At 38.3% G+C, this 138,291-nt stretch overlaps 2 protein-coding genes and 1 long non-coding RNA gene across 4 annotated transcripts; 1 reads left to right on the forward strand and 2 right to left on the reverse strand.

Moving 5' to 3' along the window:
- Nucleotides 1-23,067: 23,067 nt before the first annotated feature.
- LOC125249071 (NACHT, LRR and PYD domains-containing protein 3-like) lies at nt 23,068-81,799 on the reverse strand. 2 transcript variants are annotated; one of them, XM_048161260.1, is made up of 10 exons: nt 81,565-81,799; nt 65,734-65,907; nt 65,517-65,624; nt 65,299-65,406; nt 36,636-38,516; nt 36,201-36,374; nt 25,432-25,605; nt 25,182-25,355; nt 25,049-25,095; nt 23,068-24,903 (listed from the first exon to the last, which is right to left on the reverse strand). In XM_048161260.1, the coding sequence occupies exons 2-10, from the start codon at nt 65,886-65,888 to the stop codon at nt 24,371-24,373; spliced, it is 3,354 nt and encodes a 1,117-aa protein (XP_048017217.1). In that variant the 5' UTR covers nt 65,889-65,907; nt 81,565-81,799; the 3' UTR covers nt 23,068-24,370. The 2 variants fall into 2 exon arrangements, with proteins under 2 accessions (XP_048017217.1, XP_048017218.1); XM_048161261.1 differs by lacking the exon at nt 25,182-25,355.
- A 454-nt stretch (nt 81,800-82,253) lies between these two features.
- Nucleotides 82,254-103,948, reverse strand: LOC125249093. Its single transcript, XR_007180496.1, has 4 exons — nt 103,850-103,948; nt 102,867-102,981; nt 95,405-95,518; nt 82,254-82,837 (listed from the first exon to the last, which is right to left on the reverse strand). It is a non-coding gene; the product is annotated as an uncharacterized LOC125249093 (long non-coding RNA).
- Nucleotides 103,949-123,839: 19,891 nt separating this feature from the next.
- Nucleotides 123,840-127,606, forward strand: LOC125249091 (tripartite motif-containing protein 16-like). Its single transcript, XM_048161292.1, has 6 exons — nt 123,840-124,459; nt 125,136-125,231; nt 125,317-125,541; nt 125,923-126,082; nt 126,806-126,853; nt 127,083-127,606. Exons 1-6 carry the CDS (start codon nt 123,884-123,886, stop codon nt 127,604-127,606), a joined length of 1,629 nt encoding a protein of 542 aa, XP_048017249.1. The 5' UTR covers nt 123,840-123,883.
- Nucleotides 127,607-138,291: the final 10,685 nt, after the last annotated feature.

Consider the following 138,291-nt stretch of genomic DNA (forward strand, 5'->3'; position numbering starts at 1 on the left):
ACCTTTAGCCAAAAAAGCGTAACGGCTAAAGCTAACCCTCCGCCCCCCGCGGTACGCAGGGAATGAGACCGGAGGCTGTTTTTTGAATGGAAGTCAATGGATGAGAGGCTTCACTATGCTGATTAAACAGCTTTTGTGGAGAAATAGCTAATTATTTAATTAATGAACAGCCTGTTTGCTAATCTTCAGAATGTTTTACACTAAACCATACTTTCGTTGGGAACTATATTTTAGCTTGATAAAAATGTATTTTTTAAGAGCAGGCAGACTAGGGAACATTGCGACTGACGTCACTGCCATTACATGATAGGCTGAGAGGAGCCACACGTGATTAAGTTAGCCGTTACGCTTTCTCCAATGGTAAGAGATACAAAGCTAATTGAACAAAGCTAATTGTATAATAGAACAAAAGCTAGAAATGGCTAAAGGAACATAGCCAAAATTAGAGCCTGAAACTGCATGTCTAAATTCATAGATGGACCTAAAAATTGCTCTGTATTCCTCATCTCCAAAGCCGGATTCGTGCTCTGCGTAATCTCCCTTCGAAGTGGCCTCATAATCTATAATGTGTTAAGGTGTAAAAAGATTTCATTTGAAAGTTCTTGGAAGAAGCATTGATGATTAGTTTAGTTTTAGAAACACACCGATTACGCTGTAATCAACATATCTATGAGACATTCAATATCTAGTAAGAAATTATTCCTTATACAGACAATGTAGAGGTCAGGGCCATTAGCTTTTGTCCATGCTGGGAAGACTAGCAAGTCTTTCATATCTGCATCCTCCTAAAATTGATTCTAGAAATGATGAAATTTTTGAAATAAGAATTTATGCCTTTTTATAGTTTTTAGCTCCCACCCGGTCATGTTTTAACAATGTTTGGGGTTTCCTTCCAAGTAGGAACAACATCAAAGTTCTCTATGTATATATCTTTGCCCTATGGAAAAAGAAAGCAAGCAAAAATGTAGGTTGATTCAGACACATGTATACTCTTTGACAGTTTACATTGTAATATTTTATATACATACAATATTCCGAGCCATTTCAATAATAAGCTGAATGCTGTTGGGTCCATTAACCTCCCTTCAAATGGTGTGAAGGGGATTGTTTGTGTCGTAGATGACAATGTTCGGCGTACGCTTCCATGAAAGAAGCGTGTCCGCAAAATCACGCGGGCTCTCTGCTCGGATGTTGCATTTCAAACTGTAGACGATGCCACACGGACACATAATCACAGCCCGACCACCTAAAATGCAAATGCAGAAAAGAAAAGCAGATTTTTAGAAACGGTAATCCTTTGTATTCTCATGCAAGACCTAATCATGTTATCAATGTCACACTGTATATTTTAGAGCTACTGCTATTACTGTTCTCATTTCAATATTGAGGTTTACCTGAGGCAGCCCAAATTTTCTCAAAAACTTTGTCATATGCCTCTCGTGGCTTCATTTCTTGCGAAAGTCTTAAAAGGAGGTCCGTTCGAGATCCAAACCACACTCTCTGCATAAATTTCTAATCACCTGCACCTATGAAAGGAAATGTGTGTCAGTGAATCCCTTAACCCTTAATAGGACAACAACATGAAATAATGGCAACATTGAATAGAGATTTTACCTTCTGTTAGCAGAGCTCATCTCTCAGACGATCCTCTGAGACAGTTATCTCAGAGACCTCTGCTGCTTTTGCTGGACGGATCTTCTCAAATTCTGTGTTAAGAACACAGTCTGAGCGGCGTGTTTTTCTCCCTATCCAGGGTGCCCAAAAGTGAAAACTTGGAGGAACACTGAATGGATTGTTTTTTTGACCTTTGGGAAACAAAACATGTCAGTATATCGTAGAAATCAGCATTTTACCTTTTGTCTTATCTTATGAAATACAAATCTACATAGGTGTAACATTTAATAATTGCTTTCTTACTTGAAACAAATCCACGGGCAATTCTTTCCTCTGTCAGTGCCTTCCAAAACTGTTCTGAATCCACATCTCCATTAAAATCTTCTGGAGGTTGTGCAAGGTCACTCACTAAAGGAAATGAAGAAAAGTTTGAATAAACCATGGTCTACCTTTGTGCAATCCGTAAACTAAAAGGGTTTTTTACCTGACAGATGAAAAGATGCCTTCTTGTGAAGGTCCATTATGACCACAGGCGGATGGTCACCACAGGTCACACAAGAATACTGATGGTCTGTTAGAGCTTCAAAATGAAGATAACCACGAAAAACTGTATCGGCTGAGGGGAACTGGACACCTGTAGTTAACTCCAAATACTCAACTATTCTGCTGACTGCAGTGTGGACCTATGATATAGAAACTGCACAATTACTACTATTCATTGAAATAATAATAAAAACAGACAAATTAAAAAAATAAAGAAAAAATATAAGCATCACCTGCAACAGGTTTCTAATAGTGAGGCAGAGAGGTAGATCAAGAAGGACATGGTCATTGAAATTATGCAGACCTTCGCTCCACTCTTGGTACCGGTACAGTACTCCACACTGAGGACAGCATGTGTAGTATGTGGAAATATCTGCAGACACAAAAGGTGTAAAAACAAGAGTGGTTCAGTTCAAAACGCAACATTATCAGAAGTACAAAATCATAACCATAAAAATAAATAAATAATCCACCTTGGACAATTCCTGTGGGTGTAAGAATTTTAGCCTTTTGAGTAATGCAGATCGGGTCGCTCAGGACCATGCGGTTTGGGCAGTGGTAGCACAATGTCTCCTCAGGAATCAGGTGTCGTGGAAATTCCTTATCCACTGAAGAAAGTCTCAAATGGTTGGGAATAGTATCTTTTTGTTCATTAAGATGTATTGTACCATGCCTTGTATTGTTGGAGCATCCTTTGGTGGGTAAGTGTTTTCCATCACTTTCCTCCATTGCTGTCACCTGAAACTCCTCAGCGCTCCTTTCAGTGCTCCGGACCTTCCGAAAGAGTTCTGCATTGGTTTGGAATAAGTGCCATTTTGCGACGTATTTATGTGTGCATGATCTCTGTGTTTTTGCACAAGGACAGTGCCATGAATTTTTTTTGTATCATAAGACACCATGACTCTGCCTAGTCTGCTGTAATATGAAATAGTTGGCTCATGAACCGATATAATTTTTTTAGATGGAGGGGCTCCAATCTTTGACAGAACTGAAAGTGGTTCATTACTTTCTTTGGCTAGGGTTTGACGATCAACACACAGTTTAATTTTCTCCTTCCCAAACCACTTGCTTTTCACCATTTCTTTAAGACTATCTTCTCTGAGTGAGGGCGAGGCTAAAAAGGTTTTGCAGTATGAAACTGACCGGAGGTGTACACACTGGTGTGACTGTAGTCCACTTCTCCATGCCAACTCCATATTAGCTTGGCACTCACTTAATTCACAAGAAACATGATGTTGTTCCCCCCATATTTTAATTTGAACATGGAGTGGAGTAGAAGCCCCATGAATACTTTTGTGGACTACATACAGTCCATTCTGGGGATCTATGCATTCACTTTTGAGATGGGATGAGGATGAAATGTCCATCATTTTTGCTGTGTGTCTTTGTTCAATGTGCCTTTTTAAATTTTTTTGTAAAATGTCAAATGACATTTGGGGCATTTCTGCAATACTTTTGGACCCACACGGATGCCAGTTTTTGTGACTGGCTGTGGTAGATGGCGCAGCAGTGGGCGGCACAGAGATGGCAGCAAAGGGTGGCATAACAGTAGGTGGCACAATGATAGATGGCACAGAGGTGGCAGCGATGGCTGTGGTAGCTGGAACAGCAGTTGCCACAGCAGTGGGTGTGATGTTACAGGCATCAGTGGCACTTGCTCTCTTAACGCTCTTACATTTGCAGGATCCTAAATGTGTGATGAAATCTGGCTTTCTTAAAATTGTGGACTGACAGTACAAGCAATGATAATGTTGCTGGGTTCGGCAGGGGCGACCGCATCGATGTGTGGTGTACCCTGGAATACAACAGCATGCGATTGCACTGTCACACACAGTCTTATGATCTTTCTAAAAGCAAAAAAAAAAAGAAGATGTTTGCAAACGTTACCTTCATGTTGCACTGCTCTGTTGAAGTGTCCCTTAACATGTTTCTGAACTTTGGACAACTTTGTCGGTTTGAAATATATCGGGGCACAGAATGGGCAGTGAAAATTACTGCAGCATTTATTACATTTCTGTATTTCTGGAAGTGAATTCGCCCTTTGAATTGTTATATCTATCTTTAAAAAAAAGAGAGAGAGTCAAACTCAAATTAAAAATTTAAGACCACCCCACAGAGCCCATACAGTCAAATTTCAGTCAATACAAATTAAAACAAGGAACCCAAAAAAAAGACACATTCTAGCTCACATGTTAATACCATAGACTGGTTAATACATAGTGAAGGCATAGTAAATTTGATTATTAGGCAATTGTATGAGTTGTAAATGGCTGGCAACAACTTCATATCACAGTTAAATTAATAATAATCCATTTTAATACTTACGTTTTATAAGAACTAATTTAAGTAGTCTACATAAATTATATAAAGTAAAATAATTACTCCGGAATTAATTAATTCAATTTATAGTTTTAAGAGAAAAGGTCCGATAATTAAAAAAAAGGTAAAACGGTAAATCTGATTAAATAATTAATGATGGCATTCTTTGATATTAACACACTTAATGTATTTAATTGGTCTACCTTAATGTCAACTAATTTTAATCAAATTTTTACAATGGCTTGTCTACAAAAAGTCCAAGGTTAAAGGCTAACGTTAGCTATCAAAATATTTTCGGGGGGAAAAAGGCGAAAAAACATACATTAACGGCTCAAATTTTGTTAGAAACTATCTTTACAAATATTAAATAGACTATTCATATGTTGGTGTATCGATGAGCTATAAAGTAGTTTGATTAAAAAATTGAATAAAATTGAGGATACTCACGTTTCGGTTCTTCGTGTTTATCCGATCCAATTTGATAGGAGGCGCTGTCTCGAAAAACGAGGGGACTGAGAATGCGGGACTGTAGATGCAGCAGCTCCGAGTCTGCAGATTTGTAACGCCAGGCGACGTCTTTTTTCGACATCTTCCGCACGTCTAATGTTGACGTCCGTGAGACCTCCGTGTAAGGGCTATTTATAGTCCAAATGTGGTCGTTTGTGGACGTCTTTTCAACATCAAATTTAGACTTATTTTGGACGTCGTTTTTATAACTTCTGTAACTGCAGTCCCATGTTTCCAGAAGGTGGAGGACATGTTTTCTGTGCCAGTTAATTTTCCTGTAGCTTTGTTTGGCTCAACAGCTAGTTTCAACAGGAAATGCATTACCTTCATATGCATCTCCATTTATCAAAAGAATGATTCTTAGTTTTTTATTTTATAAAAAGCCAAAAACAGTTTTAAAACTAGTAATGGTTTCAATTACAGCAGTATACTTAATATGTACATACAACAATTTGTTACAAACGAAAAAAAAAAAGTTACAGGTCAAATAATAATTAAACAGTCTGCCTTCAAAACCTGACCACTGGTCGACAGATGAATTACAAAGAGTCATTAAAAAACAAAATTAAACAAAGCAAGAAAGAGTGAGTGTTCTTAAAGTGCGCATGACACTGATTAAAATGTCTGTGTAAGTGAATGGAGGGAGATTGGACTCCCTTCTGAAGAATGTTCTCCATGTTTGTCTTCTAGTCATAGTCTGCAGTTTCAGTTCAGAGTGTAAGAACCTTTTGAATAAGGGTGTCAAACTCAGGGATGGAGCTAAACTCTGCAGGACAGTGGCCCTACAGAAACTAATTAAACACACCTGAACCAGCTAATCAATGTCTTCAGGATTGCTAGAAACTTCCAAGGCCGGTGTTCTGGAGCGGGTTGGAGCACTTTGCAGGACAGTGTCCCTCCAGGAGCGGAGTTTGACACACATGCTGTGGACTGAACGTCATCTGCTTTCTTGAAGTTTCTTCTCAGCTTTTGATCCCTTGGGTTTATCTTGAAAAGGCATCTGTCAAACAAACAACATGAGTAATGAAACAGACTCTACTATAGAACTCTTTTAATAAATTAACAGTAAAAATATCAGAATAGTGGAAAAGGACACAAAGCGTGTTTGTGGAGGGAATGCCAGAGGGTCTACGTCTACATTAACCCAGATACTTCTCCATATTTTTCTTTATGTTTTGGCCTTCCTTTCACACTGAGTCCAGAGAAAACATGATCATTTCTTACGTTTAACAGCATGCGCAGGAGGATGATTTAAGAGTCTTCCGACATCTCTGTGTGAAAGAGAAACTTTTGGAAAATGCTGGAACGATAATGTGGTCTAAGAACATCTTAATATTAAAACAACATTTTCAAATGTGTCCAGATTAATGTAGACAGATAATGTAGAGAGAGAGTTTCACAAATGTTTTGATGTATGAACTTAACTGCTGGTTTCGTACCTCTGCAAGAGCTCCAGCGTTGCTCCTTGGCCTGCTGGGTACGAGATGTTCAGGTAGTTGTAGGACACAGACTCAACAGAATCACTGAAAGTGCTGTGGCTATTAACAATGATTTGGACCACAGGAATCAAAGTACTCTTCCTGTTATTCATACAGACAAGAGAAGAGATATGTAACTTTTTGTGAGAAACAAAACATAAACACATACATTTCAGCAATTATATTATCTTTAAATGGCAACTCTTACCTTTTCACCATGTCTTTAATATCAGAAACTCACAACTTATCTGCAGAGAGAGAGATGAGTGCATGGGACACATTAATTTACAAATCCATAATCTAAAGAAACGGCTGATGAAAAATTCATGTAGATGCAATCACGAGGCTGAATCCAGCTTCTTATTCGCAGCTTCTTATTGACGCTATCCGGTCCACCTTAAAAGACGCGACGCTTCCGCGTTTGTAGCTTCTTATTCACGCTCAATTTAGGGACAGTGCGGTTTTTCTCTTTTTCGCGGTTTTTTGAGGTATTGTGTTGCTTTTTGTGTCTATTTTCAGAAACTATTTTGAAATGCAAATAACACTGATATATCAGCGAAAATAGGTTGCAAAATAATTATAATTAATAATAATAATTATAAAGGCACATAAAATATAATTAGTATTCTTTGTTTATTGAACGTGTCATCAGCTCAACTTGAAGGACCGTGTAGTTTTTCTCTTATTCACGCATTTTATGCTATTATTGTCTATTTTCAGAAAAAAAATAATAAACTATTCTGAAATGTAAATAACACCGAGATATCTGCATGTGAAAAATACTGTATAATTACAAAGGTATATAAAAAACAATTACATCATTCTTTTTGCACGTCATCATTTAAAAGCATTAATGAATCAATTGAAAAAAAAATAATTCAAGCAAATATTACAGATTTCAATATCACAAGGTAGAGACTATACCAGCTCCAGCTCCTGCTTGGATCCAGCCTGTTATGAAGACTTCAGATGAAGGACTCCAGAACATCAAACATGGATGATTATACAAAATGATCATGTTATCATTGCTTTGCATGCACACTACTTTTGCTTAAAAGAAGTAAATACTAAAATTTGTATATCTTACAACTGTACGTTCTGATATCATCTCATAAAAGAAGACTGTTGTGTTTTTGTCACATAGAAACATGAATTTGCTGTAAAGCTTCTTTTGAAATATGTATAGTGAAAAGCGCTATACAAGTGAATGTGAATTAAATTACCTTTGAGGGTGCGTTAAAAGTTGCACTAGAGCCTTATTCCCAATGCACTTGTCTGTCACCATGCACATTTTCAGACATTTTTACTGTAGCATTCTAAAGTTATGGACCCATGAATTTCACAAATGTGACAATACAGTCACAGGAGAAATTGCATTATTGGCCCAATTGGAGGCACTATATCTCAGGTGCCTTTGAGGGTGCGTTAAAAGTTTTACTAGGGCCTTATTCCCAATGTACTCGGCTGTCACCATGCACATTTTCAGACATTTTTACTGTAGCATTTTAAAGTTATGGACCTATGAATTTGACAAATGTGACAATACAGTTACCAGAGAAATTGCACTATTGGCCCAATTGGAGGCGCTATATCTCAGCTGCCTTTGAGGGTGCGTTAAAAGTTGCACTNCTGGATCAAATTTATGTATTTGGAAATCCCATATTTTGCTATCCAGGATCACCTGATCCATATTACTTTTATCTAATAAGTGTAGCCTACTGGCTTAGAAAAGAACAACAGGTGTCATGCTTTATCTGTAGAGGAACAGTGCTTAAGCGCTCTGCGCTTTTACGCATGTGGGACTTTCTACCAAGTAATTGGTGACAATATGGGAGTGAGAAAAGCAACCGTGAGTAATGTGGTGAAGGCTATGTCAGTAGCACAGGGTAGTTCATCATTTGTTCTCCAAATCTACAACCACAAAAGGACAGTATCACTCTTCTACTCATCATTCATCATTACTGCTTTGTGTTCTACTGACCTGCACTACTGTTTTACTCTGCTGGTATCAATAAACATCCCTGTCTGTGAATTCCTGTCTCCGACCCTTCTGTGTTGTAGCATTCTTGTTGTTGTAACAACAGTTTGGGGATTATTTTATGGTGTCCAAATCCCTTTTCTACTTTACTGTAGCCTTCCGGAAGGCTTAATATGTAGCCTAATAATGTCTACTTCTAATTTATTACTTTAACAGTTAAACTAAACAAAAGCAAAATAATTTTAAAAAATGTATTTTTTAACCTGTTTTAAAGTTCTATTAAATTTTTGTCCCTGAAATCCACCCTTCTGTTGGGATCCATATTTTTTTGGATCAAAGGTTGTTATCCCAATCTTACTAAAATGTTTTGAACACACACAGTTTTTTTAACAACATTTGAACAACACAAACTGATGATTTGATCCAGATCAAAACCAAGGTTTGATTTTGTGATCTAATCTGATTTCAGAATCCTTTTTTATTTTTCTATTGAACATTTTATTTTCAAGATTTGATCCAATCTGTTCAGATTACTATTTAACAACTGGCCCCTGGAGATTCATCTGCTTGGAGAAATGATCCTCCATCATCTCATATAAGATCATATTAGAAATGTCTTAGGAACGGATGCAGGGATCATTTTCTCTTGACATGATAATCACACTCTTCATGTCTGTTGATTTCCACAGTCACTTTCACCAACATTGTTCCCAGAACCAGGAACGACTTCCTACAATGTAAGTCACTAAGAAAACAATCAGAGAAACTCACTGATTGTGTTCATGTTCTTCCTGATTTACAAGATTAATAATTGATCATGTAAATGATGATTTTCACAGGATATCTGATAAACTGTACTGAGACACTGATGATATATTGAACATGAAGAGTTCAGAAACATTAAAAGATCAGATTCATAATTCCTGATTCTGATGTGTTTTCTCTCCATCAGATTCCCATCAGCTCAATCTGGATCTGAACACAGTGAATGAATATCTCTGTCTGTCTGAGAGGAACAGAGTGATTACTTACACTAACACAGTCCAGCCGTATCCTGATCATCCAGACAGATTTGATGGATATAATCTTCAGGTGTTGTGTAGAGAGAGTGTGTGTGGACGCTGTTACTGGGAGATTGAGTGGAGTGATGAATGTGTGTTTATATCAGTGTCATATAAGAGCATCAGCAGGAAGGGATCGGGTAATGAGTGTGTGTTTGGACGTAATGATCAGTCCTGGAGTTTGATCTGCTCTTCCTCTAGTTACACATTCAGACACAGTAACATAAAGACTAAACTCCCAGTAAAGTCCATCAGCAGGAGAATAGGAGTGTATGTGGATCACAGTGCAGGAACTCTGTCCTTCTACAGCGTCTCTGGAGACACAATGAGCCTCATCCACACAGTCCAGACCACATTCACTCAACCGCTCTATCCTGGGTTTAATGTTTTTATTTTATCATCAGTGAAACTGTGTTGATGAATCAGAATAGACTGTAGAGAGATTCTACCCATAATGCTTTGAGCTCATGATGAATCAGTAACAGTGAGATGTTTTAGAGTCTCTTATTTTCTCTTCTTTACATTAATACTACAGCTGAACTTCTGTCAGTGAAATAACATGAAGAATAAATGTGTGTAATGAAATTCTCATATAGACAGTGAGATCAGTGAGAGTGTGTGTGTGTGTGAGAGAGAGAGAGTCATGATGAGTGGCGGTGTGTATCAGTGCTTTTCTCAAGCTATATTTGTGTTGATGGAAATCAGTTATTCAGTTGCTATTGATTTTTATTGATAAAATGATTTTAACATAATTACTGTTAAACTTACCTTTCAACTGAAATGATTCATTCAAATGTATCATTAAATAATTTTTTTGTAAAATTAATAAAATGTCAATTTATTAATAAATGTGAAATATATAAACCCAAATCATCTGATCATACTTTACCATACTACTGTAAACTCTTGATCTGTGAAAATATGAGCACAATAATTCTAATCTAATCCAGTTTACTTTAATTAATCTTACTTCTGAACAGGATTGAATTTACAGACCTGGGTCCAGATGTTCAAAATGTTTAATCTGTTTCCAATTGATCGAGATTTGGAAATCCCATGTTTTGTTATCCAGGATCAGGTAATCCATCTTACATTTGTGCTGGGTTTTTTTTTTTTAAAGCAAAATAAGATTGGATCACTGTGACCATTTTTTTCAGGGCCTAGTTGTTCAAAAGTAATCTGATCAGATTTGGGATTGGATCACATTTTTAAAAATTGTTAAAAAAAAAAAAAAAAAAAACTTGGATTAGATCATGAAATCAAATCTTGGTTTTGATCTGGATCAAACCTTCAGTTTGTGTTGTTCAAAACTTCTAAGATTGTGTGACGTCCCTCAGTCTACTGCTAATGCTATTGGTTCAGAATGTGGGGGTTCCTGATTGGTTCCACATTAATTGATAATTAGTTCAGAATATAAAAATAGCTTTAATTTCTTTGTTGTTATCTTTTTGTTTTTGCTATACCCCTAGATTTATGTTTATTAATATTTGTTGTATAATTTGTTGAATTTAATACATTTTTTCTTGAATTTAATTTCGTTGCCTAAACCCTCTTTTATGTTACGGCTTGTAATGGGTCGTAACAGATTGGGATACCTTTGATCCAGTGGCATGCAGTGGTGTTCTGAAGTGAGGAGGCACATTATTTATTTGATTGATTGATTTGATTTGATTTAAACTTTAATTTCCCTTTGGGGATTAATAAATTGCCATGGCAGCTTGATACAGTCATTAAGCACTTAGACTAAACTAACACAGTTCTGTCCTAGAGAGATGAGTTAAATATTTTAATAGCACTAGGCAGGAACAATTTTGTATATCGTACTTCAAGCAATGAGGCTGAATAAGCTTGTTGCTAAAACTACTCCTTAGTTTGTCCAGAGTTTCATGGAGGGGATGAACATCATTGTCCATAATCACCAGCAACTTTGCCAGCATTCTGTCCCTAATCCAAGCTCAGAGTTGACGACAGATTCTGTCTTTTTTGATGAGTTTGTGTAGTCTGTTGGCATCCTTTGCTTTGATTCCTGCACCCCAACACCACAGCAAAGAAGATAGTACTTGTAACAACAGTCTGATAAAACATCTTGAGTATCCTGTTACATGTTTATGAATCAATGTAAATTCATGTGCATTACATTTAACGTTGACACATCTTCCTTGTTAAATGAACATTACTTTACATTACATCAAAAAAGAAAAAAAGAAACCCAATACAATTCTATTTTGTAATTTTACAGTAACAATGTAATATTTATCAAAACCAATTCAATCTCATCAAGTTAGTGTTTTAAGCATTTCTTCATTCATTCCAAAATAATAACTAATAGCAATAATAATTTAAACAATATATTTTATTTGTGTATTGATGTTTTTCTTTTTAATAGTCAACTTAGGCTATTTTGGATCATCAGTCATGCTCCATAAACACCGTCAGATGTGAAGATGTATTTTTTAAAGGTGCCCTAGAATTGAAAATTGAATTTACCTTGGCATAGTTGAATAACAAGAGTTCAGTACATGGAAATGACATACAGTGAGTCTCAAACACCATCCTATCCTCCTTCTTATGTAAATCTTATTTGTTTAAAAGACCTCAGAAGAATCTCAGGCGAATCTCAACATAACACCGACTGTTACGTAACAGTCGGGATCATTAATATGTACGACCCCAATATTTGCATATGCCAGCCCATGTTCAAGGCATTAGACAAGGGCAGGACATCTGGATCTGTGCACAGCTGAATCATCAGACTAGGTAAGCAAGCAAGGACAATAGCAAAAAATGGCAGATGGAGCGATAATAACTGACATGATCCATGATAACATGATATTTTTAGTGATATTTGTAAACTGTCTTTCTAAGTGTTTCGTTACCATGTTGCTAATGTACTGTTAAATGTGGTTAAAGTTACCATCGTTTATTACTGTATTCACGGAGACGAGAGCCGTCGCTATTTTAATTTTTAAACACTTGCAGTCTGTATAATTCATAAACACAACTTCATTCTTTATAAATCTCTCCAACAGTGTAGCATTAGCCGTTAGCCACGGAGCACAGCCTCAAACTCATTCAGAATCAAATGTAAACATCCACACAATACTCACATGATCCGACGCATGCATGCAGAATGCATGACGAACATTTTGTAAAGATCCATTTGAGGGTTATATTAGCTGTGTGAACTTTGTTTATGCACTGTATTATAGTCGCAAGCTCGGGGGTGGGGAGCGTGAGGATTTAAAGGGGGCCGCAGCCTGAATCGGTGCATAGTTAATGATGCCCCAAAATAGGCAGTTAAAAAAATTAATAAAAAAAAAATCAATGGGGTATTTTGAGCTGAAACTTCACAGACACATTCAGGGGACACCTTAGACTTATATTACATCTTTAAAAAAAAAAAAGTTCTAGGGCACCTTTAATTTCAAACAAGCTTATTGCACTAAAAACCCCGCAGGCATCATGCTTTCAGTCCATTTCAATTTTGATTTTGATGTGACAAAGCGGTGATATCTAACTGGGTGATCTGTTTACTTACTTTTTAATTAATCTTCCCACTGACGCCATCACTTGTTCAGTCAAACTGACGCACGGAACGTGCACGTCAACAAGAGGCGGGATTTATTGCACAAACCAATCATCTTCTTCTTCGTTGGGTTTTTACGGGAGTTGGCATCCATAGTGTTGCATTACTGCCATCTGCTGTCTCACTTTAAATTACGATGTTAATTAAATTTGTCCTTCTAGTCCAGTCCTCCTTAGAAAATTAAATAAATATCTCTGTCCTTGGTCATTATTTCCATATGTTACTATAATTTTAACGTTATACCCATTTCCCATAGTTGACTCTTGAATTCTTGCCTTTCTTGCATATACTTCTTGCGTGATATAAGTATGTGCTCAATTGATTCCTCCTCCTGACATTCATCACATAGTCCTTTCGGGTGTTTCCTTATAACATGAAGAGTTTTATTTAGCTTGCAATGTCCGATCCTCAGCTTATTTATTATGACTTGTTCCTTCCTTTTATTTCCCTTCTTACTTTCCATACCTTATTTTGTATCATGTACAGATGTATCCCTTTAATTTCAAAGTCCCACTGCAGCTGCCATTTTTGCATAATCTTTTTCCATACTAAACTCTTCCCTTCTGATTTTGATAGTTTAATTTTGACATCAACATGCTCTTGTTTTGTTGCTTCTTTTGCTAGTCTGTCTACTTTCTCATTTCCCTGGATGCCCACATGTGCTGGCACCCACATGTATGTAATTTTTTTCCCCTGCCTGCTTATTATGAGATTTTATTTACAAACTCAAGAAAGTAATTCCTGATGATTTCTAGCTACACCAGACTTTATACTCATAAGGGCAGATACAGAATCACTACATATTACAATGCTGTCCCATCTAGTTTGTTTGATCCATTCTAATGCTATTAATATAGCATACAACTCAACTGTGTACACACTTTAAGAGGAGTAACTCTGATACACAAATATACAGTTATATACAGAGTGGTTAAATCATGTTCCTTATGTGGCAGTGTCACACACGTTGTAACATGAGTCTTCAGCTTTTAGACATGGGTGATGACAGCACTACAAATCAACAGACTGAATTATTGTTAGCTAATGTTTTTAGAAAAAGTGGTGACATTAGCCTACAGGACCCCCAGGGGTCAATAATGTGGACTAATCAATATGCATGGACTCCAAAACCGGATTTATTCCTAAATTGTGGGCAACAAGACAAGCTGTTTACTGGCTATAAATCGTCCCTGCAGAAAAGGCATGTTAAAGGGTCATGAAACCCCCTGTATCAGCAGCAGTCAGTTCTCACCAAAGTTTTGAAAAAATTCTAAAAAAATGCTTGAGATGGTTCTACACCTTCATTTGAGTCCAGCCAAACTGAGCTATTGGGGGAGAAGAGCCTTGGTGAGAGGTAAAGAAGAACCCAAAGATCACTGTGGCTGAGCTCCAGAGATGCAGTCGGGAGATGGGAGAAAGTTGTAGAAAGTCAACCATCACTGCAGCCCTCCACCAGTCGGGGCTTTATGGCAGAGTGGCCCGAAGGAAGCCTCTCCTCAGTGTAAGACACATGAAAGCCCGCATGGAGTTTGCTAAGATGGTGAGAAGTAAAATTCTCTGGTCTGATGAGACCAAGATAAAACTTTTTGGCCTTAATTCTAAGTGGTATGTGTGGAGAAAACCAGGCACTGCTCATCACCTGTCCAATACAGTCCCAACAGTGAAGCTGTGGGTTTTTTTTCAGCTGCAGGGACAGGACGACTGGTTGCAATCGAGGCAAAGATGAATGCGGCCAAGTACAGGGATATCCTGGACGAAAACCTTCTCCAGAGTGCTCAGGACCTCAGACTGGGCCGAAGGTTTACCTTCCAACAAGACAATGACCCTAAGCGCACAGCTAAAATAATGAAGGAGTGGCTTCACAACAACTCTGTGACTGTTCTTGAATGGCCCAGCCAGAGCCCTGACTTAAACCCAATTGAGCATCTCTGTAGAGACCTAAAAATGGCTGTCCACCAACGTTTATCATCCAACCTGACAGAACTGGAGAGGATCTGCAAGGAGAAATGGCAGAGGATCCCCAAATCCAGGTGTGAAAAACTTGTTGCATCTTTCCCAAAAAGACTCATGGCTGTATTAGATCAAAAGGGTGCTTCTACTAAATACTGAGCAAAGGGTCTGAATACTTAGGACCATGTGATATTTCAGTTTTTCTTTTTTAATAAATCTGCAAAAATGTCAACAATTCTGTGTTTTTCTGTCAATATGGAGTGCTGTGTGTACATTAATGAGGGAAAAAAATGAACTTTTTTAGCAAATGGCTGCAAAATAACAAAGAGTGAAAAATTTAAGGGGGTCTGAATACTTTCCGTACCCACTGTATATAAATGGCATTAAAAATTTAAAAATTGGCATTAAAAAGCATTAAATTAGATTTGATGAAACCTGTAGAAACCCTGATATCGACCATTTCAAAAAGCAGTGGGGACATGTCCCACCCGTCCCACCCGTAAATTACACCTATGAGTAGAGTGGAGCATTTTTCACTTTGTTAATAGTTATGACGAAAATGTCTGTACACATCTGGCCTAAATGTTTATCTTATGTTATAGGTTTTTGCTTGGCATTCTATTAGTTATCACAGGTGCACCTACATAAAGTATAACAGTGATGCTGCTTTCATATCTTATAAATAACACAAACTAAGGTGACACTTTCTATAGAGAAATATCCTACTCAAGTTGTGATTGTGAATCAGTTTCTGGTTGATCGATTACTTCAGACGTTTCATTGTCGGACTCAGCCTCAAACTGATACAGGAAAATCGATGGTATCTTTTATGTCCTGTTTAGTGATGCGTCTTTAAGCACCTTTACCTTATTTTTATTATTCTCAGGTTAGGTAAGTAAGTCAAATCTGACCTAAATTATACTTACAGTCAGACAGAAGACTTCTCTGTGGTCTGTTCAGGCTTAATGACTTAAATTAATGCCACATGAGGCCAAATTTAGTTATAAAGTTATAAGTTCATTTATTTATTACATGAATACTACTAGCATTACATATATTCTACCAACATTCTATACAAGTAATTAAATAAAGTATAAGTATTGAAAAGTACTTCAGTCAAGGCAATATCAGCGATGGAGGCATCATCAGCTGGTTCTGGTGTCGGAGGTACAGCCTCAGGTGTGAAGCAGCCCCTGCTGTTCTCTTCATGTTCCAGCCTTTTATAGACTATATGACCACTTGATGTCATCTTCTTGGCAATTCCCCTCATCTGTCTATATATAGAGGCCTTGTCTCTTTGTTCTGGACTCTTCTCCTCTGCTGTGCCTCGTCTGCAACACATCGCTTCAAGGTAATACCTGCTTTTCTATCCAATACATGTATATTCCTCTCTAATCTACTAACATGCTACTAACAAATGCATTATAATACCAGCTGTTTTTCAATCTTTGATAAGTGATTAATATATGCTTTAATAAAGGCGTTACAATACCAGTTGTCTTTCATTCTTTAAAAATCAATTAATATATGCTTTAAATAAAGGCTTTACAATACCAGTTGTCTTTCATTCTTTAATACAAACATTTGTTGTTGGGGTTTCTCTTTTTTTCTTACATTCTTTGATGTAAAAATTTCTTCTGTTATTCCATTTCTCACACATAATTTCCAACAAGCTATCTCTGTCATAATTTTTGTTTTTATGAATAGATATCACTCCCATTCTATTTCTTTATGACAGCTGTACTTCATAAACAGCTAACATCTGTTTCTTTATCTTCAAATCACAGTTGTGTTGTCATTATTATTACTTATAAATCACTTATTTCAATAAATGTTTTTTTCTTCTTAAATCTCAGTTGTTTTGTCATTATTATTCTTTATAAACCGAAAAGGTACAAGTAGCCTAGAAAAGTTGCATTTCCTAATGAAACAGGATGTGGTTGATATCAACAATCCATACATTGTACAATGACTTGCGAATTGATAGCTGTCATTCAGTTACAGTGATATGCTCAAGTTTGTGAACCCCTTGCAGAATCTGAAAATGTGAATCATTTTAACAAAATGAGAGAGATCATACAAAATGCATGTTATTTTTTATTTAGTACTGTCCTGAGTAAGATATTTTACATAAAAGATGTTTACATATAATCCACAAGACAAAAAAATAGCTGAATGTATTAAAATTATGCATTAAGAATAACTTTTTGAAAAAGTTAAACTTTTTGAATTTAAAGATCAAGGCAAGTTGTACTTAATTTGTCTTCCGGGAAACGTGCATATATCTTCTATTGCTTCCAAAGGGAAGTACTAAATGAAAAAAAAAAAAAAATTCAACAAAATTTGGACTTCTTCATCCTGTCTATTATCCAAGTTTTCACCCCCTGGCTCTTAATGCATCGTGTTTCCTTCTGGAGCATCAGTGAATATTTGAACCTTTTTTAATAGTTGAGTTTGAGTCCTGTGGACGGGAGGACTTAAGTCCGGTGATTCTGCAAAAGGAACAGCAGCGTACTTGATAATAATTATCTGCAATGTGCTTATATTTATAACAAAACGAAATATTAAACAACCCTGCCTCGTTTCGTTTACATTTCAAAAATATTAAATGTAATACTATTTGTGCATACTCTGATTATCTTCACTGTAATTAAATGAAATAGGCTATAACATTAAACACAACCCTGTCTCATTTTGTTAAATGTCAGTTTTAATGTTCAATAATAGCCATTATAAAATAAAAGGTATAAAAATATACAATAAGAAATAAAGCAAACAATTCAGTCAAGCATACAAAATTAGTGCTTTAGTAGGATACAAAAGTTAAATAGCAATATATAAAGTTATGAAACGTCACATTGCCCTCAGCCAAAACGGAGTCGGCGGCAAACGTCAGAAGGATTAGCCAAGGTAAAGCTGCTCTCAGCTGGGTACATGAGCGCTGAGCGTCCGGTGATCGCCTGGATCTCACAACTCCGACAACGTCAGATTAAATTTTCAGAAAGGCGCTATCTTTATCAATAAACCACAAATTTGAGCTTTAAACATGAGCGAGTGGGTTAAACATAAATCAAGAACACCTGTTTCTCATTCCAGTAATTGGCGCAGAGATGGGATAAAACACCAGGAGAAGCTCGAGTGTGAGAGAGAGAGGGACTGCTGACTGAGACCTGCTGGATCCTGGAGAGGATTTTATGCTGGAGTGGAGTCATTAATTTGAAGTTGTTTTCTATGTTGTGCTTATGCCGTGTTTATGATGAAGATTGAAAAAGTCAAATAAAATACTCAGTCGGCAGTCAAAAGCCGACCGTCTTCCTTCCCTACAAACTCTGTTCTTTACTACATATGTAAACATCTTTTATGTAAAATATCTTACTCAGGACAGTACTAAATAAAAAATAACATGCATTTTGTATGATCTCTCTCATTTTGTTAAAATGATTCACATTTTCACAGGTTCTGCAAGGGGTTCCCAAACTTTCGCATACCACTGTATGGCAATGGGTGCAAAGGATTGGGCCCTCTGACCAATCAGAGCAGTGTAGGCTCACGGAAAGGAAGGGTTTAGAGAGACTGATTTTTTTAACTGAAGTTCAAATTAAATGCGTTTTTTGACCTTGCATGCATTTAAACCTGTTGTAGGAGACTCCACCAACAATATTAGGAACTTTAAAAAAGGCATAATAGGGGCACTTTAAATAGGAACAATTCAACCACACAATTTGGTCTAAACCATTAGCAATAATATTATGGGGTGTACATATACATAATAGCTAAAGAAAAATACTAATAAAATAGCAAATTACAAAATCTTAAGTTTTAAACCACAAAGTGAGGCTTACAAATTTACCATCTTCAATAAGCACATAATTGCATAAACAGCATAAAAACAAAGATCATACTCAAAGCACAGTACCTCCTTACAGGTAGAATTTATATAAGGCAACTTATTTGGACAGATGTGAGTATATAGACTAGTATGCATAAAAGGCACATTAAATTCATAGATAGGTGTTTAACATTTGTTCTCTCTGCAGCGCTATATATTTAATTGGTGTACACAACCAAGTACATGCATACTTGCATTTATATTATTAAATACATTTGTGTATAATGGACCATTCTACAGAAGTTGGAAACATTTTGAAAAAAAAAAAGGTCTTTTTCCAAAAATGTTGTATGCATGCAAATATAATATCCAAGGTGCCCATTTCCAGTAATTGTGCAGTTAATTTTCATATTGTATTCTCAGAATGTTTTGGAATATTTTTCCTCTCCCCAAATTTGTCTCTTCCAAAACACTGATATATAATTTAATAAGAAGAGTTACATTGACCTATTACGATTTTGTTTACTACATTGTCAATATATTTTTTTCTATTTTTAAAAAAGTTCTCACAGGTAAATCAATTACAGTTACAATTTTAACAATATTTCAATAATAATTATGAGATTTCTTGATAATTCATTTTAGTTTTTTTGTGACTGCAGATTTTTGGTAATCACAGTAATGTGTTGGTAGCGAACACATCACATTACAGGATTTTAACTCGCATATTAAAGGGATAGTTCACCCAAAAATGAAAATTCTGTCATTTATTACATACCCTCATGCCGTTCCACACCTGTAAGACATTTGTTAATCTTCAGAACACAAATTAAGATATTTTAGTTGAAATCCAATGGCTCCGTAAGGCCTGCATAGGGAGCAATGACATTTCGGCCCTGTTTATACCTGGTCACTTAATGCATTTTCACTGATCGGCTAGCTATCTGATCGTGAAAAGACCAGGTCTAAATGCCCCCCGAAACATATTTGAGATGGATTTAAATCCGATCACTCAAACCGCTTCAGGAGGTAGTCTGGGACGCATTTCAGTCAAAACTGAACAGGTCTAAATGCATCTGGTTGTTGAAACCACATATGTAAATTTAACTCCTCCCAAAAATATAAAAAAAAATAAATGTGTGAGAGTGTGTTATGGGCTAAATAACATGTTATAGCCAGATATGACAGCGCTACTGCAGCACGCATCACCGCAGATGAGCAGCTGACATCTATTCAGTCAGACAACGCGCAAACTGCTGCAAATCAAACTGAAAGTAAGTCTCAGGCTCTCAAAACACAATCTTCATTAAAAGTAATGAGACTAAATGATCTTACCAGTGCTGTTGCCGTGCTATTGTGCCTTTGATTTTGAAAAAAGCTGATTATCAATAAAATACAGCTCATATTTGTTGCTTTCGGTGACGCAAACTCCATGAAATCTGCATATAGCGTGTGAATTTAAGATCGGATCTATATCTGTTTTGTGGAGACACATTTATGTGGCCTTGTGTAAATGCAGTCGTTTTTATAAATCAGATAGCTATCTGATCAGAGAAAACGCATGAAGTGACCAGGTGTTAACAGGCTCTTCGTCTCTCAAGATCCATAAAGATACTAAAAACATATTTAAATCAGTTCATGTGTGTACAGTGATTCAATATTAATATTATAAAGCGACAAGAATATTTTTGGTGCACCAAAAAAAAATAATGAAGCATAATGAATCAGCGTGTCAAATCAGCTATTCAGAGCGCCGAAGTCACGTGATTTCAGCAGTTTGACACGCAATCCAAATCAAGATTCAATACGCTGATTCATTATGCTCCGAAACTTCCTGAAGCAGTGTTTTGAAATCGGGCATCACTAAATAAGCCGTTATTTTGTTTTTTTGGCGCACCAAAAACATTCTCGTCGCTTTATAATATTAATATTGAACCACTGTACTCACATGAACTGATTTAAATATGTTTTTAGTACATTAATGGATCTTGAGAGAGGAAATGTCATTTCTGGCTATGGAGGCCTCACCGAGTCATCGGATTTCAACAAAAATATCTTAATTTGTGTTCCGAAGATTAACGAAGGTCTTACGGGTGTGGAACGGCATATGGGTGAGTAATGCATTTTTGGGTGAACTGACCCTTTAAAATACTAATTATTTGCATAATAACTAAAATTTACTCAAATTTAGTTCATTTTACTAAAATAAATGATTATGTGTTTCCTTTTGTCACTACCAAAACAATGATGTCACTACCGGAACTGTCAAGACCGATACTTGTGGTGAGGTTTCGGTTGTGACAATTTTAAAAACTTGAGCCTAGCCAAAAGATGATAATCAGCACGATTGGCTAGCACAGTTCTGAAGACAAAATTGCATTTTATCAAATAACCCACAAAATAGTTTCAGTAATGACAATTTCAGATACTTTTGAGCCTGCTCAAAGATTCTAATCAGTACATGGTTACCTAGCACAGTTGAAGAGTTGTGCATGCATAAAAATTTAATTTTATACAATAACACCTAAAAAAAGTTTGCTAATTGCAGAAAATGATGTTTGGTAGTGATGTTCCTTAACCCTCAGGGGTCTGAGGATTTTTGGGGCCCTGGAGAAGTTTTGACATGCCCTGACATTTGTGCTTTTTTCAGTTGTTTCATAAATATATTAATGGAAAAAGTGTCATTACACTGTATTCAGCACAAGCTAGGCTACAATAATATGTGAGGAACATGTATGTACATGTTTGTGTTTTTGAAGGAATAACGTTTATGCGTGGTTATTGAAAAAACAAAAAACTTAAGTCACTGAAATAAGGCCAAAAAAAAAATATATTAAATCTGTGTTCACAAGACTTCTGGGTATTGGAGGTTGGGTACAGTTTTTGCTTCAAAATGATGTAAGAATTATTATGCTGACTCGTTCATATGAAACAATAGAGAGATTTAAATTTTCGAAGACACTTTTTGTCAAGAAACACAGTATGTGTGGAGGCGTGAATCATCATGAATAATGGGTCATTTACACCTGAGAAGACAAAAGAATCGCATAAAGAGCTCTAATGACCTGCATAAATAATGAGCTCTTTCAGTCGGGTAGGCTGTGAAAAAACCCTCTGTGATCATGCTGTTAACAGGATTAATGTCCACTCTTGACAAAAAAAAACATGATTTTTGTGATCTCATGCATGCACGTATTATTGCACATGATGTCAAGAAAATTTTGTATAGCCCTATGTTAGATTACAATACCAGTCAAAAGATTGGACACATTTTTTTAAAAAAAAGTCTTAAGTCTCTAACCAAATAATGGTTTTCTATTTTAATATACTTTAAAATATTATGTATTTCTGTGATGCAAAGCATCTGAACATTCCTACCTCTATGGCATTTCATATAGGCTACTATATTTGTTATATATCCTAAATGTTAATGTGCAGTTGACAAACTATACATCATTAAAAAGATCTAAGACTCAAGCTTCACATTTTGACTCTTAAAATCTTATATTGACCATAATTTCTTAATATGCTTAAAAGCATGCACATTTGGAGAAATATTGATGGATTCTCATATGTTTATGTCAATTTTCTATACAGAGGAGTAATATTTATTCTATATTTATTGTCATCATTGTGAGCGCAGGATACCGTGTTTTCAATTCATACTTGCAGCCAGAGGGCGCTCTGCCCCTTTAGTCCACAAATGCCTCAGTAAAAGAAGAGGCATATCATGTGACATTTCAGGAACTCACAGAGGCCAGAGATCACTTTAACATCCAGATAAACACTTTTCAAGATAATAAATACACGATTGAGACGATGAATGCATGTATTGACTGAATTTGCGTCTGAATAGCGCTCACTCCGTGGGCGTGGCCGCATTAGCAGATAATGAGCTGAATCACGGACTTCTGACATGGGTCTCTTTTCATACAGATTACATAAACAGAGAATATTTGTTTTTGATTTGACTTACACGATTTAAAACCTGACATTTCAACGTTTCTTTAGACATAAGTGTAATTTTTTTGTCATTAGTATTCACTAAGTTACAGTTAATTTTCTGAGAACTGTAAGATTGGACTTTGTTCAGAGGGAGACAAGAGATCACGCATCTTGTTAGTTTTCTTTATTTTACAAAAAGCACAACATTTTGTTTTTACTCTGAATGTACACAAATAAAAGAAGATATTCCACAGATTAAAATGGTGTATAACTCTTAATTGTATGTGCAACATTGATGGAGTATTTTGTGTCTCTTTCACACTGGTAAGAAAAAAAAACGCGGTGGTCACGTCGGCGTGACCGCCGACCTCAGACTGTTAAAGTTACACACAGATTTTCTGACATTTAAACACATTACCTCGAAATGATGGTACCTGTCTATTATGAAAGAGGCTGTTAGAGGGAGGGACACAGAAATATTTCCGGTCAAAAATCTAGGGGCATAGTTAAAATCAGTCTCATTGTGGGATTCAGTAGATAATAGAAGGATCTTAATAAACATCTAAAATTTTAAATCCTTAAATGCTTTTTAAATGTGTTTTTTGCTTGTCGGACAGAAAAAATGGCAGAAATGGCTGCTATGACATAGTTTAGTCCGTCCCATCACAACATACTTTTTGGTTTTCAAATTTTTTTCAGTTTGGTAACTTGGTGCCTTATGGTGAGCTTCACTTTGAATTGTGCCTAACAACACCTTTAATCCTCGACTGTATATACAATACAGCACAGCCTTGTACCTCATTGCTTACATATAAAATGCATTAAGAGTGTGAACATGTCCTGAGTATTACAGTGATAAATACTTGGCCTCTTTTTCATAGTAAATAGGTACCATCATTTTAAGTTAAATGTGTTAAAAATCTGGAAATCTGTGATTAACTTTAAGGAACACCTTTTTTCTGCAATAAAGCAAACTTTTTTGGGTGTTATTCCATAAAATGTAGTTTTTATGCATATACAACTGTTCAGAACTGTGCTAGGTAACCATGTACAGATTAGCATCTTTAAGCTGGGCTCAAAAGTATCTAAAATTGTCTCTACCATAATGACAACATTGTTTTTTGTGGGTTATTCAATAATTTTTGTGTGTGTGTGTGTGTGTGTGTGTGTGTGTGTGTGTGTGTGTGTGTGTGTGTGTGGCAACTGTTCAGAATTGTGCTAGCTAATCATGTGATGATTATCATCTTTGAGCAAGGCTCAAAAGTTTCTAAAATTGTCAAAACCGAAACTTCACCATGTTTCAGTCTTGACGGTTGTGACATCATTGTTTTGGTATTGACAAAAGTAAACACAGTCGTTTATTTGGGGGAAATAAACTACATTTTAGTAGAGTTATGCAAATCATACAAATTTTAGTATGTTTTATTATGCAAATCATTAGTGTTTTAGTATGCGAGTTAAAATCCTGTAATGTGATGTGGTCACTAATTACTGTCAACACATTACTCTCACTACCGAAAATGTGCAGTCATGTCTTTCAGTCAGTTTCTGTTTTGCTGTTTAACAAAGAGACAGTGAGATATAAGAAAAATAAACCTTAAATCCAGCATAGAGGGGTTCAGTGAATGTGGTGTTGAATGTGTGTAAGTGTGAGAGTGTGTGTGTGTCTGTGACACTGTAGTAGGACAGAGTGCCAGCCGGCCAGTCAAGAAAGACACCTACTCTGTTAGGGGTGGGTGAGCCAGGTTTATGTATGAAAGTCGGCTTATTATTGTGACGGGGAATAAAGAAGTCATGAAAATTGCCCAAAGACCAAGATTTTTCATTAAAACCAAACCAACAGTTTTTGTCTTCACTTTTCCTTTTGATACCTTTATAGGACACCGCAATATCTGGCACTCCTTCCCATTCAACCTCCCAGTAATGACGTCCGGTCAGACTTTCTCTACATAGAACCTGACACCATGAATCAAATCTCTCTGGATGATCAGGATACGGTTGATGCTTCAACACACGTGCCATCTTCTTTTCACCCTCAGACAGGATGAGTTGAGTGTGTGCTGTGTTTGGATCCAGTGTGAGATCACAAGCATCTGAACACAAGAAGAGACAAACATTTGTATTTTATATTTATTTGATTCTTTTAAGCAATGTAGGATCTAACAAGTAGAAGGTAGAATTTTTTTTGTTAAATTAGGTGCAACATTTGACAATAAATGAGTCTGTGTATAGACGTACACTTTCGTAGTCCTGCTGTCAGCATGACTTCTCCTCCATGATCCACACTAAAAAAAAAAAAAAAACACCAAACACATAAATGTAGATATGCATCATGCACATACAGATCAATGTATCTTACTGCCAAACATACTTGAGTGTCTGCAGTGAGCACTCTGAATCATTCACTTTTTCAGTGAGCAGCTGGACTCCTGATTGTCCTAGATGATTGTAGCTTAGATCCAGCTCTCTCAAGTGTGAGGCATTTGACCTCAGAGCTAAATACACATAACTACAGCCTTCCTCTGACACCATACAGCCAGACAATCTACAGACACACAACCGTCAGATCATCTAGATACACATCAACATTATGACCAGCACTACATTATGTTCTTACATACCTCAGTATCTCAAGCTTACAGTTTAGACTTTTCAGTCCATTAGAGAGTAGCTTCACTCCTGAATCCCGTAAATCATTTTTACTCAGGTCCAGGTTTCTCAGGGCAGTTTCTGAGGACTGCAGAGCTGATGACAAACTCTCACAACACTTATCTGTGAGATTACAGGATGCCAATCTAAAGAGAAAAATAATGGGATAGGATTAACCCAAAGCTATTTTAATGAGTAGCATGGTATCATATTCATATTATTTCATCTAATCATTTTATTTCTTTAAATCTAATGGGTGCTGATGTTGGAGAGAAAGGGTAAAGTGGGTGGTGAGAGATGGTGTGGCTCTGGGATTCGTGGAAGTTAAAAATATGTTGTCTTGGCTTTCTTTGACTTTTCATAAACAGCATTTATGGTGCCCTAGAATTGAAAATTGAATTTACCATGGCATAGTTGACAAACAAGAGATCTGTATGTGGAAATGACATACAGTGTGTCTCACACACCATTGTTTCCTCCTTCATATGTAAATCTTGTGCGTGAAAAACGCCATGGAAAAACAGGCGAATCTCAGCATAACACCGACTGTGACGTAACAGTCGGGATCATTAATATGGACGCCCCCAACTTTTGCATATACCAGCCCATATTCAAGGCAATGCAGTATTAATGTCTGGAGCTGCACAGCCAAATCATCAGAAGTTATGCAGGTAGGCCTATTGTGAAGCATGCAAGCAGTGACAATAGCGAAAATGGCAGATGGATCGATAATAACTGCTCATGATACATGATATATTTAGTGATATTTGTAAATTGTCTTTCTAAATGTTTCATTAGCATGTTGTTAATGTACTGTTAAATGTGGTTAAAGTTAGGGATGTCCCGATCAGGTTTTTTTGCCCTCGAGTAATTTGATTTTGAGTATCTACCAATACCGAGTCCCGATACTTCTATAATACATAAAAAAAGAATAAAGAAGAGCGAAAAAAACAGATCCAGGATGTTCCTTATTTTTTTTTATTTAATTCACCTTATTTTAACATTCAATAACTCTGTTAACAAACAGAGCACTTCTGTGAGGTAGCTTGAACAATCAAGTAATAAATAACATACATTCTTCACTTCACTTTAGTGCAACAGTAAATATAAAAAAGGTCTAATATAAAAACAAATATATTTGGTTTGATTTGGGTATGCTGCAGTCTGTGTAATAACAAAAATAATGTTTACATATATCATATTTTCTGGCTAGTTTACTTTAGTTTTTTATAATGATTGATTATTTTTTATAATGATGTCATTATTGATGGCAAACCCAAGCTTTTTCGCACTCCCGGGGAAGCATATGAGTTTTTTCGGGATTTTGTCTCTTCTCCATGATGTAACTTATAACCCTGGTCATTGTGTTACGGTACACAGGAGGCAGACACAGATGTAACAGGTATTGGTAGTTTTATTGACCACAGTAGAGCAGGAGATAACAGACAGGTGAGTGAACTGGTTGTAGATGATATAGAACTGGTAGTATGAGGAATAGTTACTGTCCTTTCCGTTGCAGGTAGAGATACGTTGGAGCTTGGAGATTGCTGGAGTAACTTGGAGCTGGCTGGAACACACCCACACAGCAGACGAGGCACACAGAGGGAAGGAGACACGCTGGAGACAGGTGAGTATACGAAGAGGAGTCCTTGAGGTAAGCATTACAGGAAGTATATGCGAACGAGACCCCCCCCCCCCCACAGCCCGCTCCAGAGGGCCGAGGACCCCGACGCCGTGGTGGTCGTCCTCTTCCCCGCGGTGCCGGTTTCTCAGGGTGACTGTTGTGGAACGTCTGGAGTAAGCTGGGGTCCAGGATGTCGTTTCTTGGGACCCAGGAGCGTTCCTCGGGGCCGTATCCTTCCCAGTCCACTAAATATTCCAGCTGACCACCACGACGCCGGGAGTCCAAGATCTCATGAACCTCATACGCAGCTCCGTCCTCCAGGATGAGTGGAAGGGGGGGTTCGGCTTGGTGGCTGCCGGGTTCCAGGACAGAGACTTGGGCTTATCACGGAGCAGGCTAGTAAGTGGATGGGTGATGGAACTGTAACCTTTGATGAACCGTCTGTAGAAGTTGGAGAATCTGAGGAAGCGTTGTAACTCCTTGATGGTAATAATAATAATAATAATAATACATTTTATTTCGAAGCGCCTTTCTGAACACTCAAGGTCACTTTACATAACAAATAAACAACACACATAAACATTACATAAACATTAAACAGTTGGACGATGAGTGCAATCACTAAGAGTAAGCCAGTATGAACAGATGAGTCTGGATTGAAACAGAGGAAGAGAATCAGTATTACGAATGTCAGGTGGAAGTGCATTCCAGAGTAGGGGAGCAGAGCGACTGAAGGCTCTGTTCCCCATAGTGCTGAGACGAGCAGTGGGCACAGTGAGGTGAATGGAAGAAGAAGATTGAAGTGAGCGGGAAGGAGGGGCAATGTCAAGCAAACCAGATAAATACGGTGGGGCAAGGCGATGGATGGCCTTGAAGACATAAAGGAGAATTTTGAAATTAATTCGAAATTTGACCGGGAGCCAGTGAAGTTGTTGAAGAACAGGAGTAACGTGGTGAAAAGTGGGGATTTTACTGATAATGCGGGCAGCAGAGTTCTGGACCAGTTGGAGCTTATAGATAGATTTACGAGGAGACCAAAAAGAAGAGAATTACAGTAATCAATAGGGGAGGTGACGAGGCTGTGTACAAGAATCGAGGTGGATTGAACAGTGAGCGAAGGACGAAGACAGTTAATGTTGCGTAGATGAAAATATGCAGAGCGGGTTACATTATTAATGTGAGATTGGAAAGATAAGGAACCGTCCAGTATGACCCCTAAACTTCTGACATGAGGTGAGGGGTGAACTACAGACCTGCCAATTGATAAAGAAAAACTGTCAACTTTGGATAAAGTGTTTTTTGTGCCAATGAGAAGAACTTCAGTTTTGCCACTGTTTACTTGTAAGTAGTTAGATGTAAACCAAGATATTATTTCAGAAATACAGTTTGTAAGAGCGGTGGGTGGAAGTGTAGAATTAGGTTTACTAGATAGATACAACTGGGTGTCATCTGCAAAGCAATGAAAGTGAATATTAAATTTTCGAAAAATATTGCCAATGGGGAGAAGATAAATGATGAAAAGAAGAGGACCCAATACAGATCCCTGAGGAACACCAGTACAAACCAGGGAGGACTGTGATTGAAAGGATTTTAATTGAATAAACTGAGTGCGGCCTGAGAGATATGAACGGAACCAATGAATAGGGGTGTGAGTGATACCGATGGAAGAAAGTCTGTTGAGAAGAATGGAGTGAGAGATAGTGTCAAAGGCAGCACTAAGATCAAGGAGTATAAGAATAGAGAGTAAACCAGAGTCGGCTGCGATGAGAAGATCATTAGTTATTTTAATAAGAGCAGTTTCAGTGCTGTGGCAAGAGCGAAAGCCAGACTGGAATTGTTCATAAAGATAGTTCTGGGATAGATGGGCATGGAGTTGTTCTGCAACAGTTTTTTCAAGAATTTTTGAAATAAAGGGAAGATTGGAAATGGGGCGTAAGTTATTGTAATTGTTAGGGTCTAAGCCAGGTTTTTTAAGAATAGAAGTGATTACTGCAGTTTTGAACAAAGAAGGAACAATTCCAGTAGAAAGTGAGGAGTGAATGATAGCAGTTATAAGGGGGAGCAGAGAGGAAAGACAGGATTTAACCAACGATGTAGGGAAAGGGTCGAGTTGACATGTAGAAGACTTAGATCTGCAAATGATATCAGAAACTGAAGAAGCATCAGGAATTTTAAAGCTAGAAAAGGGCTGACAGGGTGGAAAGTATTCAGAAGAAGAAGATGAAGAACGTATATTTAAGCACTGGTGAATATTGTGAATTTTCTCTTCAAAAAAGAGCAGCAGAGAATTACATGTGTCAGTGGAATACATATGAGAAGGTAGAGAGTCAGTTGGTTGGAGAATTTTGTTAAATAGTGAAAACAAAGTCTTTGAGTTACCATAATTTGAACATATTAGACAGGAGTAGTAATTAGATTTAGCTAGAGTAATAGAGTCCTTATAATGCAGTAAATGATTTTTGTATAATTCTTTATGTATAGTGATTTTGTATTTATGTATAGGTAGTGGGTACTGGCCAGTTGGTGATGGACTCCACCTTCCTCTCGTCCATCCGGATGCCACTGTGGTCTATGTTGTAACCAAGGAATGAGACGGAGGGTTGATGGAAGAAGCACTTCTCTGCCTTGAGGAACAGGTTGTATTGCCGAAGACGGGTGAGGACCTCCGCAACGTGTTGGCGATGTTCGGCCTGGCTCCGGGAGTATATGAGTATGTCGTTGATGTACACTAGGACGAAGCGATGGAGAAACTCCCGGAGCACCTCATGTATGAAATCCTGGAATACGGAGGGGGCGTTGACCAGACCATACGGCATTACCAGGTATTCGTAGTGGCCAGTAGGGGTGATGAAGGCGGTCTTCCATTCGTCCCCCTCACGTATCCGGATGAGGTTGTACGCGCTGCGGAGGTCCAGCTTCGTAAAAACAGTGGCACCACGGAGATGTTCCAGGGCCGCTGGGACGTGAGGAAGGGGATATTTAAACTTGACGGTTATCTTGTTGAGTGAGCGATAGTCGATGCATGGCCGCAAGCCTCCGTCCTTTTTAGCCACGAAGAAGAAGCTGGAAGCAGCAGGGGAAGTAGATGGCCTGATGTAACCTTGGGCGAGGGCTTCCTTGATGTAATCCTCCATGGCCTTCTCCTCCGGGATGGAAAGTGGGTATATCTTACCCTTTGGCACTGGTTCACCCGGAAGCAGGTCGATGGCACAGTCCCATGGCCGGTGTGGAGGCAGCTTGGAAGCCCGTTGCGGGCAGAAGACATCGCTGAAGGGGGCGTAACACTTGGGGATGTCGATGGAGCGTTGTTCGACAGGACTTTCGATGGACCTGGCACAGAGAGAGAGAGATCAGGCGAAGGAGATAATGGAACAGGAAGTTCAGCCATACAGCGAGAGAAGCATGTGTCGCCCCACTTCAGGATTTCACCCGTTTTCCAGGAGATGGTTGGGTTATGCTGCTCCAACCAGGGGTGCCCTAGAACCACGTCAGCGGTGGAATCCTCCAGAACCAACAGATGTATCTCCTCTTGATGCAGTAAACCATGGTTTCATTTTATGTGAAGCAGGAATAATGGCACTCACCATGGGTTGAGGTGGTCGTGTGGGGCATGCTGCAATCACATGCCCAGGACCTCCACAGTACAGACAGAGATGCAGGGTCAGCCGACGGCGGTGCTCTTCTGAAGATAGACGAGAGTTTTCAATATCCATGGGCTCTTGGGCTGGTTCTGGAGTGCTGACGGGTTCGGATCGGCAGAGGAGCATGTTGGGAAGTAACTGGTCCTGGTGCTCTTGGATGCACGCTTGCATGCGAGTGGCGCAGCGAATGGAGAGCTGGATGAATTTTTCGAGGCCGATGGAATCCTCGCATGCAGCGAGATGCAGCCGTACCCGAGGCTCTAATCCTTGACGATATGTTGTTATCAGGGCTTGTTCATTCCATCCGCTGAGTGCTGCAAGCGTTCTGAAGTGCAAAGCATAATCGTAAATAGACAAATAGATCCTTGTTTCAAATTATAGAGTTTCTCACCAGCTGATGAATCTGTGATTGGTTTCCCGAACACCTCCCGGAAGTGGGAAATAAACGCAGAGTAGGATTGGGTTACAGCGCCCCGCTGGGACCAGATGGAATCGCCCCATTTCAATGCTTTGCCGCTGAGCTGAGAAATGATGAATGCAATCTTGGATGTGTCACTCGGGTACAGGTGCGGCTGCATCTCCAGGACCAGTGTGCATTGCAGCAGGAATCCGCTGCAATCCTCCGCCGATCCTGAGTAGGGCGCCGGTTTGGCTATGGGACTGCCGTACGGCGGTAGTGAAGGAGAACTACTGGCATTGGTGGTGGTGTTCGCTGGTGCAGGTGAAGGGACAGTGACTGGAGATGGTGGTGGTGGATTGATGGTTAGAGTTCGCCAAAGCGCATCCACCAGGTCTTGAAAGGGATCCGGCTGGCTCATACTGGGTCTGCGGTGTTGGTCCGGTCTTCTGTTACGGTACACAGGAGGCAGACACAGATGTAACAGGTATTGGTAGTTTTATTGACCACAGTAGAGCAGGAGATAACAGACAGGTGAGTGAACTGGTTGTAGATGATATAGAACTGGTAGTATGAGGAATAGTTACTGTCCTTTCCATTGCAGGTAGAGATACGTTGGAGCTTGGAGATTGCTGGAGTAACTTGGAGCTGGCTGGAACACACCCACACAGCAGACGAGGCACACAGAGGGAAGGAGACATGCTGGAGACAGGTGAGTATACGAAGAGGAGTCCTTGAGGTAAGCATTACAGGAAGTATATGCGAACGAGACCGGACATGGAGTGCTGTGTGCGTGTGTACTTTATAGTGCTGTTGATGAGTGGGGTGATGAGGTACAGGTGGCGGTGATCAGTACTCTGGAGATAGCGTGCGTTGTGATTGGGTGATGTTGGAACCTGACGTGTCTGTGACACATTCTTCTAACTGCTGAATAATGTTTGATATTACGAAATATACACCATATGCGGTAAATACTTTAAACTTCTCATTTAAGTACTGTACAAGCCTGGTCATGTCACTGTAAGCACTTCTTTAAGTTTTTTTTTTTTTTTTTGTATTCTAATGACTCTACAAGCATGTTTTATGTTTGCCGTATTCTGTGGTGTTCTGTCGCACATTACTATGCTAATGTCTTTAGACTTCAGTGAGTGTAATTCACTGAAATACCTAGTGGGCAAATTGTGATTTTTTTATGTGCTTGCTATTTTGAGTTTATCTTTTTTGGTGATTTAATACATATTTCTATGTGTTTATCTGAGTTTCCATATTATATTACTACTCCTACATTTAATTAAAGTAGTAGAGACGCAGCAGGCTGTACCTGTTATCTGTAATTGCAGTGAGCCTCCTATTTTTCACTTTTATGTATGTCATGTCCTGTTTGTCTGTGTGTTTGTCTGTTGTGTGTTTGTCAATGTATTTTTTCTGCTTTATGTCCTCTTTCTCTCCTATGCCTCATCTCATACTTATTAAATTTGAGGAATAGAATCGTTTAAGGGTCTTAAAATAATCTACCTTAACATAAGAAGTCTAGTACCAAAAATTGATCTTCTGAGAGTTTGGGTTTCCTATCATAAGCCTCATATTATAACCCTTTCTGAAACATGGTTACACAATAAAATATCAGATGTTGAAATAAAGATGGATGGTTATGCTCTTTTTAGAGCTGACAGAGGCTCCAGGGGAGGTGGGTTAGTAACATATGTCTCTACAAATTTAACAGGTGAACTTATCATTCCAACTGTTGAGCCGGTTAATTTTGAATCACTTATTGTAAAAATAATTTTCCATGACAATAAACATAATTATAACTAATATCTATAAACCACCATCTGCTTCATATGATTCAATTAAGTCAATTATTAATACCATTAATTCTCTCAGAAAAAACAGTGAAATGGTGGTTCTTGGTGATTTTAACTGCAATTGGCTTCACCGTTCCTCCTTGAGTGACAGAAATATGATTGCAGGTGCCAATTTCACTCAGTTAATAAAAGAACCAACCAGAATTGGTCGCTGTTCGTCATCTTTGCTTGACTGGATACTAGTTACAAATCCAGATAGAATAAGTACATCGGGCATATTGTCTGACAGCTTTAGTGACCACTCAATTGTTTTCTGTGTGTGGAAAATTAAAATACCCAAACTACCACCCAAATATATTAAAGTCAGACAATGCAAAAACATAAATACTGAACAATTTATAAATGACCTGGCTAATATTAATTGGACTAGATTTTATTGAATTCCTTCTGTTGAGAATGCATGGGATTTATTCTATTCTGAAGTTAACAATGTAATTAATCAACATGCTCCATTTAAAACGATTCGTGTGAAAGGTCGACATCTCCCATGGATTAGTCCTGATTTAATATGCCTTTTTAAAAAACGTGATCGAGCGTGGGAAAAATGTAAACAATCCAGAGACCCTATTGATCGGGAAGTATATTGACAACTTAGGAACCACTGCAAAACACAAACTCGGAATGCAAGATCTAACTATTATAAGGATGCCTTTAGTCAAAATTGGAATAATCCTAAACAGTTCTGGAAACATCTAGATCACCTCCTTAATAAATCAAATAATGACTCTATTAATAGCGTTATTGTAAATGATAATGTTATTTCTGATCCTCTTATGATCGCTCAGGCATTTAATGTACATTTTTCTCAAATTAGTAGTTCACTATATTCTGATTATTTAGTTTCGTCTAGCTTATCAAATCAAACTGATGGATCCTTTTCATTTTCTAGAATTCAGCCATCTGAAGTATTTCAAGCCATCTCTGAATTAAAAAATGGTAGTGTTGGACCTGATGGGTTGGAAGCCAAATTTCTTAAACTTGGATACAGTATATTAACACATCCACTTTCTGATTTGTACAATATGTCTTTAGATATGAGTTCCATTCCAATTGTTTGGAAAACAGCAAGAGTAACTCCAATCTCTTATCTCCTTATCAATCAGGTTTTCGTTCTGGGTACTCTACTACAACTGCTTTACTTAAATTCACTAACGATGTATTCTCCTCCTGTGACAAGAACCAATGTACAGGTGCTATATTTCTTGACCTCTCCAAGGCTTTTGACTTGGTAGATCACTACTTGCTCCTGGACAAGCTTAAATCCATAGGTTTTAATAGAAATGCTCTCTTATGATTTAATGCTTATCTCCATAACAGACGTCAGTTTGTTCAATTCAAAGATGCACAGTCTGATGAATGTATTATGGAAAAAGGTGTGCCACAGGGTTCTATCCTTGGCCCCCTTCTTTTTTCTATTTTTGTTAATGATCTCCCGCAAGTATGTAATAATTGTCAAGTACATTTATATGCAGATGATACTGTTGTCTATTTTTCAAGTTCCAACTCATTTCTTCTTCAGAACAAATTACAGACAGATCTTAAATCAGTTCAAAATTGGCTTAAAAGTAACTTCTTAAAACTCAATATGAAAAAATCATTATGTATGCTCTTTGGTACTCATCATTCTCTTAAATTTGCTGAACTTAACTTGTATTTTTGATAATGGTATTCCAGTGACAAAAGAGACTTCTGTTAAATATCTGGGAATTTGGCTTGATCCAGAATAAAATTTTAAACCACATATTGATTACATAATAAAACGAACATACTCCTGTTTAATGCCTCTATACAGGTCATCAAATTGTTTTACATTTAGAGTACGAAAAAAGATAATTACCCAATTAATTTTACCAATTATTGATTATGTAGATATAGTTTATCAAAACACGTATAACGTATATCTTAAACCATTATATGTTCTATTTAATAATCTGTGTAGGTTCATTTTAAAGTGTCCATATAGAACTCATCATTGCCAATTATATAATCAGCTTAACTGGTTGCTGCCTGATAAAAGACGACAGTCTCATTGGTTTTAATTTATTTTTAGATGCATCTATTTGAATTTACCACCATATCTGAAAAGTTTTTTTGTACAATATACTCCAACTTATTTTCTCCTTTAGAACTTCTTTTGTTAAACTATTTGAAAACTGATTGTAAATGCTTTTAATTGTAATGGTTCCTTGAAATATCTTGTTTTTGAAAACTGATTGTCAGTTTTTGTAATTGTTATGGTTTCTGAAACAACTGTTTTTGTAAACATTTGTATACCCTGCAGATTCTGAAATGGTCCTGGGAGGGTAGGAGGGATCTTTGAGCAGATTTGTCTTGTAATGTTCTGTTTGTTTTGTATTGTATTGAGTGCACTGTATCTGATGTATGTTCTTGGTCCCCCTTGAAAACGAGATGTTGCATCTCAAGGGGCTTTCCTTGAATAAAAATTTCAAAATAATACACCATACTTTAACCCAAACTGAATAAAAAAAACAAGTTTAAATGGGCAAATCTCTTATACACATTTTTGATTCTTAATTTTCTTTTGTGTCATACTCAAATTCTTGTTAAAACACATTAGACATGCTTATTCTGTGCATTTTGAACACTTTTTTGTGTGAAATTATATTTATTTTGTCCATCAAAAGTGTGCTTTCTTTTTAATTGAGTGTCAGCAGCGCAGCGTGTGTCTCAATCAGCTCCCTAGTTCAGTAGTCAGGGCACTGATCAGGGTATCAGCCACATTCACTTTCATTATATACTGACTCACGACCTAGGGAGCTAGGGAGCTGATTGAGACACAGGGATAGACTCGGTGCCGAGACGCGGCACTGCTGCTTACGCGACGCTCCTGCCTGACGCTCGAGCTGCTCCTGCTGCCTGTGTGAATGCATCCGTCGGTTAACATGCAGGCTTAAAAAATATGCGCTGCTCACGCGCCGCTTATGCTTGCAGTGTGAAACAGGCCTAACTCTGTGCCACCGCATAACTATAGATGTGTTAAAAATAATGAGAATATATATACATATATATCCGAGTCCTGATCGGGAGGTGACGTCTGATTCCGATCGAGTCTGAAACCACATGATCGGGCCCGATTTCCGATCAGGTGATCGGATCTGGACATCCCTAGTTAAAGTTATCATATCTCAAAGCCCTACACCAAAGTTACAAAACGTACTGTAAATTCATAACTAAATAATGAATCAACTCAAACCTCAGTATCTTCAGCCGACAATGTGGACTCTTCAGTCCATCACAGAGCAGCTTAACTCCTGAATCCTGCATGTAATTGTTACTCAGGTCTAGCTCCCTCAGGAAAGAGTTTGAGGATTGTAAAGCTGATGACACAATTTCACAGGACTGATCAGTGAGATTACAGCCAGCAAAACTGCAAGAGAGAGAATAATAAAAAGAACTAATTTAACTAATTGACTACATTTTTGAAAAAGTAATTGATTAAACATATTTCAAAACATCCACATTTGTGTTCCACAACAGAAAGCTTGAAAACTACATGAGGGTAAGTAAATAATGACAATTCACAATTCTTTTAAACAGCACAATATTGCAGAATTCTGGGGGGAAGTCTTGGGGAAACATTAACAATCTTAAACAGAGTTTTATATCAAAGTTTTATTGGAATACTCACAGAGCTTTTCTGCAGTTGGTCACTGCTGGCATCAGTCTTTTCCTGCCCTCATCAGATGTGTTGTATTTCTTGAGGTCCATCTCATCCATCACCTCCTTTGACATCTGAATTTTACTGGCAAGTTTTGAGCAATCATCAGGAGAGTATTCGTCTCTGAACAATGTCTCATTTACATCTCTTAGCATATTGTGGTATTTCACTTCCAGCAGACAGAGGAAAAGATTGATGGATCTGTAAGCTAAAAGATGGCTATTACTACCTTTTTCGCTGTTTGTAGAATTAAGATTAAATAAAATATCAAATATAAGTTTTTGTTTAATGTGCTCTGTGATTTTCTTGATGCTTTCTGATTTGTTCTCTGTGTATGTCAGTACATTCTGTAAGAGTCTCTGATTGGAATCCAGTGAGATGCCCAGCAGGAACCGCAGGAACAGATCCAGTTGTCCATTTTCATACGTCAAAGTCTTTGCAACTGCTGCTTTTAGTACCACAAACAGAAAATCTTCATTGGAGTTGTCCTGTTCAATTTTTTCATTCAGAACTTGCAGTGATTCCATGTTCTTCATTAAATAGCAGTAAAACACATAGAAAGCAGCAAGAAATTCCTGAAAGCTCAGATGGATGAAGCTGTAGACTTTCCTCTGTTGAATCACAGACTCCTCCTTAAAAATCTCAGTGCAAATCCCAGAAAACACAGAGGCATAAGTGACATCTATGCCACTCTCTTTCAGGTCCTCCTCATAGAACATCACATTGCCCTTCATCAGCTGTTTGAAAGCCAGTTCAGCAAGTTTTACAATCACTTCTCTGTTGGACAGCTGGATTTTCTCTGAATGTTTCTCTTCATACTTCTGATTCCACCTGTTGATCTGAATTAGCAGGAAGTGGATGTGCATTTCAGTCAGCGTTTGTGGGATTTCTGTATTCTGATCTTCATTCAGAAGCTTTTGAAGCACAGTGGCTGAGATCCAGCAGAAGATGGGTATGCGGCACATGATGTGGAGGCTTTTTGCTCTTCTAATGTGTGAGATGATTCTACTGGCTTGATGTTCATCACTGATTCTCTTCCTGAAATATTCCTCTTTCTGAGTCTCTTTGAATCCTTGAATTTCTGTAAGACGGTTGATGTATCTGGAGGGGATCTGATGGGCTGCTGCTGGTCTCGTGGTGATCCAGATGAGAGCAGAGGGAAACAGCTCTCCTTTTATGATGTTTGACATCAACACACTCACTGATGAAATCTTATTCACATTACAAACTTTCTCACTGTCTGAAAAAATCTGTGTCATTCTGCTTTCATCAAGACCATCAAAGATGAACACAACTTTAGACTCCTCATAAGTCTTAGAGTCCAGATCTTTAAGTTCTGGATGAAAGTTTAGCAGAAGACTGCGAAGACTGTACTGATGATGTTGAATCAAGTTCAGCTCTCGAAATGGAAGCACAAACAAGAAATCAATATCCTGATTGGCTTTCCCGTCTGCCCAGTCCACAATGAACTTCTGCACAGACACAGTTTTTCCAATTCCAGCAATGCCTTTAGTAAGAACAGTCTTGATTTTGTCTTCCTCCTCACATCCTGGTTGATGTAAGACTTTAAAGATGTCTTCGCAGTTGATTTGACTGTGTTCTGAATATGTTCTGGGTGTTTTTCCCATCTGCAAAACCTCATGTTCTTCATTTACCCCTTTAATCTCTCCCTCTATGATGTAGAGCTGTGTGTAGTCCCTTTTCAGGGGGGTTTCACACTCTTGTGGTTTGATTCCATCAAATAATTTGTCATACTTTTCCTTCAAGCTGATTTTGTGTTTCTCTTTGACTCTTTGCAGGACATCATCCAGTCGGGGAGAATCAAGCTCCAGAATTCCAGTCTGATCATTTCTATATATTAATCAAATATAGAATAAATTATCATAAGAGAAACAAGAGCAGACAGAAAAAAATATGAATAAATGTGTATACATAAAATATAATATTATTTGTTAATTAATGTAAATATTATGTCAATCAGTCTTCTGTTTCCTTGAGGACTTTTTCCCCCAAATTTCGAGGGGAACTAAAATTTAAACAGTATTATGTGTTGCATTAAATGTCACCTCATCTCAGTGTTTCCCACAGACTGTGATAGGGGATCTCCTCTAAGAAAATTTTGTACACTAATCTGATGTGATGGTTAACATTTTCAGTCAGGTTTCAGGACACAAATGGCCTGCTTCTACAGGGTTTCCATTCTTTTTCAGAGATAATTTCCCAGGACATTTCAAATTTCATTATGACAGGAATAAAAGACGGCCTAAAGTAATATTCCTCTATCCAGAATTTTGTTTTTATTTACTTTTTTGTCAGTATTCAATTGTTGTGGCTTTTAATTGGGCTTTTAAATCGCTAATTCAAAAGTAAAACTAAAATACTCATGACCACATGGGCATTCTGTGACTCGCTCAGCCCACGCTAAATTTAGCAGACACGATCAGTTCTGTAACTGAATGGTCACATGTTATGCCGATTAAAATAAAAGAAGTAAAATATTATTTAACTATGTTAGGAAATTTTATTTAGATTTATTTAGATTTTTTTTATTTGAATACTATTTATCATATTTATCTTATGATTTAATTATAATTTAATTCATTACTTGTTATCAACTTATGAACCCCCTGCAATTCCTTTGCGAACCCCAGTTTGGTAAACCCTGATCTAATGTATCAATATATCATCAACAAACAAGATATCATAATTTAAATAATGCTGCAAGTTCAATGTTTTAAAATAAATACAATTTTGAATGGTAAAAAAATAAAATTAAACTAACACCACCAGAAGGTGGCAGCAAATAACAGACTTAAGTGAGTCATTGGAGTCAATCTTTCAATTCGATTCATTCAAATAGCTCATTCATTTACAAACTAAGCAAGAAACCACCTACTTCTCTACTTTTTAGTAGGGGAAAAGCAGTAGGCTAGCGAATAAGTATGTCCAAATCCTTAGTATTCAAAAAAAAAAAGAGTAGGCGAAAATTACCTGGGCGACGTATTAATTCTCGCAAGATTCGGACATACGTCTACTTAAAGTGTGTCCCAAGACTACTTCTCTACTATATAGTAGGAGAAAAGCAGTAGGCGAGCAAATAAGTATGTCCAAAACCTCAGTATTCATAAATGAGTAGTCGAGAAGTTCCTGGATGGCCTACTGCTTCCGCTTAGATTTTTGAGTGCTCATCATCCAATGGATACTTTTCTATCCCAAGAGGCCACGGGAGAGGATACAACATGAAGAAGAAGAAGAAGAGGATACGTCATAATCGAACATGGCTGAAAAGTTGGACACGGGTGTTTTCAAATGTGAGTATAACAAACCAAAAACATGGTTCCTTGTTTTAAATTAGCATTTGTTGAACTACTGTAGAGCAAACTGTTGAAAGTGTGAAGACGCTAAATGTTACAGTATAGTTGTGATTTTGCTGTTAAAGCAGGTTTTATTATGTATGGCTAACAGGAGAGCACCAGGAAGCATACATACATCTCCAAAGTGGATTTTCATCCATTTTAACCATATGTGACCCGCTCTGGCGAAATGACGCAAAAAGTCGCAACGTTCAATTTTAAGATATGGGCCGATAATGTGGAAAAACAATGAATTTTTTTTATTTTTTTTAAGCTAAGTTCAAGGAACAGACTTTCAAAAATAATCTCCCAAAGTTTTGTAGTCCAGATAATTGAGTAAAGGTATTTAAATGGCTATTAAATTTGACATGGAACTCCTCTCGTCACTTATGAGCATTTCCCGGTATCCCCTGAAACATCTCTGCTCTCCAAATATGGTGTTACACGTTGTATAGAACCAATCAAAAAGCTTAGAAATGTAAACACACTGACATGAACGCTGATTTTTATCAATGGGAAGCCCCGTTTCGACTGACAGGCACGTGATCGGTCCAGCCATCCTCCTGTCAGACTAGCGCGCGCTCTGTGTAAACAAGCTAGCAGATCTCCTCAATGTCTAGTTGTGAAGCAGTTAGCGGTGATCGAGATGTCAAGTTAGCCAAAATACGTGCCTTTTGCTGTAAAGGGAGTAAACTCAACAATGGAGAGCCATGTTTTCTGTCATTTGATGAAGATTTCATTTACGAGATATGTCTGTCTATGGCCTCTCTCACTTTCTCTCTCTCTCACACACACGCACGCATGCACACACACCCAATGTAGCACCTCTGTTCAATCTTTCTGATTTTAGTAAATCTTTGTAAAGTGCCTTATAAAATATTAATTCAAATAAATACTGTAAAATAATTTGAGCTTCAGCCTGGTTTAATAGCATTTATATATATAAAAATGTCTTAATAATAGTTATCATAAATATAGCTGCAAGCAGCAATTACGGGGCCAAGCACAAAAACAGCACAAGAAGCCAGCCAACATGGCTGGGAGCATCAGACCAACTGCAACAGGGAGCAATTAAAGACCCCTTAAGATCATTTTAGGCAAAAGAGCTGAAAAATGATCAAAAATTAGGACTGGTTCATCACTTTCAACCAATAGGTGGCGCTGTGACCAAATTAATGTGGTATGGTCAGAGTGAGTTGACAATGACACTTGCAAAGTTTGGTGTCAATATGTCAAAGCATTGCAGAGATACAGCTTCAAGAGTGGGTTTTGCATTATGCCTCAAATTCGTTGCTCTGGTATACAAAAAAGATTTGACGTATCAACTTGAAATCCATAACTTTTTGTCGGCATGGTCTGAAGATGATACGGTTCAATTTTGGTGAAAATCGGAGCAACGGTCTAGGAGGAGTTCGAAAAAGTAGGTTTTTAAAGAAAAACAATACAGCGGACAGGAAGTTCAGCTAACTATGGCAAATTTGATATCTATGTTCTCAGCATGACCCACGGAATCTACTGAGATCAGTTTCATTACAATCGGTTAATATAGACAAAAGTTATTAGCATTTTTGTAAATTTTGTTATAACTTTTGACCACAAGGTGGCGCTGGTCCGCAACTGCTTAGGCTCATTCAGGGCATTGTGCTGATGACCCATACCAAGTTTCATAACGATACGCTAATGCGTTCGGAAAATACAGTATTTTAGCACAAAATTCAAAATGGCCGACGGCCAAAATGGCCGATATGGGAAAATTGGATATCATTCGACTCGGCATGATGCCCCAAATCCAACGAGACCAAATTCATGATTTTTGGACAAACCCATCAGAAGTTATAAGCAAAAATAGCTATTTTTCATATCTCCGCACCACTAGGTGGCGCTGCGCCGAAACGCTGCATGTTGCCTCAAGTCATGCTTGTGATGACAGGTACCAAGTTTGGTCTGAATATGATTAAGCGTTGCGGAGATACAGCCTTATGTCTATTTTCGCAAGCACTACGTACAATTTGTTCGCGTGTTTTTAAAAAACAGTTTGAGGAATCAACTTGAATTCCATAACTTTTTGTCGGCATGGTCTGAAGATGATCTCATTCAATTTTCGTGAAAATCGGAGTAATGGCCTAGGAGGAGTTCGAAAAAGAAGGTTTTTCAGAAAATTCAAAATGGCGGAAAAATTTTCATGACGGAAAATGACGTCATAGGGTGCATTCGATTCGTCTTGACCTAAGGAATCAGCCCTTGTTTCTAGCCCTTACGGTTCAAAAGTTATTAACATAAATATAAGTGCAACTTTGGACAGCTGGTGGCGCTAGAGGGATTGAGTTAGAGACTCCAAATTTGCTATGGACATAGCTCAGACTGTCCTCTAACTGTGTGCCAAATTTCACAACTTTCCCGCAAGTGGTTCTATGGGCTGTCATAGACTTTCAGAGTGGAAGAAGAAGAAGAAGAAGAAGAAAAAAAAAAAAAGAACGCCAACAGATACAATAGGTGCCTCCGCACCTTCGGTGCTTGGCCCCTAATAAAAAAAAAGAAAAAAAAGAATGCCAACAGATACAATAGGTGCCTCCGCACCTTCGGTGCTTGGCCCCTAATAATAAAAAAAAAGAACGCCAACAGATACAATAGGTGCTTGGCCCCTAATAATAGTTATAAACTAAAAATAGTTTATCCCTTTAAATGCAATGGATTTTGAAAGATATAAACAAAAAAACAGGCAAAAAAACTTTAAAAGCGATTTTCTCAGGTTTTCAATTGGAAAAAGAGGGCAGACGACCATAATTCAAATGGGTATATCTTCAAGGTATGACTTTGACTAGGATATCATTTTAAAGCTTGATACCAAAATCTCAATTTTGAAAATTGGGTCACTGTTGTAACAGTTATAAACCTGTTAACGTTTTTTTGTGTGTGTAATTGTACTACTCTCCATGAGGGGGCAACAGTGAGCTATACTCTCAGGTATAAAATGAGTGTAAAGAGTAGAAGAAGTCAGATTCGTAATGGAGGGACTAAGCATGGCTTATGGCTCCAAACAATCACTGGTCCTGATTGAGAAAAAGTTTTATGCTCAATCGGAAGTAAGCATTGTTTCTTTCCTTGTATTTATTGAATGTTTACTGGTTCATTTATGTGTAGTTATTTTCCTAATGTGATTTATTTCATCTAATTTATAGAAGGACTCCACATTCTGTGGGATTTATCTCTTTATTCGTATGCCTGTTGTTTTTAACCCATGTCGGAAAGATGACACTAAAATGGGATTAGAGGCAAGGAGTTGATTCAACTACAGTGGATCCTTAAACCGGATTCTGCCACTTGGGAATTGAGAGACTTTTTATTCGGTGTGGACTGATATTGACACTAAGGAGTACAGGTTGCACTTTTGGATGGCGTTCTTGGACATTGTTTTTCATGGACATTGATTCATATGCTGTGGTGAAGGAACATTCATTAAGATTTTCATCTCTATGCTGCTGGTTATTGATTGGTGAAAAATGTATGTTTTGTGTATTGGGTATAAACGTGTTTGAAAGATAAAAGGATGTAAATGAATGAGAAACATTTATTTATTGTTTGGGTTTAACAACATGTTAACAACATAAGTTATTGATGTTCTGTTGTGCATTACACAAAGTCTAGTTGGTAGTTCCCTCCCTTTACAACAGATATATAATTAATACTTTTGTGGGATCAAAGTAACGGTTATACTGTGACTCATTTTGCTGGATCAGGTCACCTATACATCTTAAATACAATCACTAAATGTCTATTTAGTATCTGGTAGGAAAATCATCTATATGATTTTATGTCCATAAAGTAACCAATGTAGCATCTGAATAGATCAAACACACAATTGCTCAACATCTTCCAACCCATCACCCATGCCAGGCCCCATAACATCTGGCTTCCCCACTGAGCGCTATCACCATTTGCTCTTCACAGCCACTTCAAAGACAGTGTTTATCATGAAAACACAGCTCACCATTTGGTGTATAAAAATGGAATCTTTGACACTTATTCATTGACATCTTCGTCTAAATGAATGAACATGAACGAAACTTTCATCCAGCATAAAAATATTCGGATCAGGTTCGATTTTCTGCGTTTTTCGCATCCGTGGCACGCATTTTGAGAGGCGACAATTCAGAGCCACTTTACACAAACACCAAAATCCAGAATGCCATCTGACAAGTTGATCCACGTCGTCTACAGCACAAAACAGTAGCACTGAATGACAAACAATGTGCGGAATACAAAGAGACATAATATAGAGTAAGACTGTGCCAGTAGCAAAACATCAAACTGAGCCACTGACATCCTGAAGTAAACTTTGAAACGCTTGGGATAATCACGCAGCTCCTTGATGAGGTGAACTCTCCTTCCTCTATATGTAATCTCGGGATTGGATGTACCCAATATTTCCTCTTTCTTTTTCTCTTTTTAAGAAGAGAGAGAACAACTAAATCATGCTCATTGCTTGAAGACTTGATTTTGTATTGTTTTGCGTTTTTTTTTTTTTTTTTTTTCCCCCGCAACAGATTCATTAATGCACATTGGATTCAGTGTGCAAGGTCTCTGTGCATGACGAATTTTTAGGATCACAAATATGAAAAAACGCATGCGAAAATTTCGGACTCAGTGTGTAAAGGCCTTTATGCATGCCTGAAAGTTGGAACTACTAGATAATGTATTTCATCTAGGTGATGCTTAATATCAAATTACTCCTTGTTTAATGAATCACATTTTGGTGGACATTACAATACCATAGAATGCATTGCATGTTTCTTATATTTATCAGAGTATAAATGGACACAAACTTTCTAGTAAACTCCCCCATGCAAGTTAATTCACTTTCAAATAAAGGAAATCCTGCCAGAGAATTGCACCTTTCTCATTGGTCAAGCCAAGAGTTGAAGGTGTCGACTGTCTGGAGAAGTTATATAGTTCTGAGCAGATCGGAGTTTAGTTCTTCTTGGTTTTTCTCTTTGTTCCAGTTGATATCACGGATTGCATCATGTGAGACCCCACCCGGCCCCTGAGCTGGGCTGTTAGGCCTCACTCACTTCGAGCCATGCAGATAACACTGCCATGTGCAACTTCCTCGACCACAAAATTAACAGTGCAAAGTTTGTGGTCATTTCTTCATTCAACGCAGCAGATATTGATTACAACTTCCACACCATCGGACCAAAGGATTTCTCCTGAACCTGCAGATCTGGATGCTCAACAGCAAAAGCATTTATCGTTTAACCATTAAACAGTGATTTAGTATTAAGATTTTGAACCCCTTATTAACAAAGGTGCTTTATAGGTTTGAAAGTTCAATAGTTTTTGGTTCATCCAGCGATGGTTAATTTACTCTTTCCATTGCTTCATTCTCCATGCTATGATACTGTTCAAATTCATTTTTCACTCTCTCATTGTGTGAATGGTATGTTTGTGTTTGTGATTTAGTTAAATAAAACTTGTGTGTACACTCTTGTGAGTTGATTCTGGTCTGCTTATAAAACCAATGTCCCTGATAACGATTCGATCACAGCTACATACTAAGAAAGTATGTTTGTACCTCCCACAAACATTGGCAAGACAGGTCAAATTCACAAATTTCGTACCAGCTGGCCAACATCGAGAGCATCGTACAACATCTAAGGATGCAAGCATCCTGCAGTCAGCACGGGATTGGAAATTGGAAGTGGACTTTGATAAGAAGCTTGTGTTTCCTCCAGAGATAGTGACTACAACACTCTGGCCAGACATGGTCCAGTGGTCTCAAACGACAAAGCTGGTATATGTTGTGGAATTAACAGTATTATGGGAAGATGGGGTTGAAGAGAGGAAAAAGAACAAATATTCTGACCTGAAAACTAAAGCATCCCAGAATGGCTGGAAGACCAGCATCTTCCCAGTAGAGGTGGGATGCAGGGGATTTGTTGCAACATCTACCACCAGTTTGATGAGAAAAATATGGGTGAAAGGTCGTTCGTTTCAACAAGCCATCAAGTTCATGTGAAGTGCTGCCGAAAAAAGCAGTAACTGGCTCTGGATCAAGCGTAAGGACCCTATCTCGGCAGCAAGGTAGAGACAGATGGTGTGTGGTCAGGCTTAGGCCCGACTCAGGGAGAAGGACACCCTTGCCATGCAGAGCACATCAGGGATATAGAGGGTATGGCATGGAGGGTGGTGTTCCTGGGACGCTGGGTACATCATTGAGCCAATCAACGAAACGTTGATGAAGCAGGGTGCCCACCTGATGACCCCAATGACATACCTTACCCCTCTTTTTTTTTTCTCTCTCTCACTCCATACTGACTGCTACTATCAAGAGTATCCTACTAAAGGGATTGAAACATCTAGTTCTATTAGCTTTACACAAAATTATTGACATATGCAGGGATCTACGGTAACATTTTTCTTTATCACAGGCAAAAATTTAGGAGCACTTTCTGATCAATAACAGATACTAACTTTCCTATTACCTTTTCCCATTTCCTTTAAATTAATTTCCACAGACATTTTTACCATTATAAGAGCAATTTTTTCCCCTAATCTTATTAAATGTATGCATCATATTTTATCAATTTCTTAACCTGTTAACTGTCACTGGCCCACCGGTGGGCCCATTTGCCACTGCATTTTTAAACAATTATATTATATACTTAACTTGATCTAATGTTGACAATCTATATATCATTTGAAAGCTTACAAACTCAAGATTCGTGCTGTGAAACCCATTTTGAAATCGGACCTTGCATTACCATAAAAATGGTACTTTAAACCTTAACTGTCACCCCCCTTTTTTGAAAATATTCACTATCCAATATACTATTGCACTATCCAAACTTATATGGTTGTAATTCAAGAATGCTTTGGAGTATAGACATAAGTTTGGTCTCGTTTTTAAGAAAACTATCAGCTGATTACAACTCAAGTGAAAGCACTTCAAAAAATTAAAGTATGAAAAAGTTATGGAAGTTTAAATATAATGTAAATCAAATGTACTGTACTAAATATTTTATATAAAATATACATTTTACAAAATAATGTTTACTCTAAAATTAATATCAAATTAAAGCCATATATCTAGCCAATTTGTGTTCCAAATTTTAAGTTGATATCACAAAAATTGAAGTTCCCATGAGATTTTGTTTAGGCGATGTACCAAAAATAGCCTCCGAGTGTCACTGACATTCTGTTGATTTTTTTAATGCATACTTCTGTAACAAATGTATACATTTCAGTCCAAATATCACCAAACAGTTGGCAGATATGTAACTGTGAGACTCAGACCTTTCCGACGATATGCGTTTTGTAAAAGATTAGAAAAGGTTTTTATTATAAAATAGTTGAAATAAATGTTGTAATACGAAACCTGACACCACACACAAGGGGAGGAGCTCGCTAAGAGAATTGAATAAGTCAAACTAAATATTTTCTAGTATTTGTCTAAAATATTTAGAATATTACTGAAAAAATATATATGTATTTAAAGTTTATATTGAATTTATATTGAAAGTATATATTTTTCATGGTTGTCATTCAAGTAAGTCTCAACCAAAGAACAGCGAGAGCTGTATCTAACCCTCATGAGTTCAAAGCAATTCAGCAGCCAATGAAACCTGACTTTGAAAAACAATTATCCAATCAAAAGCAAATTGGCTCTTGTTGCTAATCACATGTCCACCTGCGGTTTGAAAACTGCTGCTGAACGTTTATCAACAATCATAAAAGTAAACCTGCAAGGGCTAGGAGCAACCATTTTATTTGCACTTCGACACTCCACACTTTATGGTCATGACATGGATCCGAAGAGGCAAAAAAGGACATTTTATACACTTTCAGAAGTTGTAAATGAGCTTTGCAAGTCTAGCGATGAAGAGCGGGATGATTCCAGCGATGACGAGCCAGACATGCTTTTTCCAGAAGCAGATTTTTCAGACACCTCTCTAGATCGGTAAGGTCATACATTTATATACAGTCTTTCTTTACTAATATGCAGTATGTTAGGGAACAGTGTGTAAATGTGACAAAATGTGTCAAAATCATGTATTTTTTGGTGAGTTTGATACATTTTATTTAGAGTCATTACTAATGTATGTTATGGAAAAGCATATATATGTGGCATGATGTATTATACTTAGTCTCTTGAAATACACTGCTGTAGTTTTTGCTTTTTATATGCCTATAAATATATATATATATATATATATATATATATATATATATATATATATATATATATATATATATACATTTATATATGCATATTATTGCAATAGGTGTGAAGACAATGCTTCTGATGAGGACTGGACTGCTGGACAAACCTGCCAACCAGCTAGTAATTTCGGAGACAGTGGGAGAGCCAGAACAAGAGAGAGAAGCAGTGAAACAGGGAGAGGACGAGAGAGAAGCAGGGAGAGAAGAGGAGAAAGAGAGAGAAGCAGTGAAAGAAGAAGAGAAAGAGGGAGAAGCAGTGAAACAGGGAGAGGACGAGAGAGAAGCAGTGAGCGAGGAGGAGAAAGAGAGAGAAGCAGTGAAAGAAGAAGAGAAAGAGGGAGAAGCAATGAGAGAAGAAGAGGCAGAGGCAGTGACAGAAGAAGAGGGAGAGGAAGAGGAGGAAGTAGTGAGAGAGGAAGAGGAAGAGGAAGAAGCACTCCGAGAGGAAGAGGAAGAAGCACTCCGAGAGGAAGAGGAAGCACTGAGAGAGGAAGAGGAAGCACTGAGAGAGGAAGAGACAGAGGGCGAGGAAGACTGATCCAATCTGATTCATCTGGCACTGAAGATAGATGGCATACCCAAGATGAGCCAGATATTTCACCACATGAACCATTGTTTAGACCAGCTCGAACTCCTGGGCCTCAAATTATTTCAATAGAGTCCTACAGTCCTCTAGAGCTGTTTCAATTGTTCTTTTCATCATCTGTGTGCCAGAACATAATAAAAAATTCAAATGCCTATGCTGAGCACCTGGATACCACAAGGAGACCAAGGCAAGACATAAGTCAGAAGGACTTGTTCTCCTTTCATGGCAGTTGTCATTTACATGGGTCTGGTAAAGCTACCGGCAGTGACAGATTATTGGAATGGCTCCAGGCTTTATAGTATCAGCTTCCCAGCATCAGTCATGTCATTCAGAAAATTCCATGCCATCTCTTCAGCACTTCACCTCAGTGATCCAAAAGTTGATGCTGAAAACTTGAATAAAAAAGGTACACCCGCCTATGATCGCCTTTGCAAGCTAAAGCCATTGTATGACCAGCTTCGTGATGGCTGCAAGAGCTTCTTTCATCCACACCAGAACATCAGCATTGATGAGAGAATGGTTGCATCTAAGGCAAGAATTGGTCTAAAGCAGTACCATAAAGATAAGCCAACAAAGTGGGGGTACAAGCTCTTTGTGCTTGCAGACTCACGCCATGCCTATACCTGGGACTTTTTCATTTATGAAGGCAAATCCCCCGTAGCTAAGAGCCAACAGAACAAGGGGCTGAGCTACGACTCTGTGATGGCTCTGGTAGATGATAAAGTCTTGGGGTTAGGCTATAAGTTATATGTAGATAATTTCTACACTAGCCCAATGCTGTTTAGGGACCTCCTCACAAAAAAACATTTGGGCCTGTGGAACCATAAGGTGCAACAGGGTGGGCTTCCCTCAAACCACCGTCAACATGCTGCCAAAAACTGCACCCCGTGGAAGCATGAGGTGGATCAGGGATGACAAACTTCTCTTTGTGGAATGGAAGGACACAAGAGAAGTCCTTATGTGTTCTTCCTTTCATTCCGCCAATGGAGACCAGACTGTGCAAAGGAGGGTCAAAACTCCAGATGGGAAATGGACAGAAAAGACTGTTCCCATTCCTGCTGCAGTTGCAGACTACAACAAGTGAGTCAAATTTATTTTCTAGAATTGCAGATTTGCTGGAAATGCAGAAACGTTAATATTTTATGTATTGATCATTGGTATGTTTACTTTACACACAGGAACATGGGTGGAGTTGATGTATCCGATGCCCTCATTGGGTATTACACAGCACTGCGCAAAACTAGAAAGTGGTACCACACTTTTTTCTACCACTTTTTGGACATTGCGGTGGTAAATGCATTCATTATCCACCAGCAGCTGGCTGGAATGCAGAACAAGAGGGCAAAGAATCAGAAAGAATTTCGAGAAGCTCTAGTTTGTGAGCTTGCTGACTGGATGCCACCCCCTGCTCCACCTGCTGCTCCTGCTCCTGCTCCACCTGCTGCTCCTGCCTCCAACCGTTCTGCATGCCACAGACCAAAGCACATCGCACAGTCCAAACGTGCTTCTAGAAGGAAATGCAGAGTGTGCCACAAGAAAACCCCTGTCATCTGCTCTGCATGTAATGTGGCCCTCTGCTTCTTGCCACATCGAGATTGTTTCAACAATTGGCATGATGAAAATACCTTGTAGTATTTATTACTGAAATGTTGTAAATAGTTATACATAGCGATGTACAGTTGTATGAATGGTTATTTATAGTAGTAATGGTAGTCGTTTCATTAGTATATTTGTATATTTTTGTATTTATTGTATATGTTCATGGAAAAAAAAAACAATTAATGCACTGTTTATACTGTTTTAAAATAATTTACATCCTGAGCACAGTGTTTTGAATAAAAAAAAAAAAGGATATCAATCTTTGTTGTGGTGTGAGGTCAAGCAGTAGACAAGTGTCCCTTAGGAATCATCATTGGAGCATGAATTTCACCAAGTGGCCTTTCTTGGTATAGCAGCTCACAAAAAGCTCATTTTTTGTGATATCTGTCTTAAATTTGGAACACAACTTCTTTATACTTATGGCTTTCATTTTATATAATTTTTAGGGTGAACCAAATTTTTATTTATATATTATTTTAATAAAAAATATTTATTTATTTTTTATTTTTTTTATTACAATAAACTTAAACAGCTATAACTTTTTTGTTGTTTAATTTTTTAAACTTCAGACACTTGTGCAATAAACTTCAGAGTGTCCTCTTTAAAACAAGACCAGAATGAGGTTTATATTCCAAAGCGTTCCAGAATTATATTCATTTGGATTTCGACATTACCTTTGCAGGTCTACACTCAAAAATGGGCGTGACAGTTAACAGGTTAAATTAAAATAGAAAAAATGTTTTTTAATCTTAAATTAATTCAGTTAGAACAATAAGACCCAATCAGGCTGTTACCTACCAAAATAAATAATTAATCTTTGCACTGCAGAGGTGGCACAGAAGCTACATCTGAAGTGGTTTTTAGACATTTACATGGACTGCTTAATGCAGCTCATTGGTAAATAATGTTGTAAAAAATTTTTTTAAATATAATTATTTTGAATTTAGAAATATGTATAAAAAATGTAAATTTAAAAGTTTGATATTTTAAGTAAAAACAGTCTATGTAAAGTGTAAATATGAAAATAAATGTATACATTTACCACCAGTAGGTGGCGGTAAATCTTAATGTGCGAGACATTCATTCAGGAATCACTGTAGCTTGGAGATGCGCAACAGTTCTGTTGTGGCTTTGTTTGAAACTGTTTTCACGAAATAGAGCAATATCAGACATTATTGTGTCTAATTTTAATATCAGCTTGATTATTGGATTTCAAAAAGATCAGTAAGTATTACATTTTCAATCATGCCAATAATCGGAGAAACGGAAGTAACTTATACTTGTGTGATAGTAAATTATAAGGCTTGCTAAGATCGACTGTTTTACCGGTGTTCAGCCACAACACCGTTTATATCACTTGCCCAGCATGACCGCGGCACCGACCCCACCGTCGTTTTTATTTTTTTTTATAGTAGTAAAAATAATTTTGTTTAGTTAGTGAACAGTTAAAGTTAAAGGTGCCCTCGAATCAAAAATTTAATTTTCCTTAGCATAGTTAAATAACAAGAGTTCAGTACATGGAAAAGACATGCACTGAGTTTCAAACTCCATTGTTTCCTCCTCCTTATATAAATCTCATTTGTTTAAAATACATCCGGAGAACAGGCGAATCTCAACATAACACCGACTGTTACGTAACAGCCGGGGACTCCGCCCCCAATATTTGCATATGCTCATGATCCAGGCCAGGCGGAACCGCCCAGCGGAATCATCGGAAGTTCTGCAGGCAGAGTGAAGAAACAAGCCAAGCGAGGATAACAGCGAAAATGGCAGATCATGGAAATAAATGTTATGTTCCAGGCTGTGCAGGGGATGTGAAAACTTTTCATAGTCTTCCTCCAGAAAAAAACTGTCAAAAGGCATGGCTGATGTTTATCTATAACCGGATACCGGAACAATTTAACTCAAAGTTGTTAGTTTGCTCTGCCCATTTCACCGCGGACAGCTTTTCTAACCTGGGACAATATCAAGCAGGCTTCGCTCAGCGTTTGACACATAGGTTTGACACTGAAGAAAGGGGCAATTCCAACTATATTCCCGCAAGCAGTAAGTAGTGCTTTTATCCACATCTTGGCTGTAGAAACTATTTCTGATTAAATGTAAAGTTTCTTAGTGAGCTAACAACATTAACTACCATGTACCCAGTGTTGTCTAGATCCAATGCAAGATGCTAGTACAGTAACAAATAGCAAAGTTTACGTAACTACTATTAAAATTTATTACTGTCTTTGTTATATAAATCTATAACATAACCGTAGATACATATGCCAATTCTCTTTTGTCGGATATAATTATAATTTGACCTATATTTAACCAACAACACATTACACCGAAGCTAACTATGTTAGTTTATTTGCTTACAGATAGCTACAGATACTCGATCCTTCTAGCTAACTTTCTACACCGTTCAAGCTGAAACGATAGTCATTTGACAAGACATTTAGTCTCTTTTTTTTTCAAATATTTTTATTTTTGAGAACTTGTATGACTTGTATGCGTACACCTGTGGAAAAAGATATTTATAGACGATGTAAGTTTTTGTTACTAATAGCTAAATCGTAATCACACTACAGCAGCTGAGTAGTAAACATGACACTGCTTTTTTGGAATGTCTTCTATGCTTTACTTTGGTTGGCTAAATAAATCAAATTTAAAATCATATCGGTAATGTCAATATATTAGAAACAAATTTTCGCGTTGTTTAGAGTTGTTATTGCAAAGTGAAGAAGCTATCATTGTAAAACCATACAGCGACACATTATTACAATTAATTTTTTTTACAATGCTAAAAACAAAGTTGCAAATACTGACGTTATGAGTTATAGTGTAAAGTTAACGCTATATGCTAGTTCCATTGACGTAACAGTTACGTTTTGCAGGTTCATACTGAAAATAAAGACTAACTTACCACTCAGAAACGTCCATGGCCAATCGCAACAAAATTGGTTGTTCCTCTACATCTGCATCTTCGTCAGAAACAGGCTCAAACATATAAGGTTGAATACCAAAACTCTCCATCGTTCACGCCGTACAGTACAGATTTGTTCGCTATCAGTGTGAGCTACTGGAAGGAGCCGAACAGTGAAACAGCCAATCAGAGCGGAGCACCATATTACTATTCATGAGCCTTCCAAATAAGGCAAAAACAGACCTTTTCATTCTAGGGGCTATTTGTGGGGTTATAAATGGAGCTGTAAAACCATATCTGGACAATTTTCGACCATAAAAAAGCCACATACCCTCTATGTAGATATCAGGGAACAATTTAAAATGTTTTTTCAAATCACTCAAGGGCACCTTTAAAAACTGAACACGTCTGATCAATTCAGTGAGAGCTGAACGAGAGTCGCAGCAGGAGTCAGTATTCACCTTACTACTCTGAATGATGATGGGTGAAGATTTGGTTGCAAAATGTAAAAGCATATACAAAACATAAAGTGACGAGAATATTTTCAGTGCGCCAAAAAATTAATTTCAAAACAATGCCGATTTCAAAACAATGCTTCAGGAAGCATCAGAGCACAATGAATCAGTATATCATATCTGCTGTTCGGAGCGCCAAAGTCACATGATTTCAGCCGTTGGCAGTTTGACATGCGATCTGAATCATGATTCGATTCACTGATTCATAATGCTCCAATGCTTCATGAAGCAGTGTTTTGAAATTGGCCATCACTAAATAAGTCATTATTTAGTTTTTATTTGGTGCAACAAAAATATTCTTGTCACTTTATAATATTAATATTGAACCACTGTACTCACATGAACTGATTTAAATGTTTTTAGTACCTTTATGGATCTTGAGAGAGGAAATGTCATTGCTCCCTATGAAGGCCTCACGGAGCCATCGGATTTCAACTAAAATATCTTAATTTGTGTTCTGAAGATTAACTAAGGTCTTATGGGTGTGGAACGACAGAATTTTCATTTTTGGGTGAACTAACCCTTTAAGCAAGTTCGTCATTGTACAGTTTTTTGTTGTTGTTGTTGTGTTTTTTCATTAAGAATAATAATGAACACACCCACCATTCAAGCAATTGCAGTCTCCGAGTTGCCGCCACTTTAAAAGCAAAAGTAAAATGTTTTTATTCATTTTTGGTGGTATTTTTGCCCCCATTATTTTCCGATATTGCTTATGATAATCCAAATGTAGTATTTCCAGTTAATTTGGCTGAAACATCATCAGCATGTGACGGTCTCGTTTCACCTTGTAAACAATATTTGGAGTGTAGTCCATCGCGCACGTCTTTTGCACTTACTCTGCTGACTGAAAAAAAAATAATAAAAATAAAAAATAAATAAATATAAATAAAATATATATATATATATATATATATATATATATATATATATATATGCGGTTCACTTTGTTTAAACAATTTTCTTAGATTTAACACCATTGTTTTGGGTTCAAATGTGATTGCTTCATGCTAAATTGACTTGAAATGGTTACTAAAACTTGTTTTCATTTTGAAATAATGTTTCAGTCAAGTAACCCAATCAAACAGGACTTTCACTTCCCATCATGCTTTGCACCAGGCTGAATTGGGAGAGTAAATGATTATACATTATAGTCCTTCACGCCTATTGCGATCTCAGAATTCAGGCCAGCTGATAATATCTAGAATATCAAAATCAACCGCAGGTGGTAGATCCTTCTTCTATTTGACACCTAAACTCTGGCACAGTCTTTCTAGCATTTTTCTGGAAACAGACACACTCTGTCAGTTTAAATCTAGACTAAAAATGCATCTCTTTAACCTGGGATACACACATTATCAATTTATATTTCCTAATCCATTAAAGGATTATTAGGCTGCATAAATTAGGTCAGCCAGAACCGGGAACACTTCCTATAACACCAGATGTACTCGTTATATCAGAAGAGGAATGGCATCTACGCTAATATTAGTCTTTCTGTTTATCCCGAGGTTTACCGTAGTCAACCAGATCCAGGTCGTATCCAGATGAGACCAAGGACCGGCGCCTTGACACGACCACAACACAGCCCTGAAGTATCAGCAGAGATTGAGTCAACTAGATCATCCATTGTGAAGGCCTCACTGACACGACAGCCAGTGGCAAAGTTCCTCAACAAACTGTCCATACCGGTGTGATGAATACAATCCTCAACTGGATTGAACTGGAATAAATACCTAGACTGTTGCGATCCCAGTCGAACTTATGATAGCTGCCTGAATTATAATAAAGCACTGTTCACCAGAGGAGAACTGGCCCCCCGACTAAGCCTGGTTTCTCCTAAGGCTTTTTCTCTTAATTTTAACACCTGTTTGCCATCTGATGTCACCTGTTAGAGTTTGGGTTCCTTGCCGCTATCGCCTTTGGCTTGCTTAGTTGGGGACACTTGACATTTGATATTCAGTGTTTTGATCTAAACAGTGTTTTGATCTGCCTGCATTGACACCATTGTATGCGAACTGGAACTGAACTGGATGATGACATCATTGTTTACTCCAGTGCTGATATAGATAAATTAACTAAATTAATAACTATTGATTCTTACGACTGAATGAATCAATACTGAATTTACTTAAGATGGACAATGACACCATTTTCTTTAAAGTCCCCCTGTAGTCAATTATTTTAATCACTTAAAACTCATCTTTGATTACCAAAATGACATATTTAAAAAATAAAAGTGAAAAAAAAATTCTTCATGCCTTAAAATAGCTTGAATGTAACTCTACAACCTTGCCTCATTTAATATACACGGATCAATGAATATGCAAATTAGCCCCTCCTCCACTCGCTCACACCAGCTCAGAGAGTCTGCTGTTGCTGTAGTGACAAGCAATTTGTTGTTTGTGTTGTGGATATTTAAGAAAAAAGCTTGCTTCACTTCATATACTCAGTTTAATTTCTGACTCTTAAACTGTGTTCTCTTTCATAGGTTCACTCAACGCTGCGTAGCTATGACGCATTGGGAACGCCCTTTTGGTGTGCCGATTGTCTGAAGCCCATATAGAATCACGCCAATTCACTGGCTGATGGCGCGGGCGCCGCCCCAATGCTCTTACGTCGCCATCTTATACTGACGAACGTGCCATCTGCTCCTCAGATTTCTTTGCCTTCACAAAGCGCCCATTTTAGCCTTTCTGCAATGGTTTATCTGACCCGAATTTAAAGTATTTTTCAAGAGTTTCTAAATCTGCACTTCAGCGACTGTGAAAGTGGAACTCAGTTCTCCTTGTGGTGAAGTGCCATGGAGTTTCATCATTGTATTCTGCCATGTTCTCGCTTCATTGTGAGTGACGACCCACACAGTGTGTGTTAAATGTTTGGGTTTTTCGCACAAGCGTGAGCCTGTTCATGGCGCTTCTGCTTGTAAATTCTGTGAAAATCTCCTTCTCAAAACTCTCCATTCTAGACTCGCGGTTTTTGAGAAGGAATCATCCGTTTTTGTCCGTTGCGCTCCTGAAGCCGCCGAGGCCCCACGTGAATCCGGGACCTGAGGTTCAGATGTAGAGCTCGAGGACATGGAGAGCGAGCAGACGGGCCTCGTCCTTTCTTTCCCTCCCTCTCCTGAGCATACGTGTGAGGTTTTGCCGGTTGAATTCTCGCATGATTATCTGTGCCCTAGCCCAGAGGCGCACGAGACAGTTTCCTTCGGGCTAGACGATGTTATTTACACCACAGTGTCCGACTCTGATGTCCGATTTCAGCTGACGCTCTCCCGCCTGGCGGCCAGGAAGCATGGCCTTCCGCGGCCTATTCAGAGCTTATCAACATGCTTTCACACGCTACAGAGAAGCTCGTTATTGATTGGCCTGACGAGCACGCGAATCTCAGTTGTCTAAACTAGATGAGAGGTTTTTGAGTGGCCCCAATTCTAGGCCAGTGCAGAGAAAGCTGCCCTTTTCAGTGATCTGCATAGTGAGATTTCCAGATCCTGGAAGCAGCCGTTTTCCACCCGCTTGACTTATGCAGCAGCTGCTGACTTCACCAACCTTGTTGGTTCTGTGGAGCAGGGCTATACTGCCATTCCAGCGATTGAAGACATGCTGGCTACACACCTCTCTCCATATTCCGCTCCTTCTTGGAAGTCCCGCCCCCTCCTTCCATCTAAATTGCGCAGGACTACTTCCGCCCTTATAGGAAAGTCCTACATGGAAGCTGGTCAGGCTGGCATGGCCCTTCATACAATGGCCATTCTCCAAGCTTACCAGGTGTATGTTTTGAAAGAAATGGACAAGGGCGATGGTCTGACGCCGGAAGTGGTCAAGGAGCTCCGCAGAGCCACAGATTTGGCCTTAAGAGCCATCAAACACACTGCGCGTGCTATAGGGCGCTCCATGGCAGGCTCTGTGGCTGCAGAGCGCCACCTATGGCTCAATCTTATGGAAATCCGTGATAAGGAGAAGATGCTCCTCATGGATGCCCCTATCTCTCAATCTGGTTTGTTTGGGGAGGCGGTCAACACAGTGGTTGACAAATTTCGGGCCGCTGAGTTGTCCCAGTCGGCTGCTTTCAGGCAGTTTATGCCCAGGAGAGTTAAGGACTCTTCTATCCCCTCCTCTTCTCTACCCAGAGAGCGTTCCTCGCATAGAAAGGAGTCCGCCAGTAGGAGAAGTGACCCGATTCATCCCCCACTGATTGCGGTTTGGGGAGCCTGTGGTCACCCATTGCCCCGCCAGCGACCCCATAGGGATCTTGAGCTGAAGCGGCCCAGCAAGCCCTCCGCTCCAGCCCCTTCGAGTCACTCCTGACCCTCACGTCAGAAAGAGGAGAGCTTCCCCTGCCTTCTGAGGTTGTGTCAGACCGTGCAAGCGTTTCTGCCCACCTTTCACTCGCTCTCCTCATCCAGATCTTTCACATCCGCCACCCAGCACGTTTCAGTGTACAGTGTTCGATCAGCCTCACCCCTTTTCGTCATGGGAGATAGGAGACGCACTAAGCTTTCTCTCATCACCGCCGATTTGTGTATCGCCTGCTGCTAGCACGCATCAGAGACACGTGCCGTTTTCTCCAGGAGCCGGCAGACCCCATATCGGTCACACAGGCTATGGGCCCTCTAGTCCCGCGTCAGGACGCCGGGAATTTTCCTTTGCGGTCAACCATGCTACCCTGCAAGAACCAGTTTGACACCCTAATGCAGATATGTCCTCTACTTTGCGACACACTGCTACCTCTACCTCATTTCTTTCATGAATGGAGGCGTCTGCCAGTGGTATCGCCTTGGATACTAAGAACAGTGCAGTTCGGTTACACACACCAGTTCTGACGCAATCCCCCCCGTTTCAACGGGGTTCTTCTGACTGTAGTGAACAGGGCCTCAGAGGCTTCTGTGCTGCAGCGGGAGCTATCTTCCCTCCTCCTCAAGGGGGCAATAGAAGAAGATCCTCCAGCGGAAGGGGAAGGCGGCTTTTCAGCCGCTACTTTCTAGTTCCGAAGAAAGAAGGCAGTCTGTGCCCTATACTAGACCTCTATCATCTGAATTTCTCCATTTACAAAGGGAAGTTCAGAATGTTGACACTGAAGACTAACATGTCTCAAATTCATGCAGAGGATTGGTATGTCACTATAGAGCTGAAGGATGCATATTTTCATTTTCAGGTTGTTCGACAGCACAGGAAGTTCCGTAGATTCACCTTCAGAGGAAAGGTTTATCAGTACAAGGTTCTTCCCTTTGGCCTGGCCTTGGCACCCAGGACATTCACAAAGTGTATGGATGCTGCTCTGGCCCCGTTGAGGCTCCAAGGTATTTGTATACTTAATTACCTGGACGATTGGCTCATTTTAGCCCACTCCAGGGAATTAGTGACTCGCCACAGAGACGTTGTTCTTCACCACATCCGGTCTCTCGGCCTCAGACTGAACACCGAAAAGAGTGTTCTCGACCCATCCCAACAGACTGTGTTCTTAGGGGTTCACCTGGATTCTGTTCAGATGCAGGCCCGTCTGGCTCCTGCCCGGATTTCCAGTCTTGTTACATGTTTGGCCCGCTTCAGGCTAGGCCATCATGTTTCTGTAAGCACCTGTCGCAGGCTCCTAGGCATCATGGCCACAGCATCCCCTGTGATGCCCCTAGGATTGCTTCACATGAGACCATTTCTTTGGTGGATGAAGCTCTTAGGGGTCCGATCTGAAGCCAGCAACCCATGGAATTCCCTCTTGGGATCTGTCAGTTGTCTTGAAGGGCTTAATGGTGGCTCCTTTTGAGCCCTTGGAGTCAGCTCCAGAATGGATTCTGACTCTTAAGGTTGCTCTTTTGTTGGCTCTAACTTCTTTAAAGCGAGTGGGGGATTTGCAAGCTCTCTCTGTTAGCAAGGCGTGTATGGACTTCGCCCCTGGTCTAGTTAAGGTAACCTTAAGACCCAGGCCAGGATATGTCCCCAAAGTCTTGTCTACACCATTTTGCTCTCAAGTTATCACCCTTCACTCATTCCATCCTCCTCCTTTCGCCTCTGAGGAGGATGAAAAACTTCACTTGCTCTGCCCTGTCCAAGCTCTGAAGTCTTACGTAGATTGCTCTAGTGGTTGGAGAAGAACGAATCAGCTTTTGGTATGTTTTGGTGGTGGCCGCCGCAGGCTTGCCACATCAAAGCAGAGAATTTCTCATTGGGTTACGGAGGCTTGCGTGGAGCACTTCTCTGACTCATTTGATCTGTAGAGTTCGTCAAGGTAAGATCTCCGCGGGTGAAAACATGAACACACTGGATAGCCGCTATCCAGTACAAAACGAAGTTGTGCCTGTAAAAAAATAATGAAGCACTAACACTGTTTTCATGTTTGATACTGTAAAGCTGCTTGATTTTAAGCAATCCATTGAATAAAGTGCTATATGAAGACGTGACGTGACTGGAGTGCTAATTTGCAGAGCTCGTGCTAACATTCCCATGCTGTTATGATCAGATGCTTTTCTTATGCTTTCTATAATAAATGCTTGCTGTTTTCTCATTAGGGGCCAAGCACCGAAGGTACGTAGGCACCTATTGTATCTGTTGGCGTTCCGTACGCTTATTATTATTCTTCTTCCATTTCTTCTTCTTCTTCTTCTTCCGCTCTGGAAGTCTATGGCAGCCCATAGAACCGCTTGCGGGAAAGTTGTGAAATTTGGCACACAGTTAGAGGACAGACTGACCTTTGTCCATAATAAATTTGGAGTCTCTAACTCAATCCCTCTAGCGCCACCAGCTGTCCAAAGTTGCACTTATGTTTATGCTAATAACTTTTGAACCGTAAGGGCTAGAAACAAAATTATTTTTTCCTCTGATTCCTTGGCTCAAGACGAATCATACGCACCCTATGACGTCATTTTCCATCATGAAAATGTTTCCGCCATTTTGAATTTTCTGAAAAACCTACTTTTTCGAACTCCTCCTAGGCCGTTACTCCGATTTTCACGAAAATTGAACCAGATCATCTGCAGACCATGCCGACAAAAAGTTAGGGAATTCAAGTCGATTCCTCAAACCGTTTTCGTAAAACACGCAAACGAATTGTATACAGAGCTTGCGAAAATAGAAATAAGGCTGTATCTCCGCAACGCTTTATCGTATTCTGACCAAACTTGGTACATGTCATCACAAGCATGACTTGAGGCATCATGCAGTGTTTTGGCACAGTGCCACCTACTGGTACGGAAATATGAAAAATTAATATTTTTGCTTATAACTTCTGATGGGTTTGTCCAAAAATCATAAATTTGGTCTCGTTGGATTCGGGGCATCATGCTGAGTCCAATGCTAAGCAATATTCCCATATTGGACATTTTGGCCGTCAGCCATTTTGAATTTTGTGCTAAAATGCTGTATTTTATGAACGCATTAGCGTATCGTTACGAAACTTGGTATGCGTCTTTGGCACTATGCCCTGACAATACTCAAAAAGTTTTGGCACAGCGCCACCTTGTGGTCAAAAGTTATAACAAAATTTACGAAAATGTTAATAACTTTTGACTATATTAACCGATTAACCGAACCAGAGCAAAGATTTTGAGGCATGATGCAAAAACGACTCTTGAAGCTGTATCTCTGCAATGCTTTGACATATTGACACCAAACTTTGAAAGTGTCATTGTCACCTCACTCTGACTATACCACATTAATTTTGTTCACAGCGCCACCTATTAGTTGAACGTGATGAACCAGTAAATCCTCATTTTTGATCATTTTTCAGCTCTCTTGCCTAAAATGATCTTAATAGGTCTTTAATTGCTCACAGTTGTAGTTGGTCTGATGCTCACAGCCGTGTTGGCTGGCTTCTTGTGCCGTTTTTGTGCTTGGCCCCGTAATTGCTGATTGCAGCTATATTTTTTATTGTATTTATTTTGTTACTGAGAAGAAAGTGCACGGTACATATTTACATATTCATCTAAACGTCGATCTCAGCAGTGTGGGCGGCGTCAGATGTTCGTTTACAGTATATCGCTGGTCACGCATTTCGAACTTCGTTTTACCTCTAAACAAAGAACAAAAAAGTTCGTTTGAAGTATACCGGGGCCTTTAATATAATTAGCCTTTTGCTTGACTACGTTATCAAACAGCTAATAATGTGTTGATAATGTTATGCACACCGTTCCTGTTCTTCATCTCAGAGTCAGACAGCTGCCTTCTAACAATCAGTATGATTACAAACACTTTGAACGTCTCAGAACGTCAGTGGAGAAAGGCTTATAGTTAATCATAACATCGTAATAGACTCGCTATATTGATAAATCTACACAATTTTTCATACCAACTGACTTGACTTGTTTAAACAAACAATCATATACAAGTGATGTGGTTTTAAACTGAATTTCAATTTTAGTGTTCTTTTTTATATTTAAAGCAATAGGCTACTATTTAGTTAATAATATATGAAACCTCTAAAAATAATCAAACAGTACAAATAAATAAAGTAAAGCAAAGATACAAATAAATAAAGCTTTTCTGGTTTTTAATGTATCCAGTTTTAAAGGTACAGAAATTGAATAAAGTAGCTAATAAAATGTAATACAATGTTGCATGTAATCTTCACTGTATAAATTAAATAAAATCAATTATTATTAATTATTAAGTTACTATTCAGTCATGAGCAATGAGTGATTTCTTTGTTTTTTGTTGTTTAACATTAAAAACACATTCAGACAGCAGGAATGCAAGGACGGCTGTCTCTTTAAGACATAATACAGTAATCAGTACACTGATGCTGTACACATGCGTTCTTTCTCGTGTATAACGGCGTGTTCATGTGGCCTCGTAATACTTGTAGTTATGAGATTCTAGCTTGTAAAAAGCGTTCACGTCCTCCTAGAGCTTGTAATTACAGCTTGTAAGCTGGGAGTTTCTAGCAACGCTTGCTAGATACTCGCCAAGACAGGTATGTTGACATAATTTTGTGTTAATTTGTCCGTTCAAACAAGACTTGAAAGAGATCTCAAAATTTGCGCGCTGTACACGCACTTTACTGAGAATCGTTTCACCCCTAATATATATAAAGTAATAATTTATGCCATAACTTGCCATTATTTATTAAACCAAAAGCTTATTATTATTGGCCATAATAATATTTTACCTTCCTAAGCATCAAGAACAGTAAAACAAACGCTGTAGGGTCACCATAGATTAACAGCATGTACAGTGTTATCTTAATAAATGCCTACTAATAATAAAAATGACAAACAATGAATAACAAAGCTCCAAAAAGTGTTTTGAGTCAATAAATGTACATTTCAATTTTTATTTGTGTCAAATTATAAACTGGAGACAAAGCTGGAACTTGAACTCTGATCACTGGAAACACTATTTCAAAACCTTGCAGTGTTGTCCACGACATGGGTGCAGCAGGCGCATTGATATTAGACAGCAGCTGTAACTCCATGCTTGCATAGGGAACGTGTCTTGCAACCATGGAGACATTTGTGAGAGACGCTGCATAATATCATTGCGCATGCTGCACCCATGGTACGGCAGCAAAGTTCCTTGATTATTACGCCAGAATGAGAGTATAGTTCCTAGTCATATCGGCCAACTTTTCATTTTCCATCGGTCTTAGTACACAATGTAACTACAGAAGAGTCAAGTTTTAAATAGGAAAAATATCAAAACTCTTTGGTCATTTTTGAGCGAGATGCTAACGGTCTAATCAGATTCAATGAACTATGCTAAGCTATGCTAAAAGTGGTACCGCTAGACCCGGAGATTGGCTGAATGGATTTGAAAATGGTAAAACTCAACTGTTTAACTCTAGGGGAGTTGGAAAATGAGCCTATTTTCAAAAAAAGTGGAGTGTTCCTTTAATTTTGGTAGTTTTTTCCTGTTCATTTTAGATGTAATATTCATTAAAGGGTAATGATTTTTTTTTACTATTTTTGTACTATATTATTTGGATCATGTTTTCCATTGTTTGGAAAGGAATTTTATTGTATATGTTATGACTGTCTTAGTTGTGTTATGGGTTTTAGTTTCTCCTGCCCGGGGACTGCATATGAAATTTAGTTTTGCAGTTAAAGGGTTAGTTCACCCAAAAATGAAAATTATGTCATTAATGACTCACCCTCATGTCGTTCCAAACCCGTAAGACCTCCGTTCATCTTCGGAACAGTTTAAGATATTTTAGATTTAGTCCGAGAGCTTTCTGTCCCTCCATTGAAAATGTATGTACGGTATACTGTCCATGTCCAGAAAGGTAATAAAAACATCATCAAAGTAGTCCATGTGACATGTGGGTTAGTTAGAAGTTTTTGAAGCATCGAAAATACATTTTGGTCCAAAAATAACAAAAACTACAACTTTATTCAGCATTGTCTTCTCTTCCGGGTCTGTTGTTAATCCGCGTTCACGACTCCGCAGTGACGCTGCTGGCGTAAGATGCTGCTGATGTGTTATCTGGTGCGCCCAAGCATCGTTTACAGTCTGAGGGAGACGCACGCTGTAAACAAAACAACCTTCGCAAACATGTCTAAAAGTTGTGAATTAGTTGTAACATTAAAACAGGAGATCATGACTTACTCTGTGCTCAAAGTGGAGCTCCGAGCATTATAAATTCCAGGATATGTTTTTTTTATTATTAGTTGTTGTGTTAAATCTTACCCAGACACAATAGTGCTATTTTCTGATTGGCTATTGTGTAGCGTCTTTCTTTTTTTGATTGGCTGATAAGTGGCAGGCTCGACTAAGAACTCCAGGGTAAACGCGCTTGATTCCTGCCCGGAACAGAGAGAGTGGCGCGGCCAGATACATTTTAGGCGCTGCGGCATATTAAATATATGATAAATAGTTTTTCTGCATGAGAAATATAACGTGTGGTAGGAGTGCGTGACAAAAGACCGAAATGAGTGACTGTCACGCTCAATGCGTGACACTTGAGAGCCCAGTAATGCCGCAGCTGGAACATGTGGAACATTCAGCAGATGAGATGACATTACATCAGCAGCGTCACTGCGGAGTCGTGAACGTGGATTGACAACAGACCCGGAAGAGCAGACAATGCTGAATAAAGTTGTAGTTTTTGTTATTTTTGGACCAAAATGTATTTTCGATGCTAACCCACTGATGTCACATGGACTACTTTGATGATGTTTTTATTACCTTTCTGGACATGGACAGTATACCGTACAAACACTTTCAATGGAGGGACAGAAAGCTCTCGGACTAAATCTAAAATATCTTAAACTGTGTTCCGAAGATGAACGGAGGTCTTACGGGTTTGGAACGACATGAGGGTAAGTCATTAATGACATAATTTTCATTTTTGGGTGAACTAACCCTTTAATTCTGGGGCAGTCATTGACTGTCTATTGTCCTTGTTAAATAAAATTTAAATAATAATAAAAATAAATAAAATAAAATAAACAGAAATAATTCCGATTGTCTTCTATTAGTTCTGCTGCCATTTTGTTTAATTCGGACTGTCTTATACTGGACTGTCTCACCTGGGGTCAGAGGTCATTGCTCCATCACTGAGATTAGGAGGCAGAGGCATGGATATGTCACTCTTCAGAGACACACCGCTGGGTTCTGGAGATGCTGCTCTCTGACTGCTGGAGGCACAAAGAAAACACATGGAAATAATTCAGGCTATCTTCCTTTATTTTCTGCTGCCATTTCATTTATTTCTGTCTGTTTTTTCTAATACTGGATTGTGTCTCACCTGGGGTCAGAGTTCTTTGCTCCATCACTAAGATTAGGAGGCAGAGGCATGGATATGTCACTCTTCAGAGACACACCGCTGGGTTCTGGAGATGCTGCTCTCTGACTGCTGGAGGCACAAAGAAAACACATGGAAATAATTCAGGTTATGTTCCTTTATTTCTGCTGCCATTTCATTTATTTCTGTCTGTTTTTTCTAATACTGGATTGTGTCTCACCTGGGGTCAGAGGTCATTGCTCCATCACTGAGATTAGGAGGCAGAGGCATGGATATGTCACTCTTCAGAGACACATCACTGGGGCTTGGAGATGCTGCTCTCTTTTCCTCTCTCTCCTGACTCATTTCAGAAGAAGTACTCTCTCTATTCTCCATAATGAGAAAATGAATTCAGCTATTTACACAGAAATACAAAAACATACGATACACACATATTATTTATTTTATAAAGCATGTATGTATGTAGTTAAAAATATTTCTGTATATTCCACTTATTCGTAAAAATGACAATTACTTAAAGAAATTGCTCATTAAAACAATCTCAAATATAACTTGATGCATTGATGATGTTATTATGTTATTAATGTTATTTCTGTTAGAATAATGTTATTTCTGTGGAATTGTTACATACAAACACTCACTGCAGCTTGTGAAACTAATAGAATGGACCTAATGTATGAATGGACCACTCTGAGGTCTCGCCGGCGATACCACCTCGGTTTTTTTCTTACCAGTGTGAAAGAGACTCAAAATACTCCGTCAATGTTGCACATACAATTAAGAGTTATACACCATTTTAATCTGTTGAATATCTTCTTTTATTTATGTACACTCAGAGTAAAAACAAAATGTTGTGCTTTTTGTAACAAAGAAAACTAACATGATGCATGATCTCTCGTCTCCCTCTGAACGAAGTCCAATCTGATAGTTCTCAGAAAATGATCTGTAACTTAGTGAATACTAATGACAAAAAAATAGACATATGTCTAAAGAAACGTTGAAATGTCAGGTTTTAAATCGTGTAAGTCAAATTGAAAACAAAAATTCTCTGTTTATGTAATCTGTATGAAAAGAAAGCCATGTCAGAAGTCCGTGATTCAGCTCATTATCCGCTAATGCGACCACGCCCACGGAGCCAGCGCTATTCAGACGCAAATTCAGAGGCAATACATGCATACATCGTCTCAATCGTGTATTTATTGTCTTCAAAAGTGTTCATCTGTATGTTATAGCGATCTCTGGGAGCCTCTGTTAGTTTCTGGAATGTCACATGATATGCCTCTTCTTTTACTGAGATATTTGTGGACTAAAGGTGCACAGAGCGCCCTCCGGCTACAAGTATGAATTGAAAACACAGTATCCAGCACTCATATTGATGACAATAAATATAGAATAAAAATTACTCCTCTGTATAGAAAATTGACAAACATATGAGAATCCATCAATATTTCTCCAAATTCGCATGCTTTTAAGCATCTTACGGTCAATATATGTTTTTAAGAGTCAAAATGTGAAGCTTGAATCTTAGATCTTTTTAATGATGTATATAGTTTGTCAACTGCACATTAACATTTAGGATATATGATATAACAAATATAGTAGCCTATATGAAATGCCACAGAGGTAGGAATGTTCAGACGCTTTGCATAACAGCAATATTTTAAAGTATTTTAAAATAGAAAACCATTATTTGGTTAGAGAATTAAGACTTCTTTTAAAAAAAATGTGTCCAATATTTTGACTGGTACTGTAATTTAACATAGGGCTATACAAAATTTTCTTCAAATGATGTGCAATAATACGTGCATGCATGAGATCACAAAAATGATTTTTTTGTCAAGAGTGGACATTAATCCTGTTATCAGCATGATCACAGAGGGTTTTTTCACAGCCTACCTGACTGAAAGAGCTCATTATTATGCGGGTCCTTTGTCTTTTCAGGTGTGAATCACAGGATTATTCATAATGATTCACTCCATGCATACTGTGTTTATTTGCAAAAAATGTCTTAGAAAATTTTAATCTCTCTATTGTTGGCAGGATAATTTTTACATCATTTTGAAGCATAAACTCTAGTCTACAACCTACAATACCCAGAAGTCGTGTGAACACAGATTTAAATTTTTTTTGGCCTTATTTCACTGACTTAAATTTTTTGTTTTTTCAATAACCACGCATAAACGTTATTCCTTCAAAAACACAAACATGTACATACATCTTCCTCACATATTATTGTAGCCTAGCTTGTGCTGAATACAGTGTTGTGTATTGACTTTTGTCATTAATATGTTTATGAACAACTGAAAAAAAGCACAAATGTCAGGGCATGTCAAAACTTCTCCAGGCCCCAAATCAGCCTCAGACTCCAGAGGGTTAAAGGGGTGGTTCAGCTTTTAAAGTGGGAACTGCTCCATCTTTCAGTAATAGCCTTTGTGCAAATCCAGCATTAAACTCGTGTAGATTCTGGAAGCTGTCTTCAGCACCGCATCCAGTGTAGAAAATATCACAGATTATAATGGGTTCTATTATCTTTTAATGCGTCGCGCAACTCGCGTCCGGTGTAAACAACTCTTCTGCTTTCATTATGCTGCGCCACATGGCCTCGCCCACTTTGTTGCGTGTTCCTGGGGGCGTGTTTTGCAGGGCTTATGATGTCACAAACCCAGGAAGAAGCTTGTTGTAGTCCAAACCGGTCATTTGTAGGCATTAAAATGCCATAACTTTAAAAGACAATATCTCCGTTTGCATTGAACTTTCAGCGCTGTAACTTTGCAGATACTGTTTATGCTCAAGCAGCAACATTACACACTAACTAAAGTTAAAAAAGTGAAATCGCATGTAACCACCCCTTTAAAGGATTAGTTCACTTTTAAATAAACTTTTGCCCCCATATCATCCAAGATGTCTTTCTTTCTTCAGTCGAAAAGAAATTAAGGTTTTTGATGAAAACATTCCAGGATTTTTCTCCAAATAATTGACTTCAGTGGGCACCAAACGGTTCAAGGTCCAGGCGAAAAATGGCAGATGGAGCAATAATAACTGACATGATCCATGATATCATGATATTTTTAGTGATATTTGTAAATTGTCTTTCTAAATGTTTCGTTAACATGTTGCTAATGTACTGTTAAATGTGGTTAAAGTTACCATCGTTTCTTACTGTATTCACGGAGACAAGAGCCATCGTTATTTTCATTTTTTAAACATATGCAGTCTGTATAATTCATAAACACATCTTCATTCTTTATAAATCTCTCCAACAGTGTGTAATGTTAGCTTTAGCCACGGAGCACTATCAAACTCATTCAGAATCAAATGTAAACATCCAAATAAATACCATTTTTACGCAATTAGACATGCTGCATGACGAACACTTTGTTTTATTAGCTGTGTGAACTTTGTTTATGCTGTTTAAGGCAAGCGCAAGCTCCGGGGGCGTGGGAGCACGAGAATTTAAAGGGGCCGCAGCCTGAATCGGCGCATATTTAATGAAATTAAAAAAAATCTATGGGGTATTTTGAGCTGAAACTTCATAGACACATTCAGGGGACACCTTAGACTTATATTACATCTTTTAAAAAGACGTTCTACAGCACCTTTAATGCTGCCTTTATAGTAAATATGAGTTTTCTAGACAAATGTTGCACATGAACGCACTCTGATGTTGTGTTTACCACTGGGAAGTTTGGAAATAATTTTCATACCCAAATTCCAGAGATGGGCGTGCTATAAACTTTAAACATGGTGGAGGGGAGAAATACTGCTGTGACAGTATGATTTATTAGTGTTTTTTCCCATAACAACTAGATCCTCTTGTCATTAATGTAGTGCAAATTACATTGTCCTCCATGATTCCTGTTCATTCTGACGACAAAGCACAAATGCAAAGAATCATGATCATGACTTCAGCATAATCATGACTTCAGCATATGCTGGTTAAGGTAGGTTTTGAAGCTGATATGCTGGTTTTAGCTGGTTTATGCTGGTCCTAAGCTGATCCATGCTGGTCCTGGACCAACATAGGACCAGCTCAAACCAGCATACCAGCTTCAAAACCTACCTTACCAGCATATGATAGTTTTTTCAACAGGGGGATGTGGGAACTATCAAATGAAGGCAGCATAACAATGTAAACTAACAGTACACAACTTAAAGGTGTTCTAAGTGATTTCACGCATTTTTAGGCCAAAACATTTTTTGTCACATACAGCAAACATCTCCTCACTATCCGCTAGCTGCCTGTCCCCTGAACACACTGTAAAAAAATGCGGTCTCTGTAGTCGCCACAAGCTCCAAAAATGGCAACAAAAACAAACTGGTGCAGTCTGGAACACGAAACATAAGAAACATGCTCCAGCCAATAGACCTTTTTCACATTTCCAGGTTTTTGGCTTCCAGAATGATCCACGCCGGGTAAAAGTTTTTAGTGATAGATAGCCTCCGCCAGCTTGGGAATCAAGTCGTTTTACGAATTAAATGTCATGAAAATGTTTGAACGTTCTTGGTGAATTATTGGTGAGACTACAGAACTCTCATTAAGAGCTAAATTTAATAAATAATTCAAAGTGATGGCGGTTAAACTGGTTATATTCTTCGTGTCTGTTTGGCGCGGCTGTGCATTATCGCGCTCCATGTACTGTAAAGGCAGTGCCTGCGTGCATAAACGTGCATACTAGCCATCCTAAATAGTAGTCTATGTGACATTAGTAATATTCAGTACTATTTAGAGTGGATATGCACATTGGGGTGTATAGAGTGTTTTTAGCGACGTGCTGGGGAAATGATTGGCAGCTCCCTTATCACGCAAGCCTGATCCTCTGATTCATGAAACAGGACTGCTCGCACCCTGATATTTCTGGATATAAACACTTCAGTCATCTCTCACTCATATTTTCCAGTCATTATCATCTTAAAGTGTGTATTATGCACAGTATTATTGTGCTGTTGCAACATTTATGCAAATACTGATAGTTGTGTACAGTGTAGTGTTGGAAATTAATTATGTCTTAGTTTAATAATTTTAATCGATCAGGATTAGTTATAACATATGCTTGAATGTGGGATGTGATGCCATATGAGATTAACATGCTATATATTTTTAAAATGTATTAAACGACAATAGGCTATCTCATGACTTTATATACTATTGGGATTTAATATTTTTTAATGAATAATTATATAAATAATGTTCGTCGTACGTAATACGATTGGGGAAATTGCTGAATGAGTAGCTGCGTAGCCGTAGCCTAAACTGTATGACAGCTGGTAATATAAATCCACCTGCCGGTAAATTTGAGCAACGGCCTGAGTGGCCGCCGGTTGTTAAAGTCTGCGTGAACCGGAAGTTGCAAATGACTTTTCTCCAGTGTTGTGACATATTTCCAACTGAAACGGAATATTGAATAGTGGGCAGAGTTTTACTTTAGTGCTCCTCCTCTCCATCTCTCGCTCATAGCAGACACACGGTTGTGGGGGAGTGGTTTACGCGTTTTCAACCCAAGCCGTCAAACTGACGTTATCAGAGAAGGAACACCATTCCAGGAAGTACCTTTTCAGATTTTGATTAACCCTCAGGTGTTCTGAGGATGTTTGGGACCCTGGAGAAGTTTTGACATGCCCTGACATTTGTGCTTTTTTCAGTTGTTCATAAACATATTAATGGAAAAAGTGTCATTACACTGTATTCAGCACAAACTAGGCTACAATAATATGTGAGGAACATGTATGTACATGTTTGTGTTTTTGAAGGAATAACGTTTATGCGTGGTTATTGAAAAAACAAAAAACTTAAGTCAGTGAAATAAGGCCAAAAAATATATATTAAATCTTTGTTCACAAGACTTCTGGGTATTTGAGGTTGTAGACTAGAGTTTTGCTTCAAAATGAGGTAAAAATTATGCTGCCTGCTTGTTCATATAAACAATAGAGAGATTTAAATTTTCTAAAACATCTTTGGTCAAGAAACACAGTATGCGTGGAGGTGTGACTCCTCATGTATAATGGGTGATTCTCACCTGAGAAAACAAAAGAATTGCATAAAGAGCTCTAATGACCTGCATAAATAATGAGCTCTTTCAGTCAGGTAGGCTGTGAAAAAACCCTCTGCTGATCATGTCTCAAATCTCATCATAATGTAAATCAAACATACAGAAAAAACAGCAATACTGTGAAATATTATTACAATTTAAAATAATGGTATTCTATTATATTCTTTAAAATATAATGTATTTCTGTGATGCAAAGTGTCTGAACAATTATGTTACCTCTATGGCATTTCATATAGGCTTTTAGCTTAAAAGCATGCACATTTGGAGAAATATTGATGGATTCTCATGTTTATGTCAATTTTCTATACAGAGGAGTATTTATTCATTATTTATTGTCGTCACTGTGAACGCTGGATACTGTGTTTACAATTCATACTTGCAGCCGGAGGGCGCTCTGTACACCTTTAGTCCACAAATGCCTGAGCACTAAAGAAGAATGGGCAATCCAGGAAATAACTGAACTAATAGAGGCCAGAGATAGCTAACTATGGCTATTCAAAACACTTTTCAAGACAATAAATACACGATTGAGACGATGTATGCATGTATTGACTGAATTTGCGTCTGAATAGCGCTGGCTCCGTGGGCGTGGCCGCATTAGCGGATAATGAGCTGAACCACAGATTTCTGACATGGCTTTCTTTTCATACAGATTACATAAACACAGAAGGTTTGTTTTCGATTTGACTTACACGATTTAAAACCTGACATTTCAACGTTTTTTCAGACATAAGTATTTTTTTTTGTGATTAGTATTCACTAAGTTACAGTTCATTTTTTGAGAACTATCAGATTGGACTTCGTTCAGAGGGAGACGAGAGATCATGCATCATGTTAGTTTTCTTTATTTTACAAAAAGCACAACATTTTGTTTTTACTCTGAGTGTAGAAGATATTCCACAGATTAAAATGGTATATAACTCTTAATTGTATGTGCAACATTAACGGAGTATTTTGAGTCTCTTTCACACTGGTAAGAAAAAAACCGCGGTGGTATCGCCGGCGAAGGAGGGGGGTTGTTCTTACGCATGCGCTCATTTCAAAAACTCACTCGACGAAAACATCCTCTTTAGCACCTTTAATGAGCTCCACCTGGGAGGCGCACCGGCCTTGAGTCTCTCACGGAGGAGTTCCGGGAGCATAAAAGGAGGAGCGACGACAGTGAAGGACAAGAGAGGACCAGGCCTGGATATTATTTTATGTTTTATTATGTTTGTGTGGCCGGCAGACGTCTGCGAGGGTCTGCCGGAATTACTTTCGTTTTGTTCCTTGTTTATTTTGAATTAAAGTTTTGTTGAACATTCGCCGGTTCCCGCCTCCTTCTTTTTCACGTATATACGAACTGTGTTACAAACACATTTACATAGTTAATGGGTGTTTATAGGTCCGGTCATCTGGCCATGAAGTTACTCTACCTGCAAACTTCACATCAAGCTCATCCTCCTTTTTTTTTACATGACTAGATATTTGTCAAGATTCAAGTAAGTAAATTCCTTACATATTTTTTTTGTGTGTTTATTACAATGTCTAGAACACAGATATATTTAGTTATTTTGGAAAACATTAATCAAATTTGATTTAGAGCTTGTTAAGTCCATGTTGTAATTCTACAACGTTGGGCCAGAGTGGTATTTAAAATAGCCTGTGCTCCTACACATTACATAAGGACACTGCACTTTTCACATGGTCATGAATTGAAATTTAAACAGTTAGATTCATTGTAACTAAGTTCTAAATGTGCTTTTCTGTTAAATTTGTACCTAATTTAGTTTAGACCATAATTAAACACAGGAATAAACTGTATGTGGGATTTAAAACTCCATCATCCAGAGCAGTGAAACTCCCTGCATCTATGTAGTTTATTTGTTTTTTAACTTCTAAATGATCCTGAGATTTTTTTTGAGTGTTGGCCAAGTAGCAGTTTATAGCATTAGGAGCTCTGGATGATTTTGGGGGGAATGTATCTGTTGCATTGTTCAGGGACAGGTGTGAATGGTCTTGAACATGAACCTGTAAGTGCTCTGGTGGGGTGCATGTGTTCCTTTAGTATGATAAGTAGAGAGATAATAGGCCATCCACACAGTATTGTTTGACTGTAGTAGTGAAATTTTGATTAGCATTTGCATTGAAATTATAATACTTTGATGGATAATATACTTAGATCTCTACCCTCGACACATGGTCTACCACCCTGTCTATTCCTTCAGTTTATCTACAATATAAGACCCATTTGTATTATTCACTTATTCATTTTTTTACTTTTTCCATTTCAGAATGCCAAGATGTCATCGGACCACCCCCTACTGGATGTACGCAAATACATGATTGCACATTTCCCAGTAAAGATGAAGAGAGGATGCTGCAGACACTGCAATAACGGATACACAAATACACTGTAGCAAGTGCAATGTTCGCCTGTGCTTCTCAGATGAACAGAAATGTCTTACTAGGTACAGTCTTAGGGACTATCACTGTAAAACACAGACTTCATTCAAACCACATTGAAAGTGATAGAAGAAAATGTTTTATAAATACATTTTTTTTCAATTTTTTTTATTAATAAATGCTTATTCATAAAAAAATATGATTGTTGGGTGATTATTACTCATGATTTATACTGTTATGGGGATAAGTAAACAATCAACCCTGCAAACAAATGCTTAAATGCTCTGTATATCTGTTCAGACAAAGTGAGTACAAATACAGAAATTCTGCTCCTGTCAAGGCCCAATGTTGCAATATTACATTTCCCTAAAAACTTACTAAAAAGTAAAAAATGTGAAAAATCTTTAATTTCTACATCAGAGGCCTCCTAAAACAATATCTGAGAGGTCAAAAAAATTGCTCTTTTTTTTCTATATTTTCTATTTCTATTTTTCTATATTTTTTTCTATATTTATTTTCTATATTTCTATATTTTTTACAGGGTTCATTGTGAGAGTTCACACAGACAGCCCCGTGTAACAAACACAAAACCTTCTTCACTCCGCTGGTTTTCCTGACCGTTAACTCCATGTGGTGTGCCTCCTTTTGTATCAACAGAGTAATGCTAGGAGTTCAGGAGTTAAGCCTAGTTCAGGTTAAATCCTCTGTGTAAGGAATGAATAAATACAGCAAAAGAAAAACATTAAACTTTCTTTTACTGTCTAGTTTGAAAGTCAGCCACAACTGAAAAATAACACATATAAATCTAGGAATGAATAACAATTTATTTAAAAAGCCACAGTGAGTGTTTTCACACATACTGGTGGTATACAGTGATATGTCGTTTGTTTTGCACTCTGGTCCAAACGCCGGGGGCCTGTACCATGATGGTAGTTGAACAAACTTAGGGTTATAGGATTAGTTTTGAGTTGACAAAACCAAACCACTCCAATCCGACTTTGTTGTGGTACCATGATGCTGATCATCAACTTTCTCTGTCAACTCAAGCTTTGATCCTGAGATTGTGGAGCATGTGCACATGTATGTGTGACATCAGTGATGAACAGCCAATCACAGGATTCACTTCTCGCGAGAGAGCCCGCACGATTCAAAACTCTTTTGCTGAAGATTAAGAATTTAAACACATTTACACTAATGGAAAATTCTTGTCTGTGAAAGAGGACAAATAAAAGAAATGATCTTTCTCTATCAGTTGTGAAGTTATTTTATATAGTTGATAATATATAGCGATAGAGACTCAAACATACAAGGTCACATTTAATCATATTTAAAGAGTATATTTACACCTTTTACATGATCTATATATTAATATTCATTGAAACTAAGTGCTTAATAACAACTGTTAAACTAAACTTGCATGTGTGTAATGGATTAATAAAAATATAGATCATATACAAATCATATATAAATTATATTATTATAAAAACCAGACAATATCATCATTAAATATTTGTTTTTACTATATAATGACGTTTAATTTGGAGGAAGAATAACTGGGGGAGTGACTTTATTGTGTTGGGTGTGTCAGTGTCTCTTAGCTTACATCTGATTGGTCATAACCTGCCCCGGAGCAGGTTAGCCGTGGAGCGTAAATTACTACAGCGATGAACACCAGTCAAGTTACTATCATGGTACCTAAAACCCAAGATTGGTGCAAACTAATCTGAAACTTACCTGGCTAGATCCAGCTTCATGGTACAGGCCCCAGGACTTCATGTTTCCATGACGACTGACCAGAAAAGACGCACGTGACGTCATGTTCACATGACTCCCGATTGTTAAAATGAGTATCAAATTAACGATAAACTTTAACAACAGAGACACACGTACACAGTACACAGGTACGCTGTTTATTTGTCGCACTGCTGTTTTAGTTTCACGCTCTAGCAGTTAATAAACAGAACTGCACGCGTCTTGCGGAAGAACATTGTAACCGGCGCTACTTCTCTCCGTTTATGACTATGGACGAGTCACCCAGGTCTTGTGCTACTCCACAGCGGCGGCGACCCGCTGGACTAAAATAGTCCGAAAATAATCACTTATTATAGGTGTACCATGGTGATTCAGGATACTGACTCCAGTACTCACTGATATGGTTTCGGAATCGGAACAACTCTATGTAAAAGGAAAGAAGTGTGAGACACAGCTTTGGAGCAACTTAGTTGATTCACAATTCACTAAAAAAATATGGACGTAGCGTCCGTGACGTCACCAATAGAGTTCTGAACAGCAGTTTTGACGCGTAAATGAGGCCGCGGCCATCTTAGCTGCGCGTCACCGCACGTCACTCCCGGATAACTGAAAATGGGCAAAGAGGCGGGGAGGTGGTTTGAGCTGATATGACTGGTTGCTGAAACCACGCCCACCTAGCTCGACGTGACCATGTTAGCAGCAAAGGAGCTATCTATCTAGATCAGGGGTCTCAAACTCAAATTGGCGGGGGGCCGTTTCTGTGATTGACACCTCATAGGAGGGCCATATTAACATTCAAGCGCAAGAAAGCGCAACATTTCAGAAAATTTACTTTCCTTTGCATTATTTCTCATTTACATCAAATTTGCCTACTAAAATATCTTTATACCTATACTATAAATATTTTATTTACCATACTAAATGTAAACAGCAGTGTCTCTCTCATTGTTACAGAGTGTAATATAATTATATAATACTATTACTAATATAATACTATTAATATACTATCAATTGCAATAGTCTCACATCCAACAAGGTGCATGGAATAAAAAAATATAGTAATTTAGGAACAAAACCATCAACACTTGTGCTGTGGAGGGGTCAGAAATAAACAAAAAACTGGAGCTATATTAACTTTATTTTGCCAAAAAATAAAAAATCTCTCATTGTTACATACATTATTAGTTTTTAATATTTAGTGGAAGTATTTTCCCTTACTTTATGTTAGCTTAAATAACATTAAAATTTTGCATTGACCAACACTGTACTGAACAAATACAATCCCTGAATACATTTGTACACTCTTTCTTGACAGACACCTGGCAGCGCATTTGTCCAAGATGCTGATTGAGCATCGGTAACGTTTAATGGCTGCATCGGACGCGTTTCGGTGGTTTAAATCGACGCTCGTGACTTAAAGTCGAGTGCTTTTACTGTAATTTGGGCAAGCGCGCTCATAATAGAAGCGACGCGGTTGAGAGCGCGGCTCATGGTTGCATAGCAACGACAGACGCCACTGGAGCGAAAACGCATTGGAAAGAAGGAGAATGCGGCTCGGCCGCTTATGTGACGCGATATGTGAATGCCCCCATAGAACGGCGACTTTTCTTTGCATATCAGACAGGTAGCAACTAGAGAATAATAATAATAATAATTTAGCGGGCCGGAATATGTTTTATTTTTGAGATCAGTTGCGGGCCGGGTAGAGGGGGAGGGCGGGCCGTAAATGGCCCGCGGGCCGGGAGTTTGAGACCACTGATCTAGATACTATCTAAATTATTAATGAAGATACGTTTTATCATCAGAACGTTCTAAAGGTTTACTGTCAATCTACAGTGTTTTTTAAGATATAGATCCTCCAACACCAGTAGTGTTGGGTGTGCAAATAACAACATGGAAAATCAAATGGGACTTCACCTTTATAATGAAATAGAGATCGCGAGATGAATCCAATCCGTGGCACTTGGGTAAAATATGAGTGTCCATTGCAAAACAAAAAAACATTTCACATTTCTTCTGAATGATCTGCTCTCTGTCATCGTTCTTCAAGAAAGGATGCAATCTGAGCAGCGATCGTATCTAACAAACAAATGAGCCTGTGTCCAAAGTATATTTTTTTCAAAATAGTGCAGCAGTTTTAGTTATAATATCCAAGCAGTGCTGTCGGATTTTGATATCCTCCCGCCATTGTCATTGTAGTAAATCTCACAAACAAAACTTTCAGCCAATGCAAAAAAAGATATGTAATTTTGTTTTATTAATATTTATTTAACTGATATGTGCCTTCCTTGATACTCTATTATTATTATCATTCTTGTTAATGCCATTGTAGGTGTATATTTTGTTCCTTTTGTTCTGATGTTCAATAAAAAATAAATAAATAAATAAATAAAAACTTTCAGCCAATGCCACGTGTTACGGATCAACTGGGGATCATGTTAACTGGGGACGCGCGCGAGCACGCAGATAGTTTTACCTGGATTTCCAGCAGATGTTAGACGCGACAGATTCGTCACATGCGATATTCCATGGATCATAGATTTAAAAATGCATGTTTGAACAGTTGTATACATTGCGATGCGTAATAAAGCGCCTCGATTTCGCGGTGTTCGTTCCTGCGTTTTTGGAGCAGTTTTAATAAAGTTGATCATGCTCTCACGTCACGCTCACAAACCATGCCCGTTAACATGGGACACTAGTTTCAATGAATGTCAAACTTGTCAACGAAATTAAGTGTAAGAATTTATTTTCAACATTAGTGTCTGTAGTGTGCTGTCATGTTTTCTAAACACAAATTACAACAGACAGATTAAGTTTAAGTTAGGAGTAGGCTAACTAAAGCAAACATGAATTGCAAAGTCCTTAATGTTTTTATTAACAATTTTGTTAATTGATATGTTGCTTACTATTGTTCATAATCAAATTATATATTTTATGAGCGATTACATATATTAAGGGGGGGAAAAACAGACACTTTGTCTTGTGTTTGTTCTAGCTGATTTTATTGATTTTGTTGATTTCATTTTCTGAGATCTCTTGCTTAGGTTTCAATTACAACCTCTGTATCCTAAAACAACCATGTTTCATTCTGGATTCATGACTGATCTAAACTCAACATTTGCTTTGGCTTAGGAATTATAAAAACACATTGTTTCATTTTTTTCTAAACGATTCAAATAGCAGAACAGAACTCTGTTTATAACAATTCTGTATTTATTACTGAAGTTTCTTAGAATCATAGCCTAATCAATTAAAATAACTGAATTTAATGCTTAAAGTAATGGTGTGTATGTATTGTACATTCAGTTAGGTGCTTGAATTTAATTGATAACCTGTTATTCTGTGAACACTGAAGAACACTGCGATGTTTACATTTTAAAGATGACACTGTGTTTAAACAGTGTTTAACAACTAAACATGAACTATGCTGTAATATCTTTCTTACTGTCTCATAGGTTCTTTTTCCAGTTTCCATACTGTCTTTTGTATGAACGTCCTGTGACAACCAATCAGTGGCAACAACAAGTTTCTCATGACTTACATAAGCAGGACATATTATACTGTATTACAAAATATTACACATTTTGCTAATTCCTAAAGACAGTATACATCACTAAACTCATAATCATTTGGCACCTCACACAAATACAATGCTTCTCTCCTAAACAATTAGAATAGGAAACTGAATATATGACACCATAGACTGTCAGTTTTATAAATACAATTTAATGAGCGTGGGCCTCTTTATATGTAATATAAATTTTAATTATGCCAGTTATCTTTATTTGGTACCGACCTCACTAACATTTGGATTCAGCCTTTGTGAAGATTTTAAGTGAACTCAACACCTGTGAAGAGATGAGGACAACATAATGCGAGGACTTCAGATGACACCAACTCTGAATCAACATGCAAAAGTATCCTTATATTATAATCATTATTGCCTTAATATGTTTCTGCTTAACTGAATTATGTTAACCATACTTCTATTATCAAAGAACCATACATTTTTGCCATATGAACATTACATTGAGAGTAATTTCTTACATAACAGATTTCTCTTCATAATGTACACATACATTTTATGTAGCCTGCTTTGAAGCTAGGCCTTTATGTATTGTTAAAAGGGCTTTTTGTGATTTTGCACCTGTTAACTATGCATATATTTGTTGATCATTCCCTTAAATAAATGTTCCCTTAAATAAATAACATATTTAAAATATTTAAAAAAAAAATGCTTGACATCCTTTTAAACCATGGAAATATTGCTGCAGAATTTTTTATAATAATAATAATAATTATAAAAACATATAAACAAGTGCTTTAAAAACGTAAATAGCTTTTTTATTTAATGCACCTACAAAATTGTTGTCAGAAACGAACTCCATTGAAACGAATGTAAACAAAATAATCTGGGCGTGGTCTGTGAGACGCGACATGAAAACGCATTAAAACTTCCCTTAAACGGCGTCTGATACATTTGAAGAGCGACAGGGGAAACAACAAAGTCCAATAATAATACAAACATTCACAAATAATGTGGTAAGCGTTTAAATCTCCTCCGTAGAAAATTCCCTGTGACGAATCTAGTGCTGAGCAACATCTGCTGGAAAGTCAGGTAAAACTATCTGCGTGCACGCGCATGTCCCCAGTTGACATGATCCCCAGTTGATCCATAACACCACGATCCAACAACGTGTGTTCTGTGTCTCTTCCCCATGCATGCACATCTACACAGACACACATCAGTCTCGAATATTATGCAGCAAGCCATATTTTATAATTGTATAAAATAATCGAGCACAAATACGGCTGAGATGCCAAATTCAGCGGCAGCTGAGGTAACATGACGGCTCACAGACAGCAGCGCAATCCACCTGTCACTCAAGTGACCACGTCCTTAATTATGCAGAACTTTAAGGCTTAATATAATTTAAACGGATAAGTTATAAAAAAAATTCACCCCCCTCAGAGTTGTCATGAAGGGCAAAATAGCAATATAGACCAAAACCACAATTTGAACCAACTTGTAAACATTTTTTTTCTGCTATAAACTTGGCCAATTTAACATGGGACTCTATGAGATTCTGCTCTCTTTTGGAGCCTGTCCCTAGCGGCCAGTCGATAAATCGCAGTTTAAGTTACTTCCGTATTGGCTTCACGAGAGAAAGGGGGAGGTTGCCGCTTGGTTCTCACTCTGCTGTGTTTCGCGCTGGATGACGGTCGTGCTGAGCGGTGCAGGTACAGAGAAGTAGAAGAAGAGAAGAGGATGACACCATTTGCAAAGGGGGATGTTTTCATTTTCATCCTTAACACATACTTTTTAAACCACAAACTACGGAGTATGTTTTCGACATTATTTAACCTTGTAAAAGACGAACAAAAATTTTAGAATAACAACATTTCTTACTCCAAGTTTTAGGGGTGCTTCAGCCTCGCCCATGCATAATAGTATCAGCAGAGCAGCAGAGTTGACAAAAGGAAGAAATGGGAGGGTCTCAAACAGTAGACGCGGCACAATGCGCCAGTTTATTAAAAGCAGTGGTGTAAACAGTTAGTAAAATACTTAACTGTCCTAATTTAACTAAGCCTGGCTAAGTCCTGTCTATGAAACCAGGCCACAGATTCAGTAACTGCAGAGCCGCAGTGCTGATGAAAGGAAGAGAAGGGAGGGTCTCGAACGCAGTGCGCAATGCGTCTGTTTACATATTAGCCTACAATTAAAAGTCACGTCGCAAGTCATCAAATTTGGAACTCAAGTCCACAGCCCTGTAGTTTTTGCTGCTTAAACATAGAGATTGACGTAAAGACCCACCTGTATGCAAAAACATTACACAATAATATGACATAAAATTAATTGAACTTACCTTAAAGTGTTATGTTTGCATTAGTTTTTAAGTCTGCAGAACGACGAAGAAAACTAGTGATTACGCTCTGTGCAGAAGCTTCGGAGCGTGTGTCGAGAACCGCAGAACCAAATGTCATGACAGTCTGAGGAGGACAGCGCCCGACTAACATCCTGAGGGCGGAAGTGGGTGGCGCAAATCTTCGTAGACAGTGCTTTTTAAAGTTTGAAACCATGTTAATGTCAAATATTGTATTAAAACGGTCTAACTGAAATGATAGATAGATAGATAGATAGATAGATAGATACTCGCAAATATTTATATAAAAATATTTGTGTACAATATTTTTTTTCAGGATTATTTGATGAATAGAAAGTTCAAAAGAACAATGTTTATCTGAAATCTAATCTTTTGTAACATTATAAATGTCTTTACTGCCACTTTTGATTGATTTAATGCATCCTTGCTGAATAAAAGTATTCATTTCTTTAATTTCTTTTCCTAAAAATAAAAATTCTTACTGACCCCAAACTTTTGAACGGTAGTGTATAATGCTACAGAAGCTTTGCATTTCAGATAAATGCTGTTCTTTTGAACTTTCTATTCTTCAAGGAATCCTATATATATATATATATATATATATATATATATATATATATATTGGATATATACCCTATGTGTGTATTAAACCCCCACATTTATTAATTTGTCATAAAATGTATATTTTACTCAAGCATTTCAGAATGAACTATTGTTTTTCTTAATGTATAATACACATTACACGGTTGTACACTAGATTGCATGAATTAAGCAAATTCAGATCCATCCAACCCAAAACAAAATACAAGTTATTTATTTAATTTTAATAAAATGAACTTTTCCCGCTAAGTAGCTAAAGCATTACATAGCTACTAGCTGTGCTTTGCTCTAAAAAATTACAAAATAAAACCAAATTGAGTGTAAATTGAACAGCAGGTACATGATTAAATAAATAAAAAAAAAAAAATCTAATCTCCATAAACATGCAATTAATTACAAGACTCTTTTAGTCCAGACACTCATTAATAAAAAATGTCCATATCATCATCCTTAATTTGGAAGCAAAACACTAAAGTCTCTTTGGCCAGTTGTCTGTCATCATCCGTTTCAGCCTGTGAAAGTTGAGGAAGGGCTTGTTCCTGGTCTTCCTCTTTCAATATCAGAAAGCACAGCTCTTCCACTAAACCTTTGAAGACTTTTGGTTGTTGTGCAGCCATTCAAGTGCAGCGCAGAGGTCTCCTGTGATCTGTGGCTCCTTCATGAGAGAAAAGGGTAAAAACAAATGGGATGAAATGTTGGAAGTTTATTTAACAATACTTTGTGTTGTAGTCAGGATGCAGCACAGCATGTTTAATAAAGTTTTGACATTCTGTTTTTCTCATGTTTATATATTTGAGACATAAATCATGCCCTGTCACTAATGAAATTAATCAATTATGTTCAGTTTTAATAAAAAAAAAAAGAAAAAGGCAAGCAATTCATATGGCTTTTCACGCTGCACTTAACCCCAGGTTATGGTCTTCCTAAATACCACTTTTAAACTTTTAACATGGGTAAAGTAACGCTCCACATATTGCTTGTATATTTACATGCTTTTGACAGTCACAGAGACACTGTGCATTATAAAATAGCATTGGAAAGAAAAAAAACAACAAATGCTGACAGAAAATGCAACAATTGCAGTGCAGAAAATACTGTTTAATTCTTTTATAGTCTGAAATGTCCAGAAAACATGATAGTGAATTTTTAAGGGAAAACATGATAGTGAATTTTACTATATATAATGAGGATGTGCAATGTCTGAGCAAAATGTAAACATATTGTGTGCTTTGTTCTTCCAATCAGTGACACTGACACTGCAAATAAGGACGTTGACCCAGAATTAATTGTTAACCCCTGGTAAATGATGATCAGTGTGAAATGTGAATCAAGATAACCCAGGATTCTGTTTATCTGGGGTTAACAATTACCCTGGGTACTTTAAACTTTCCCTTCTTTTTCTTACCATTAACATGAAGATCCCACAGTCAATACAGCCGGTAAAGCAGCCGATTCCAAAGAGCTTAGAACCCAAGAGGCGACACTTTGATACTTTTTGGGTAACAGCCACCATTATGGGCTGAAAATACTTGCCTGGCAAGGCTAAACTGATATAAGGCTTGTTTGAGATGCGCCTAGCCTCGCCTGAAGTTCAGCTGAGAGTAGGCGGCTGCAGTGAGGGGAGGAGTGAAAAAAGTGCAGGCAAGATGGACAATTCTCCGTTCTCGTAGTGCATCAGACACCTGCGAGATCAAAGGCGGATATCGCGGGATTCACACTTGTGCACTGTGTTGCTGATAAACTGGATGTACGTTCTGTTGATTTAAATGAAAATAAACAATGAACAATACACCCAAAGTACTTGTTATTTATTTCCATTCGAAGGATGTGTCTATCAGTCATTTTTATTTTAATTACAGACATGTTTTTATATATTTTTATAAATATGATAACAATCACATAACCCATAGAGAGATCACACTGTCAGAGACTTTTGGAATATTCACACATAATTTATACGCATAAAATCATGGTATTAGTGTTTCAAAATCAAACATTTTAAAAGAGATCAATACATGACAGTTGTTTAAACCAATAAGCTTTAAGCTGTGTCGTCAGCAAGTCGTTTCCCATGGTGCTTTTGGTCAGCGCAGTCGGTGGAGAGCAACTGCGCTCGACTGCAGAATCCGATGAGGCCGCCTCGCCCTCGCGAGAGGTTTTTGACACAGGTCAGCATGACATCAGAGCAAGGCGGACCACCCTCGGACACATTTCTAACCGGCATGCATCTCGCGGTGATCACCGGTGATCGGTTCTGCGCAGAATTTGCTCATCTCAAACAAGCCTATAGTAGGGTGACCAGACGTCCCCGTTTTCCGGGGACAATCCCGGTTTTTGGTGCTCCGTCCCTGAATGGAGCAGTCCCCGGAAATGTCCCCGTTTTATAGCTCGTTCAAAATAATCCGCAAATACATTGCAGAAAAGCCCGACCAACACACAGCAGCCTGTTGGTTATCGGAGCAATCGTGTAGTAATTATATTCACCAACAGAGGGGGCCGTGCAGCTACTGCAACACTTGGTCGCGCGCACGCGCCGCTACTTCATGAAGAACGTAACCTAGACCAGAGCAGAGCGCCATTATCATCAATTATCAAAAGAAACATCGTTATTGGTTTCAACTTTTAAGGTAGTAACATACTAACTATTCATGTTAAATTAAAGTAATACGGTTTTGTGTTTTATAACAGGGCTTCAACAAGGTCCTGGATTGTTTTGGACAATTTAAACGTCCTCAGTCACAAAGCAGCAATTTCCACACACGTCTTAACTGTATCACGAGGTGAAGGTACACTCAGATATGAATAAATAAAACAATTATAATAAAATAATAATACACTTGCAACTTACTTAGTGTTTAAAATGAGTCTAAAATGCAAAATAATAGTTAAACAGTTAAAAAGTTGTAATTTCTGTACAGCTCATGAAAATGAAAATATTAAATTCAATAATAAATGTTAAAAATATTTGTTAAATGCCATTTTACTTATCTTATCTCATATTTATGTTGTTTCAATTTTGTAATGTGATTTTTCAAAATAGTGTAATACTTTTTTTAGTTAGGCCTGGTTAGTAGTGTAATAGTTTTTTGGTGAATTATATTAAAACCAAACCAAAAATCCTAATAATAAAAATCCTAAATTCCTAGAAATTGAATTGATTCAATGGCCGACCAGATTCATCCGCTGGTACAGTGCTGAGGCTGGATACTAACTGGCCCATAGAATCCTTCACATCTTAGCACCCAAAATCGGCGAATTTCACTGCCAAATCAGAAGCGCAATTGAACAGTTTTTTAAATTAAGTCACCAGTAAATTGTATGATCTTACAGTAAATGTTGTATTGTCTTATATATGTTTTATTTCACCAGTTGTGGAATCCAACCATTCAACCATCTGAGGTAACGTAGTTAGCCTACTTTATTGAGTATTTCCATTTTATGCAACTTTACACATTTAATAATTGTAAATTAATAATTAATAAATTTACGATCATCATGTTTGCAGCGAACAAAATATTTCGGACCAATAGTAATAATATCTATGTCTGAATTGAAATAGGCTAATAGCCTATTGTACGTTTTAATGGATCACGCTACAAACATGATGATCTTATAATACATGATGCATTGCATCTTATGATGCATCTCATAATTCACACTTTTGGACACTTTTGCTTTAAAGGACATTAGACAAAACTGCAAAATCAAGCTGTTATATTCATATAAACCCAATTCCAAACATTTTGGGACACTGTACAAATTGTGAATAAAAACAGAATGCAATGATGTGGAAGTTTCAAATTTCAATATTTTATTCAGAATACAACATAGATGACATATCAAATGTTTAAACAGAAAATGTATCATTTTAAAGGAAAAATAAGTTGATTTTAAATTTCATGGCATCAACACATCTCAAAAAAGTCTTCAAACGTCTGGGGACTGAGGAGACAAGTTGCTCAAGTTTAGGAATAGGATTGTTGCTCAACCGTCTTAGGTCTTCTTTGTCACATCTTCCTCTTTATAATGCGCCAAATGTTTTCTATGGGTGAAAGATCTGGACTGCAGGCTGGCCATTTCAGTACCCGGATCCTTCTTCTATGCAGCCATGATGTTGTAATTGATGCAGTGTGTGATCTGGCATTGTCATGTTGGAAAATGCAAGGTCTTCCCTGATAGAGACGACATTAATAATTCTGTGAGATCGACTAGATCATCTACAAGCAATTGTGTTGTTCCTTTTCGCCATTCTGCTTTTGGACTATCGTCTTTTGCTGTGAAAGCTACTACTCACTGGAATGCTTTGCCAGATGATATAAAGGGGTGTAAATCTAATGGTCTTAATGGTTAATGGTTAAAATCCTTCTTAAAATTGTCAATTTGTAGACATTGACATGGTGGCACGCCAGATCCTCTATATGTATTGTGTGTGTTACTTTATTGTTTATGTTGACCTGCCAGGGGACTGCGGGTGAAAATTAGCTTTTAGCTAACCCCGGTACAATGCATGGAATGGAAACATTTATGTTAAAAATTGTACATGGTCCCTTTATAAATAAATAAAGTAAAGTAAAGTAAGTCTGAATGGGAGCACATGTTGTTCTAGAACTTGGATATACCTTTCATGGTCCCTTTTTAGATGCGTAAGCTGCCCATGCCACACGCACTCATGCAACCCCATACCATCAGAGATGCAAAATTTTGATTAATTTGACCATAGAACAGTTTTGCCACAGTCCATTTTAAATGAGCCTTGGCCCAGAGAAAATGCCTGCGCTTCTGGATCATGTTTAGATATGGCTTCTTTTTTGACCTATAGAATTTTAGCTTGCAATGGCGAATGGCACGGTGGACTGTGTTCACCGACAATGTTTTCTGGAAGTATTCCCGAGCCCATGTTGTGATTTCCATTACAGTAGCATTCCTGTATGTGATGCAGTACCGTCTACGGGCCCGAAGATCACGGGCATCCAGTATGGTTTTCCGGCCTTGTCCCTTACACACAGAGATTGTTCCAGATTCTCTGAATCTTTGGATGATATTATGCACTGTAGATGATGATAACTTCAAACTCTTTGCAATTTTTCAATCCAGGCATCACATCAGTTTTTAGAAATCTAAACACTTCTGAAAGTAGGGTAATTCCTGAAGGAGCATCCAACCACTGCGCAACATGGACCCATTTTCAGTTTTGATGGTTTTATTAGCAGGTTTAAATAAATTATGACAATCAGACTTGCGCTCGACAACTAACTGGAAATGTTTAAGGAACAAAGATGTCACTTCCTTAAACTGACAAATAGCTGTTGAAATGGTCTATAAGAGTAGAGCAGCGTGCACCAGGGGTGCGTTTCCCGAAGCCAACTATGGTCGCAAGTTCCCTCGTTACCAATACAATTCAACAGACAAATTACCGATTAAAGAGTATCTGGCGTCACCGCACGGTTAAAATAAACACATTTGCCAAGTACACTGGTATTAAAAAATTACTTCAGCCGCCCGCGTTCGTGCACCGTCCGCATGACGTAATTTTTGTCATGCGGAGGGCTCGTGCCCGGCCGCACTCCCCGTCCGTGTGCAGCCTAAAATTCGAGACCGTGCGGACGGTGCGCGTGCAACAGTGCATGTGCAAGCAGGAAAGAAGAGTCCACTAGGTGGCAATACGCACAGTACTGAGCACAATGTGCAGTCGTCGAAGAAGAGTGTGTAAAGAGCGATTCAAAAATAAGACGAGTAAACTCATAAGCATGCCTTTTACATAGTTTTTGATTCCTGTTCTCTTGGTGTATCTTCTGAACTATGCTGCAATGGTGGATGCACTATTGTTCTTCTCCGATCCTGCCCAGAGAACATCCCAATGATGACATGATGTCTGGTAATAGTATAGAAAAATTGTACTGCGCATGTGTTGTCATCCGTGAGGGTGGTATTAGAGAAGGTACGTGGTGTCAGAGGGTAAAGCCCCGGGTATACTATTTTCCGCGCCTGGATGTGTCACGTGCGCAGTCAAGTCCGCACATCTTTCAAAGTATACTAAACCAAGGATGCGCTGACGCAACTGCGCGCGTGACGCATCCAGGCACGGAAAATAGTATACCCAGGGCTTTACCCTCTGACACCACGTACCTCCTCTAATACCTCCCCACGTAAATGATTACATTTAGATGACTTGTGTTTCTTACCCACCACAGAAACCATCACAGGTTCATCAATGTTCATCAAAATTATTTATTTTTCTGTTTTTGTTGATCACAAAGTAAGGAAAACTAGGAAAACTAAGTGGAACAAGGGTGACACTATTCCTCTTATGGAAGATGTAGTGGCTTTACAAAAGCACATGAAGAGTTTAGAGCTGGTATCAAAAGACAAACTCAAACGGAATTTGAATGCTGTTGACTGGAAAGTCTTGACAGGGACTCATCACAGAATGAAAGCATTTAAGCAAAATGGGCCAGAATTTGTGTGCTTTCACAACTGTTTTCATAATGGCGCTAGGCGTTAATTAAGCACTTTCATGCAATAAGTTAACGCCACGCACTGCCGCGTGTTAAAATAGCGGCACACGGCAAGTCAAGTTAATGCCTTTACACCACTCAAAATGCACATTAACGATGCATAGATCAGCTCGAACTTCACCTGAATCCAATGTTAAGAATCATCCACTTATCTGAACCTATCATTTTCTTTGATTTAGATATCTATACCTGATCATCACATAACAATTACTCAAATTTTCAGTGTTAAGGGTGATGATATGGTAACATATTACACTGCAGTAGGCTGTTTTTAAATGAACATTTGATTAAAGTAAAAGTTCTTCTTTGTCAAAGTAAATAAATTTTACATCATTAAACTCTTTTACTGGAATAAACCAGGGCCAGTCAGGTCTGGTCCTGGAGGGCCACAGTCCTTTAAAGTTTCATTCATTTATTTATAAAGCACAAATAAACACAACAAAAGTTGACCACTGTACTGTACAGAGAAAAGAATAAAATAAAAGACACAATAATAACAAAAAGATATCACTACATTTAAGAAACCAAGAGTTATAATGAATGAAATGCAAGAGTAAGAAGATAAGACTGCAACTTCGATTTAAAATCATATATGGACGAAGCAGTTCTTACAGATAAAGGAAGACTGTTCCATAACGTAGGACCCATGGTCACCTCTCAGCCTCAATCTTGATCTTGGATAAGACAGAGTAATACTGTCTGAGGATCGCAAGCATCTAACTGACTTATCTACGTTTAAAAGGTCTGACAAATAGGAAGGTGCCAGACCATTTAAAGACTTAAAAACAAACAGCTAAATCTTAAATTCAACTCCATAACTGTCACGATTCTTGTCAGTTCCTGGACTACACTTCTCATAATCCTCCCTGCCTGTCACATGCACACTACACACCAATCATCATTTGCCACATAAACCTGTAGCCTATTATCTGGACTATTTAAGATTCACTCACACACCACCTCATTGCGATGTCTTGTTTCACCCTGTGTACATTACTGTGTGTTATTATCCTGTCTGCCTGCCTGCCTGCCTGCCTGCCTGTCTGCCTGTCTGTCTGTCTGTCTGCCTGTCTGTCTGTCACCCGTTTACGATTCTCTGCTGCATACCTTTGGACAGCTTATTGTTACCTGACCTTGTGAGTGATATCTGTCTGCCTAAATCCTACTGCCTGTATCCTGACCACGATTCTGCCTGGCCATTTGCTCTTCCTGTCTGCTCCTGTTTGACCCTGCCTATACGACCACGCTCACTTTTAATAAAAGCTTGCAATTGGATCCCTGCCTGAGTCCCGTTCCCGTTCCGTTACAATAACGCAATGGCAACCAATTAAGAGACGCTAAAATTGGAGTAATGTGTTCTCGTTTACAAACCCCAGTTGAAAAACTGGCTGAAGCATTTTGAACCATCTGAAGCCGTGACATGGAGGTTTGAGGTAATCCAACATACAATGAGTTACAGTAGTCCAATCGAGATAAAACAAAAGCATGTGTGACTCTTTCAAAATCTTTAAAAGACAGGAAAGTTTTAACTTTTGACAAAAGTTTAAGATGGAAATAAAAACTCTACTACTACTGAATTCATATGTTGGTCAAACTTAAGGGAAAAATCTAAAAGAATTCCTATATTTTTCACAGTTGTTTTGATATAAGAATTTAAATGACCACAATTAATATTTGGTTTTCCTTTTCCCAAAGACAGTTATTTCAGTCTTCCGAAATTTAAATGCAAAAAGTTCATAGACATCCAAGATCGTACATCAGCTAAGCATGCAAGCAAAAATTCTAGGGTTTCTAGAGTTTAGCCCTATCCCTACTCAATAACATTTGAACAATTCTGTCAACGTCTTAAGAATCACTTAAAAATTACAGGCAGGTGTGTTTGATAGAGGTTGTAACTGTAAAGCAGAGCCCTCCAGGACCAGAGTTGACTAGTCCTGGCGTAAACTATTGATGAGACAGTAAAGTATAGGGGAGAAACATGTTATGAGCTACACTTCAAGGTTCAGACACTAACACCAAAGTCATTTTATTAAGTTATTAGGTTTCCCACAAAAGAAATAATGTTGTTCAGTACATTTACTCCAAGATTTTCCAAAGGGCCTCCAAATGGATCAGTTTGTTCCATCGGTTGTTGTGGTCAGTCAGTATGAAATGGTTTGGAGGTAACGTAACTCTTTCAGGCCAATACACAAAGAAATGAACTGAGATGAAAAACAATTAGTAATCCCTGATGTTTTTTTTATTGCCAATACAAATACAGACAAAACAAAGAGCATTCAACCTTCTGGAGAACACAGAGGTGTAGTTTTTGTCCTCCAGCGGGCAGTACTTCATTTTTGTTATTCTTTTAATAACATTTAAAAACAAAGAAAAAGCTGATTGGTCCTCTGCTACCAGAAACAGCCATTCACAAACATGTGCCACAGTCTGACAGCTGCGGTGATGGGCTTTTCTAGCTATAGGACACAACTGAAACTTTACAAGATTATGGTACATTAATTACCTACAATGGATATGTTGATATCGACTCTTAAAAAGAGAAAATTTGATATGTTTTGAAGCATGGAAGCTGGTCATGAGCTGGTTTAAACTGGTCAAGTGCTGGTCCTAAACAACTAGCTCCAGCTCAGGACCAGCTTTGGGAACCAGAGACTATCTTTTAGCCCTCATGTAGCCAGACTTGCAGAGCCAACACCTGAAAATATTCCCTCCACCCACCCAAATGTTGACAGGTATGGTCCCAGAACTAAATGGGTGGTTAAGTATCCAAACTGCCGGACAACTCTTTGCTGAAATGCAGAAAAATAATCACTTCATGAACACTAATGAGTGCTAAATGGTAAAACTGTTTTCAAATCCTGCTCAGGTTATTACGGAAATGGGAAGCATGGTTGCCTGAGAGGATTTTACGACAGCACAGAGGACCCAGACCCAGAATGTCAGAGGAACGCATCAAGAAGGAAGGATTAATTTTTACTTGCTTCGAGTGCCTTGGATTACCCACTAGTTTACAAGTTTAATTTTTCCCTTGCATCCAAAGAGGAAATTACACCCTGTGCAGCACTTCTCAGGCGTTGTTTTTCTTAAAGGAAGGATTAATGTTTAACCAAAGAGAGCATACCCAGATAGCAGACCAACCTTGAATCAACATTGAATCAATGTTAATCCCAGATAGCAAGGTGACATTGATTTAATGTTGAAATTCCATCAGAATCATCATTTTGGTTGAGATTGAAAATTCAATGCTAAATAATATTGAATCAATGTTGAAATTTCAATGCTTTTCAGTGTTGAAAAAGACAACATTGAATCAACGTTGATATTTGGTCAGCTTCATTTCCCCATATCAATCCATCTGTCCCCTCATTCAACACTTTATTCACATTAGCATTCATGCTCCCCATGACCCTTCCTTCTAGTCTAGTCCCACAAAAATAAATTAATTAATTTAAATAAATAAATAAATAAATAAAAATCCTGCCAACTGAAGTATAGATAAACTCCAAACAGTTGGAAGTCAGTGAGATGAAAAAGCTGGACATTATTATTATAATAACGTTACACTCTTTCAACTTAAACACTAAATTCACAACTACTTAAAACATTTCACCTGCACTTTAAGGATCCCGCGTCAGATGTTTTTCTGACGTCACGACGCACGAGCGTCTTGAACTTTCTGCTCAAATTGATTGATTTTCTCGGACTGAAAGGTAGGTTGAACTTGGACATTTGTTTTACTTTATATATTGGATAATGCAGTGTTTGAATGTGTGTCTTACAGTTAATCAATGTTGTTTGTGAACATGAATCCTAACAGAATCGTAATTAATCGAATTTAAAATGAATTCCTCCTTTACCATGTATGCAGCCCGAGATATTTGAAATGCTGTGGGCGGGAAGTGCGCGTGGTGCGGGAGAAAACGCCAGAGGCTGTGGGGATTCCTGCATTATAATATTGAGTTAAGTTTTTTAATTAACATTTGACTGTTCTTTTATTTGTCTTTGACATGTAGTTATTGCTGTATGTGCTGTTTGATGCTTCAACTTTTAGAAACACATGAGCTTGCATTATAAAGCATTCCCAGAGATTTTTTTTTTCTAAAAACCTTTGTTTGTGTTCATCTTAAGAAGGAAAGTCATATACATCTCAGATGGCATGAGGGTAAAAGATGAGTAATCGGTGAGCACATTTCCGGGTGTACTGTATTTTCTTACAGAATAGACATGGGATTCCCTCTTTAAGATTCATCAGTGGAAAGAAAGAAGAAGAAGAAGAGGAACAAGAGGAGGAGGTAGCCAAGCAAGATAAATGAATAAGAAGTGTTGTAACTTTAAATCTGTTTTGAAATAAGTTGTTTTTCACAGGGTTTCCCCTCCCATTATATAAGGGGGGCGCCCCGCCCTCCTAACGGCTCGTTCCGCCCCCCTTGAAGGTCAAGTAAATTTTATTTGATTTTCTTTATAGCGCCAGATTACAATTTGTTATTTTATTAAACAAACTAAATAGCCCTTAAGTAATATGTTATTTATCTTATTTCCACGATGGCATGTCTTTTCTGTCTGTGTTTGCGAGTTTACAATTATCCCAATGAGTGCGCACGAGCGCACACTCACACACAAACAAACACTTGAGTCCAAGGGTGTAATTTCCAATAGGGACTGTCAGGGGGACAGGGGGGACATGTTTTCAAAATCCCGTTTGTGTCCCCCCACTTTCAAATTAGTGCCTTTGCCGATGCGCGCATTCGCGTCCAAGAACGTTGCGTGCACACCCTAAAATGAAACGCCAGAAACGGCAACAGATGACTTCATGAAATGAAAGAAATGAGATGTGAGTTGGTTGATTCAGTAAATTAGCTCAGGTCAGGATAATCATATTTTCTGTCTACACCTGCTGATGTTATTGTTAACCTTGACTGAGCTAACGTTAACATACACCAGTGTGATACATTAATGTGGCGGCCCGCCACATTCTAATTTGTCCCGCCACAGTCTCAAAATGAAACTGAAATTAGGCTTGTCGCGATATTTAAATAACGTCTGATAATTGCGCTCTTTTATACGGCAAAAGTGCGAGTAATTGAGCTAAAGAGATAGACTAGCACCAATTAAGTTTTCGTGCACTATATTCAAAGTCATCTGAAGCCATTCCATAGCTTCATGTGAGGGACAGAAGAATATGTACATCGTTAACTTTTAAGTTCACGGTCAGAAACTCGTCTTCCCTCCGCTGCAGCTGTCAATCATTCTCTGTTCAACTTCAGCACTCAAACAGCGCGTCGCGTTTGGTAAGGCACGTTAAAACTCTCCAATATGATATATTCCCATTATAATACTTGATATGTAGATAAAGGGCTGTGGATTGGCATAAACTAACTTGATCTTGCTGGATTTTATTGCTGTTTCTGTTAGATGCAGATATACACAGGGATTCTCTTTGTGCCGTGAACATTTATAATGCGCAGCCCAACTGCGCGCTGTGACTCCATATTGCTTTAAGCACATCATTCTGCACCTGGGATGCGCATTAGCGGTTTTTGCTGCTGTTTTGAAGCGTTTCATATTATTATGGTTTTGCACACTGAAAAATTATTAATAGCCTATTTTGTTCTGTCGTATGTATAGCTTGATGCCCCATTAAAAAGCTGCACAATACATTTAAAATAGATGTCTTTTAATCTTACATTAATATAAATACATATAATTCTATACATATAAATATAAATCTAATCTATTTTTTTCTTCATTTTATAAGAATACAAATAGTAATTTTAAACTTTTTGTTAACATTTGGATTTTATAAAATTACTGTGCAAAGTTTACTGCTGAATTACATACTTACCTACTTTATTTATTTATTGGTCAGCTTATGATTATATATTTTTATTCATTTGTTGTTTTCTGGATTGTCAAAGAATGACCATTAGTTGCACAAATACAGATGTATGGATACAGGCCCCCGCTAATAAATTAATTCAACAAAGGTAACCTCTTTTGCTACATATTTTTAATGGTTTAAATGTATACTCAACATGTTTGACCACTTATGAACTCTCATTTAGCCTACTATATGTTGTGTACATGACTAATGTGCCCTACCATCACCAATAAATAAATTACTTTTAGAGCACAAAATTGTTTACAAGACAACAAATTTCTTCATTGATCTAGTCACTTAATTTTGCTTTCAGAATGCACCAGATTTATGCATTTAAATTTAAAATGTAACAAACGGGGGGGCATGTGAATAACTGTAATGGGATAATCAGGTTCAGATATCTAAATCAGAGAATATCATTGGGCGGTTGGATAATTTTATTTTTAACAGTGGATTCAGGTACAACTCAATGCACAGACTTTTTCTTTGTTCAATTTGGATACTGAACATGGGTTGGAGCTCTTTATTTTGAACTCTCAAAGTTCACCAGATTAATGAATTTATCTTTAAAATGAATTTATCTTTAAAATGTACAAAATGTACAACATTTTCTTTCAAAAATTTCTTTGCCCCCTACAGGGATTTGATTTAGTTCGTAAATGATTTTAGATGTTTATCATCTACAGGACACTAAATGTTTTATTTTTTAATTAGGAAATTCTGAAAAGCATTTGCAAATATAAAAACAATGCTTAAAGTTTTGCTCTTCACAGGAAAAAACTGAAAATGAAAATTTAAAATGATTTTCTGAAAACAGATGCAGTCTTACCTCTGTTCCTCTGAGAGACTCATCTTTCCTCGCTCCTCTGACATATTTCAGCTAAACTGCCATTGAAAACAGATCAGCACTGGTTTGTGAAACCAATCAGTCGTTCTGTATTACCTGGAGGTGACAATATGTGTTGCTGAGACGAATAACATGGCAGTTATTCAAGAGAACAATGAAAGAAAAAACATATAAATTAAAGTGGTTTATAAACAAATATATTGCCACGCTGAATAACAAATAGTCTGACACGTGGCCCAAAATATAAGTTCATTAGGGAATATTCATTTACACTGTGCTTAAAACTTTGAGGGAAAGCTAAACCCAGTTTGTTATTGCACTTTAATATCCTTTTACAAGCATATTTACTTAATTTTTATTACTTGTTGAATAGTTTATTAACTTTTTAATTTGATCATTACTTTATTGCATTTTCAAATGCTCATAAAATAACTGATTAACTAAAAGTAAACTGAATTATACTGGGCATACTGTATAATGATTATATAATATTATTGCTATGTAAACAACTGAAATCTAATAATGAATAACTGAATTATATTTAATGATAGAAGATTTTTGTTCTTTCTTGTTCTACTTCAAAAAAAAAAAATGTATGAATAAACCTATACTACATGCTACCCTGCAAACAAGCCTGCACTGGCCCTTTACGGCCCACTTAGAGCTAGCGTAAGGGCCCCCAGCGGGCCCCTGAGAATTTGCTCATTGGCAAAACGTTGGCCCCTTAGCGCAGGCCCTGCACAGGCAGCCCTAACTTAGCCCCAAGAAGCCCTCACTGGGCCCACACAGGGCCTTCACTATTAATCTACAACAATACATGTGGCAGCACAGGGTGCCAAACGTTTACCATTAATAAAAATAACGGTTAATGATTGTTAAAAAAGAAATGGTCAATGACTGTAAAATGTTAATCTCTTTGATTCTGACCACTGCATGATGATTGAATCATCAATAAGAAATCAACTTCAACAAACCGAATTTCTCTTGCAATTTTTTGCTTAAACAAATGTGCTTAGGGATGGGTGATATATCGCATGCGATTGTCACGCGCATTTCGTCAGTAAAGCCGGTTCCCTGATTACCACTAAATCGCCATCACCTGCTTTCAAATGGAGCGGCATTTAAAGGATTACTCCACTTTTAAATAAACTTTTGCTGATAATTTACTCACCCCTATGTCATCCAAGATGTCCATGTCTTTCTTTCTTCATTCGAAAAGAAATTAAGGTTTTTGATGTAAACATTCTAGGATTTTTCTCCATATCATTCATTTCAATGGGCACCAAACGGTTGAAGGTCCAAATGGCAGCTTCAGTGCAGCTTCAAAGGGCTTTAAACGACACCAGACGATGAATAAGGGTCTTATCTAGCAAAACGATTGGTCATTTAAAATTTTTTTTTTACAAAGTTTAAGTTTTATAAGCACAAATGCTGGCCTTGCTCTTTTCTCTGATGCGCATTCGTGACGTCACGTAATACGCAATTACGTTGAAAGGGTCACGGTTGACGTAGGCGGAAGTATCGAGTCAGTGTTTACATTACAAATGTGCGGAAGGAGGATCGTATACACATATTCAAATGTCTTTGTGTCAGTTTATTGTTTAATCCTTTGAGCGGTACGTTCCCACATATGGGATGTTTATTTCTGTGCCCCTGGGCGTACGGTTCCACATATGGGATTTCGAACGTTCAGCGACGTCACATAACTTCTAGATTCAAACTGTGCTTTCGCGCTCTGGCTGCGAGACAGACGCGCGCTCTCTTGTCATCACAGCTATGCAGTGTTTTCAGCCACATAATGTTTCTTTTAAGGTTTCAGACATTTAAATACGCATAAGCACCATTAAACAATACATTTGGAGTTTATAAAATACACACTGATGTCAGACGTTAGTGGAAGCATCAATAAACAGTGAATTCAAATATAATTTGCTGACATTTATTCATATCTGACACACATAATGGGTCTAAGTAACTATAAAGTTTACTCTCTTATTCTAGCAGCTCACCAGCCACTTACTTGCATATATTTCAGGAAAAACTGATGTATTCACCTGCTGTAAATCCGACTGACAGAACTCTGTGAACTGCAGTGCAAACTAAGATGGCGGCGCCCATCTCGCGTTATAGATCTTGATATGGTTTTTAAACAACAAAACACACTCACTTACGCATATTTGAGAGTCGGAATATCATATAGTTGAAGACATGTAAGCAAGTTTGCGAATTTTTTAAATAAAAAAGGAAAAACAAAATAATAGTGATCCATCTCTCATACAGTGTTATTGTGGCTACGTTCAGCACTCGTGACACGCACGCGTCGCCATGGAAACAATAAGGGCAAACGTTCTAAAATAAGGGTCGCCTTAAAAAAAAACCTCACGCTTGAAAGGTGTGCGTATCCAGGGTGTTTTAATATTAGAAAGCCTAAAAGAAAATTTTTGTCAGGATAGAAATTTGTGACTTTTCATAGATTTCCTATACACAATCCTGAGTGAATGAAACTGTGGTTGCTACGCCTACGTCAACCGTGGCCTTTTCAATGTAATTGTGTATTACGTGATGTCACGAACGCGCATCGGAGAAAAGAGCAAAGCCAGCATTTGTGCTGTTTATAAAACTTAAACTTTTAAAAAAAAAATTTAAATGACCGATCGTTTCGCTAGATAAGACCCTTATTCATCGTCTGGTATCGTCTGGTGTCGTTTAAAGCCCTTTGAAGCTGCACTGAAGCTGCCATTTGGACCTTCAACCGTTTGGTGCCCATTGAAATTAATGATATGGAGAAAAATCCTAGAATGTTTACATCAAAAACCGTAATTTCTTTTCGACTGAAGAAAGAAAGACATGGACATCTTGGATGACATGGGGGTGAGTAAATTATCAGCAAAAGTTTATTTAAAAGTGAACTAATCCTTTAATAGACAGAGCCATAGTTCACTGACAAGCCACGCAATATCGCGTTCATTATCGAAGGCGATTCATCTTTACTGACGAAATGCGTGTGACATTCGCATACTATATATCGCCCAGCCCTAAATATGCTTTAGAAACACTGTTATAGCAAGAGCCCAACTAAAGCAAACGCTTACCTCCATAATGGTGACTAAATTTACAATTTTCAATAAAACTTGACCACAAGGCTGGACCACACTGGGCTTAATGTGGGCAGTTCACTAGTGTGGACTGCTCACAGAGAGCCCGCAGTGAGCCCAAAGCTGTGGGCCCCACCTGGGCAAGCCCGCACGGACCTGTTTAGGTTTGGCGTGGGCTGGCCCTAGCCCACTGTGCCCGCTAAAAGCCAGCATGGACCACGCAGGTTTGCAGGGTAGGCTTTATCTACCTGTCTTACTGGTCTAAAATACTTTTGATTTAGCATCACAAAAACAACAGCCTGGAAAAGAAAATGGAGGAGAAAGTATTGTTTTCATAATACTTTCTCAAACTTCAATATCCAATTTTAATATCCATGCACTTCAAAATATTTGGATAAGTAATTTGTGGCAGCTTCTATTCTTCATCTGCTCAGAGTAGCCTTAAAAAAACTTACAGACTAAATAAGTGTCTTCTGTAATATCAAATTTAAAGGTGCCCTAGAATTAGAAATTGAATGTACCTTGGCATAGTTAAATAACAAGAGTTCAGTACATGAAAATTACATACAGTGAGTCTCAAACACCATTGTTTCCTCCTTCTTATATAAATCTTTTTTGTTTAAAAGACCTCCGAAGAACAGGCGAATCTCAACATAACACCGAATGTGACAAAACAGTCGGGATCATTAATATGTACGCCCCCAATATTTGCATATGCCAGCCCATGTTCCCAACATTATGAAAGGCATTAGACAAGGGCAGGCAGTATAAACGTCTGGATGTGCACAGCTGAATCATCAGACTAGGTAAGCAAGAACAATAGCGAAAAATGGCAGATGGAGCAATAATAACTGACATGATCCATGATATCATGATATTATTATTGATATTTGTAAACTGTCTTTCTAAATGTTTCATTAGCATGTTGCTAATGTACTGTTAAATGTGGTTAAAGTTACCATCGTTTCTTACTGTATTCACGGAGACAAGAGCCATCACTATTTTCATTTTTAAACACTTGCAGTCTGTATAATTCATAAACACAACTTCATTCTTTATAAATCTCTCCAACAGTGTGTAATGTTAGCTTTAGGCACGGAGCACTATCAAACTCATTCAGAATCAAATGTAAACATCCAATTACTATACTCACATAATTCGAAGCATGCATACAGCATGCATGACGAACATCTTGTAAAGATCCATTTGAGGGTTATATTAGCTGTGTGAACTTTGTAAATGTGCTGGAATATAATCGAGAGCTCGTGTGGCAGGGAGCACGTGATTTAAAGGGGCGGCGTGCTGAAAAAAATCAGTGCATTGTTAATGATGCCCCAAAATAGGCAGTTACAAAAATTAATTAAAAAAAATCTATGGGGTATTTTGAGCTGAAACTTCACAGACACATTCAGGAGACACCTTAGACTTGTATTACATCTTGTGAAAAAACGTTGGATGGCACCTTTAAATCACCCTTAGCCTACATGTGGCAGGATAAGTGATTTATCTTATTGGCCGTTTGGGGTGTGGTTGGCAGACCAATGAGGTGGTAGCGGCCATACTATTTATGGACCCTTATTTTGACAGGTGTGTATGTGTCCTGCTGGTTTCGATCAGGACATAGTACTGAGACTGCCTTGGTCTGAGTTATGAACGATCTTCTTGTCTCTGCTGACTCTGGTGCCCTTACTATCCTAGTGCTGTTAGATTTGAGTGCAGCCTTTGATACTCTCTATATTGATTGAGAGACTGGAGAATTGGCTTGGTATTTCTGGTACAGTGCTAGAGTGGTTCAAATCTTACCTCCACTTTTATGCTGATGATACCCAAATCTCTATTAGCACAAAAACTAATATCACAGGTATCTCGGCAACACTTTCTGGCTGTTTGCAGGAAACCGAATTATGGCTGTACCACAGTTTTCTTAAAGCTGCTGTCTGCAACTTTTTTTGTGTTCATAATTGACAAAAATGATATAATGAGAATGTACAACATTAATCCATTTTCCAAACCGTGTTTTTGTCTTATCCTGAATCATTATGGTACACTTATAATAAGTGTTTATATTCAGACTATTTCAGACTGGACTAGTAGGACCCGCCGCAGAGTATCACAGTAACTGCGTGACTCGCCATAGACATACACGGAGAAAAGTAGCTCCGGCTACAATGTTCTTCCGCAAGACACATGCAGTTCTGTTTATTAACCACCAGAGGGCCAAAAAACGCGGACTGCAGCTTTAAATTGAATGGTACCAAGTCAGAGGTCCTTTTAGTTGGCAACCCTGCAGCTGTCTGTAATGGTAGAAATTTCAGTTTGCACCTAGATAATAGTGTAATTTTCCATCCTCAAGTTTGTAATCTTGGTGTTCTTTTTGTTTTCTCATTTCGCACTGGACACACATATCAAGAGCATTTCAAAATCTGCATTTTTTTTCATCTCCAGAAAATTGCCAGGATTCACTTCCTTTAACTGTTAGGAATGCCCCCACATTAGGTAGTTTTAAGAAACCCATCTTTTTAATATAGTGTTTATGTTCTAACCTTTTTTGTTTTTATGGATGTATTTTGTACTGTACTTGTAGCGCTTTCGGCTAAGCCTGGCCCTGGAGAATTATTTCTATAAATTTGTGGGTGTGTTTCTTGGGGGAGAATTTTATCGACAGCTTTTATAATAAAGTATATTATTGTATTGATACTCACATCTCACCACATCTCATTGCTTTGCCTTCAATTAGTAAAACTTACCTGTGTGTCCTTTAAAATTAATTCACAATCTAAAATTTCAAATGTAAAATTAATTCACAATGTCCTCCACTTGTTAATGCCACATACATATACAGTATGAAATAAATTCTTATTTTATTCCCTCAATTTACTGTAATAGAGGAAGTATTAAAACTTACTTACAGTTTTGACAACTAACAGGATAATTTAGAAGTATTTTAAACACTAATATTCTGTCCTTTAGGCTTGTTGCTTGTCACGCTGTATGATATCAAAGCAAAGTCCAGGTTTTTGGTAAAACATCTGTCATTGAACTGCTGTATGTTTGTAGACTTTGGTAATTATTAACAGCATTGTCTGGCCATTCTGATGTCCTCGTTTGCCACAGTATTTCTATGACCACTGAGGTACTGAGTGTGAGTTGAATGTTGAATGGTGGATCAAAAACATAATATCCACAAGTGTTCAATGTAGGGTCTCTGCTAACTTAAGATCTGTAAAAATGTTTTCTGGGCATGACATGAATCAAATCCAGTGAGCACCGTTTTCTCTTGGTACCTCTGTTTATGTGATTTTGTATTTATAACCAGAAAGGTGATAGTATTTTGGCAAAAATACGACGTAAAACTTTACTAACAGAAGTTCATCTGTGTCTGATAATGGCACACACTCTCTCTAGTCCTTCACAGAAACATGTATGCATCACCCATTGCTCATTCTTTTCACAGACGGTGATGAGGCATTTGCACAATAATTACTGTAAACTTATACCATTTTTTTTACATTTCATTTTAAAAATCAGTGTAGATACAGCCTATAACACAACTTTAGTACTGCAATATAACAGTTCTTCTTAAGGGAAGACTGTAAATTTGATTTAGTTTGTAAATTATATATTTTTTTCTTTTTAGATTTTAGATGTTAATCATCTACTGGCCACTAAATATGTTTTATTTTTTTAATTAGGAAGTTCTGCAAAGCATTTGCAAATATAAAAACAATGCTTAAAATTTTGCTGTTCACAGGAAAAAACTGAAACATCATGTGTTTAAAGGGAACACCTGGTGTTAAGACTTGTATGGCTTAATATAACTTAAATGATGTCTCTTACTAAAATATGTTGTAGAAAACCCATGAAAGATTTATGTTATTTAAAAAATCCATGACATATTTGGACAATGTGGGGCACCATTTTGTTTAGCTGCACAGTGTTTTGAAAAACAACGGCTCTGGTGTGTTCTATGTCGATGACGTTAAATGGTTGCTCTCACTGCTCTACTTGCATAGCTTCTCTTGTGCCTCATCGACTGAAAATTACAACCAAAAGCTGCACAATGTGGCATCGTATATTATATTCAGAGTTGTGTTGCATTAAAAATAGCAACATGACAGTGTCAGTAGAGCATGAGTGCAACCATTTGACATGATCGACACAGAACACAAACAAAATGGTGCCCCCATTGTCCAAATATGTTATGGATTTTTTTAAATAACGTACATCTTTCATGGGTTTTCTACTACATATTTCAGTAAGAGACATCATTTACGTTATATTAAGCCATACAAGTCTTAACACCAGGGGTTCCCTTTAAAATGATTTTCTGAAAACAGACGCAGTCTTACCTCTGTTCCTCTGAAAGACTCATCCTTTCCTCACGCCTCTGACATATTGCAGCTAAACTGCCATTGAAAACAGATCAGCAAGGGTTTGTGAAAACAATCAGTCGTTCTGTATTACCTGGAGATGACAATATGTGTTACTGAGAAGAATAACATGGCAGTTATTCAAGACAACAATGAAGGAAAAAACATTATATAAATTGAAGTGGTTTATAAACAAATATATTGCCATGTTGAATAACCAAGTAGTCTGACTAGTGGCTCAAAAGTTCATTAGGGAATAGTCATTTACACTGTGAGGGAAAACTGAACCCAGTTTGTTACTTTCCGTATTGCACTTTAATATCCTTTTACAAGCATATTTACTCAATTTTTATTAATTGTTGAATAGTTTATTCCTTTTTTCATTTGATCATTACTTCATTGCATTTTCAACTGCCCCTAAAATAGCTGACTAGACTAGAAGTAAACTGAATTTTGGCAAGTGGGCATACTGTATAATGAATATATAATATTATTACTATGTGAACAGCTGAAATATTCTATTTAATGATAGCAGATTTTTGTTCGTTTTTGTTGTACTTTTAAAAAAAAAAAATGTATGAATAAACCTTCACTACATGCTAGACTTTATCTACCTGTCTTACTTGAAAAGTCTGGTTTAAAATATTTTCGATTCAGCATCACAAAAACAACAGCCTGGAAAAGTAAATGGAGAAAACATGCAGAAACTGACTTGTTTTCATAATACTTTCTCAAAATTCATGTTTTAATATCCATGCATTTCAAAATATATGGATAAGTAATTTGTGGCAATTTGTGGGCTATTATTCATCTGCTCGGAGTAGCCTTTAAAAACTTACAGACTAAGAAAGAGTCTTCTGTAACATCAAATTTAAATCACGCTTAGCCTACATATACAGTATAAAATAAATCCCTATTTTATTCCCTCAAATAACTGTAATAGAAGAAGTATTAAAACTTACAGTCTTGACGACTAACACGATAATTTAGAAGTATTTTAAACACTAATATTCTGTCCTTTAGGCTTGTTGCTTGTCACGCTGTATGATATCAAAGCAAAGTCCAGTTTTTGGTAAAACATCTGTGTCATTGAACTGATGTATGTTTGTAGACTTTGGTAATTATTAACAGATTATACAAAACATCATAAACTGTTCAGGTGAATAGTTAATGGTGAATTCATTGATGTGGGAAGGAAATCACAGTATCTGATAACCTAGGGTAGATTTTATAATATCATGTCTGTTGCATGCATGTTGTGTAGAGTTTCAAAAGCTTAATCCTTTTGTTTATTAACCCTGACAATACAGTGATCTTAGCAACACACACTACCGTTCAAAAGTTTGGGGTCAGTAAGATTTTTTAATGTTTTAAAAGAAGTATCTTCTGCTCACCAAGCCTGCATTTATTTGATTAAAAATACAAACAAAAACAGTAATATTGTGAAATATTATTCCAATATAAAACAGCTGTTTTCTATGTCAGTATACAGTAAAGTGTAATTACTCACACTTCAGTTACTCAGTCTTCAGTGTCACATGATCCTTCAGAAATCAATCTAATATGATGATTTGATGCTCAAGAAACATTTATGATTATTATCAATGTTGAAAACAGTTATTTACATTTTTATTTCATGATGCTATGATGAATAGAAAGTTTAAAAGAACAGCATTTGTCTGAAATCTAAATCTTTTGTAACATTAAACACTACCATTCAAAAGTTTGGGGTCAGTAAGAATTTTAATTTTATTTTTGGGGGATAGAAATAAAATTAATCAATACTTTTATTCATCAAGGATGAGTTAAACTGATCAAAAGTTACAGTAAAGACAATTATAATGTTAGAAAATATTCTATTTCAAATAAATGCTGTTCTTTTGAACTTTCTATTCATCAAAGAATTTTGATAAAATTTGTACACAACTCTTTTCAACATTGATAATAATAATGAATGTTTCCTGAGCATCAAATCATCATATTAGAATGATTTCTGAAGGATCATGTGACACTGAAGACTGAGTAATGATGCTGAAAATTCAGCTTTGATCACAGGAATAAATTACACTGTACTGTATATTGACATAGAAAACAGCTGTTTTAAATTGGAGTAATATTTCATAATATTACTGTTTTTGTTTGTATTTTTAATCAAATAAATGCAGGCTTGGTGAGCAGAAGATACTTCTTTTAAAACATTAAAAAAATCTTACTGACCCCAAACTTTTGAACGGTAGTGTAACTTAAAAAGAATGTCAGACGCAAAGATTTACTTAAAAAAATCTACGCTGCTGAAAATAAATAAATAAAATAAAATAAGGGAACACTTAAATTACACATTGGATCTAAATGAGTGAAATATTCAGTTTACATACATATGCATTCTGTAATTTGTTAATGACAAAATTATGTGACAACAGTCAATGGAAACAAGCACTGCGTCCTGAGACATATTGGGGAACGCCCCACCGTAATTGATGGCTGAAGAATTGTAAAATCACGACAATTGTATTAGCCGGCGACAGCCATGACGTCTCTACTAGTGCAACCAGGACCACTAGTCCAACTTGTCATCCTCTTTTCGTCTTCAAGTACTGTTTTGCTGAAAGCATATTCAAGCGACAATAGTAAGTGACAAGCGATGCAGTGCTCCAACACTCTCAAGGAGACCTGTTGAAAGATTTGGACCAGTTCAGTTCAAAACAGTTCAAGACAAACTGGGTAGAGAGGAGCTGTAATAATCTTAAATATGTGAATAATAATGTGTCTTTTGAACAAACAAGCATGAAAACCTATTCAAGTACACCGCAAAAACAAAATCAAGACCCCTTTAACTTATGTGCTCTACAATGTGGTTGTTAATATGGGAATACATTATATATGCCAGGTGGCAGGAATAACCAGTAGTTCCTCTGAGTTATGTTGGGCTTCATGGATTGGTGTCAACACAAGAAAATCCAAAATCATGTTTAACACTGAATCAATGAAAATTCAGAAAACTAAGCCATGTGATTGATCTTGATATAACTGAACGACTAGAAGATTTGCTCTTCAAGCTGTAGGTGAGATCCTAGATAATATTTTTTAATAAAGTAGTCAATGCTTTTTATTTATGTCATAATGATGGTCTAGGTTAAAGCCACATGGAAACTGTGATTTGAAGTCAAATAAGTCCAAGATTAACTTTGTGTTATGATTAAGAGAGGCGATGCAAACTGGGTGCTTCTGGTAAGTTTTCTTCCTATTTCCACATGTATTACTATGACAATTATGATGTTATATTGATTTTATATTACACTTGATAGGTAGCAATAAAAGTGAAGGGTCCAGTATGTTTGATACAAACATTTCCAACTGCATTTATGTTTCTAAAAGTGAAAGCAATTTTTCTAGACTACCTAACACTTAATTGTGCATTCTACTAAATATTTCTCTTTTTTAGGTGGATGGGCAGTAATTACTTGTCCCTGTGGAGTAGTTTACTCAGTCAAGTTTAACATTAGAGCAGAGTCTGATTTTCTTTTGTCATGGAAACATTTCCCCAATGTGTCAATATATGATTTTGCCAGAGAACTAGCAACACACACCAATCTTCAGGAACCAGAGACTATCTTTTAGCCCTCATGAAGGCAGACTCGCAGAACCAACACCTGAAAATATTAATTTGTCTAAAGAAAGCTAAAGAAAGTTGAAAGTGAATTTGCTCTGTTTAAAAGTAAATGATCCCACCTGCCACCCTTTAACTGGTTCTTCTGAGCATTTTGCTCTGTACAATTGCTTTCACGAGTACACCACAAAAGACCCAAAAGATGTTCTCAGAAGAGTCCACCAGAACCAGATGTACAAATGTCACTTTTTCAGAACTAATGAAACAATTTCAGAGCTAAATAAATAACAATGAAATAATTGTCTTGGCATGTTGTTCATATATAAAAAAATCATTTTTTTCCCAATATTTTATATGTGTGTTTTTTTTTTTTTTGCTATAATTATATTTTAAGTAAATTTATAATTTGAAAAATGCGCCGGCGCGTTTTCTGACTCCAGAGAGTTAAATTCAATTTAGAATTTACAGGATGTGAGACTATTACAAAGAAAACATGATAAAATCTGTTAACGAGCTTGTGACATTTTGTAATTTCTATTAGCCAAATCATTAATGTGTTTTCTAACATTTCTCTGTATTAATACTATAGACAGTGACCCAAAACATACAGCGGTGAGACAGTGTAACCACAGAATAAAGATAAGCCACAGAACAAAGATGACCCAGCGGGCAATTGATGTCAAATAGACATCAAATTGACGTCAAACGGTCATCAAAGAATTGGTCAAAAATGCAAATCAAATTGATGTCAAAACTTGACATTCATTTGATTTGCATTTTTTTTAAACATTTTTTAACACATTGATGTCCTATTCTAGACCACAAGAATAATGACAAAACAGTATTAAATGCAAGACATGTTTTATTAAATCCACTGGTTTATATCAGAATTTTATATATAAATTTTAATCTGATATAAATCCTAATAATGTTGCGTTTTGGCGAATCGCATCGGGAAAGATATTCAAACGTTAGGGCATTTTCATTAGTACGAACAAAAATTGTAAAACTAACAGTACTCGTGACATTTCAAAATAGACATTTAAAAAAAAAACAATAGTTACCAGCGTAATGGATCTAACTCTGTTAAATTACGTTACCTCAGAATCCTTCACTGTAACAAATGGCGGGAAATTTCAATTCACCAAAAAGAACAAAATACTCATTGCAACGTCAAATATTTAATCAAAACACAATCTTCTAAGTTTTCAAAGTTACCCAATTATTTAATGAGATGTTTATTACTCACCTGATAAAAGCACCAACCTTGTCGAGCTGCTTCGACTTGACGTCTTCACCGCACAGCGCGCACTGTCACTAGCCTCTATGTTGTACGCAAGACGTGATGACGTGCATTTCAACGGTCATCAACGTCGTAAATCCTCCAAATATTTTTTCTTTTCTTTTTTTTTCCGTGTATACATGTATAACATTGTCATATAGGTTTGCATCAAATTACACAAAAATAAATTTATTAATTGTAGTCCATTCTTCAGCTGCAAAACAACCCGAGAATGTGAAAAAGGCGCCATCTACAGGTGGTATTAGGAATAGAGAATATGAATGGACAGTGTAGGCCATGCAACGTCAACTGGCGGCCCGCGGGCCAAATCCGGCCCGCCAGAGATTTCCATCCGGCCCCCAGAATAATACTGAATTCAGGAATAGCCTTGTAAGAGGAAAAAAGTTTAGGGCTGGTCCGAATACCATTTTTTGAGCTTCGAAGCTTCGGTAGTAATGAACATCGACTCTTCGGAGAGAGGGGCTGAACATATTTTTCTCTCTAATAAAGGCAGGAATCTGTGTCTGTATGTCCGTTTGCATTTTTATTATTTCGAGAACCGTTCATCCAATCGACTTCACAAGGCAGTGCAGTGTCGCATTTGGTGCAATATAGATGGACACGCGAGACGCGACACATTCAGAATTAATAAACTTTTAGTAAACTACAGTCAGAACAGCGCGAGCGGGAAGCGGCGCACCTCATGCGGGCAGGGCTTATGCTCCGAGAACGGACACTGCACTAGTGATATAAAACGCACACACACAGGTCTGTTAAATTAAGCAATACTTTTAAGGTAGTCTAATATTTTTCTGACTAACAAATTGGCACAGTAAGGGTAGATTTAAATAAAGAAAAACGAAATTTAAATAAAGAAAAAACGAAATTTAAATAAAGAAAAAACGAAATTTATATAAACAAAAACGAAATTTAAATAAAGAAAAAACGAAATTTATATAAACAAAAACGAAATTTAAATAAAGAAAAAACGAAATTTAAATAAAGAAAAATGAAATTTAAATAAAGAAAAACGAAATTAAGTTAAATTAAAAACGAGATTAATTTAGATTGATAATAACGGGTAAAAATGCTAATACATTTTGTTTCTATTATTGTATTTTCCACAGTGTCAAAGCAACAAAACACAAGCTCAGACATGCACTTCGGTCCATACAAACTCCGCTGTTCTGAACACTCCCGTTGCTGGAACACGCGTCGGTTCTATTTCTAGCATGCACGCGTTTTCCGCGTGGCTCGAGCGCGCCTGAGACGCGTGTCTCAGTGTGCAAACTCCAACCTGTTAAATATGGGAGCCGAAATAAAAACGGACACGCCACGCAGCTGAGACGCTCACGCAGCCAGTGTGTCGCCGGCCTTATTCAAGGGGGAATGAGAATCGTTTCGCGGGGGATCCCAGGTGTGCAAAAAATAAAAATAAAAAAATATTCGAATGTCAAATTTTCAAATCGAATACCAACCCACTGAACGAATATTTGAATATTCGGGTCCGTTCCATATTTATTTATTTTTAAATCTAACGAAAAAAAAAAAACCCTTCTGAAAAGTAGCTTGTGCCATAGCCTGCCTTCAGTCAAGCATGACGATAAACGCGTTCTCTCATTGAACATCTTTTATTGTTTCACGTGCTCATTTTTTCACAAATGTCAAAATTTTCCTTGCCTGGGATTAGCGCACAATTGCGTGACAGTGATGGACAGCTTGACAGCCTCACAAATATGAAGCCTAAAATATCGCTATCGCCCCTGGTGGCTTGCTGCAGTACAGGTAATATGTAAAAAATAAAATACATTTGGAATTAGAATTAGTATATCAAATAATAACATATTAGGATACAATTCGAATTTTATTTTATATTACGAGTATCTGGCCCTTACAGTGTCTGCAGAGAAAAATTCTGGCCCTTGGACAAATATAGTTGATGACCCCTGGTGTAGGCCCTACATTTTTCAGAATAAAAAAGAAAATAGAATTTCTGAAAAATAAATATGATTTTTTTAAGAACCCTAGCATTGCATCTATCAGTTGAAGACAAGAAAATCGAAATAATTTTAAAATATGTAGCCTGTTCACTATGAAAAATTTAATGAAAAATGTAAATTTTACTGTACACTCTCAGAAAAAAAGTACAAAATTGTGATTTGTACCTTAAGAGACCAGTTTTGTACCTTTGGTGACAATTTTGTACCTTTATTTAAAAGTACAAAAAATGACCCTTCAAAAAGGGTACAAAATTGGCTTTGACAGCGTACAATCGTTGACTATAATGAGATATATATATATTACACACACACATGCTGAATTAAAATCAGAATTTATTAAAACCTTTTCATTTTCACATTTTACAACATTTCATTTTAAACACATTTTTAAACATTCCATATGAGTCCATCTTGCCGGGTGTTAAAAAGTAACACTGAAGCAGTGTTAAAGTTAATGAGATAATTGATTGATGATTGAGTGATGATTGACAATTAGTGGTGACACCTGATGATAATAAGCAGAATCACTGAAGAAACAACAAGAGAAAAAGAGAGCGACACAACATCTACAACTGACTTCCAGCCATTAAACATTATTACACTTATTATTAACCAGTTTGATTTGATTTCTGTCACACATCAACAAAAGTTCTTACTGAGAATGAACAGATGTTTAGATGTTAATGTTTGAATGAAAGTTTAGTTTGAAGTCACCATGATGGTGAAAAGCATTTCCTTTAGCTGGGCTCTTGACTCTATTTATTAACATTAATTTATCTCTGGCTGCTCCAACTTTGTGTTTGTAGAGTACATTTGTCATGGCCAGAGAAACTATGATCTGGGCTGTGTTTCCCAATAGTGCAGTGAGCCAAAGTTGATCAATTTAGGTTTACAATGCTTTGGGAAGAACAGTTATAATGGTTGTTTTCTCATTGTGAAATGGTCAGATTCATTGGTGACATCCAGTATTAACTGGTGATATAGATGTAATGTTATTTCTTTATAATAAATCTCTGTTACCGTTTGAGATCCAGCAGAGCTTTTATAATCTGAAGGGTTTTTTGAAACACACACAGACATCAAGAATCAGCATATGATTCTCAACAATGGTGACAATCAAACAAAGTGCTTCATGTTGCAGTGCATGATGGGAGCCACCAATCAAAACTCATCCATGGCTCCCATCATGCATTGCTGCATGAATAAATTATGCAGCTGAATTGTCCTGTAATTTTCGTAGATTGTTCATGTTTGCTTTATTTTTCTGTTGTTTTGTTGTGACAGTAGCTTGTTTTGTGATGTTCAGAGTTGATCTGTTTGTCAGTATTTTGTATTTATTTATTGTCACCGTTCTTGAGAATCATATGCTGACTCTTGATGTCTGTGTGTGTTTAAACACTGAAGCTTCAGTGTGTAATGTATTATTCTTAAAAGAAAAAAAAAATTCATACTATTGTTGGATCTCAAGCTGTAAATTCACAGGACTACAACGATTAATACTAAAGCTGCACATCAAGCAAACGGTCAGAGATTAAGACTCTAAACGACATCAGGCCACTGCATGATGATAAATTCATCAACAAATTATATTTTGACCAGATCATATTTTCTCTGACCATAACAAATGTGCTTTACAAACACAAAGTTAGAGCAGCCAGAGTAAAATTAATAACAAAAGGTAAAGAGTCAAGAACCCAACTAAAGCAAACGCTGACCTCTTTCATGGTGACTTGAAATGAAACTCCATAAAACATTAATTAACACCTTTTTTCTCTCTTTCCTTCAGTGATTCTGCTTATTATCATCAGGTGTCACCACTAATTGTCAATCATCACTCAATCAATTATCTCATTAACTTTAACACTGCTTCAGTGTTACTTTTTAACACCCGGCAAGATGGACTCATATGGAATGTTTAAAAATGTGTTTAAAATGAAATGTTGTAAAATGTGAAAATGAAAAGGTTTTAATAAATTCTGATTTTAATTCAGCATGTGTGTGTGTAAAATATATATATATATCTCATTATATTGTCAATGATTGTACGCTGTCAAAACCAAATGTACCCTTTTTGAAGGGTCAATTTTTGTACTTTTAAATAAAGGTACAAAATTGTCACCAAAGGTACAAAACTGGTCTGTTAAAGTACAAATCACAAGGGTACAAATTTGTACCTTTGTACCATTGTACTCCTAAAGGTACAATTTTGTACTTTTTTTTTCTGAGAGTGTACAGTAAAATTTACATTTTTCATTAAATTTTTCATAGTGAACAGGCTACATATTTTAAAATTATTTCGATTTTCTTGTCTTCAACTGATAGATGCAATGCTAGGGTTCTTAAAAAAATCATATTTATTTTTCAGAAATTCTATTTTCTTTTTTATTCTGAAAAATGTAGGGCCTACAATGCCCATTCATATTCTCTATTCCTAATACCACCTGTAGATGGCGCCTTTTTCACATTCTCGGATTGTTTTGCAGCTGAAGAATGGACTACAATTAATAAATGTATTTTTGTGTGCAATTTGATGCAAACCTATGACATAATGTTATACATGTATACACGGAAAAAAAAAGAAAAGAAAAAATATTTGGAGGATTTACGACGTTGATGACCGTTGAAATGCACGTCATCACGTCTTGCGTACAACATAGAGGCTAGTGACAGTGCGCGCTGTGCGGTGAAGACGTCAAGTCGAAGCAGCTCAACAAGGTTGGTGCTTTTATCAGGTGAGTAATAAACATCTCATTAAATAATTGGGTAACTTTGAAAACTTAGAAGATTGTGTTTTGATTAAATATTTGACGTTGCAATGAGTATTTTGTTCTTTTTGGTGAATTGAAATTTCCCGCCATTTGTTACTGTGAAGGATTCTGAGGTAACGTAATTTAACAGAGTTAGATCCATTACGCTGGTAACTATTGTTTTTTTTTAAATGTCTATTTTGAAATGTCACGAGTACTGTTAGTTTTACAATTTTTGTTCGTACTAATAAAAATGCCCTAACGTTTGAATCTCTTTCCCGATGCGATTCGACAAAACGCAACATTATTATGATTTATATCAGATTAAAATTTATATATAAAATTCTGATATAAACCAGTGGATTTAATAAAACATGTCTTGCATTTAATACTGTTTTGTCATTATTCTTGTGGTCTAGAATAGGACATCAATGTGTTAAAAAATGTTTAAAAAAAATGCAAATCAAATGAATTTTAAGTTTTGACATCAATTTGATTTGCATTTTTGACCAATTCTTTGATGACTGTTTGACTTCAATTTGATGTCTATTTGACATCAAGGTGCCCGCTGGGGAGCTTCTTTTGGCCATTGTGACTTTCTGGAGAGATCGGCTTACAAAAACTGTGTGCAATAAATACATCGATCATCTTCAGAAAGTTTTGCCAGCAGTGGTGCAGCTTAACAGGGTTCTACTGGAATGTAGAAATTTACTATATTGAAATGTTTTCATTTTTATTTTGAAATGTTCCTTTTCATGGGATCTCGAGATGTGTCGAGATGCTTTGGGAACGCATCTGCGTGATTATGTTGTGAAGCACTTATGAAATTGGTGCAATGGCACGACGGAACGTCATAGGCAGGTGACATCACAGACCAGGAAACTATAAAGCATACCCAGAACAAAGAACGCTAGCTTCTGTATCTTCAGCAAGCACCCTGTGTATCGAGTGACTTATTTGGTGTTGTCTGTCAGTAACAAATACAGTGATCTCTTTGTTTGAGAACTAGAATTTCAAAGCACCAGTATTATAAAAGTGACACTATATTATTATGGCGAGCAAACAGCAGTTCACTCGTTGTGTTCATCCCTGCCCTTGTTTCATCACAACCCATTCGTAGGGATCGCAAATGGATCTGTCAGATGGGCCCAGCCCTTTCTCTATCTTCACCTGGCGGACCTAGTGTCTCACATCAGGGTGTGAAAACACGTGCTACGGTTTCTTCCCCCCAGATTGAGGCACTGGCACCTCAACAATTCAGCTCTGAGGAGTTGGATGTTCTTAGTGTCAATTCTGGAGATGAGGACTCGCCATCTCAGTCTCCAGCATATGAGGAGCTGTTAGAGGTTGTGACCAGGGCTGTTGAAAAAATAAAAATAGAATGGTCAGCTGAAAAACAGGAGGTTCATCAGAAAAGTATATTAGACAAACGATTTCTCCCTTCTCAGTCACAATCTCTACGTTGGGGATTGCCATTTTTCCGCAACCTCCACACCGAGGTGTCGAAGTCGTGGAAGAGGCCAATCCAATATCATGTATTCAGCCTGCAGACCTCAAACTATTCAAACATTATGGGGCTGAAACAACATGGGACGATGGCAAAGGTTGAAGAGACACTTGCAATGCTTTCTCACCTGAATCGGCATCGTCCCTTAAATCCCTGATGTTACCCACCAAGCCGCTCAGAACAACATCAGCGCTGGTGGGTAAAGCGTATTTGGTGGCATGTCTTCATACCATGTAAATTCTACAAGTATACCAGGCTAACCTGCTGGGGAAAATTGATGAGAGTGAGGAAGCTGCGTCGAGCTACAGATTTGTCTCTCTGGGTCACCAAGGAGATGGATAAAACAAACTGCCATTCTGTGGCAGCCCTGGTGGCCATGTCTGGTTAAACTTATCTGATATTAAAGACAAGGATAAAAGCTTCCTTCTGGATGCCCCAGTTTCTCCATAGTGCTTCTTTGGCGACTCACTTCAGTCATTGAGAGGTTCCAGGAGTCTAAAAAACAAGCGCAGGCGTTCCAGAAGTTTCAATCCCCCTGAGACTGCAGGGCGAGAGCAATCTCGGCCGTCTACAAGCTCCTCACATTGAGTGCAACAGAAACAAAGTGTTGCTACCCATGCTCCCCCCAAAGAGAGCCTGGGTTCAGGGTCGACCAGTGCAACTGAAGTCTTCAAGGGATGCACCAGTGCAACTGAAGTCTTCTCGAGAGACTGGTTCCTCTTAGATTTTCTGGCAGAATGGAAACTTCTTTCGAATATATCTCAATGGGTACTGAATATAATAGAAAAGGATTACAGAATTCAGTTTAGGTCTTGCCCGCCTAAGTTCAACGGTGTCCTCTCTACGATAGTGGGCTCTCTGGTTTTGGAACAAGAGGTTTTGACTCTCTTGCAAAAAGGAACTATAGAACAGGTTCCTCCTCCCAGCAAGCTGTCAGGGTTTTACAACCGTTACTTCATTGTTCCGAAAAAGGATGGATGGCTGCGTCCTATTCTGGATTTGCGTGTACTAAATCACTCAAGCTCAAGTTCAAAATGCTTACACTCAAACAGATCTATTGGTTTGTGATGATAGATTTCAAGGACATATATTTTCATATATCCATCCATCCTTAACACAGGAAATTCCTCAGCTTTGCTTTCGGGGGCGAAGCATATCAATATTGAGTTCTTCCTTTCAGCCTAACGTTATGACCCCGCACTTTCACTAAATGCGTGGATGCAGCTCTGGCTCGACTAAGACTCCAAGGTATTCGCATATTAATTTATACCAACGATTGGTTTATTTTGGCTCAATCTGAGCTTATGGCAGTTCGGCATTGAGATGTCGTTAACGGAAGTTGACGCAAAGATTTACGGAAGTTGGGTTGAGACTCAACGCCAAGAAGAGTGTGCTTCTTCCAGCTCAGAGAACCACTTTTCTAGGCGTGGTGTGGGATTTGACTATGATGCAGGCACGTCTTTCTCCTGCTCGCATTGCTTCGATCCTCTCAGCCGTAAATGGGGTGAAACTAGGCCAGTCACTCACAGTTTCAGAAACTGTTTGGCCTGCTGTACATGAGACCTTTACAGTGGTAGCTCAGGTCTAAGGGACTCTCCCTTGAAGATCACGCACCAATGCCTTTGTGCCTTAGTCATGTGGAAAAAGCCTGTCCTAAGGGCCTGTGTTGGGAGCTCCTTGTCGTCGCGTAACGCTAACAACGGATGTGTCTCTCACAGGTTGGGGGGCGATCAATCGGCTCAGGGCTGTGGCAGGGCCATTTTCTTTCCTGGCACATAAATCGGCTAGAAATGATAGCTGTGTTTCGGGCTCTCAAACACTTCCTCCCAGACCTGAGGGGCCATCACGTGTTGGTCCGCACAGACATGTTGGTGGTCTCTTACATCAACCATCGGGGGGTCTGAGGTTGCATCACCTTTGCAAGCTGGCCCATCAGATCCTCCTGTGGGCCCAAGGGAAGTTGCTCTCGCTGAGGGCAGCTTACATGCCAGGGCATCAGAATGTTGAGGCAGGGGCCGAGGCCAGTGGAATTGAGACTCTACCCCGAGGTGGTGGAGCTCCTGTGGAAGAATTTTGGTCATGCAGAAGTCGACCTATTTGCATCTCAGGAAACAACACACTTTCCAATGTGGTTTTCTCTATCTCATCTAGCCCCTCTAGGACTGGACACTATGGTACAGATGTGGCCAAGAGTTTGCAGAGAGCAGGTCCTTCTCATATTGGTAGCCCCTTTCTGGCCAACCTGAGTGTGGTTTTATGCATGTCAGGCACGACCTTCTGTCTCAAGCAGGCGGCACGATACTTCACCTCCACCCGGAGTTGTGGAAGCTGTGGGCCTGGCCCCTGAGGGGGCTAGGTTCATAGAATCTGGTCTCTCAGCAGAGTATGTCTCACACACGTATACACAGCATTCATTTTTTCTGATGTTTGTATATTTGTTTTCTTTTTAAAGTTTTTTTTTGTCCTTATTTAAATTTTCCCTATTCTTTTGAAGTTGAGTTGTTTTGCTCATAAAATTTGCCAATCTACTAATATTTCATTAAAAGACAAAGGAAGTTGTATTCAATTTATTTGTTGTTTTTCTTTATTATGTGAATTTTGTATGTAACGGATGGTTTTTTACTTTATTTATCCGGGGTGATTATATTATTATTATCTGTGGCAAGTGTATACTTGTCTGGCGCCAGTACTAAATTACTGATTGTTCATTTTTATTTTTATTTTTATCGCGATTTTGGGACTGAGAGTCAACTTAAGACTGCGAGCGGCCATAATTATCAGTGCTAATGTGGTCTTGCGGTTAGCACTTTGCGTTACCACGCTGAAAACCCTGATTCGATTTCCCTGTTGGACATTTTTTCTATTGTACTGTTTTGTACTAGAATTTCTGCAGGATCGTTTTTCTGCGGGGCTATTTCTCCACCTTAAAAGATTATGTGGCGGCTATATCTGCTTACCACGCACCTATAAGGTGGTTCATCATTGGGAAAAGATCCCCTGGTTGTACGATTTCTTCATGGTACTCTGAGGCTGAGGCCTATACAATGCACAAGGACACCGGCCTGGGACTTGTCTATCGTTTTGGAAGGACTGACTCGGGCTCCGTTTGAGCCCCTTGAAGAGGTTTCAGAAAAATTCCTCACCTTAAAGACTATTTTCTTACTTGCTATCTCATCTCTCAAAAGAATCGGAGATCTACAAGCACTGTCTGTTGCTCCTTCATGCCTTGAATTTGAACCTGGTATGGTGAAAGCCTTTCTTCATCCTAGACCTGGTTATGTACCCAAGGTCCCCACCAATGTCCCAGGGCCTATTGTGCTGCAGGCCTTCTGTCCTCCACCATTTACTTCTTCAGATCAGGAAAAACATAATCTGCTATGTCCCATAAGGGCATTAGATGTGTATGTCCACAGAGCTGCCCTGTGACATAAAACAAACCAATTGTTTGTCTGTTATGGGTCCCCCAGGAAGGGGAGTCCTGCATCCAAGCAAAGAATGAGCAAGTGGGTGGGTGAGGCCATCTCACTAGCTTAGAGTCTACCGGACAGCCCTCACCTTTAGCTGTCCGGGCACATTTGATGAGGAGTATGGCTGCTTCAAAAGCTTAAATCTCGGGGGTTCCCCTTCATGACATTTGTGATGCGGAAGGCTGGTCCTCACCGCACACTTTCATTTGGTTTTATAACCTGGACTTTGGCTCCACTCCGGGGTTAGTTGTGCTTTTGTCTTGAGATACGACAGACAGGCACTTGGCAATATGGTGAAGTGGGGATGAGGTTCCCAAAGCATCTCAACGCGTCTCGGGTTATGTATGTATTAAAGAAAATTATTCTAATCATAACAGCCTACTGTATTTCATTCTTAAATATCATAAAGAATGTAAAAATACAAACACGGCGGACTAACATTGGTTAATATCAAGTCCCAACAATGGTTTAATTTTACGATCATTTAGTTTAATTTATTTCAGTGTTAATGTTTCAGTTAATAAATTTACTATAAATAAAAAATACACTTAGTATAAGACACCTAAATTATGACATGCATAGCCTTTCTAATTATTATGCATAGCCTTTTATTTATTTTCAGTCATGTGATTATGAATTCTTTAACTACAGTGTTTCACTTGAAACAATCTGCTCCCACAGCTCTTAATGAGCCATGGCTGATTAAGAATGAACTGACATGTTCACTTTCTTAATTTTTTTAAAGTCTGTGATTGTCACGAATGCGGCTCCCGCGGCTCTTCATCCCGGCCGCCGGAGGGAGCCGTCATCGGAATATTGACTTGTTGCTATCTGGACTACATTACCCATGGGCCCTCATTCCTGGGACTGATTGCACACACACCTGCACCACATCACACTCACTCCATAAAACACTCACACACGCATCCATGCACCGCGAAGTCTTGATTTGCCTTGGTGATCATTTCTGAGCGTTTTCTTGTGGACTGTTACCCTGTTATCGATTGGACTGCCTTACCTCTGTGAACCTTTGCTGCCGACCCTGATCTCTGCCTGTTTCCTGGACTCTGTTTGTTTGCCGCCTGCCACGATCCCTGCCTGTTGTAAGACCTTGTTTCATTGCCGCCTGTCTCGACCCAAGCCTGTCCCTGTTTACGTTACTGTCTTGTCCCTGTTTGCATTGTGCTGTCTTGTCTTAATAAAGACACTGCAAATAGATCCTCACGTTGTTGACCCATCATTACAGAAGACTTCGCCATCAAACGATCCAGCAGCCCTCATGCAAATTTCCACCGAGCTTTCAGCACAAGCCAGCCAGCTCGCGGTGCACCAGCACCAGCTGAACCGACTCACCTCTCTCACCGAGGAACTAGTAAAGACTTTGCAAAGCCTACGCTTCGCCTCTCCTGAGGCCGCCATGCTGCCACCTCCCGCCGCTACCAGTCAGGCGATCACGCCGTCCCCAGTCAACCCACGCCTCGCCCTGCCTGAGAAATTCGACGGCAATCCTGCCAAATGTAAGGGCTTCCTGTTACAATATTCTCTGTTTGTTAACCAACAACCATCCTTGTATTCCACAGAGATCAGTCGCATATCCTTCGTCTGTTCCCTGCTCACGGGCAAAGCGCTAGACTGGGCCACAGCGGTATGGAGAGAGGACAGCTCGGTGTTTCCCACTTTCTCAGCGTTCCTACAAAGCTTCAAGGAGGTGTTTGAACACCCGGAGGGCGGCAAGAGTGCTGGTGACCAACTGCTCACTTTAACACAAGGAAAGTCCACGGCCGCAGAGTTTGCTCTACAGTTCCGCACGCTGGCCGCGCAGACCAACTGGGTGGAGGACACGCTGAAACTACTCTTTCGCAAAGGCCTGAATCTGGAGCTCCAAGCTGAACTGGCATGCCGTGACGAGGGCAGGTCATTAACTTCATTCATAGAGCTGGCCATCCACATTGATAATCTCCTCTGCTCCCGCCGGCCGCTTCGTTCCCTCGCCACCAGCGCAACCACACCAGAACCCATGCAGCTTGGATATACCCCTCTTCAACCCGAAGAACGAGAGAGAAGACGCCAAATGCATCTATGTCTCTACTGCGGACAGGCTGGCCACATCAAGATAAACTGCCCAATCAGACCCAACGTCTCCAACCCCAGATCGGTGAGTTCAGATTACCCCTCTAACTGCCTGAAAATACCCATCCAAATCACCTGTAACAGCCGGGTTGTGTCCACTCACTAGTGTTAATTTCGTCAGACGAGACGAGACGAAATATGTTCGTCAACGACCTTTTTTTTCATGACTAAGACGAGACGATGACAAGACTGCACCACTGTCCAAAAACGCTGACTAAGACTAAATTAACATGCATTATTGTTGACGAAAAAAGACGAGACGAAAATGTTTTGTATAAAATAAAAACTAAGATAAAATCTCTCTTCATTTTCGTCTACAATCGTCTCTGCTTTTTCATCAGCTGTTACGCCTTTAAAATAAAAGAGTTCGCGGCTTCGCGCTGTTGCTCAAGTTAAGCCTCGTTGAAGCCTTGTTTACACTGCATGCGTGTGCGGCTCGTTACGGCTCCGGCAAGGTGTTGTTCCGTCCTCTGCGCGATGTCAACTCAAACAAAGAAATTTCAAGTTTTTCAACTTCGAATCTCTTGTCGTCAGTTTCTAGTGATGTAAAATATGAGCGGGAGTTTACACAGGGTGATTATTTTGACTTTGTTTTGTATTTGAGCTGCGCGTCTTGGAGGCGAGGCGCCTATCTTTAGCGAAGCGGCGCGTCGAGCCGCTTCTCAAACGCACCGCGGCGCGGCTGGTGTAAACACAAGCATTGACTAGAGTGGCCGTGTATCAGCTCCGGTAGCCGCGTCGCAGCCGTAACGAGCCGCACACGCGTGCAGTGTAAACGAGGCTTTACAGGTCTCATACGCCTGTGGCTGCAACACGAAACTTCTGAACACACAACACCCAAAGCAAACACGAGTGACGAGCGACGACGACATACTAGCTTTTGAATTGTGTTGGTTAAATAAAATACTCTTCAGAACAGGTTAATCATTTGTGAATGTGTCTCCTAAATCAGAAATTGAAAACCAGACACGTTTAACATTTGCATTCAACAAAAATCTTTCAACAAGTGTATTTTGTCAGGTAATTATGACATTTAACCAATGTTTGAGATATGTGAAACACTTTTTTTACTGAAATGTTTATCAGTAATAATCTCAGTAATAATGTGTTATTTTTAAAAAAAGACTACAATTTTTTTGACTAAAACTAGACTAAAATTAAAAGACTTTTAGTCGACTAAAACTTGACTAAGATACCTTGAGTTTTCTTTTGACTAAAACTAGACTAAAATGACGAGACGTTTAGTCGACTAAAACTTGACTAACAAAAAAAGATATGTGAATGACTAAATATGACTAAAACTAACAAGGACATTTGGCACAAGACTAAGACTAAGACTAAATTAAAAATAGGTGACGAAATTAACACTACCACTCACGCACTCCTGGACTCCGGGGCCGCTGGAAACTTCATATCAGACACTTTCACCCATGAGCATGATATCCAGTTAACCAACTGTCATTCTCCATTAACAGTGGAGGCGCTAGACGGGAAGCCCATAGGAGGAGGAAGAGTGTCGCATATCACTTCTGAGCTCGGCCTGCAAGCCGGGGCTCTTCATAAGGAACAAATTCGCTTCTACCTCATTCACTCGCCCAACAACCCCGTCATCCTAGGCCTGCCCTGGCTCCGCACACACAACCCTGTCATTTCCTGGAAGGAGGGTCAGATCGTCCAGTGGGACCCCGCTTGTCATCAGCACTGTCTGAGTCCAGTCCTACCCATCGCCATTCACGCCATAGCCGTCAATGAAGCCCCAGTCGACCACGAATCAGTCATTCCAGCCGAATACAGCGACCTGGCACTAGCTTTCAGTAAATCCAAGTCCACCGACCTGCCGCCGCACCGCTCCAGTGACTGTGCGATTGACCTGCTGCCTGGGACTACGCCCCCCAAGGGCCGTATCTTTCCTCTGTCTCAACCTGAGGAGGAGGCTATGAAGTCATACATCGAGGGAGAACTAGCTAAGGGATTCATTCGGCCCTCTACCTCTCCCGCTTCATCAGGGTTCTTCTTCGTCAAAAAGAAAGATGGCAGCCTCCGACCTTGCATTGACTATCGTGGCCTCAATGACATCACCATAAAGTTCAGGTACCCACTGCCACTAGTACCAGCGGCCCTTGAACAACTTCGTCAAGCCCAATACTACACCAAGCTAGACCTCCGGTGTGCTTATAATCTGATTCGCATCCGAGCAGGCGACGAGTGGAAGACTGCCTTTTCCACCTCCTCTGGCCACTACGAGACCCTTGTCATGCCCTTCGGTCTATCCAACAGTCCTTCAGTCTTCCAATCGTTTATCAATGATGTCTTCCGAGATATGCTAAATCGGTGGGTCGTGGTTTACATCGACGACATCCTGATCTACTCCAACACATACCACTAACACATCCAACATGTCCGAGCAGTTCTGCAATGCCTGATCCAACACAAACTCTACGCCAAGGCCGAGAAATGTGAATTTCATCGCACTTCCACTTCTTTCCTGGGCTACATCATCAGCCGTGAAGGAGTAGCGATGGATGATGGAAAGGTCAAGGCGGTGCTGGAATGGCCGCAACCACGCACACTAAAAGAGTTACAACGGTTCCTGGGGTTCGCCAACTTTTACCGGAGGTTTATCAGAAACTTCAGCGGGGTGGCCGCTCCCTTAACCACCATGACAAGACGCAAGACCTCCCGCCTCACTTGGTCACCAGAAGCAGTCTGTGCGTTTCAGGAACTGAAGAAACGCTTCACATCAGCTCCAATTCTCCGTCACCCAGATCCCGAACTTCCGTTCATTGTGGAGGTGGACGCCTCCAACACCGGCATAGGAGCCGTACTATCCCAGCGACAGGGTGAACCACCCAAAATGTTCCCCTGTGCGTTCTACTCCCGTAAGCTGTCCGCCGCTGAACGCAACTATGATGTGGGCAACCGGGAGTTACTTGCCATGAAAGCGGCGCTGGAGGAGTGGCGTCATTGGCTCGAGGGGGCTAAGCACCCGTTCGTAATTCTGACTGATCACAAAAACTTGGAGTACTTGCGATCTGCCAAGCGCCTAAACCCACGACAGGCCAGATGGGCAATGTTCTTCACCCGCTTTAATTTCACAGTCACTTACAGACCCGGGTCAAAGAATGTAAAGGCGGACGCGTTATCAAGGCAAACGGATGAACCAGAGCGCTCAGAGAACACTGTCACGAATGCGGCTCCCGCGGCTCTTCATCCCGACCGCCGGAGGGAGCCGTCACCGGAATATTGACTTGTTGCTATCTGGACTACATTACCCATGGGCCCTCATTCCTGGGACTGATTGCACACACACCTGCACCACATCACACTCACTCCATAAAACACTCACACACGCATCCATGCACCGCGAAGTCTTGATTTGCCTTGGTGATCATTTCTGAGCGTTTTCTTGTGGACTATTACCCTGTTATCGATTGGACTGCCTTACCTCTGTGAACCTTTGCTGCCGACCCTGATCTCTGCCTGTTTCCTGGACTCTGTTTGTTTGCCGCCTGCCACGATCCCTGCCTGTTGTAAGACCTTGTTTCATTGCCGCCTGTCTCGACCCAAGCCTGTCCCTGTTTACGTTACTGTCTTGTCCCTGTTTGCATTGTGCTGTCTTGTCTTAATAAAGACACTGCAAATGGATCCTCACGTTGTTGACCCATCATTACAGTGATTCTAGCGCCACTTAGCGGTAAAGGCAGCACATCCCTAATGTTGTCACCGTGGGAAAGGCAGCAGTAAAAGTATTATTCTGGTTGAAAATAGTGTTAGTTGCTTACTCTCATGACACAGCAATACAGCTAAAGTTTTACTAATGTTTGACCTTTTATTGAAAGTAGCCTACATTTACCTGTTGATGCCTTCACAAGCTCCTATAAAAGCTGTTGAGCTATCGAATACTAGCCTCGGATAGTTACAGTACATCTATACAGTATGTCTTTAACAGTTTTTTGTTTTTTTTAGAAAAATAAATACTATGAAGATAGTTTCAGTTATGACTTTTTTCACTTTATTTTTTTTCGCCTTCTAAATATTTTGTGCACAATTTTGGGAATGCTGGATCACAAAAGTCAATAAACACCATTGACTGTTATTACCATCACACCTCGTCACACTGATTTATAGACACACCCGTTTTGCACACGTCACTGAAACACAGAACCAGGAAACATGAATCACATGAGTTCAGAGAAACTGAAACTGAAGTGTAGTTGAGCTGTTGTGTGTTTGTGTCTCTGTGTTCGTGCTGTAAAATGGCAGAAGCCAAAATTTCAGTGGATCAGAATCATTTCATGTGTCCAGTGTGTCTGGATCTCCTGAAGGATCCAGTGGCCATTCCCTGTGGACACAGTTACTGTAAGATCTGTATTACAGGCTGCTGGGATCAGGAGGATCAGACGAGAGTCTACAGCTGCCCTCAGTGCAGACAGACCTTCAGTCCAAGACCTGCTTTAGGTAAAAACACCATTCTGGCTGAAATGGTGGAGAAACTCAAGAAGATTAAACTTCCTGCTGACTGTTACGCTGGAGCTGGAGATGTGCAGTGTGACGTCTGTACTGGAAGAAAACACAAAGCCGTCAAGTCCTGTCTGGTGTGTCTGAACTCTTACTGTCAGAATCACCTTGAACAACATGAGAGTTGGTTTAAAGGAAAGAGACACAATCTGACTGAAGCCACTGGACGACTGCAGGAGATGATCTGCCCCAAACACGACAAGATCCTTGAGCTTTTCTGCCGCACTGATCAGAAGTGTATATGTGTGCTGTGTATGGATGAACATAAAAACCACGAAACTGTATCAGCTGCTGCACAGAGGACAGAGAAACAGGTATGACCTTCAAGAGGTCCCATTATGTTCATTTACAGGCTTATAATTTTGTTTATGGGGTCTACTAGAATACATTTAGATCATTTAATGCCTGTTTGGGTTTCAATTTCATTAAAACCCGCCATCTGAAAATTGCAGTCCACTCTGATTGGTCAGTCAGTCTCAGTCTGTTGTGATTGGAGGAATGCACTGGAAGAATTGTCACTGGGACAGTGCAGTGACTGCTGATTATATACTCTCGTAATGATGATTGACAGGACTGAATGATTAGACTCCTCCTGAACCAACGTTTGAAACTTTATTTATAACCTCTGACCTGCTTTGAACTGCATGGATCAGAAAGCAGTCGTTATAAAAGTGGGCGTTATTTAAGGCTGCATCCAAAATCGCATATTCTTTTGTGTTCTGCAAGAGAAAATCATACAAGTCTGTAAAGACATGAGGATGAGTACAATATGAAAGAATTTACATTTCTGGGTGAACTATCCCTATAAAACTAGACATTGATGAAATAATGCTGTAATATTAATATAATAATAATAATGCTGTAATATAATAAAAACCTATAATCTTATCTCAGATCTTTAACCCCTCAATCTCAGCACTGATACTGGATTCATATCTGTTTACCTGGTGATTTATGTGATGTTTCTCCTGTCATTGGTTTGTCCTTTAGCACCAGCTGAAGGAGACGCAGAGGTGTTTCCAGCAGAGGATCCAGCAGAGAGAGAAAGATCTTGAGCAGCTGAGAAAGGCTGTGGAGTCTCATAAAGTGAGTCTGGAGAAGAAGAGAAGTTTGAGAAGTCTCAGTCAGACTCACTGAAGCCACTGTGTGATTGTGATGTGTGTCCTAACAGCGCTCTGCACAGACAGCAGTGGAGGACAGTGAGAGGATCTTCACTGAGCTCATCTGCTCCATTGAGAGAAGCCGCTCTGAGGTCACACAGCGGATCAGAGATCAGGAAAAGACTGCAGTGAGTCGAGCTGAAGGACGACTGGAGCAGGAGATCAATGATCTGAGGAGGAGAGACGCTGAGCTGAAGCAGCTTTCACACACTCAGGATCACATCCGTTTCCTGCAGGTAACAGAGATCTAGAAGAATAGGATCATAGTGGACTTGAGCAAGAGACTCACAGAGAAACATTTCATGAGAGCAGAATGAGCCGTTGACTGAAGTGTTGATCTGTGTGTTCGGTTATTATATAATCATCAGTCAGACTCTCATCTGATCTTCTTCTTTTGAGAGAAACACACTTACAAATTCATTTCAGTTTCCAAACAGCAACACCTCAAAATTTCACCAATATTTAAACTTTTTTTTTTTTAATATAACAATGTGAAATCCATGAACTTGATGGCAGTTTCATTACTAAAGATTAACAAGAGCTGCTCAAATCTGACAGTAGTGCAGGTTATTGGCTGAAGTGTGGAGGTGATGAGCTTTGATTTCTGTTTTCTGTAGAGTTTCCAGTCTCTCTCAGCTCCTCCTGAATCTACAGACGTAAATGACGATCCTTTCAGTTCTCTCTCCTCTTTTGATGTTGTGAGAGAATCTGTCCGTCAGCTGAGAGACAAACTGGAGGATTTCTGCAAAGAGGAGCTGAAGAAGATCTCTGACAGAGGTAAAGTCCTGGAGCAGTTGTTCAAAAAGTTTAATCTGGATCAGAATTATATGAATTTGGAAATCCCATGTTTTGCTATTCAGGATCAGGTAAAACTTTTGTGCCAGTTTGGATTGGATCACCCTGATTCAGATACACTTTTTCAGATGACCAAATCTGGATTACTAGTGCTCTGCAGAGCCCCTGAAGGGACATGGCAATGGGAAAAATATGAGATGGGGGGAAAAATATTTCAGTGCTTTTGCATTTTCTCAGACAAGTTTTGCATAGTGTTCACTTGAGAAACTTTACGTTTGCAAAGAACTTTTGAATGGTTCATTTCTTATGATTGTGCCAATGTAGTTTGCAAACAGTGATAAACTCTTTAAATTAATATAATCTTTTAGTTTGATATTTACAGCTGTTTTTGGATTATTTTATGGCATCAAAATCCCTTTTCTACTTTACTGTAGCCTTCTGAAAGGGTTAATATGTAGCCTAATAATGTCTTCTTCTAATTTATTACTTTAACATTTAAACTAGTCAAGAGCAAAAAAAAAAAAAAACAATTTATTCTCGAGATTTGATCCAATCTGAAATCCAATCAGGTTACTTTTGAACAACTGGAACCTGGAGATTGATCTGCTCTCAGAAGATCATATTAGAAATGTCTTAGGAACGGATACAGGGATCATTTTCTCTTGACATGATAATTACACTCTTCATGTCTGTTGATTTCCACAGTCACTTTCACCAACATTGTTCCCAGAACCAGGAACGACTTCCTACAATGTAAGTCACTAAGAAAACAAGCAGAGAAACTCACTGAGTGTGTTCATGTTCTTCCTGTGAAAGAAAACATGATTTACAAGTTTAATAATTGATCATGTAAATGATGATTTGCACAGGATATCTGGTAAACTGTACAGAGACACTGATGATATATTGAATATGAAGAGTTCAGAAACATTAAAAGATCAGATTCATAATTCCTGATTCTGATGTGTTTTCTCTCCATCAGATTCCCTTCAGCTCAATCTGGATCTGAACACAGTGAATGAATATCTCTGTCTGTCTGAGAGGAACAGAGTGATTACTTACACTGACACAGATCAGTCATATCCTGATCATCTAGACAGATTTGATGAGTGGTTTCAGGTGTTGTGTAGAGAGAGTGTGTGTGGACGCTGTTACTGGGAGACTGAGAGGAGTGGGAATAATGGTGTGTCAATATCAGTGTCATATAAGAGCATCAGCAGGAAGGGATCGGGTAATGAGTGTGGGTTTGGATCTAATGATCAGTCCTGGAGTTTGATCTGCTCTTCCTCCAGATACTCATTCAGACACAATAACATAGTAACTGATCTCCCTGTAGTGTCCAGCAGTAGAATAGGAGTGTATGTGGATCACAGTGCAGGAACTCTGTCCTTCTACAGCGTCTCTGGAGACACAATGAGCCTCATCCACACATTCCAGACCACATTCACTCAACCGCTCTATCCTGGGTTTGGTGTTTATTATAAATCATCAGTGAAACTGTGTTGATGAATCAGAACAGACTGTAGAGAGATTTTACCCATAATGCTTTGAGCTCATGATGAATCAGTAACAGTGAGATGTTATAGAGTCTCTTATTTTCTCTTCATTACATTAATACTACAGCTGAACTTCTGTCAGTGAAATAACATGAAGAATAAATGTGTGTAATGAATCTTCATATAGACAGTGAGATCAGTGTGTGTGTGTGTCATCTCTTCTTTTCTCAAGCTCTATTTGTGTTGATGGAAATCACAGTCATTCAGTTGTTATTGTAGTGTCACATAAATCATTTTAATATTACTGTTAAAATTACCTTTAAACTGAAATGATAAATGATTTGCATGTATAATTCAATAAAAAATTCAATAAAAAGGTTTTTGTTGTTAAATTAATAAATATCAATTTATTAATAAATGTGAAATATATAAACCCAAATCATCTGATCATAGAAAGTATGAGCAAAATTATTCTAATCTAATCCAGTTTACTTTAAATAAACCTCCTCCTGAACAGACTGAATTTACAGACCTGTGTCCAGCTGTTCAAAAAGTTTAATCTGGATCCAAATGATCAAGATTTGGAAATCCCATGTTTTGCTATCCAGGATCAGATAATTCATCTTACATTTGTGCTGATTTTTCACAAAATATGCTTGGATCACTGTGATCCAGATAGACATTTATTCAGGGCCCAGTTGTTCAAAAGTAATCTGATCGGATTTTGATTGGATCAAATCTTGAAAAAGGGGTTGTTAAAAAAAAATTAAATAAAAAAATCTGAAATCGGATTAGATCATGAAATCCAATCTTGGTTTTGATCTGGATCAAATCTTCAGTTTGTGTTGTTCAAAACTTCTTTGTAAAATTGGAATCCCTAAATAATCAGGATTATCCTGATCCCAGCAGAAGAGAAGGTGGATTTTATGAACAAGGTAATAAAACTTTAAAATTGGTCAAAACATTTGGTAACACTTTATTTTAGTGGCATTGTTACGTTATACGTAGTAACTGTAGTAATAACTATAAATTATACATAATAACCCTGAATCACATGTAGTCGATTCAACCCGTTCTCATCAATCTGCATATAAAAAACACAACTTTACACTTTCCAATTGCATGTAATGCATACACCAAAGTCCAACTTTGTGTGCATGTGATACGCCAATCCTTCTCATTAACTTCAGTGTAGAGCAGATGTGTCCAAATACCACGCATCATCTTCAACGGTAATGATGTCACCAGCGAGGCTCAGTTCGCCCAGATCACCTGATGATTGTACATCTTCAAACAGGTAAGTAAGAGCAACAATCTTTTCTTGTAATGAGATCACAGTGTTAACGGTATTGCTTATTGTTTCTGCATCACGTTACATGGGGTCATGTGTCAAAATGGCAGCGTCTGTGTTCATATGGGTTGCTCAGTTAGCACAGCTGGTATCGTACCATTGACATTAGCCTAAGCTAACTTCTACTGTATATCGACCTGTTGCTGTTTGAAATATATAAAACAGTTTTTAATCATGTTGTGACATGTGTCTTCAGCTTTTAGACATGGCTGATGACAGCACTACAGATCAAAAGACCGAATTAGTGTTAGCTAACGTTTTTAGCTAAAATGGTAAAACAGGGAAAACAGGACGTTTGGTCTCCCTACTATAAATCGTGCCTGCAGAAAAGACATGTTAACCCAGATATAGCACACGTACTTCTGTTAAAGATCACTTCATCTGGAAAGCATGCTGTTTACAAACATCTTAAAGACATCTTCTAAATGTCTATTTGTCATCTGACAGGAAACGTCCTATAGACGTATTGCAGATGAGCAAACACTCTCAAAAATACATCTTCCAGATAAAAAACATACTATCAAATAGACATGTCCTAGATGTACGTGTGCTGTAATTCATGCTGCATCTATAAATGTTATGCAACTTGTGGGTGTGGACCCCAAGAGGTAACCTTAGCTAACGCCTGATCAGTATTTTGGATCATACAGTAAGGGTTGCCAGGTTTTCACAACAAAACCCGCCCAATTACATTTCATGGTAGGAACCCCTGTAAAAATCACGTTCTGGGTGGTAAAATCCACGTTTTTGACGGGGTTCCCCAGGTAAAATTCGCATTTCTGGGGCTAATATCATATTATTTGGGGTTGCTTCAACCTGCGGACATGAAAATCAACCCGCAGCAACAGTTTAAAAGTAGCCCAATTTCACAGGAAAACCGCAGACTTGGCAACACTGCATACGGCCTACATTCACTATACAATGATCTGAGATCTGCTAGAATAACAGGCATGTTGGTATACTACTAAGATTTAGGCTACATCCACATGAAGCCAGAGTTTTCCCTATCCAATCTTTTTTTTTCTAGTCTCAAGAAATATCTGTGTAGGAAACCACTGAAACCGACTCAAAACAATGCCAGTATACGTGTCAGACCAGTATGTGGCGCTGTAATTCTGCCAGAGATACACTAAAAATGGAGAATAAGATTTGGAGCATGTGCATAAACCTTTATTTTAGTAAAGATAATAGGCTCAGTAGCTTCTTCATCACGAACACAAGCATGTAGTCCACTATTGTTGTTGTTGTTGCTGTTTTATGCTGTTAGCGGCGTCTGACTAGGGTCGACACATGAAAACACAAAGGGCATCGTTAACAGATTTATCCACTCTGGGACCCGGTTTCAAAAAATAGTGGTTTCACCTTCTGAAAAAGCCGGATCCGTCTGGATGAAAAGTAATTAATTAATCAACTCCAGTTAGTTAATGCCTATTTTCACCCATCTACGTTTCATTTCATGCTATGTCCATAAAGAAACAAGACACAAACTCAGAAGCCTGAAGTCACAGGACGATCTAAAGTGGCCTGGTGGAAGAAGGGGGCAGCGTGTGTTCACAAGCAAACAGAGGAAAAACAGGTTCATCTGCTGGTTAGTGTCCATCTTATAAAAATTATGTCAAACACTTTTAGTGGAGAGTGATGATGTGTGATCTGGAGGAGGTGCTGGTTTGATAGTGCTGTTAGTACTCAATATTCTCTATACTTGCACATTCATAATTTAAATTAGCCTACATTGTAATGTCAAATACATTTAGGTTTGATAGTTAGGTTGTTGCAAGTTTGCCAAAGGTTTCAGTGTTTATTTTTGTAAATCAGGCAAAGAGTTTGAAAGAATTGTTCTAATGTTGTTCATGTTATTTTATCTAACTTCCAAACCATGTGCTAGTTCCTCCATCACAACCTCACCATGTACTAGCCACCAATATCCTGCTAAGAAGAAAAACTACTTTAAAAAACTTCTCATAATAAGGTGTGCTTGATATGAAAACAAGGAGTTAAGTAAAAAGGAAACATCAATTTACCTGCACTTTTGCTATCTTTAGTATCCAGCTAACGATGTTCCTTCCGAAATGCTTTTTCCACAGTCCACTAACATGCCTCAAATATTAAAGTTACCACAAGCTCTGTCCACATGACAGAAGCAGGAAAACTTTAGACAACAGCATCAGTGTTTCTCAGCAAAATCACGCGGTGGTTGTTCAGTTTCACAGTTAAGTGGGCAACACTACTGACAACCAGCACCTACACAGAATCTCAGGGGTCATGGGTTTGAATGCCCATTTCCAACTATCCTTTCACCCTTTGCCTGCTCTGCTATTAAAAGTGATGGAAACGCCACAAAAGAAGTCAGTGGTGGTGGAATTGCAATGTTGGATTTCTGGTATGTTTGTATTTGTCTCTTTCTCTCTTTGAAGATTGTAATATGCAGAGGCTTGAGGACCTTCTACAGGATTCAGAGGGAATTAATGGTCAAGATTTTGCTCAGCAGACACCATTGTCCAGTTGGTGTCAAAGACAGAAAGAGGTCCAACAGGCGAGGCCACAAAACCTTGCCAACTTCTGAGAACATCGTCCAGATGACATGTAATCTCTGTCATGTGAGAGAAGCCATTATTTATGTGTCCTTTTTACAAAAACTTAGTGTACAGATACAATAATATGGTTAGTGTTAACTGTAAGGTTATTCATAACACCAAAGCTGGCAATACCTTGAGTACTACAAGGCTTTAAAAGGTTACTTAGACAGCAGATTCCCCAAAAACAGTGTTTATTGTCCAAAAACAGCAAGTGTAAAGCTGTTTTTACCTTTAGTTCACAGCTCAAGAAAACCAAACATGCACTTTGTTGAGGTTAGACTAATCAACTGATCATCATTACAGCATCCATTAGATCTTGACCAGTTACAACAGAAACACTCACTGAACCTAAACTGTCTGACTTTTAGACATTTTGAATGATGAATAGCAAATAGTCTCAAAGGGTCTCGAAAACTATGCCTGAAAGAGTGTGAATGAATGAGGTGATGTAATCATCTGTAACACTTCCCAGTGTGCAGTGAAGAATTCATAAAGAGGGGTCGCACATTTAAAGTGTGTTTATTCTGCAAAACAGGAATTAATAGTTTTACTTGCGGCTCTCGTGGTTATCAAACACCATCTTACATCACATCTTTATCCCAGCCTCAACTTCACCACAACCTGCTGGAAAACTATTAGACTGTAACATTTCAACGCTATATTTAACTACAAATTATATGCTCTTTTAAGGCTTATATTTTTTGAGTGCAAAACTCAATCATTGTGCTACACATCTTCCAGCTTTATCACAGCCTCAACACATCACATAAACATTATCCAAAAAAAAAAAATTATTGTTTCTTTTCCTTGACTAAATTTAAATATAATATAATGAAACCAAGATTTATAAACAAATGCTTTTCATTTACAACATACATGTACTTAATTTAGTACAATAGAGTTTTATTGTTGTCCACATGGCACAACATTTTTTGTTTCTTTGCACCATCAATGTGACAACAGTATTTATTAGCAGATATGACACAATCATTCCTATGTTCTCCTGCGGTTCCCAAGATGGGCGCCAGGCCTTTTGGCTGAAAGCAATGGCAAAATAAAACATACAGAAATTGTGTATTTAATTTCTGAAATATGTTAAGTATAAGGATAGCCTCTGACATGGTTTATAAATATAACATCGTTCTCCTTGCACAGTTCCAGTTCTTTTCAAAAACACTATCTCCTTACTAGAGTTGGGAACTGAGAACCAGTTTTTATCCAGAACCAGTAAAGTCATCACAATTTCATATACATGAATATGTACAGCACATCATGAAGAGGAGAATCAGACAACGGTGAACACAGACTGTTGAGCAGCTTAAGTGTTTACAGATCTGTAATTTGAATATTGAGGGGGTTACCTCACCCCCATCCTCCCCACAAACTACGCCCCTGGAATACATACACTGCTGTGTATTATCACAACAATGTCAAATGATTTAAAATTGTATCAACTCTCTCTAGTTGATCTGTGTGTCTGAATCAAGGCTCCACATGGAGAAGAACTACAAATACAGGATGATCTTTGAGTGAGTTCACTCTATATAACAATAACAGAATACCAGACAATGAATTATAATTTTAACATGAAGATGACTAACAAAGATAATATCAGATATGTTTTTATGGTTAGAAAGTTGACTGTCAGTTACTAATATACCTGTCATGTACACCCATTAAGCGTTATTTAACTGTTTAACTGTTATTTGCAATAACAGTTTAATTACAAGATGACACACAGCATATGACAACTCTTGCTGAAAATAACATCACAACATTTATTTCCATCAAGACATGCGTCATTCTTTTGACCAAGATCTTATATTGACAACACAAGAGTCCAACACTCTGTAAAGTCTCCTCCAGCACATCCCAAAGACTTTCCATGAACTTTAAGGTCTGCCAATTCATGTGTTAAATGATTCTTCATGCTCCTTCACAACCTGATGAATCTTCACATGGTCGTCCTGGAATATGGCCATGATGTGTCTTCCTTCATGGTTATTTAAGAAATGAAAAGCTACACACTCTATCAGTTAGAGTCAGAAGAACATATAACATAATAATAATCACTGCAATAATGATCAAATCATACTTTTTCAGCAGTTTCTAGTAGCTTTAGTAGTTCAGATCACATGATCATTCCACCAACATTCCATTAGAATGTTCAACAGTGCTGATTAATTATTCATGACTCTCTGTGGTGATGTCACAGCCAGCACACTATAAATGAAGCTGCAGGAGTTAGTGATGGGAAGTTCGGATCATTTTACAGACTCAGACTTTTGAGTCTCATTCATCAAAATAAACCAATCTTTTTTCGAGTCATTTTGTTCATTTTGTTAATTTTAGCAAAATGTAATTAAAATGTTATGTGTTACTTCCCCAACACATCTACTACTTATGCAAACGTTGATCACACTACAAACAATACAAAACGACAATGCTATAAAATAAGACAGAAATGATTAATTCATTCTTTACCTGGGTCTACAGTTTATGATAAGTTCACCTCACCTCTTGTCAGACAAGTCTTTGGGTTTAAGTCGTTCCTTAATCACGTGACAGGCAGCCCCATATGCTAAACCAATGCATTCTGAGCCGGAAAGAGAATTGATTAGTTCATTTCATGAGTCTTTTGGGTTTTTGAGTCGTTCCTTAACCCTCTGGAGTCTGAGGCTGATTTGGGGCCTGGAGAAGTTTTGACATGCCCTGACATTTGTGCTTTTTTCAGTTGTTCATAAACATATTAATGGAAAAAGTGTCATTACACTGTATTCAGCACAAACTAGGCTACAATAATATGTGAGGAACATGTATGTACATGTTTGTGTTTTTGAAGGAATAACATTTATGCGTGGTTACTGAAAAAACAAAAAATTTAAGTCACTGAAATAAGGCCAAAAAAAGTATAGTAAATCTGTGTTTACAATACTTTAGGGTATTGGAGGTTGTAAACTAGTTTTTGCTTCAAAATTATGTAAAAATTATGCTGCCTACTCCTTCATATAAAACAATATATTGATTTAGTTTTTAGGAGAGGCGGTTCCAGGCCATCCTCCAAGCCCAGCAGGAAGACCGTGAGAGGTTCCGGAGCTGGATGGACCGGGAGGTTCGGCCGGAAGCCACGAACCAACACGCTGTGCCCGCCCACATCCCACTCAACAAAATGGGGCCTGAGGACGACCCGGAGGCATTCCTCCATTTTTGAGACATTTTGTTTGAGACATCGGCCGAGATCTGTGGATGGCCTCGGGACCAGTGGCCGATGCGCCTGGTCCCATTGCTCTCTGGGGAGTCCCAGGTAGCGGCACAGCAGCTTCCATTGCGGAGCCTCCTGGACTTCAACGATCTCAAGAGGGCCATCATCCAGCGGGTCGGCCAGAGTCCTGAACAGCATCGCCAGCGCTTCCGCTCCCTGGAGCTAGGCGAGTCCGGCCGGCCCTTCGTGATGGCCCAACAGCTCCGGGACTCCTGCCGCAAATGGTTGCTGGCCGACGGAAGTGACGTGGAGGAGATCATCGACCGAGTGGTACTGGAGCAGTTTATCACTCGGCTTCCGAGGAGAACGGCCGAGTGGGTCCAGTGCCACCGCCCCACGTTGCTGGAGTCAGCTATCCAACTCGCGGAGGATCATATGGTGGCGTGCCCCGGGGTCGGCGAACCTCTAACATCAGCTTCTCTCTCTCCCTCTCTTCCATCTCCTTCTCTCTCTCGCCCTGTCCCTCTACCCAGGTCTCGTCCACCCGGCCCTCCTCGGCCACATTCCATATTCAACTCCCAGGCACCAGCCGGGTTGGACACGGCTCCTGTGTCTCCGCTCTCTCCACGCCAGCCGCCTAATCCACTCTCTGCCACTGGAGCGGCGGGGAGGTCTGGGCCGGCCTGTTGGCGTTGCGGGGACCCAGGCCATTTTGTGGACAGGTGTCCGGTAATGGAGGTGGAAACAATGGTCCGGGTCCCGGATGCCCCGCAGGCTGCCCCCGGTCAAGCTGGGTGGTACCAAATACCTGTGAGTATCGAGGGGGGTACCTATCAGGCATTGGTGGATTCAGGATGTAACCAAACCTCGATCCATCAAAATCTGATACAATCCGGGCATTGGATAATAGCTGCGTGGTTAACCCTCTGGAGTCTGAGGCTGATTTGGGGCTTGGAGAAGTTTTGACATGCCCTGACATTTGTGCTTTTTTCAGTTGTTCATAAACATATAAATGACAAAAGTGTCATTACACTGTATTCAGCACAAACTAGGCTACAATAATATGTGAGGAACATGTATGTACATGTTTGTATTTTTGATGGAATAATGTTTATGCGTGGTTATTGAAAAAACAAAAACTTAAGTCACTGAAATAAGGCCAAAAAAAGTATATTAAATCTATGTTCACAAGACTTTTGGGTATTGGAGGTTGTAGACTAGAGTTTTTGCTTCAGAATAATGTAAAAATTATGCTGCCTACTCCTTCATATAAAACAATATATTGATTTAGTTTTTGTAAGACACTTTTTGTCAAGAAACACAGTATGCGTGGGGGCGTGAATCTGCATGAATAATGGGCCATTTACACCTGAGAAGACAAAGGAATCACATAGTAATGATCTGAAATGACTTGCATATTAATGAGGCCTATCAGTCAGGTAGGCTGTGAAAAAAACCCTCTGTAATAATGTCTCAGCTCATCATAAACAGCAATAATGTGAAATATTATTACAATTTAAAATAATGGTATTCTATTATATTCTTTAAAATATAATGTATTTCTGTGGTGCAAAGTGTCTGAACAATTATGTTACCTCTATGGCATTTCATATAGGCTTTTAGCTTAAAAGCATGCACATTTGGAGAAATATTGATGGATTCTTATATATTTATGTCAATTTTCTATACTGAGAAATAATATTTATTGTCATCACTATGAGTGCTGGATACTGTGTTTTTAATTCATACTTGCAGCCGGAGGGCGCTCTTTACACCTTTAATCCACAAATTCATAATATAAAGAAGAAAAGGAACTAGGAACTAACGGCATGTCTTCTAGAGATCGCTAACCATTGCTTTAACATCCAAATAAACACTTTTCAAGACAATAAATACACGATTGAGACGATGAATGCATGTATTGCCTCTGAATTTGCCTCTGAATAGCGTTTGCTCCATGGGCATGGCCGCATTAGTGGATAATGAGCTGAATCACGGACTTCTGACATGGCTCTCTTTTCATACAGATTACATAAACACAGAATGTTTGTTTTCGATTTGACTTACACGATTTAAAACCTGACATTTCAACATTTCTTTAGACGTAAGTGTCAGTTTTTTTGTCATTAGTATTCATAAGTTACAGTTCATTTTCTGAGAACTATCAGATTGGACTTCGTTCAGAGGGAGAGGAGAGATCACGCATCATGTTAGTTTTCTTTATTTTACAAAAAGCACAACGTGTTTTTACTCTGAGTGTACACAAATAAAAGAAGATATTCTATAGTTTCAATTGATATATTACTTATGTCTCTATGACAAGAAATGACGAAGTATTTTAAGTCTGTTTTGCTGCAATGTGAAAAAAAACCTGCAAAACGCGCCGGCGCGTTTTCAGACCTCAGGGAGTTAAGGTGCGGTGTGTGCACGGGGATGTGGTAGAGTATCCTATTGTGCCAGTCATTATTCAATTCAGGGGTCAAAAGCAAAGTGTTGAGGTGGCAGTTAACCCGCACCTCCAGCATCCGTTAATTTTAGGAACGAATTGGCCAGCGTTTACAGAATTATTAGGGGCTTTATGTACGGATGCTTCTTGGGGAAAAAATGCACCGGAGGGGAGCGCGAGTGTGCAGGTGGGAGAGACTGAATCGGGACCTCTGAGTACTCCTCGGGGGAACAGAGCAAAATCGAGAGACTTATTCTCTCAGAGCGCGATGATTTTCCCCTGGAGCAGTCTCAGGATGAGACGCATTTGAACAGGTCAGTACCATCGACGGTCAGCCTCTCCATCCTGGACAACCGCTTACCTATCCATATTTTGCAATTATAAAAAATAGGTTGTATCGAGTGACCCAAGACGCTCAGATAAAATAGGATACAACCCAGTTGTTAGTTCCTAGGAGCCGCAGGGAAATGCTTTTTCAAGCGGCTCATTCTAATCCAATGGCTGGTTATTTAGGACAGGTAACGACCAAGGTTATTATAGTTTTGCATTTTTCATTAGTTTTTATTTTTATTTCGTTTTGACTTTTTGTTTTCAAATTCAGTTTAGTTTTAATTCGTTTTTAAATTGGGTTTGCTAGTTTAGTTTAGTTTTTATTTTTTTTAAATGCTTAATTTTAGTTTTTATTAGTTTTAGTGTTAGTTTTAGTCTTTTTTTGTAATTTGGGTTATTTGTCAGGGGCAAGATTCAAAAAGGTCAGAAAAAGTATTATGTATTTAATCAAAAACATCATGCAATTTTAGAAAATATTCATTCAAAAATAAAACCAGTACATGAAATGTACATATGGGCACAAATATGTAAACAGTCTCAACACTCCGCACGGTAAATGCAAAATGTGTAAGTGACGTGTGCCAGTAAAAAACCTAAAGAGCCAACAGACTAAAGAAGACATACAGGAACCACATGTATTCAACCCATTTTTGAGCCACAACAAGACATTTCTGTCAGATTGTCAGGGAGCTCAATGAGAAAAGAACATGACAAATAACAAATAATAAAAAAAAAAAAAACTTTAAATACAGCTTTTCAATTTTTTTTTTAGTGTGTGTGTGACACCTTC

Source organism: Megalobrama amblycephala, linkage group LG16 (genome assembly GCF_018812025.1).
Source record: "Megalobrama amblycephala isolate DHTTF-2021 linkage group LG16, ASM1881202v1, whole genome shotgun sequence".
NCBI lineage: Eukaryota > Metazoa > Chordata > Actinopteri > Cypriniformes > Xenocyprididae > Megalobrama > Megalobrama amblycephala.

Bases quoted from the DNA above. Each gene is read 5' to 3' on its own strand.
- LOC125249071 (XM_048161260.1), bottom strand. From the start codon at position 65,888: ATGGAGAATAGAGAGAGTACTTCTTCTGAAATGAGTCAGGAGAGAGAG. The intron at 36,375-36,635 runs GTGAGTATTCCA...TCTCTCTTGCAG, and splicing joins ACCAACTGCAGAAAAGCTCT to TTTTGCTGGCTGTAATCTCA. The intron at 25,606-36,200 runs GTTTGAGTTGAT...TTTTCTCTTTAG, and splicing joins TGTCGGCTGAAGATACTGAG to ATTGGCATCCTGTAATCTCA.
- LOC125249091 (XM_048161292.1), top strand. From the start codon at position 123,884: ATGGCAGAAGCCAAAATTTCAGTGGATCAGAATCATTTCATGTGTCCA. The intron at 126,083-126,805 runs GTAAAGTCCTGG...TGATTTCCACAG, and splicing joins GAAGAAGATCTCTGACAGAG to TCACTTTCACCAACATTGTT. The intron at 126,854-127,082 runs GTAAGTCACTAA...TCTCTCCATCAG, and splicing joins CAGGAACGACTTCCTACAAT to ATTCCCTTCAGCTCAATCTG.